Source organism: Balaenoptera ricei, chromosome 3, assembly GCF_028023285.1.
Source record: "Balaenoptera ricei isolate mBalRic1 chromosome 3, mBalRic1.hap2, whole genome shotgun sequence".
Taxonomy (NCBI): Eukaryota; Metazoa; Chordata; class Mammalia; order Artiodactyla; family Balaenopteridae; genus Balaenoptera; species Balaenoptera ricei.
The window spans coordinates 166,849,565-166,978,968 of record NC_082641.1 but is presented as its reverse complement, the minus strand read 5'-3'; the positions used below and the strand labels follow the sequence as shown (position 1 = coordinate 166,978,968).

Genomic DNA, 129,404 nt, shown 5'->3' with positions numbered 1-129,404 from the left:
GAGGTATGGGTCCGTCAATGTTGGGAAAGTCAATCACCAATGAGGCCTGAGTGTCTCTGCACATTCCTGTTGGATATGCTTAAAATGCAAGGCCATGACTGCTCTTTGCTTGGGCTGTTTCTCAGAGCTGTGTTTTAGTGAGCAACGTTGAGGGATGAGATAATGTCTCCTCCCCCACCTCCTACTCACCCCCGACAAAGAGCAGGTTTGCTTACTGCTTGCTATACAGCTGGTCAATTTTCTGAGTTCAGTGTTCCTCAGCTGCAATGCAACGCCACTACATGCATGGTGTCTACCTGGGTACCTCTGCATTGCCCCCATTGGGACTTGGTGGCTTGGGGAGCTCATGCTACTTGCTGTGCACGAGTAATAAAATCCTTTGCCTCTGACCCATGAGTCTCTTGTCTTCTGCCAGCATCCATGAAACTGTGGCAAGCTAACTTGTTAGCTTACAAGTAGGATAAGATCCCAGACCCTCCCAGCTGGAGGAGGGTTCTTGGGTACCTTGTTGTTCTGTCCTAGCCTCAGACTCTAAAGAGAATGGCACTTTCTCAGCTGGTTCTGAAGGTACCTTTTTGCCTTTGGTGATGAACTGTCCTTTAACCTCATAGTCACCTGGCCCCTTCCTGTGATCCTCTGGGTGATTACTCATACCTCCAAGAGGTCCTTTAGGGACATAATTCAGGCCAGGTCACTGCCAAATGATGGGCCTCTTTAGACCTCATGCATCTGTCTGCCTAAAAGTTCTCATCAGTATTGACTCCATCTATCTGCCTCCTCACCCCTCAGGGCTGCCAGGCAAAGAAGATCCAGGGGGATAGGAAAAGGATGGAGGGCAGACGATGCAGTTTTGATGCTGTGAATTCTGAGAACTTCTATCACTCAAGCGTTCAACATATTCATTGCCGAATGTCAACAATGTGAATTGTTTTTTCAGGAATACAAAAAAGAATAAGACAGAGCCACTGAGTGTAGAAGCAAGAAGATTTGGGGTTAGATGACTTAGGTTTTGATCCCTCTAGACCAGCATTTGTGACCTCACGCAAGTTATGTAACCTCTTGGAAAATCAGTTTTCCTCATCTATAAAATGGAGTAATATTAGACTATGTACACTGGGGGTTGCTTTAATAACATGGAAGAGCATCGAGCATGTTGCTGGCCACAAGGTTGCCTCCATCTAAGTTCCCAACTTCTCTTAAAATTCACAGTCACGGGAGATGGAGGAGTAGACATGGGGAGGGGAGGTAGGGCTAGACTCAGATTAAAGGAATAACAGACGAGCCAAGGACCCCAGACAAGGTCCTTGGAAATCAAAGACCTCCCTAACTCTCAGCACTCAATTCTATAATTATTTAGATGCCACCCAGAATGTAGATAAAACACTTAGTGTTAGCCTTAAACTTAATGAACGCTTTACTGTTTTAATCACTATATCACACGTTGTTGTTGAGACATTGCCAATAAATCCAAGGTCATGGGTGGCCAAATATTAGAGGGACTCTGTTCCTTGGCCTTATGTGGCACCTCTTGGTTGGTATCTTTGGAAAAAGGTGGAGATAAAGTGAGAGAGTGGATTTTGAGACTTCTCCTGGTGGACCATGGTGACCAGAGTTACTCCAATTCCTGGTGTCGTAAAGTTGGCTATAGCTCCGTGTTTTTTTTTTTTTAATTGAAGTATAGTTGATTTACAGTATTGTGTTTCAAGTGTAGCTATAGCTCCATTTTGGAGTGGGGTTCTTTTGGGTCTCTGGGGTCCTTGGTCAAAGCCATGCCCACAGCCTCTTGGATGTTCTGTGCCGCCCTGAGCCGTGATTTGATTGCTGTGTCAATCCAGCCGGGGGGCAGGGTTGTGTGCTCATCAGCAAAGTGGGCCTGTCCTTCTGGCTGGCAGAGTTCCTGGGCATAGTCCACATACTGGTAGGGAGTGAAGGAGGCAAAGCCGCCCATGGAGTAGGGGTCCTGGCTCCAATGCCTGACCATGGAATAGGGGCACAGGGCCCACACCTCCTCCTTGGGGAGGTCATGGACTACTGCCAGGTCGTTCAGGACAATATCAATTGCCCGGGCATGTCCATGACAGCGAAGAAAGAGGAGTCATCGTCCAGGGTATAGGAGGCCAGGATGACCCCTGTGCCGTTGGGAAAGATGCGGTTGGCGTAGAAGATGAAGCGGAAGGCTGGTTGGTGCTGGACTTGCCCCCTAAGATGCCTTTGTGCTCCCAGAAATGCTGCGTGCGGGTCAGGATCACTTTGGTGGCACTGCTGTAGTGGACGGATCGCAGTGCGTCCTCCTTGCCATGGGAGAGAGGTGGCCGGAAACAGAGGAGTCAGGCAGCCTTGGCTGTGGTGGCCACAATCAGGTAATCGGCGGTCAGATGTACCCTGGTCTGCAGAGGGTCAGGCGTTCGGTAGGTGATGTGGACGTGGTCTCCGTATGATTCAACCTCCTCTGCTGGCGAGTGGAGCTGGACTGTCCTGGGCAAGAGGGCAGCATGCAGGGCCTGGGAGAGCTGGTCAAAGCCCCCAGTGATTTCATCGAACCTGAGAGTGAGCCGGCAAGGGAGAGACAGGGAAGCAGGTTGATGGACAAGGCCAGGCAGAGGATGGGCCATTTGGACTGTACAGAGGCTGAGCCCTCTAATGGACCTGCTCTGGCCTGTGTGTTAGGGAGGTAAGCCATTGGCAAAAGGAGGGCATGCCAGGTAAGGTGGCTCTTAGCTCCAGGGAACTAGAGATAGGTGCCATTTTGGGGCTGACAAATCAGAAAAATGCATTCCCTCTGGGCAGGTACAGTCCCTTGCCAGAGCCTCAGGCTTGAAACATGGATCATGCCTGGCTCGCAGTCACACACACCTCCCGCCCCCCGCCTCCTCAAGTGGTCACCCCACTCGGCCTGCCTTAAGGCCCTCCTCTTCCTTCCATTTTCCCTTTAAGACAATCCCTGGCCTGAATATAAATGGATTTACTCTGAAAAAAATTCTGGGAGGAAGGGAGAAGATGCTATTGGGAAAAGAAGAAGCCCGGGTGCTTAAATAACTGAGCCAGTCCCCTTGGCCACTGAAGGCTTGCAGGGTCTGTTGCCCTCCCACAAATATCTGTAGCCTTTTTTTTTTTTTTGCAGGAATTGGGTCACAGAACCCTGAGGGAGAGTGAATCCCGGTCTATTTTATCTTTGTAGCCCCAGACCATCCTGACAGCGACCAGGGGTTCGGTGGTTGGGGTCTGGAGTTAGTACCCCTGATACATCTTCCTGGGATGAAAGACAGTGAGGCCCCTTGTAAGGACCCTCATCTCTGTAACCAGAGAGCAGGTGAGACCCAGAGCAAAGCAGATCTGTAGCTTCCTGATGTGACTGCCTCCTAGCCAGAGGTTCTTAAAGTGGGGGTCCTAGACAGAAAGACAGGAAGCAGCAGCAGACCTTGAAACATGTCAGAAATGTATGTTCTCAGGTCCTAGCCCAGATCTACTGAATCAGAGACTCAGGTTGGGGCTCAACCTTCTGTGTTTAACAAGACTCCTAGTGATTCCGAGGCTCATTGGAGTTTGGAAAACTCTGCTTTCCCCTCTTCCCCATTTCTTTTGGGATTTTTCCACCTGATTTATCTAACCTTTCTTTCCACCACTGTCCTGGTTAGTAACTGGCTAACGCATGCCCATTTTCCCATTCCTCCACCCCATTTCCCACTGGGGCTCCTGGAAGAGGGAGATGGTGGCGTGCAGGGTCTCCAAGAAGGCCTCGTAGTAGCCAGCATCTGCATTCGGCAGCTCCCCAGTCAACTGCACGGCCCCCCGGCTCAGGTTCCCCACCTTAATCAGGTATCCCTGCAACCAGCCGACCACGTGCAGGGAGAGAAGACAGGGGAGTCAGATTGTCTGGAAGCCAACATGAGAACCCTTGCTTTGCATCCAGGGACAGGGAGAAACAGAATTGGACAGAGTGAAAAGGCCAGACCATTCAGCCAGGCCCCTGGGGGCTGCCATGGGTCTACTTGTACTAGGCTCTGACAGTCTCAAAATGCTCTCCTTTGTCCTAATAACAGGAAAACAGCTCACTTTCAGTGCTACTTCCCACATACACAACCTCTGATGAGCCCTTCACTTGTATGAGCCTCATACAATCCTAAGAAGTAGCTTATCACCCCTGTTTTACAGGTGGGGGAACTGAGACCCAGTCTTCCTGTCAACTGCAAGTATGTTGGGCCGCTTACACTGATCTGGAGGAATCTAGGTACTGAGTAATTTTTCTCACCCTGCCCGCATCCCCCACCATCACACTGTGGTCCTGGCTAGCCCACCAGCAAGTGACCCTGAAGTTCTCCCTTTGGAAGTGCCCACTGAGGATTGTGCCCTGTGCTTCACCCCTGCTCCTTTCTCCCAAGCAAGGCCAGAGTTCACACAACAGAACTGGCCAGGAGGGCTTCACCTGTTAGGGTGACCAACTGTTCAGCTTGCCGAGGGCTGAGGGGTGTCCAGGGATGATCTGGTACCCTTGTCACCAGTGCAGCGGCCCTGGAGGCTGGGCACTCGGGGGGCAGTCCTGACAGGGACTGCCAGGATGACAGGGCATGGCTGGTCTTGCCTTAACCTGGGCAAAAACCTCTATCAAACATGCATGTTTAAACCAGAGACGAGGTGGCAGGGCCCCACCATCTCAGGAAAAGCAATGTCACAAAGTTCCTGGAGACATGCTTCAAGATCTGCAGTGTAGACAACCAGAACCCAGAGAGGGTGGTAGGTTCCCTACCCCTGTGCATGGGGTGTGTGGAAGGTGGGGGGTAGGGGTGGGCAACTGAGAATCTTCTCTAGCTTGACTTATTCTCCAAGCCCTGTACATCTCCTCTCTTTTTCCTTCCCTCCTCCCCTGTTTCCCTTCCCCCCTTCCTTCCCCTCCCTCCCACCACCATTGTCCTCCAGGAGCTTACATTCCAGCAGGGGAAGCAGACCATAAACAAATTAAACAAGTAAAATATTCAATACAGTGTGATAAGTGTCAGGGTGGAAAATATTGCAGAGAAAGGAAGATGGGAGGGTGCCAGATGGGAGGAACCTCAGTTCAAAGTGGACATTTGAGCCATGACCTGAAGAAGGTTGAGGGGCAAGCCATGTGATATCTGCAGGAAGAGCATTCCAGGCAGAGGGAACGGCCAATGCCAAGACCTTGAGGGTGTGCTTGGCTGAGTAAGAAACAGCAAGGGGTTGGAGTAGGTGGGTGAGGAAGGAGCCCCTCTCCATCTTGGGCAGCCCTGAGCCACAGGCGGGAGGATGTGGAGCAGGGTCTGTACACAGGTTCCCTCTGGCTGCCTGCTGGGCAGGGTGGGTCAAGGGTTAACATGTCTCTCCTGCTACAAGCTGGAAAGAGGGTGGGCGGTCCTGCCATGGTTTCCATAGATTGTGACAGGGTGGGCTGTGGGCAGCAGGAAGCGGGTCCCAGGACTGACCTTGGTGGAGAAGGAGTCGTACTTCTCCAGCACCTGGCTGCAGCTACTGCTTTTCAGCTCCTCCACCACCTGGGCATGGAGGAAGGAGGGGCACTCAGTGAGAACCAAACTCCACCCCACACGGGCACTCACCTCCGCCTGGTCCAGCCCCCCATGCTCCCACTCCCTCACTCATGCTTCTACTTGTGTGTACGTCCAAGGTTGGTTTATATGTGTTCTCTCCTGGGTTCAAGGACTTTGTCCCACAACTAGTCTGAATGTCCCGAAGGTGGAAACTTAACTATTGGACAGATTACAGGGCTATAAAGTTAGGGACCAGAGCTCCCCCACCAACCTGGGAGTTACAGAGGTGGGAAGTCTACCTCCTTGTTGGTGTTGGACACATTTCTGTAGGCCTACGAGGCCACTGTGAATAGTACGGACAAAGCGGGAAACCTGGCGCCACCGTGGCAGAGTGAGGCTGGGCGGGGTCCGAGAGTTTGGTATGTTCACACTCCCTGGCAGTGATTCTAGGAAAAGCTGTTCTGCCGTCTTCCACTCCTCATTTGCCCTGACTTGATAGCCCAGCAGACGCGGGTAGGCCTGTGCCTCCCCCATGCGCTGTGCACCCCGCTGACCAGCACCCAGCTCTGGTTGTTGGAGGCGCAGAACTTACTGAGCTTTAGCCCAGACTTCCTGATGAGCTCATGAGAGAGCCTGGGGTGCGAATCAGAGGCAGCTCAGCAGGGACAAGGAAGCCGCCAGCCCTCCCTGCTACAGGGGCTCTGCTCTTTGCTCCCCACAGATTTATTGGGGCTACTGGCCTCTATCCAAAGACAGAACTACAGGCCCCCTTGTCACTACACTAATGGCAGCAGGGCCACAAGGGAACAGGGCCACCATTCTTGTGGCCACATCACACCAGGCTTGTCCTCCGTTTTGGCCACGATCTCTCTCATTTTGTCTGAGACGTCTGGCCTCAAGGTCCAGGAGGCTGCATGAAGAGCAGTGTCTTATCTAACCTGGAGGCCATGTGCATCCTTCCCAAGCCTCCAGGAAGCATCCTCCACCACCCTGCATTCTCCACGGAGCAGGGCCCCCCTTCAGGATGACCCTCCATGAGGTCACCTGGTGCTGGTTTCTGGTCCCAGGGCTCCCACCAGACACCACACCCTCCTCGATGGACACTCATTATTCCCATTGTTAGCAAACCTAGCAGGCCACTTTTGACTTTTCAAGGTGCTCTCCCATCCTAATTATCTTTTGGGATCCTCCACATCGGCTTCTAAGCAGGCAGGGCAGGTGCCATTATGCACAGTATATACATGAAAACATTGAGGCTGTGAGTTGGGGCAGACCCAGCCCTGATGACTTCCAGGAAAGGATGGCCACTCATTGCCATTTGTCTTGACCTTGGTATTGACTGCTGTTCTAATTGTGTGTTCTAACTGTGTGTTTTTTGTCTTCTTAGATTCTGTCTATTTGATATTCATTAATCACAGGGCCGAACCACGTCTCTCCTGCATGTCAGCTTGCCTAGAGCTCTCCTTTCAGCGTGCAGACTAGCTGATCCAAGGCCATGTTCCCACCCATACACCAAGTAAATATCTCCCCTGCCCTAACTCACCCAGGGCCAGGTACCAGGCAACTAGAGACCACTCCTACAGCCCAGAGCCCACTGTAATTATTCAAACCAGCCAAACCTAAGCTGTTTACTCTGTCCCACGTTGCCTTTCCGTGAGAAACTCCAATAAAGGCCAAGGTCTGTGCCTTCTCTTTGCTCCTGTCTTCTGCCTCCTGACCATCCCAATGTCTGTGTGGTGTGGTTTGTCCCCTTCTCTCTGGAAATATAAGTAATAAATTCTTTCAGTGGCATTAACCTCTCCATGGCTACTCATCACCTCCATAAACTAAAATCCCGAGAGTACAAATGAGACAACTGCCCACACTCCAGCCTTCCCTACCCACTCCCACTTTTCCCGACCGTACCTGTGGTTGGCGGGAATCCTCATGGCTCCCAGCTCCACATACCATTGTGCTCCAGCCACTCTGTGGGTCTCTGTTCTGCCACCCACACATGCCCTGAGGCCTCCAGGACAGTCACCTAGAAAGACAGCACTTTGCTGACCTCAGTGAGGCTGGACACATCCCCTCCTAGCAGGCCTAGCTCCCACAGCCCTCCTGCCTCTTTCCCAGGTCTCCCTTTTTTATACAGTCAGACCACCCAGTTCCCCTAGCCCTTCCACCCCCACCTAGAGCCCTAGACCCAGTCCCCTGCCCCAGCTCTCTGAGGCTGTCCACTTCCCTCTCTCCCACGTTCCCCCTGCAGGACCCTCCCACACCCTATCATGTACCTGGTGGCCAGCGTCCTGTAGGGTCTTGGCAGTGGTGAGCCCTGCCCTGCCCGCCCAATCACCACTATCTGTTTCCTTTCTGCCGTTGGCCCCAGCCCGTCTTGGGCCAGCCGCACCATCTCTTCATACTGGGGGTCCTCAAAGCACTTGACAAGCCGGCTGTTGAAGGCCTGGGTGCCCAGGCTCAGCACAGACAGGAGGGTGAGAGCCAGCCGGCCTGTGCACATGGCTGTGGAGATGTCAAGCAAATGACTGAGGACCAAGAAGTCCTGCTGGTCTTAACACTTGCTTTGAGGAGTGGTTATATCGCTAGACCTGTGATACAGCATCCTGGCACTCCCATTCCCTTCCCTCCCTACTAGAGGGTGTCTTAGTCACCAGGACTGCCAAGCTGCCCCCAGCGCCCCAGATGGTCAGCACTGCCACCTCGCCGCCCCCGCTCAAGGAATGATGCAGGATGGAGCCCTGCCCAAGGTACCTGCCCTTGGCCATCTGGACTGCCATCCATGAGGCCAAGCCCTCGGTCCAATGAGGGACAGGTGAGGTGGACCTGTCCACCACATTGGGTGCCCCATTTCCCCCTTGGAGTTGATAGAATGTTTGTTGCAGCGAAAAGACCTAACTCACTGGCTGTGGAAGGATAGGGTGAGGATAGAGAGTATAAAGGCATCATTTAATAATGTTAACAGTTTCTGAGATGTGCATGGCAGTGTACCAGCTTACCAAGCCCCAGAGAGACATCGTGAGGCCGTTTCCCAGAGGTGGCCAAGCCTCACTGAAGTTAAAGAGTTTGCCCAGTTGTGAGCCTGCATTTCCACACCTGCCTTGGACAGAGTTCCATTCATTCTGGCTCATACATTCCCTCTAGGAGCCTATGAAAGGTGTGTGTTTTGTGACTGTCATTTTCTTATTGTTGTCCTTGTTGAAATTATTATCTGTGTTCTGGGCTGGATTGTACCTCCCCACCAAGTCATGTGTTGAAATCTTAACCCCTGGTACCTCAGAATGTGACTGTATTTGGAGACAGGGCCTTTAATGAGGTGATTAAGTTAAAATGAGGCTGTTAAGGTGGGCCCTATGCAATCTGACTAGTGTCCCTGTAAGAAGAGGAAATTTTGACACACAGAGAGACACCAGGGATGTGGGCACAGAGCAAAGGCCATGTGAAGACACAGGGAGAAGGCACTGATGTACAAGGCAAGGTGAGAGGCCTCAGGGGGAACCAACTCTGCTGACATCTTGATCTTGGACTTCCAGCCTCCAGAACTGTGAGAAATTTCTGTTGCTTCTGCCACCCAGTCTGTAGTATTTTGTTGTTGCAGCCTGAGCAGACTAATACAGTTTGCAACCGAGTTTCCCTCTGTATCTTTCCCTAGAGTAGGGAGAAGTGAGGGTCTGTTTCTGGCTGTCAGGTCAGACTCACCACCATATACCTTTAAAAATGTGCATTCATTTTTGTTTATAAGAATCCACGCGAGGGCTTCCCTGGTGGTGCAGTGGTTGAGAATCTGCCTGCTGATGCAGGGGACACGGGTTCGAGCCCTGGTCTGGGAGGATCCCACATGCCGCGGAGCAACTGGGCCCGTGAGCCACAACTGCTGAGCCTGCGCGTCTGGAGCCTGTGCCCCGCAACGGGAGGGGCCGCGATAATGAGAGCCCCGCGCACCGCGATGAAGAGTGGCCCCTGCTTGCCGCAACTAGAGAAAGCCCTCGCACAGAAACGAAGACCCAACACAGCCAAAAATAAAGAAAAGAATCCACGCGAGCAATGTGTGAATGTATCCTTGATTCCAATCTCAGGATTTATGTTTAATTCAGGCCACCTTTCCCCCTTCATTTGTGATGGTATAGTGACATTACAGAAAAAGAAAACATAGAGGGACAAATCGTTTGTACCGCCACTGCCTCACTCTCCCACCCGGTTCCACTTATCACCATCAACAGTTTTCTGCGATTCCTTCTATTCCTGCACAGAGTAAGATGTGAGGCAGTTGCTCAATCTCCTATCTTCTCCATTTTGGACCAGAAATCAATCCCTTTTGCATATAGCTTGGCTCATAGTGGGCACTTGACATATTCGTGGAATGCAGGAGTGGACGGACGGTCAGATGGACAGACAAATGGATGAAAAATTGGGTAGACAAATAAATGAGCAGATGGGTGGACAGAGGAAAGAAAGGATACATGGACAAACGCTTTGGGGCTTCCTACAATGCCTCCCTCTGCCCTCTGCATTTCATTGCAGATTCAAGCTTGGGGGCAGTGCTCAGCCCAGACTCTCTGTCCTTTAGTCTACCGGTCTAAAGTTTGACTCTATTTGCCCTGCCTCTCCCACTCTCCTGAGGGCCTCCTGTGCTTCCTCAGCCTCCCTCTGAGAACCCATGTGCCTGACTTTATAATTCCTTTTACTTATAATTTCTTTCACTTTATAATTTCTTTTACGCACATACATTTCAGAATTCAGCCTTCCTCCACCCTCAGCCATCCACCTTTTCTTCAAGGAACAAGAGTGGGGCTTATCCCTTCTCCCTTCCTTGAGGTGAGAAATGGAATCTGACCCATCCTGAAGTCATAAGTTTTGTCTCTTTGTCTCCTTACCCCTTGTGATATTTATATTTTAACCACAGAGCTGTATTGCTGGAAAACAGTGTTTAATATTGTAAGCAATTACAGCATCTTGCTCAGCCATTAAGAAACAAGAAGATGCACAGCTGGGCCTTCTAGGAAACACAAGTTCTTTGAGTGGAGGAAATTTGCGTGGAGTTACTCACACTTTCCCATCCGCTGCTTGGCCCTGGAAAGTCAGTCCCTTTGGGCAGAGGGCTCCTCCCCAGCTAAAGAGGAGAGCAGAACAACACATCTTTGAGCTAAAGGAGCTGCCCAAATTATCCAGCTGAGCTCTTGATTTCACCCAGCAGAAACCAGACCAGGGAATCTGTGCTGGCCCTGGTGCCACAGAGGTATTCATTATTTGCCAAGGTAAGTTGACACCAGACCCACAGCCCTCAATCCACTCTTTACCCTCCTGAACTAATCAACCACTGCCTTAAAGATCTGCTGCATCTTGTCTCTGGGGTGGAGACACCACTGAGCAGCCCGGATGCCTGCCTGAGAGCCAGAGACCAGGTCTGCCTTGTCCACTCCAGTGAGGCCCCACACCTGGCACAGCTATAGCTCCACTGTGACTATTTGCTGTATAAATGAATAAATGTAAGTGAGGTGTTGCTATCCGGAATATTGCCTGCCATATCAGTAAACAAAGGATGTCACAGTCATCAGTGAATGCAGTCCTCCAACATGAGCTGGTGAGCCCTGAGGAAACTCAGGAAGGAAAGCATACCTGCCATCTAGCAGCCATCAGACTGCAGCCACTCCCTACGATGAGCCCTGAGGAAACTCAGGATGTGAAAACACAGGATACTGGCCCCAGATAGCTGAGGTGCATATCAAAGGAATGATTTCAGTGAGCCCAGACTCTTGCATCTTCCCATACATAGAAAAGCCCTAAATTCCTTAACTTGGGATATCTGGTTTTCTTTAATTAACAATAATCTTTTGATGGTCAGACTACCTGCCATTTCACTGCAAGACTTCTATATACCCTGGCTCTCCCCCTCACCTTCTTGGAGCAGTTCTCTCAGGGTTACTTGAGATGCTGCCTCACAGGCTTGAAGTCCTAAAAATTCCCACCAAATAAAACATAACTCTCAACTTTTAGGTTGTGAATATTTTTTTAGTCGACAATGTAGGTATGGAAACCACCCATCCTAGGTCTTTAAGAAATTTTTTCCCTTTGTCCCCTCCAACATACATGTGTCAGATGATATGTTTCCATTATTGGTTTGGAAAGTAGAGTCACCCTAGGCCCAGGGGCAGGGCAGTAGGGGAGGCCCAGCTTAGAGCCCTGGCCTGGCAGGATAGCTGTGGGTACTCACAGACTCTCAGCATGGTTCTCGGGTCCCCAGGAGAGAGCTCACTGCCCCCAGGCTGGTCCCCCTGGGGCTCAGGTCTGTCCGAGATGTGGGCAGAGTTAGGAGCTGTATTCTCTCCTGCCTTGAACTTCCCAACTCCCACCCTTTTAACTGCATCAGCTCTAGGGCCTGAGGGAGGTGCTGGAGAGGGGAGGCTGAAGGGGGGATAAGCAGGCAGAATCCAGTGGTCTCTTCTCCACCTGCCGCCAGACCTGCTTCTCCTTGCCTCTCCCTACCTGGATTGAGTGAACACTTGCCCCTCCAGTTTCCTTGGCTAGAAACCCTGAAGTAGATTTGTGTCCTCCTTCTCTGGGGTCTTCACCTCCAGGTTTCCAGCCCCCTCAGCTCTGCCTCCCCAGGGCCTCTCACTAGCCCCCCACAACTTCTTTGCTAAGGCTCCCTCCCCAAACTGGCCAAGACACCCTCTCCACATCCCTCACAATGGTCACTGCCTCAGGCTCACCCCTTCTCTACCTTGGCTACTACCAGAAGGACAGTTCTAAATGCAAGTCAGGTTATGGCAACCCCTTAATTTAACCCTGCCCAGCCCCTGGTATACTTTGCCTTTATTTCTACTAAAGCTCTAATTTTGCATGATTATGCCTTTATCTATTCGGCTGGCGTGTGAACTACGTGATATCAGGGCGCTTGCAGTTCTTTATCTAGGATGCCTAGTGAAGTGTGGGTATGCAGTGGTGCTCAAAGAGTGCTTTAGCAGTGAATGCGGGAACGAGGTGTGGGGCTGTGTGCCCATCTCGGCCAGCAGCGAGGCCAGAGGATGATTGCATACCACTTCTCTGAATTCAGGCAGTGCTCTTGCTCTTTTCACCTCTACTTAGACTTGGATCCTCCTACAAGGGCTTCCTGGTCACCCCCTACTGCTGTGCTTCAGGATTTTCAGGTTAGATTTCCCCACCTGGGGTTTAACTCTGGTTGCGAGCCCTGCGCTTCCTCCTCTTCTGGGTTCCCAGTGTATTTTTGTTTTCCATGCACACCTCCCACTTCTGGGACTCAAGTCTGCTACAGTTCCTGTAGTCCTCTTGTTCTGAGAACTGTCACCCTCTTCTGTCCCACCCTTTGCTGAGTGGTGGGGATTTGGGGTTGCCCAGGATGTGGTGGAGCACAAAGGCCAGGTGCAGCCTAGGCTGGAGAGAAAGGGTGGGATTTGACTGGGTAGAAAGTGATAGTAAATGTGTCAGCACCCGCTCCTGGCACACCTTGCTCTCTGCTCTCTGAGACAAAGAGCCATGGAAGGGGGCCTCAAGCTTCGCAGTGCTTAGCAATGTACTAGCCAAGCTGTTCGGCAGGGATGCTGGCATCCTGTTTCAGACCTTTCTAATCACCTCCCAAAGTGCCCCAACTCTGCCACAACTCTCATGCCCAGTAACCAAAGGAGACAAATCTACAAAGTGCTGGAGATCTTTGGAGATAGGCATAGTGTCAGCCAGGGGTGAGGGTAAGCCTCTTATTCTGATAGATCTTATTCATTTGTTGATTCATTTATTACTCATTCATTCAGCACATCTTTACTGAACACCCTACTAAAGTGCCTGGGATCCCTTAGGAAAAAAACAGGACTTCCACTAGAGGATATGCAAATGAACAGGCATCATCATTAGTCATCAGGGAAATGTAGATTAAAACCCCAGTGAGATTCCTCTTAACATCCATTAGCCATTAGAGATGGATGAGATTAAAAGACTGACAGTAGGAAGTACTGGCCAGCATGTGGAGCAACTGGAACTCTCATACGGCGTTGGTGGGTGTGTAACTTGGTACAATCACTTTGGAAAACCATTTGTCACTATCTACTAATGCTACATATATGTATACCCTATGATCTGGAAATTCCACTCCCTTAATATATATCCACAAATGAGTGCATATGTCCACCAAAGACACAGACAGGAATGTTCATAATGGCCCCAAACTCAAACTCACATAGATAAACGATATATATAAAGTATATATTCATACAACACTACCCAGCAGAAAAAAAGCAATTAAGCAAAGAAAACAAAACTAATTACTGATAACACTTCTCAACCAACATGGGTAAATGTCACAGGCATAAAGTTGAGAAAAAGAAACATACTATATTATTTCATACATGATGTTTACAAACATGCAGAACTAACCACTGGGGATAAAAGTAGCAGTAGGGATTACCTCTTGAGGGTATTGACTGGAAAGGAGCACTTCTAGGGTGATGGAAATGTTTTATATTGTCATCTGGGTAGTTGTCACTCAAGTGTATGAATATACACAACTTCATCAATTAAGATATCTGCACTATGCTATATATAAATTATACCCTATTAAAAATTTAAAAACAAATTCTAAATCATAAAAAAGTACCCATGTGCTAAAATTAAAATTGCTTTTTTCTAAGTTATAAAAAGGGAGGAAGGAGATAACAGTGGAGGAGAGAGAAAATAAACAAAACTATGAATAGTATGTCAGGTGGCAAAAAGCATTCCGGAGAAAGACAGGAGGGCACAGGGCCTGAGGGGATCTGGGGAGGGCTGGAGCCCAGAGGGAAAGGGGGAGCAGGAAGTCAGGCGTGAGGCTGGTGGGGATTCAGGCTGATATCTGCTGAGAACCCCCCTGTCCCACAGCCCACCTGCACCACTTCTTGGACCCGATTAAGGCTTTAGAAACCCTAAGTACTGACAAGCGAAATTCTCAGTAAAACATTGCCAAACTGCAATAGAAGAGAGTACAACAAAATTCTGATTTTTGTTTATGTTTAAAAAATATCCACTATTGAACTGTTGGGGAACCCTCATCCTTTTTGGGGGGGTGCCCCCGTGTTGCCAGGGCCCAGGGTGTAGGTATGACATCACTCCTGCTAATCCAGCTCTGATGTTAATTCACTCACTCCCCACCCATACACTTGGAGGCCGGTCCTCTTACTACTGCTGTTTCCCCATGAGGAAGCCAAGGCTCACGGGAAGGAGCCAGGGACTTCCTGAGGCCTGATCATATTTGCATGCATGTGTCTGAGCTGAGGGTGAGTCCAGCTCTGCCCGGCTTCTGAGTATGCCCTGAGCTGTGCTTCCTGGGAGGAACTCTTGCAGGTCTAGACGGAAAACAATGTGACCAACATCTGACTCAAGCCCTGGTGCTTCATTGACAGAACAGGTGTGCACACAGACACCACACAGAGGAACACACCAGAGACCCAGCAAGCAGATTAGCTCTCAAGGGTGGGCAGTGCTGGGGCAGGGCTGCCACAGAACCCCAGTCCTGAGAGGTGGACACCCCTTCAAGGTGGTGGGGACCAGGCTTCCCAGGTGTGTCTTGGGACCCATGTTCCTAGAACTGGGACCTGACTATGTGGGCTAGGGCTGCCAGCTTCCCCGGTCCTTGTACCTTGGTTGCCGAGTGAGCTCTGCTTGCGGGTTCCCCCAGCCCCTGCCTCATCAGGCATCCTGGACCTGTTCTCCAATTTACTCAGAGCCAGAAGAGAGGAGGGTCTTCAGGTTGCCTGAATATGAAGACATTGGTCAAGGGAGGGTTTAGCAAGACCTCAGACCTGTGCTGGGGGAATGTGTCCTGGGAGAGTCAGTTCTGGAGAGGGGCCTGTGCTGGGAGAGTCTATCCTGGGGGAGCCTTACTGGGGGGCCTGTGCTGGGGGACTCTGTTCTTGAGGGGGCTGTGCTGGGAGGGCCTTTCCTACTCGCCATCTGCTGGGATGAGACAGAGCTCAGGGAAGGGGCCTCTCGAAGGGTGGGTTGAAGATGATTTGTTCCATAGTCCCCTGGGGATTAACCTGCTCGCTGAGGGTAGGGCTGGTGGAGGCTGGGAGGAGATACGAGCAGGTCATGGAGGATCCAGGAACTAGAAGGAGCAAGACATTGAGACAGGGAGGGTGAGACCCTGGGTAGGTGCCCTGCCTGCAGTCCTACAGGGCCTGTCCCTGGCCTTCACTCCCTGCCCTTTGCCCTCCTCTTTTTGCACCTGCCCAGCTCCTCCTCCACACCCATGGCTTGGGGTGAGAGCCATCTGGAGCCCGGCCTGCTCATGCTCTCTGTATCCCACGCAGTAGATTATCACTGAGCCCTGCCCTTGTGTCCTCCTCTTGGCACAGGTGTCAAGTAGAGTGAAACAGACATGGTGGGTGGGCTATGTGGGCCTTGCACCTCCCCACTCTCCTCTGCAAGCATAATGCAGAACCTCACAAACTGCATGGAGGTCTTTGAAGGGGTGGGGCATGCAGGGTAGGGAGAGGGGAGAAAGAACATGGAACCAGGAGGAAGGGGTGGCACACACACGAACCCTGACTTTGTACAGCTCCAGACCGACCCGCCTCACCCCCATGGAGGCTGACTCACCCACAAGTCATGCAGAGCCTGCCCCTGAGACACGTCCTCCCCTGCCTGCATCAGCTCCCAGGAGAAAGGGAGACAGACTGTCCTTGGGGCCACCCCAAGACCATCTTAGCCTTTCGAGAAGATGAAATGACAGGATGCAGGGAGAGGCATCCCTCCTTTGGTCACAGATGTCCCATCCCACCCCAGCCCTTGTACCAGCTCACCAAGAAGCCAGTCCCAGGGAAGGGTGCTGGTCCAGATGGAAGAGGACCAGGCCTCAGGTCAGGGGGAGGCGAACACACTCTCTTCAGGGGTGGCAGGCTGGTTAGAGGAGGGGTTACTTACAGGGTCTGCCAAGTTCATCCTGAAAGGCTGTGCTGTGAGAGAAGGTGAGGGGCCACATGCCCAAGAGCCTGCTTAGAGGTAGGGCACGTGCACAAGGTCAGGGCTTGAACCTAGCCGTCAGCATCTGGGAGAGTGGGTGGAGTTCAGAGTCCAGGGCAAGGATGTACCCATTGTGCTCCTGTCCTCTTGTGGCTGGGCTTCCTGGTCTCACTTCCTCCTGCTTTTCAGATCTCTACTGACAGGCCCTGCTGGAGTACGAGGAGAAAAGGGTGGGATTTCAGGGCTGTTAGCCAAAACCAAATGCTAAGGCTTGTTTTCCTTCCCTCAGCAGACGTCTAGGAAGAAGTCCATCTGATGCAACAGGAGCATGTGCAAGAGCGTACCAATCAATGACCCAGCAGGACCAGGCCACCTGAGGCTGGATGGGTGGGGCCGACCCTTGGTTTCTACCTCTCACCACCTCCCTCCACCTAGCTCCTGTGCTCGTTTCCCAGCAAATCCTGCTGGAAGTAGGTTGGGGTGACCTGGGGTGGTCCCATGCATGGCTTATCTCTCCATCTTGAAACCTGGTCTTCCTTCTCTCGAGAACTGCACATGAGGAAAAGTTCTGGTTTGACCAGCAGCCATTAGGTGCCCCTTGGAGGGATGAGGGAGCACAGTGGAAGGTCCACAAGTTGAGTGGTGCCTGTGGCCCAGACTGCACTCTGCCCTTGCCTGTGTGTCTCCAAGCTGCTCTCTTCCTCCTGGAAACCCATTTCTCCCACCCTTTCACCCCACCTGCACGTCTGGGGTCAGTGTTGTCCTCCCCATGATGGGTGGGGGGGGGGGGTGGAGGAGGTGGCTGGAGCACCTGCCCGCTGTCTTTCTTGGCTCTCTGCCTGGGTTTGCTGTGTGTTTGGCTCATCACACATGTCCAGTCTGTTGTTTCTGAACCCCACTTTGCCCTGACATGAGAAGATTCATGTCCCCCCACAATCTGAACTTCTATTAAGCTGCCAATGAACTATCATTGCCTATGAACCAGCTTATATATTTGGCACAGGTTTTCTACTTGCTCAATGAGGTTTATCCTGGCTCCATGGATCCTAAAAATTCCATCTGTCCCATGTAGAGTGGCGCTCCTGACCCTGAGGTGCTCAGAAGCAAGGCTGTGCCTCTGTCCTATGAGGTGCCCTGTGCACAGGGATGCAGCACGGTGGGGAAGGCTGGGAGAGGGAGATGGAGGGACGGGGAAGTGAAGGAGAAGGGCGCAGGGAGGGAGGGCTAGAGGGAGGGAGGAAGAGAGTTAGGAAAGGAGAGAGGGAAGGAGGGGGGGGACAGGGGGAGGGAGGGTCAGAGGGAGGGAGGAAGCGAGGAAATGAGAAGGGAGGGAAGGGAAAAAGAAGGGAGGGAAAGAGGGAAAAAATGGCAAGACGGATGCCAAGTACTTTCCAAATTTGGACACATGGGGTCAAAGAGCAGGCACATAACAGCGTTTATTAAATCACCGAAAAGAACAAGAAAATAATCCCTGCCTTCGAGTAGTTCCTGTTTGCATACAGTAAATAGCTGTACTGAACAATAACTCCACTATTCACATTCCTTCATTTTTGTCACTCTCAAATATGCCTGTGTACCTGTGGCGTACAGGCCCCGAGTATACGGTGGTGAATAAGGCAGGCAAACATCAGGGGTCCTACGGAATTTTCAATCTAAGGACAGACAAAATAAAAGAGTAAAATGTACCTTCCATTGTTAGGTGATGATAGTGCCAAGGGTTAAAAAAGCAAAGGAGGGGACAAGAAGTGATGGGGTGGTTCCAATTTTAGGTGAAGTAGCGATCCTGGGTGGCTATCTGGAGCGTGTGGTGGAGGTGTATGTAGTGGAGATGCAGAGTGATGGAGGTGTGTGTGGGCGGATGGTGGAGGAGGTGTGTATAGTAGAGCTGTGTGTGGTGGAGGTATGTGTGATGGAGCTGTGCAGAGTGGAGAGGTGTGGTAGTGGAGGTGTTGTTTGTGGTACTGGGGTGCCCGTGCAACAAGCATCCTTCCTGGTGCCTCTGGTGGTGGTCCCATCCTGAATCAGTGACCTATGGCGCTGCCCGTCCAAGCCTGAGATGAACCCGAGGCCGTTTTTCCCACCTTCCTGCCTGCTGCTCCAGTGGTCAGTTTTCTCCCCGGGCTCACCCCAGGCTCGTCCACCTTCAGGACACCTGGCCTGATGGGGTCCGTATTGATTTTAAGCCTTAGGACTGCCAGAGGGATCCTTTCAAATATGTCAGATAAGGGCCCACTCTGCTTGTCTCCTAACCCCATGCCTCTTCATTTTGATCAGAGGAAAAGCCGAGAGCCTACAGAGCCCTCCAAGTGCCCACCAAGCTCTGCCCCTATTACTCTTCCACCTGGCCATACTCTTTTCCCCTTTTGCCTTCGGCTTCAAGCACACTGGCCTCCTGCAGGTCACTGAATAGCTCAGGCTGGCTCCAGCCTAATCCTTTGAATGAGCTGTTTTCTTTGCCCGGAATGGTCTTCCCTAGGTTTCTCAGTGGCCCTCACCTTCTACAGTCTTTGCTTAAACGCTACCTTCCCAGTCATACCTTCTATGACCACACACCTGCCCCACTCTTCACCTGCCTCCTGCTTTATTTTCTCCATAATACTTATCTTCTAATAGCCTATATATTTATACTCTCCCTCTACAGAAAATGGAAACTCCACAAGTTCAGGGAATGCCATTTTGGTCACTGCTGTATCCCAGTTCTTGACCCATAGTAAGTGCTCAATAAATATCTGTTGAATGGGGAGCTCTAAATATTCATTAAATTTGAGACAGCAGAGTAGCTTTTTTTTTTTTCAGAAACTTCAAGACAGAGGGAGCTGAGTTGTGGGGACCTTCCCATTTCTCAAGGACCTTCCCCACCTGGGACTCTCCTCCAGCAGGAGGCGGCACTGCAGTTGCTCCAGTTTGGCCCATCCATCTCTGGCCAGGCTGCTGGTGCCCCCTTGGAATTACCAAAACACAAGGTATTCAGCATGCAGTGTCCCCCTTTCCCATCACAGGGCCCCCTCCTTGGAGCCCAGACACTTGAGTATTTCTGGTTCTTAATTAGCAGCTCTGTTTGGCTAGGTGTGGGTGGTGAAGAGAGGGGACAGAAGGTGGTTATATCCCTCAGGTGAGCAGGGCTAGTATTGTCTCCCCATTGTGTGCTTGAGTGTGGATGTAAGTCTACATTGCTAGAGGCAATTATTGTGTATTTTGTGTTGAATGAAGAGATGGCAGGCTCTGTCTGCGTGATGGTATGTGGGAGTGTATGTGGAGCCACTGTGGAGGTGATTATGTTTGTGGGTGTCTCATGTTTACACCTGGGGGCCTGTGCCTCCCTTTAATCTCTAAGACTGTATGTGGGTCATGGGACATACACGAGTGCACAAGTATAGGATGCGCCCCCCTAAATTCTGCTGTATGAGCCCAGAGTTTTGGAGATTTGTCTTGACCACAGAGAACTCCAGGCAAAGGAGAGTCGCTCCCTCTCCTTCTGTAACAGGGAAGAGACAAATCTGACTACATGTTGTATCTGTTTCTTTTACTAAAGGTTAAAACCTTTGCTTTCTGCTGCTTTTGTTCACTAAAAGGATACTGTCTGTACATAATGGCCTGCCTCGGGGAACCCTGTTCCTCTGCCTGAATGTTAAACCAAAGTGCCTTTGTTCAGGGAAACATCCTGACCCCGTCCACCTGTGGATGGGTGCAAGAAAGAAGAAATTAACACATCCCCTCTGAGGCTGGCCATTCCAGGGCACATTTGCAAAACTTAATGGCCTTTTTACTTTACTTCCTCATCTCCTCCCCCTCTCTGTTCTATAAAAGAAACTGGTATCCAAACCCCAATAAGATGGTTCTTTTGAGACATTAGTCTGCCATCCTCTCAGTCTGCCAGCTTTCTGAATAAAGTCATATTCCTTGCCTCAACACCTCGTCTCTGATTTATTGGCCTGTCATGCCTTGAGCAGAGCGAGCTTGGACTCAGTAACAATCCCAACCTGTCTTTCTCTCTTTCTCATCATATAACATGCAGATGTATTCTATTTACAAGTAACATACGAAGATAAAAAGGTGGGAAATTAGCACACTAGGTGATTATTCAGTTTATCAGTTAGTTTAGTTATTGTCTCTTGGACAAAGTAGTTTAGATCAACACTCGTAAAATATTGCAACACCATTCAGTTTTGAAATCAATTTGAACTGAAGAGTCATAATCTTTTAATGAATGAATGACTGAATGGATTTATTTATTTTTATCTCATCACACTCACAGAAACACACTCACAGACACACTCAGAATGTTTTTTGAAATTGAGGTATAATTGACATATAACATTTTATTCATATCAGGCATACAACGTGATGATTCAATATTTGTATTATTGCAAAATGATCACCACAATAAGTCTAGTCAACATCCATCACCAAACATAGTTACACATTTTTTTTCTTGTGATGAGAACATTTAAGATCTACTCTTTTAGCAACTTTCAAATATACAATGCAGTATTGTTAACTACAGTCACTGTGTAGTGTTGTATATTACATCCTCATGACTTGTTTATCTTATAAGTGGAAGTTTGTACCTTTTGACCACCTTCACCCATTTTACCCACCCCTCACTGCTTGCCTCTGGCTACCACCAATCTGTACTTTGTACCTATGAATTCAGGTTTTTTTTTTTAAATTAATTTTTAAAGATTTTATATATATTCTCAGCTATCTTTTAAATAAAATAAAATGAAGTACAATTGAGTAGAAAATATTAGAGTGACCATCCTTAAAACTAAGTATTTTATATTTTATTTATTTATTTGTGGAACTTTTGTTTCAGTTAAAAATTTGGATGTAGTTGGGTATATAGGTACATCAATGGCTAGGTACCTCTTGGGTACTGGGTAAAGATGTAAGTTATATTTCTTCTTTCACTGGGTGATGATAAAAAATTTGAAAGCTAGTGAGGCTATTCTAATATTCCTTAAGTATAATATATCCTAAATACACATATTTATGAAGAATATATATTGTGCCTCCATTAATCACTTTTGGAATTTGCAGTCTATTGGAGGGGCCTCCTCTGACTAGTCTGTCTATGATAGGCCTTAGTCCGCTCCCAACTTACCCTGCACCTCCCTTGCCTCACATTTGTCACTTTGCGAGGCTGGTGGTCATCAGAGGCCCCCTTTACCCACCAGACTTCAGTGTTGGGGGATGAAGCAAACCCAGGTTTGGTATTTAGAGAATCTGGTATCAGAACAAGAGCTAAACCGAGATCCAGATAGATTTCATAGTGTCCTACATTTCCCAAAACCCAAAACTAAGCACCAACTGGGAAGTTTTCTCAGGCTAGTTGTTTATTGCTGAAATTGGATTCCAAATTTCTCTCTTATGACCAAACCTCTGTATGTTTTACTAAAGAATAGCAACACCGTCCCAATTTTATGGGAAGAACCTGACAACATAGCTTTCAAGGCCTTAAAGGAGAGTTTGATGATCTCACCTGTCCCTTAGGCAGCCCAATTATCAGATTCCCTTTTACCTTTTTGTCTTTGAAAAGGAAGGGAATGCCCTTGGAGTATTCATCCAACAATACGGGGACTACCAGCAACCTATAGGGTATTATAAGCCAGCAACTGGACCCAATGGCACAGGGATACCCCCCTTGCCTTAGTGCCATTACGGGTACAGCCATTTTGGTTAAGACCACTGAGAAAATCATTGTGGGATCCCCTTTAACCATTTTTATATCTCACGTAGTAGAAGCTCTCTAGAATCCTCATCACAGTCAACACTTCTCAGTCAGCTGCCTCACCTCCTGTGAAGTCCTTTTGTTAACGCTCTTTACGTAACTCTTTTATGTTCTAATATCCTTACCCATGCTACTCTCCTCCCTCCATCTGATGTCCCTCCTGACTGTTTAATGCTGATGGATCACTTTCTGATTCCTCATGATGATTTGCAGAAAATTTCTTTGAGTAACACTGACTTCTCACTGTTCACTGATGGTTCCTATTTAAAAGGTGACAATGGTAAATATTGTGCTGGATATACAGTTGCAACTCCTTTTGATGTTGTTGAGGCAGCATCTTTACCATGGCTACTTCAGTCCAACAGGCTGAGTTAGAGGCTCTTACACAGGCTTGTACTTTAGTCAAGGACAAAACCGCCAATGTTATACTGATAGTAGAGATGCTTTCTGTGTAGCTCATGATTTTGGAATGTTGTGAAAGCAGTGTGGCTTCCTTTCTTCCAGTGAAAATAAAATTTATAATGGTCCCCATGTTCAGGAATTATTAGATGCAATATTTTAACCTGCCACTTTATTATTAAGATTCTGGGGCATTCTAAACTTGACTTTCTGGAAGCTAAAGGAAATCACCTTGCTGACATTTTGGCAAGGAATGCTGCCCTTAAAGGGACCAACAGCAGCCAAACCTCTGTCATGGGCCAAAGGAATATTTTCCCAAATGATAACTTAGAAAAACTGGCTAGAGAAACTTAACAATTGGCCTCAGGAAGGAAAAAACAAGATTGGAAATTCAACAAAATTGTTGATTTGATGAAAGAGAAAACTCTGGTTCAGACCACATAATAACCCCTTCCTACCAGAGACTCTAAAATTCGCACTCCTCACCACTGTACATGCATTAAACCACTGGTCTACTGACAAAATGATAGCATTCATGAGTCAATGTTGGTGGGGAAAAATGAACAAGGCCACAAAAAAGTGCCTACCACACTGCCCCACTTACATAAAGTACAACCCAGGGAAGCCTATTCATACTGCTCCAGGACATTTTATTTTATTTATTTATTTTAAAATACTTTTTTGATATGGACCATTTTTTTTTTTAAAGCACTTTTCTTTTTTATAGCTATTTTATTTATTTATTTTATTTTATTTTTGGCTGTGTTGGGTCTTCGGTTCATGCGAGGGCTTTCTCTAGTTGAGGCAAGTGGGGGCCACTCTTCATCGCGGTGCGCGGGCCTTTCACTATCGCGGCCCCTCCCGTCGCGGGGCACAGGCTCCAGACGCGCAGGCTCAGGTTATGGACCATTTTTAAAGTCTTTATTGAATTTTGTTACAACATTGCTTCTGTTTTATGTTTTTTGGCCACGAGGCATGTGGGATCTTAGCTTCCTGATCAGGGATCAAACCTGCAACCCCTGCACTGGAAGTCGAAGTCTTAACCACTGGACCGCCAGGGAAGTACCTGATCCAGGACATCTTAATTGGCCCAATGGACAATTCAAGGTCTGGCAAATGGATTTCATTCAACTTCCTTCATCTCATGGATATAAATATGTTTTAGTCATGGTCTGTGTGTTTTCACACTGGACTGAAGCTTTCTCTTGGAGACGACTGCCTCTTCTGTGGCTAAATTCCATCAGGAAAAAATTATCCTTACCTCGGAAACTCCTTTCAAACTTCATAGTGATTGAGGGGTAAAACCTAATTTGCTGGATAAGTACTTTAACAAACGGTGCTATTTGGCAGGTTTTACAATTCCACTGTGCTTATTACCCTCAATCCTCTGGTTTAGTTGAATGCACTAATGGCATTATTAAAACTCAATCAGGGACTTCCCTGGTGGCGCAGTGGTTAAGAGTCCGCCTGCCAATGCAGGGGACACACATTCGATCCCTGGTCCAGGAAGATCCCACGTGCCACGGAGCAACTAAGCCTGTGCGCCACAACTACAGAGCCTGTTCTCCACGAGCCACAGTTACTGAGCCCACATGCCACAACTACTGAAGCCCATGTGCCTAGAGCCTCTGCTCCGCAACAAGGGAAGCTACTGCAATGAGAGACCCCTGCACCGCAACAAGGAGTAGCCCCTGCTCACCGCAACTAGAGAAAGCACACACGCGGCAACGAAAACCCAATGCAGCCAAAAATAAATAAATAAATATATATATTTATAAAAAAGAAAAAAACTCAATCAGCAAAAATTCGTAGAGTCCCTCCAAATACCTTTGTCAAAAGCATTACCCTCGGTCCTTCTAAATCTCAAGATCACTCTTTTTGTAACCCATAAACTCTCATCCTTTGAGATAGTCACAGGATGCCCCATGCACTTGGCTCCTGTTTCTTTTGACCCACAGATGATAAAAGGAGAGATGCTTCAATATTGCAAAGACCTAATTGCTTCTATTAAAAATAACCATTCCTTGGTAGAACAGTCTTTTCACAGTGTGCTCTTGGGAGATGAAGGCCTTAAGCATCATACCTTCCAACCTAGATACTTCATATTGGAAAATTCACCTCCAGAAGAACTCTCTTTAACCTCACTGAAAAGACTCCTATCAGGTACTGCTAACCAACCTTGGGCTGCCGAACTCCAAGGAATAGACTCTTAAGATTCACATGATACAGCTAAAGAAAGTATCAAACCTTGACTGGACCTGCACATCATCTGGTGACCTTAAAATAAAAATGTCCTTAAATTGAAGCAGATGACATCTGATGAGACAACTTTCCCAAGAATCTGGACCAGGAATGTTGGAAGTTTGTCACCAAACCTTTGATGATACATAACACTTCAGATGATCTTCAATGTCTATGATCTTGAACTTTAGGTAAAAAGTGCCTGAGACGTCTCTCTCCTACCTCTCCTTGTTACTTGAATGTGACCTTAATAGGTCTCCAATCTGTACACTTTCTCTCCAATGTGAGACACTATACCCAGGAAAGGTTTTTCTTGACATCTAGACAAAAAGTTGCTGAAACTAGAAAACCTGACCCTTGACCAGTTATAGTTTCAGAGCAAGATCTTGCTTCAAAGGAGGGAATATTAAAAAATTAATCGTCAGAAACCTCAGTTAAAGAGAGTTGGGAGAGCAGAAGGGGGAGCTCTCAGACCTTGCAATGATAGCAGAGCCCAACGGGATGAAGAGACTCATTTTCTGGTAAGGACTCAGCCAACAAAAAGCCATGGACTCTTTGTTTACTATAGCCCTCCCAACTTCCTTTTTCCCCTCTATAAAAGCATTCTCCTTCCCTTGCTGTCCAGGAGACTTGCACGTGGTTGCAGACTCCGAATTGTAATTCTCTGCTGATCCCAAATAAACCCATCTTTGCTGGAGAAACATCTGGCAGTCTATTTATTTCAGGTCAACAAAGCTCACATTTGTTGTTGAAGCTCCAGCCCCTAGCCTGGTGTCTGGCTCGGAAGACTCATATGGGAAATGTTGAACTGAATTCCAAATCAAGAAGTGAAGATAGTTCTCCTCTGAGGTCTGCATTGCTAAGGCCTGAGGCATGTGGCAGAGGCTGGGTTTGGAAGGGAAGGTCTGGGGTCTGTTCTGGCCCTGCTGAGTTTTGGGTCCTCAGGACCATCAGTTTCTCCCTGACTTGCAGATGGCCACCTTCTTGCAGTGTCCTCACATGGTGGAGCAAGAGAGGGCTCTGGTTTCTTCCTCTTCTTCTTCTAAGGGCACTATTCCCATCAAGGGGACTCCTCTGTCACGATCTCGTCTAAACTTAACTACATTCTGAAGGGTCCACCTCCAAGCACCATCACATTGGGGGTTAGGGCTTCGACATATGAATTCGGCAGAGACACAAACTTTCAAGTAAATAACACCTCTTGTCTCTCCAGTCATCTTCATGAGTAAGCCCATTGCCCCTTCTGTGTTCCGGAGGTCCCGGGGAGCAGAAGATACAGGGAGGGGTGGTGCTGGGCAGTGGAGAAGGGGAAAAATGAGGGCAGGGCCTGGCCTGGCTCAGGGAGAGGCAGAGCTGGCTCACAGCTGTGCAAGAGGCAAGTGAACTGGGTGCCCAAGGCTTTGGCTCCAGTGCGAGTAGTCACAGTGGTTGACCACTCCTTCTGAGCAAGGTTCTGTGCTTTACATACTGTAATTCATTTAACAGTACAGTGCTATTGCTTCCATTTTACAGATGATGAAAGCAAGGCTCAGAGACACCAAGTAACCTGCAAGGCCACACCACACAGCTAGAAACAGTGGAGAGAGCGGAGCCTGGTTCCTGGTCACTCTGTGTGTCATTCTGGCTCCCAGCATCAGTAGGAGTGTGTGAGGGAAGGAGATGGCCCACAGTGACTCACAGGTCAGGGGCAGCTAACACTTTAGGGTGAGTTGTTGCCAGTCAAGGAGTCTCTGGGGTCCCCTTGGTTCTGGGGGAAGAAGAGGGTGAGGGAGGAGAGGCACCAGAGAGATGGGAAGGTGGACCAACCTGCTTACTCCTCATGTGGCTCCAGCAACAGCACCCTAAACCGTGGCAATTCTGGCAGCTGTACGCTCCTTGGCTGGGCCGCTTCCTTGATTTCTTGTTTGGTCAGTGTTATTCACCTCCAGACCTCAGACAGGAGAGGGCTGTTTTGCCCACTGTGTGCCCTGTGGGCCCTTCTCAGTGGCACCCAGGGCTCCTGTGGGTCTTCCCTGCTCCTTCTTCCTCACTCCTCCTACCTCTGCTGAAGAATGTTTGGGGCTTATGAGTCCCCAGCAGCACTGAGTCTGGAGATTCTGGGCAAGATGATTGCTAAGGTCCCTTTCCAGCTCTGCACTCTGTGCTCAGTCCTGTCACCCTCACTGCCTTCAATCCAGGGAGAATGACGGCCAGGCCACTCCTGCCCTGCCCAGAGCTTCATCCATGGGCCTTGGGCAACAGGCTTGTTTCTACACTTAGCTGAGAACTACTAAACTGGCATCGAGTGTCTCCTATGCTTAGTACTTTACCTTGATGTCCTGCTTCCTATTGACTTTTCTACTAATTTTTTCCCTTACTATTTACTTTTTAAAGTACTTACTTTTAAAATCTAAACTTTTAACTGTATTTTATTTTATTTTTTAAATTTAAAATAATTTATTTTATTATTTATTAAAATGTCACATTAAACTGGTGGAAACATAGATATGTCTTTTAAAGAAATATCTTATTTCAGAGAATTTGATTAATTCAAAGAAGAGAATTTAAAACAATAATTCTACTAACCATGAGATAACCACTATTACCATTTCAATATATTTTCAATGCTAATGTCTTTTCAGAATATGAGTTGTGTAGTATGTACAATATTGTATGCCCATTTTTCTACCTACCATTTTATTTTAGTTTATTTTATTTTTAATTTTTTTATTGGAGTATGGTTGATTTACAAGGTTGTGTTAGTTTCTGCTGTACAGCAAAGTGACTCAGTTATACATACACATATATCCACTTTTTTTAGATTCTATTCCCATATAAGTCATTACGGAATATTGAATAGAGTTCCCTGTGCTATTCAGTAGGTTCTTATTAATTATCTATTCTATATATAGTAGTGTGTATATGTCAGTCCCAGTCTCCCAATTTATCTCTCCCCACTGGTAACCACAAGTTTGTTTTCTACATCTGTGACTCAACTTCTGTTTTGTAAATAGGTTCATTTGTACCATTTCTTTAAATTCCACATATAAGCAATATCATAAGATATTTGTCTTTCTCTGTCTGGCTTACTTCACTCAGAATGACAATCTTTAGGTCCATCCATGTTGATGAAAATGGCATTATTTCATTCTTTTTTTTATGGTTGAGTAATATTCCATGTATATTTGTACCACATAATCTTTATCCATTCCTCTACTGATGGAAATTTAGGTTGCTTCCATGTCCCGGCTATTGTAATAGTGCTGCAGTGAACATTGGGGTGCATGTATCTTTTTGAATTATGGTTTTCTCTGGATATATGCCCAGGAGTGGGATTGCTGGATCATATGGTAGTTCTATTTTTAGTTTTTTGAGGAATCTCCATACTGTTCTCCATAGTGGTTGTACCAATTTACATTCCCAACAACAGTGCAGGAGGGTTCCTTTTTCTCCACACCCTCTCCAGGATTTATTGTTTGTCTATTTTTTGATGATGGTCATTCTAACCTGTGTGAGGAGATACCTCATTGTAGTTTTGATTTGCATTTCTCTAATAATTAGTGATGTTGAGCATCTTTTCATGTGCCTCTTGGCCATCTGTATGTCTTCTTTGGAGAAAAGTCTATTTAGATCTTCTGCCCATTTTATGATTGGGTTGTTTGTTTTTTTTGATATTAAGCTGCATGAGCTGTTTGCATATTTTGGAGATTAGTCCCTTGTCGGTTGCTTCATTTGCAAATGTTTTCTCCCATTCTGTGAGTTTTCTTTTCGTTTTGTTGATGGTTTCCTTTGCTGTGCAAAAGCTTCTAAGTTTAATTATTTTTGTTTTTATTTTCATTACTCTCAGAGATGGATCAAAAAAAAGATCTTACTTCAATTTATGTCAGAGAGTGTTCTGCCTATGTTTTCCCCTAAGAGTTTTATAGGGTCTGGCCTTACATTTATGTCTTTAATCCATTTTGTGTTTATTTTTGTGTGTGGTGTTAGAGAATGTTCTAATTTCATTCTTTTACATGTAGCTGTCCAGTTATCCCAGCACCACTTATTGAAGAGGCTGTCATTTCTCTATTGTATATTCTTGCCCCCTTTATCAAAAATAAGGTGACCATATGTGCATGGGTTTATCTCTGGGCTTTCTATCCTGTTCCATTGATCTATATTTCCGTTTTTGTGCCAGTACCATACTGTCTTGATTATTGTAGCTTTGTAGTATAGTCTGAAGTCCAGGAGCCTGATTCCTCCAGCTTCATTTTTCTTTCTCAAGATTACTTTGGCTATTCGGGGTCTTTTGTGTGTCCATACAAAATGTGAAATTTTTTGTTCTATTTCCATGAAAAATGCCATTGGTAGTTTGATAGGGATTACACTGAATCTGTAGATTACTTTGGGTAGTACAGTCATTTTCACAATGTTGATTCTTCCCATCCAAGAACATAGTATATCTCTCCATCTGTTTGTATCAACTTTAATTTCTTTCATCAGCGTCTTACAGTTTTCTGCATACAGGTCTTTTGTTTCCTTAGGTAGGTTTATTCCTAGGTATTTTTATTCTTTTTGTTGCAATGGTAAATGGGAGTGTTACCTTAATTTCTCTTTCAGATTGTTCATCATTAATGTATAGGAATGCAAGAGATTTCTGTGCATTAATATTCTATCCTGCTACCTTACCAAATTCCTTGATTAGCTCTAGTAGTTTTCTGGTAGCAGTTTTCTTGAGAATGATGTTGGCTGTGGGTTTGTCATATATGGCCTTTATTATGTTGAGGTAGGTTCCCTCTATGCCTACATTCTGGAGGGTTTTTATCATAAATGCGTGTTGAATTTCATCAAAAGCTTTTTCTGCATCTATTGAGATGATCATATGGTTTTTCTCCTTTAATTTGTTAGTATGGTGTATCACATTGATTGATTTGCGTATATTGAAGAATCCTTGCATTCCTGGGATAAACCCCACTCGGTCATGGTGTATGATTCTTTTTATGTGCTGTTGGATTCTGTTTGCTAGTATTTTGTTGAGGATTTTTGCATCTCTGTTCATCAGTGATATTGGCCTGGAGTTTTCTTTCTTTGTGACCTCTTTGTCTGGTTTTGGTATCAGGGTGACGGTGGCCTCATAGAATGATTTTGGGAGTGTTCCTCCCTTTGCTATATTTTGGAAGAGTTTGAGAAGGATAGGTGTAAGCTCTTCTCTAAATGTTTGATAGAGTTTGCCTGTGAAGCCATCTCGTCCTGGGCTTTTGTTTGTTGGAAGATTTTTAACCACAGTTTCAAATTCAGTGCTTGTGATTGGTCTATTTATATTTTCTATTTCTTCCTGGTTCTGTCTCAGAAGGTTGTGCTTTTCTAAGAATTGGTCCATTTCTTCCAGGTTGTCCATTTTATTGGCATAGAGTTGCTTGTAGTAATCTCTCATGATTCTTTGTATTTCTGCAGTGTCCATTGTTACTTCTCCTTTTTCATTTCTAATTCTGTTGATTTGAGTCTTCTTCCTTTTTTTCTTTATGAGTCTGGCTGATGGTTTATCAATTTTGTTTATCTTCTCAAAGGACTAGCTTTTAGTTTTATTGATCTTTGCTATTGTTTCCTTCATTTCTTTTTCATTTATTTCTGATGTGATCTTTATGATTTCTTTCCTTCTGCTAACTTTGGGGTTTTTTTGTTCTTCTTTCTCTAATTGCTTTAGGTGTAAGGTTAGGTTGTTTATTTGAGATGTTTCTTGTTTCTTGAGGTAGGATTGTATTGCTATAAACTTCCCTCTCAGAACTGCTTTTGCTGTGCTCCATAGTTTTGGGTCATCGTGTTTTCATTGTCATTTGTTTCTAGGTATTTTTTGATTTCCTCTTTGATTTCTTCAGTGATCTCTTGATTATTAATAGTGTATTGTTTAGCCTCCATGTGTTTGTATTTTTTACAGATTTTTTCCCTGTAATTGATATCTAGTCTCATAGTGTTGTGATCGGAAAAGATACTTGATACAATTTCAATTTTCTTAAATTTACCAATGCTTGACTTGTGACCCAAGATATGATCTATCCTGGAGAATGTTCCATGAGCACTTGACAAGAAAGTGTAATCTGATGTTTTTGGATGGAATGTCTTATAAATATCAATTAAGTCCATCTCGTTTAATGTTTCATTTAAAGCTTGTGTTTCCTTATTTATTTTCACGTTGGATTATCTGTCCATTGGTGAGAGTGGGGTGTTAAAGTCCCCTACTATGATTGTGTTACTGTCAATTTCCCCTTTTATGGCTCTTAGCATTTACCTTATGTATTAAGGTGCTCTTATGTTGGGTTCATAAATATTTACAATTGTTATATCTTCTTCTTGGACTGATCCCTTGATCATTACGTAGTGTCCTTCTTTGTCTCTTGTAATAGTCTTTATTTTAAAGTCTATTTTGTGTCATATGAGAATTGTACTCCAGCTTCCTTTTGATTTCCATTTGCATGGAATATCTTTTTCTATCCCCTCACTTTCAGTCTGTATGTGTCCCTAGGTCTGAAGTGGGTCTCTTGTAGACAGCATATGTACAGGTCTTGTTTTTGTGTCCATTCAGCCAGTCTATGTCTTTTGGTTGGAGCATTTAACCCATTTACGTTTAAGATAGTTATCGATATGTATGTTCCTATTACCGTTTTCTTAATTGTTTTGCATTTGTTATTGTAAGTCTTTTCATTCTCTTGTGTTTCCTGACTAGAGAAGTTCCTTTAGCCTTTGTTGTAGAGCTGGTTTGGTGCTTCTGAATTCTCTTAGCTTTTGCTTATCTGTAAAGGTTTTAATTTCGAATATGAATGGTATCCTTGCTGGGTAGAGTAATCTTGGTTGTAGGTTTTTCCCTTTCATCACTTTAAATATGTCCTGCCACTCCGTTCTGGCTTGCAGAGTTTCTGCTGAAAGATCAGCTGTTAACCTTATGGGGATTCCCTTGTGTGTTAATTGTTGCTTTTCCCTTGCTGCTTTTAATATTTTTTCTTTGTATTTAATGTTTAATAGTTTGATTAATATGTGTCTTGGCGTGTTTCTCCTTGGATTTATCCTGTATGGAACTCTCTGTGCTTCCTGGACTTGATTGACTATTTCCTTACCCATATTAGGGAAATTTTCAACTATAATCTCTTCAAGTATTTTCTCAGTCCCTTTTTTTCCTCTTCTTCTTCTTGGACCCCTATCATTCGAATGCTGCTGTGTTTAATGTTGTCCCAGAGATCTCTGAGACTGCCCTCAATTCTTTTCATTCTTTTTTCTTTATTCTGCTCTGTGGTAGTAGTTTCCACTATTTTATCTTCCAGGTCATTCATTCGTTCTTCTCCCTCAGTTATTCTGCTATTGATTCCTTGTAGAGAATTTTAAATTTCATATATTGTGTTGTTCATCATTGTTTGTTTACTCTTTAGTTCTTCTAGGTCCTTGTTAAACATTTCTTGTATTTTCTCCATTCTATTTTCAAGATTTTGGATCATCTTTACTCTCATTACTCTGAATTCTTTTTCAGGTAGACTGCCTATTTCTTCTTCATTTGTTTGGTCTGGTGGGTTTTCACTTCGCTTCTTCATCTGCTGTGTTTTGGTTCTCTGTTTCACAGGCTGCAGGTTTGTAGTTCACGTTGTTTTTGGTGTCTGCCCCCAGTGGCTAAGGTTGGTTCAATGGGTTATGTAGGCTTCCTGGTGGAGGGGACTGGTGCCTGTGTTCTGGTGGATGAGGCTGGATCTTGTCTTTCTGGTAAGCAGGACCACGTCCGGTGGTGTGTTTTGGGGCGTCTGTGGCCTTATTATGATTTTAGGCAGCCTCTCTGCTAATGGGTGGGGTTGTGTTCCTGTCTTGCTAGTTGTTTGGCATAGGGTGTCCAGCACTGTAGCTTGCTGGTTGTTGAGTGGAGCTGGGTCTTAGCATTGAGATGGAGATCTCTGGGAGAGCTTTTGCTGTTTGATATTACATGGGGCCAGGAAGTCTCTGGTGGACCAATGCCCTTAACTCGGCTCTCCCACCTCAGAGGCTCAGGCTTGACACCTGGCCAGAGCACCATGACCCTGTCAGTCACATGGCCATGGCTGGAGATGGGTGGGAGGCATGGGCTGCGGGCGCTCGGGCTCGCCAGGGACGGGCACAGCCAGTGGCACAAGTTTGCAGGTCTGGCGGGCACATGTGTGGGAAGGCGGGCTATGCTGGGCTGCCCTGGTCCACTCTTGACCCCACTGGAACTCCAGCCTGCCACCTTGTTACTGACCCACTCTACCTCTGTCCTCCCTCTTCTCTTTGCCCAGCTTCCAGTCTGGGTTCTACCATTGTAGTCACTCCCCTGGTACGCACCCTTATGTCCTTGCCCCCTCTCCTTGTGTCTTAATCACTTGGCAAGAAACCTTTGCTACTGTCCCTGTAACATTTATGTGGAAATCTGAGGCCAACACTTTCCTGGGCACAACAACTTGCTGCTTCTCCACACCTCCATCCCAGCCATGTCTATCTTTTCTATCACCAATTTTCTCCCAACTTGAGAGGTTCTTAACTTGGGATTCCAGTGGGTAGAATTCAGGGGCCCATGAATTTGGACGGGAAACAATTTACATCTTTATCTTCACTAAACTCTAGCTAAAATTGAGCATCTCTTTCCATTAACAATGGAGACAAGCAACTACAGTAGTATTAGCAGGACCTACTGTCACAGTAAAAATCATAGATATTTTCATACCACGTTATGGTTGTTGCAGATATCTCAGAATGTCATTTATATTTATCACTAACTCAAAATGCTACTATATCTTGTTATTTAATGTGTTAATAAATAAGCACACATATTACTATAGCACAAATTAATTTTAGTATTTTGATAACAATTTCAACATAATTAGTTTCCTTTGTAACTCTATGTATTTTGTCTTATGTATTTAAAAACATTGTGAGGGGTACTTCCCTGGTGGTGTCCTTTTTGCAGGCTGCAGGTTCATTGTTCCCGTTTTTTTTGGTGTCTGTCCCAGTGGCTAAAGTTGGTTCACTGGGTTGTGTAGGCTTCCTGGTGGAGGGGACTGGTGCCTGTGTTCTGGTGGAAGAGGCTGGATCTTGTGTTTCTGGTGGGCAGGACTGCTTTCTGTCTTGAGTTTTGGGGTGTCTGTGACCTTATTATGATTTTAGGCAGCCTCTCTGCTAAAGCGGGGGTTTGTGTTCCTGTCTTGCTAGTTGTTTGGCATAGGGTGTCCAGCACAGTAGCTTGCTGGTTGTTGAGTGGAGCTGGGTCTTAGTGTTGAGATGGAGATCACTGGGAGATCTTTTGCTGATTGATATTATGTGGAGCTGGGAGGTCTCTGATGGACCAATGTCCTGAACTTAGCTCTCCCACCTCAGAGGCACAGGCCTGACACCCAGCCAGAGCATGAAGATCCTGTCAGCCACAGGTCTCAGAAGAAAAGGGAGAAAAAATGAAAGAAAGAAAAAAATAAAATAAAATAAAGTTATTAAAATAAAACATTTAAAATTTTTTAAAATAAAAAAATTGAAAAGTAATTTAAAAAGGAGAAAAATAGAAAGAAAGAGAGCAACCAAACCAAAAAACAAATCCACCAATGATAATAAGTGCTAAAAACTATACTAAAAAAAAAAAAAAAAGGACAGAGAGAACCCTAGGACAAATGGTAAAAGCAAAGCTATACAGACAAAATCACACAAAGAAGCATTCACATACACACAAAAAGAGAAAAAGGAAAAAAATATATATATCTATATATAAAAAAAAAGAAGAGAGTAAACTAAATCAATATACAAATCTACCAATGATAATAAACTCTAAATACTATACTCAGATAAACATAAAACCAGAAACAAATTAGATGCAGAAAGCAAACCGCAAGCCTACAGTTGCTCCCAAAGTCCACTGCCTCAATTTTGGGATGATTTGTTGTCTATTCAGGTATTCCACAGGTGCAGGGTACATCAAGTTGATTGTGGAGATTTAGTCCGCTTCTCCTGAGGCTGCTGGGAGAGATTTCCCTTTCTCTTCTTTGTTCGCACAGCTCCTGGGGTTCAGCTTTGGATTTGGCCCTGCCTCTGCGTATAGGTTCCTGAGGGCGTCTGTTCTTAGCTCAGACAGGATGGGGTTAAAGTAGCAGCTGATTACAGGGCTCTGATTTACTCAGGCCGGGGGGAGGGAGGGGTACAGAATGCAGGGCAAGCCTGTGGCAACAGAGGCCAGCATGACGTTGCAGCAGCTTGAGGCGCGCTGTGTGTTCTCCTGGGAAGTTGTCCCTGGATCACAGGACCCTGGCAGTGGAGGGCTGCACAGGCTCCCGGGAGGGGAGGTGTGGATAGTGACCTGAGCTTGCACACAGGCTTCTTGGTGGCTGCATCAGCAGCCTTAGCATTTCATGTCCATCTCTGGTGTCCGCGCTGATAGCCATGCTCGCGCCCGTCTCTGGAGCTTGTTTAGACGATGCTCTGAATCCCCTCTCCTCGTGCACCCAGAAACGATGGTTTCTTGCCTCTTAGGCAGGCCCAGACTTTTTCCCAGACTCCCTCCCGGCTAGCTGTGACGCAGTAGCCCCCTTCAGGCTGTGTTCACGCAGCCAACTTCAGTCCTCTCCCTGGGATCTGACCTCCGAAGCTGGAGCCTCAGCTCCCAGCCCCGACCTGCCCCAGCAGGTGAGCAGACAAGACTCTCAGGCTGGTGAGTGCTGGTCGGCACTGATCCTCTGTGTGGAAATCTCTCCACTTTGTCATCTGCACCCCTATTGCTGCACTCTCATCCGTGGCTCCGAAGCTTCCACTCCACCACTCCCCGTCTCCGCCAGTGAAGTGGCTTCCTAGTGTGTGGAAATTTTTCCTCCTTCACAGGTCCCTCCCAGAGGTGCAGGTCCTGTCCCTATTCTTTTGTATCTCTTTTTTCTTTTGCCCTATCCAAGTATGTGGGGAGTTTCTTGCCTTTTGGGAAGTCTGAGGTCTTCTGCCAGCGTTCAGTAGGTTCTCTATAGGAGTTGTTCCACATGTAGATGTATTTCTGATGTATTTGTGGGGAGGAAGGTAATCTCCATGTCTTACTCCTCTGCCATCTTGAAGGTCTCCTCCCTTATGATGAGTTTTAATCCTTTGCAGTTATTATTGTTATTGAAGTTCAAATTGTCCCATCCTTGGCTGGTGGGATTCCTTTCAAGTTGACCTTTAAGTACTTTAGTCATAACCCTTGCAGTTCTGCTAGATTCCTGGCTATCTGGTATGACAAGATGTTCTAGGCTTATTTTGTATATTTCTGTGCCAGACCTGGAATCAGTCATTTGTCCAAGTCTCCTTGGTTTCTTTAACAGGTAAATGGTATTTCAAAACCATAATCTGTTCTGGGGCTAGGAATACTCAATACTACCAGGTCGGTTATTATTGGGTTGGGCAAAAGCTTCGTTCGTTTTTCTGTAAGATGGCTCTAGTAGCACTTAGTTATCTTTAACTTCATTTGAAAAATTTTGTTAGATTGTACTGTGACAGCTGTCATATCAGTGTGCATTAAAAAAAAAAAACTTACCAAAATTGGTGAATTTTTGTATAGCCATTTTAATATTGAAGATGGAAGAAAAAAAGCAACATTTTTAGTATATTATACTTTATTATTTCAAGAAAGGTAAAAACACAACTGAAATGCAAAAAAAGATTTGTGCAGTGTATGGAGAATGTGCTGTGACTGATCGAACGTATCAAAAGTAGTTTGCAACGTTTTGTGCTGGAGATTTCTCACTGGATGATGCTCCATGGTCGGGTAGACTAGTTGAAGTTGATAGCAATCAAATCGAGACATTAATTGAGAACAATCAACGTTATACCACGTGGAAGATAGCTGACATACTCAAAATATCCAAATCAAGCACTGAAAATCATTTGCACCAGCTTGGTTATGTTAATTGCTTTGATGTTTGGGTTCCACATAAGTTAAGCGAAAAAAACCTTGGCCATATTTCTGCATGCGATTCTCTACTGAAACGTAACAAAAACGTTCTGTTTTTAAATTTTATTTATTTATTTATTTATTTATTTTTGGCTGTGTTGGGTCTTCGTTTCTGTGCGAGGGCTTTCTCTAGTTGCGGCAAGCGGGGGCCACTCTTCATCGCGGTGCGCGGGCCTCTCACTATCGTGGCCTCTCTTGTTGCGGACCACAGGCTCCAGACGCACAGGCTCAGTAGTTGTGGCGCACGGGTCTAGTTGCTCCGCGGCATGTGGGATCTTCCCAAACCAGGGCTTGAACCTATGTCCCCTGCATTGGCAGGCAGATTCTTAACCACTGTGCCACCAGGGAAGCCCCGTTCTGTTTTTAAAACAAATTGTGATGGGCGATGAAAAGTGGATACTGTACAATAATGTGAAATGGAAGAGATTGTGGGGGCAAGAAAAATGAACAATCACCAAGTACACCAAAGGCTGTTCTCTATCCAAAGAAGGTGATGTTGTGTATATGGTGGGATTGGAAGGGAGTCCTCTATTATGGGCTCTTTCCAGAAAACCAAACAATTAATTCCAAGAAGTACTGCTTTCAAGTAGACCAACAGAAAGCAGCACTTGACGAAAAGCGTCTGGAATTAGTCAACAGAAATCGCATAATCTTCCATCAGGATAACACAAGACCGCATTTTTTGGATAACAAGTCAAAAACTGCTACAGCTTGGCTGGGAAGTTCTGATTCGTCTGGCATATTCAGCAGACATTGCACTTTTGGATTTCCATTTATTTCAGTCTTTACAAAATTCTCTTAATGGAAAAAAATTCAATTCCCTGGAAGACTGTAAAAGGCACCTGGAACAGTTCTTTGCTCAAAAAGATAAACAGTTTTGGGAAGACGGAATTATGAAGCTGCCTGAAAAATGGCAGAAGGTAGTGGAACAAAACGGTGAATACGTTGTTCAGTAAAGTTCTTGGTGAAAATGAAAAATTGTCTTTTATTTTTACTTAAAAACCAAAGGAACCTTTTGGCCAACTCAATATCTCTAAGCCTTTTCACTGGACAGAACTGAAACATTAGACACTTCATAAATTCATACTTACAAATTAAATTCAGGTCCACAGATCTTTAAAACTAAATCTCTTCTATATTACATTTTTATATCATTTCTTAAACACTGAGAATCCTGGCTCTCAAGGAAATAGGGAATAATAGAATTATCATATTTTATTATTATTTGTTTGCTTTTCCCCATATCACATACACAGCAGTTTCAGCAAAAGTAATGCTAATAATACCACCAACTTTATAATTACTGAAAATAGACTAACATTTTTTGTTGCATTTGTTCTGTCCATTCTCTCTCCATTTAAAATATGTTTGTACTATATTTGCATGATTGGACCATACAGACAACTGCAAACTATATTCTTTGTCTTTCAACCTTCACTTAGCATTAGTTGTACAAGTAGCTGTACATTTAATGCTCACCTCTAGTCTTTATGTCAATTTCTCTTGTCATTTTCTTTGCCTGAAGCCCATTCTCTAGCACAGCAGTCCCCAAACTTTTTGGCAACAGGGACTGGTTTTGTGCAAGATAATTTTTCCACGGACCCGGGGGGAGGGGGGATGGTTCAGGTGGTAATGCGAGCGATGGGGAGTGATGGGGAGTGGCAGATGAAGCTTCACTGCTGATCACCTCCTGCCGTGCAGCTTGGTTCCTAACAGGCCTCTGACTGGTTCTGGCCGGCGGCCTGGGGGTTGGGGACCCCTGCTCTAGTAGATACGTACAAAAGGGCTCATAGGAACAATCTTCTTTGAGCTTTTGCATGATAATAACAGTTTGTCTATTCCCTTTTGTCACAATGTATATCAGTTTTGCTGGTCAGAAAATCATTGACCCACATTTTCTTTCCTTGAGTATCTTAATGTGAAATTTTTTGGCATGAGTATTGCTGTCCAAAAGTTTGATGATAGTCTAATTTGTTTCCATTTCATTTCACTTGCTTTTTTTACCTACACACCAAATTGATTTATTTTCTTTTTCTCTCAGGTCCAACAATTTTACTAGTGTGTATCTTGGTATCACTCATTCTAGGCTGATATACTTAGATTTATGGTGTATTCTTTCAAATGTAGGTTCAAATCTTTTTTGCTTCTTTCTTGAAAGTTTCTTGAATTATAGTGTTCAGAATTTGTTCTGTTACTTTGCTTTATTTTTCTTTATCATGTACTCTTATTGTGCATATTGTGGATTTTCCTTACTATGTTAAATTTTTTTTAAAAAAATTATTTATTTATTTATTTATTTTTGGCTGTGTTGGGCCTTCGTTTGTGTGTGAGGGCTTTCTCTAGTTGCGGCGAGTGGGGGTCACTCTTCATCGTGGTGCACGGGCCTCTCACTATCACGGCCTCTCTTGTTGCGGAGCACAGGCTCCAGACGCGCAAGCTCAGTAGTTGTGGCTCACGGGCCTAGTTGCTCTGCGGCATGTGGTATCTTCCCAGACCAGGGCTCGAACCCATGTCCCCTGCATTAGCAGGCAGATTCTCAACCACTGCGCCACCAGGGAAGCCCCCTTGAATACTTTCTTAATATCTTTTAGTTTTTTTTGAACTCATAGGTAATCTGTGTCATTGACATGTCTTTCTGGCATGTTTCCATTGTTGTAGAGATTTTATTCCACTCTTATTCTCTTTTTTTTCTTATAATAGCATTGTATGGAATGTTGTAACCAAGCAGGACTCTATGGGGCCTTTCTGGGACAGATGGCCCCAGCCCCCACCCCCACCCTGTCCCCTGCATCTTGTCTGTAGAAAAACTTTAGCCTCCTAGGTCTTCCCTGAGTTCCAAAGAACAAATTTTATCAGAGAAGTGAGAAAATGCAGAAACAAAGGAAAACAGTCAAGCAAGACAAAATAATAATAGTTTAGCCATTAAACTAAGGATCTTTATTTCCTTCTCAGGGGCCAAAGATAATATTCTGAGCCATATCCTTGAGCTATTTTGCAGATACTGAAACCCCCACCAGGTGGAAGAAGCTAACTACATGCCGACCACAAGCACATAGACCCCAGACTGCTTTGGACCAGAAGGTTGATGATGTTGACTCCTGATTACCTCACCAGCAACCAATCAGAAAAATGTCTGTGAGCTGATCACACACCCCACAACCCTCTCCCTCACCCTGTCTTTAAAAACACAACCCTCGACCCTCTTCCTCACCCTGTCTTTAAAAACCTTTCCCTGAAAACCATCAGGGAGTTCAGGTCTTTTGAGCATTAGCTCTCCATAATCCTTGCATGGCCTTGCAATAAATGCTGCACTTCCCATCACCACAAACCGGTGTCAGTAGATTGGCTTTACTGTGAATGGGTGAGTGGACTCAAATTTGGTCTGGTAACAATTTGACCTTGATTTTTTTCTTTTGTTCATTTCCCTGTGAAATTAGGAGACATGGTTCAGTATAGTTTTCAAATTTCATGGAGCTCCCTCTTCTATTGCTTCTGTGAAGTGTTCTAAAAAGTGGTGGCTTGCTCTCTCACATTTCCTGCTCTACTCCTGCTCTTTCAGAGCACAGTCATTATTGGATTGGGCAAAACCCCTTCCAGTTTCATCTGCTGTTCTCAGATTGGCCTGCTGAACTTTCCAGTAATACCTATTGGCAATTTTGTTGTTTTCCTGTTTTCAGGTTGCCAGATATCCTTTTGTTTTCCTTTGCTTCCCCCACACAGACCCCAATAACATGCCAGTGTTGTGACCCAGGATTTTGTCCTCACCCCACTGGTACTTTGGGTTCATAGGGATACCTTGTCACTTAATTTTGTTATAAATACTGTTAATGAGATCTTGCTATCTAGCTGCTCTGGTTGTTTCTATGAGGAGACTTGAGTAGAGTAAAAAGTCTACCATCAATACCAACTTCCCATAATCCTTGACTAAACTTTTAAATGCAAAAAAGGGGAGAAGGAGTTGTAAAAGCATTAGTTAAAAATACAGGTGAAATTATTTCATAATCTTGAGGTGCAGAAGGTCTTTCTAAGCATAGTATTAACTAAACATTAAAGAAACCCAAAAGAAAAAATATGTATTTGACTACATAAAAATTAGGTATCTGTGTACAGAATCCAGCATAAACAAAAGACAAATTTGGGGGGCAAAAACAGGAGCAAATGTGCAGTTCATGACAAAAGAATACTATTCTTAACATGTGTGCACTTACAAATTAATTTTAAAAATTAACTCCCAATTCATAAGAAAGAAGATGAACAAGAAATTACAAAAAACATAAATTAAGGTGACAATCATTTTAAGAGTATGGGATTTGCAAAGTTTTTAAAAAAAGAATTGGCATAACTTTCCTGGAGGGCAATTTGGTAATGTGTATGTAAAAACCCTTAAAAACACACACACACACATGCATTCCCTCCTACCCAGCAATAATACTTTTAAGAATTTATCCTGGGGAAATAATCACTCAAGTGTTGCAAAGATGTGTAAAGGAGGTTAATAGAAGCATTGTATTTATATAAGAAATGTTGAAAAAATCTAAATGTGGTTCATTCATTGAGGGATTTGTTAAACAAATCATTGTTAATTGAAATAATGTGATACTTCTCAGTCATTCCAAAGATGATGTAGGGGTAGATTTATTGACCTTGAGAGGAATCAATGATATACTGAGTGAAAAGCCAAAAAATTTAAAACAGTCATCATAATGTGGTAATACAAAGAAATTATTTGTTTAAACTATAAGCATGTGTTAATGTGTAGGAAAATTCTGGTCGGTTACTATCAGAAATGTCCACTGGTTTCCTGGGGCAAGGTGGGCTGCCTACTGGAGGGGTGCCTTGCCTGAATGAATGTGTATTGTACTTACTATCTGAAAAAATATTCCATTGAAAATTTACAAGGCCACCTTCTCTAATTATGGGGCCCGATTTATCGACCCTCTTCCTAAACTCATATTTGTAGCCTACAGTCTCTACCACACAATTTAAGACTTAATTATATGCCTTAGTCATGTGTTATTCACTAATGACTTCATGAATGTCTCTCAAGCCTTGCCTACCTTCAGTGCAAGCTCCTCAAGACTGAAGATTATTTTTCTGCTTTTTTTGCTTTGGAGGCAGTATAATAACTGTTGATGGAAATAAATAGTCCATTAAAGGACTAGAAAAGAGTTTTATTTGAGTCAAGCTGAGGACAATAGCCTGGGAGACACACATTCAAGAAGCATTTGAATTGTGTTCCACCTGACTACAAAATAGGGGAGGCTTAGGAAGGAAAAATCCACGAAATTTCATAAGCTGTTTGTCAAGAGTTAGGATTGGAGCTGGCAAGAAGTAAGGGTACTTGTTAAGCAAGGATTGGTTGCGGTCCAAAAGGGTTGCAAGGGGAGACCTTGATACCAAGAGTTTGCAGTTGGCAGTGGCTAGAGGATATTATTTTGAGAATGGCTGATGGTACCTTTGGGTCTGATACAGTTCAGAAAATTCAAGTTCTCAGTGATGCAGGAACATATCTGAAACCATATCCACAATGGCTGCCCTGTTCCATTTTGGATGCCTGAACCACAGTTACTCCATTTTGATTTTTAAATACATTATTTTCTTTAATGGTTAAAGCAGATGTACAATGCATGTTTGACAAGCCATAAGGCTGTTTTAATTAGCATAAAGTTAAAGTTAAATCATGTATAAGCCAGAATGACTTCCTCAAGCCTCAATATGTGACCATTTCTTCCATCATAATCAAACACCATTTGTGGAAAGGTTAAACACAACTTAACATGTCTACTACAGTCCCTTAAAAATGTGGTCCGAGGGATAGTCAGCTCCTATTTACAGGTGAAAATTTGGAGCGGTCCAGGCCACTTATGCTCACTCTTAGGTACCTGTGATGGGCATAACAATGGTCCCCCCAAAAGTCCATATTCTAATTCCCAGAACCTGTGAATGTTATGTAACATAGTAAAGGAGAATTAAGGTTGCACATGGAGTACATCGAACAGGGTTGCTAATCAACGCACTTTACAATAGAGAGATTATCCTAGATTATCTGGGTGGGCCCAGTGTAATCACAGGGGTCCTTAAATGTGAAGACAGAAGCAGAAGAGCAGCTCAGAGTGAAGTGACATGAAAAGGACTCAGCTCAACACTGATCCTTTGAAGACAGAGGAAGGGGCCATTAGCCAAGGAATGCAGACAGCTTCTAGAAGCTGGAAAAGCAGGAAAACATGTTGCCCCCAGAGTCTCCAAAGGAACACAGTCCTGCCAATACCTTGACTTTAGCCTAGCAAGACCTGTGTCAGACTTCTGATTTTCAGAACGGTAAGACCAAAAAATTGTATTGTTCTAAGCCACTAGATTTGTGTTAATTTGCTACAGCAGCAATAGAAAATGAATACAGCACCCGACAGATTTACCATCATTTGAATTCTCAAACCTAGTCTCAGTTCAGAAACAAACCCCCTTCACATTATTAGACTCGAGACTAATAAAGGGATCCCACCCCATTCCCCCATTTGGGGGTATGTGTGTGGGACTCCCAGAGAATGGCAGTGCTTGACAAAGATAATCTCAGGAGTCCTGCTCATCCCCACCTTCACCCCCGTCTTTCTACACTGGAAGCTGATAAAAAGAGAGAAGAGTCAGGGATTGGTTCCCCAACTGCTCCTTTCCTAAATTCTGCATCCAGAGATCTCTCTTACACTCAGTGTGGTAACCGATATCTCTCAGATTGGTGACTCAGTTTATGTATTTATTTATTTTGGCCGCATGGCGTGGCTTGCGGGATCTTAGTTCCCCTACCAGGGATTGAACCTGGACCTGGGCCCACGGCAGTGAAATCACTGAGTCCTAACCACTGGACCACCAGGGAACTCCTGGTGACTCAGTTTAAACCGAAGCAGAAAGAGTCCCATTTAAAAAAAAATTATGTTATTATTTATTTTATTTTTGGCTGTGTTGGGTCTTCATTGCTGCGCCTGGGCTTTTCTCTAGTTGCGGGGAGCGGGGGCTACTCTTCACTGTGGTGCACGGGCTTGTCATTGAGGCGGCTTCTCTTGTTGTGGAGCGTGGGCTCTAGGCGCGTGGGCTTCAGTAGTTGTGGCTTGCAGGCTCTAGAGCGCAGGCTCAGTAGTTGTGGCGCACGGGCTTAATTGCTCTGCAGCATGTGGGATCTTCCCGGACCAGGGCTCGAACCCGTGTCCCCTACATTGGCAGGCGGATTCTTAACCACTGCGTCACCAGGGAAACCCAAGAGTCCCATTTTAATATCCTGCTACACAATCAAATATATAGCAGTTGCTCAATAAACACATGCAGCCCTCGAGACTGGCCTATATATTAAATTTGATGTTAGAACAAAACTTCTTGTACAAAGTCCTTGCTGGGTGAGCGTTTTTCACAAGTTCTTCTTGTCAAGTCCCCATCAAGCTTGTGTTCTTAGCTACCTTGGAAATTGATCTCTTCCCAGCAAGCTTTCCTATCCTGGCATGGGTACATCAAAGTACAATGTGTCCCCTTTAATAATCTGTTTTAAGGTATTTTGTGCAAACAGTGGTTGTCAAAGGCTTTGCTGAGATTATCTCTGGTTTGCATCAACTTGGCCCACGTCCAAACTGGCAAAGTGATGAAGACAGAGCTCTCAGCTCATGTCATATGCCAGGTTTCTACAGGAATGCTTACAGTTTATTGGCATAAAGGTAGAAATTAGAGTTGTCAATAACATGCATGTATGAATTCTTATTATCAATGATATTATTATTATCAATATCATCAGCCTGATACTTGAGTGTATTTCCATTAATAGAAATAGTGTTGTCTATATCAATCCTAATGTGATCACCTAAATGAGCTCTAACCTCTGGGACTAATTACTCTCTTGTGCTGAGAAATGAGGGTGATTGTTGATTTGGTACCAAGGGATTCATTATTTTCAAGGCTCCTCCAGGGATTGTTTCTGCTCCATCTGAAAGTCTGAGCTCTTTGAATTAAAATTACACAGACTCAGGTTTTGAACAAACAGTACAACTGAAAAATGTCTTCCCAGGTGTTGGAATGGGAAATGGGGGTTTGAGGATCTGGTTTCCACGTGTGGCTTGGGTCGCACAGCACGTGTGGCCTGAGCCTGGCCTTCTGGGGACAGGGAAGGCTGGCGGGGGTCTAGGGATTACCATAATAAGTCCTCCTTAACCAGTGCCACGTGGGTCCTCCTTGGAGTGTTTAATGGGAAACTTAAAAAAAAATGGATGCTTACTTTTCTGTGCTAATGAAAGCAGTCAGCAGGGAACTTATGGTGGAAGAATCATACTTTCTCAAAGAGCAGGCTAATTAGAAAATCTCAAGAGGATAAAACCCTGTGGCTTGCTGGCAGCCAATTACTCAACATGGGTCATATTTATATGTTTATATGCATACATATATATATGTGTATGTGTGTATACACACATAGACACATATAGTATTTATTTAGAAAATTTTTGAGACTTACAGAAAAGTTACAAAACTAGTAAAAAGAGTATCCCTTTCACCCAGACTCTCCAATGCTAACCGTAGTACAGTTATCAAAACCAAGAAGTTAACTAAACTATAGGCTTTACTCACATTTCACGAGCTTCTTCACTAATGTCCAAGCAGATTTCGTATTGCATTTGATTGCCTTTGTCCTCTTATTAGTCTCTTTCCATGTCTGTTGGCTCCTCAGTCTTCTCTAACTTTGACACCTGTTAAGAGTACCACTAGGTTATCTTGTTGAATGGCTCTCAGTTTGGGTTTGTTGACTCTTTTCTCATTATTAGATGAGGTCATGCATTTTGGTCAAGAATGCCACAGAAGGGATGTTGTGTCCTTCTCAGAGCATTGTATCAGGGGATACCTGATGTCAGTGTCTGGTTAGTGATGATGTTAACCTTGATTAGCAAACACAAGTTTTGAGTTAAGAGATGGTGGGGGAACACACACCACAACAAGCAGAATGTTCCAGCCTGGGCAAGTGGCCAGCCATTGCTTTGGGAAGTAAGCATGTCCACTCACTGCCCTCAGGGGAACTTAAACCTGAAGAGGACTTCTATCCCTCAGGTCTGGGCTGTGCAAAATCACTATCCCTTCTTCAGGGGTTTAAAAAATGTGGCTGGCTTGATGGAAGGCACTGGCTTTGGCTTTGTCAATCCTATCCTCTAAGTTAGTGTTTCTCAAACACATTTGACCATGACCTACAATAATAGCAGTAGTAATAAGAATGATGAAAATAACAAAATAAAGGATACTTACTGAGTCAGACACAGTACTAAATGCTTTACATTTCATTTTTTAAATTCATTTCTTATGATAACCTTGAGGTAGTTACCATTATTTATTCTTAAAGAAATTGAGACCCAATGAGATCAAGAAATTTGCCCAAGGTCACAAAGCTCCTAAGATGCAGGGCCAGGAACTCAAGTCCAGGCCTCCAGGCCCTTGAGTCTGACCCTTCACCACATACCATGCTGCCTTCAACCAGCGAAAGGGCGGTAGGAGTAATACATGTCGTGAAAGGACCCAGCCCACTCATGTACACACACCCTCCCCACACCACACACACATTCTCACACACAGTTACACACACAGTTACTCATACTCACACAGTTACTCATACTCACACAGTTACATAAACAAAATAGAGGTTGTGCCGAATCTATCTCTACCAGGCTTGATGCCTGAATTTTTGTCGTGTCTTCCATTTTATTTTTAAAAATGCTGGACTTTGCTGATGACATTAATGGTTCTCTGAAGGATGGGGAAACCCTGCCTGCATCCCACTAGCCTGAGAGATGCTCACACTATTCTCTCCTCTATCTGTCAACCCCGGGGCCAGATAGCAGAGGGACCCAGAGGGTGAAGACAGTGTGGACTGGCTGTGACACAGATATTTCTGGGAAAATCTGTAATTATGAGTGTGGAATATGGGTTAAACTTTTTGAGTTTCCTCATGTAAATTTCAAAGATGTTTGGTTCAGTAACCTATCATCGCTTTTGCTTAGTAAGAATTATGTGCTTTGATGGAAAGTACAGAGGATGGTCAAAGATACTTTTAAAAAATGTTTTGAAGAAAAGTCCAACCCCTTGTAGCCGAAGTCTTTATAGCCAATTTCTACTTTTCTAGGCAATGACCAACAAAATGAAAACTTCTAAGCCCTTCGTGAGGTCTATGCAGTAAAGAGTTGACTCAGCAGGTCTGGAGCTGCCAAACCCTGCACATTCCAAAGAAGGCTTTGCCTGGCTCGTGAAAGGTAACTTATAAGGCCTTGGAATAACTTGTCTGATAAGAGTGTCTTTGTTTACCTGGAGCTTGGGCCACCTCAGATAGTCTATACCAACAACCTGACTTATGTTGGGGGCCTTGGGCCATGCAGTATCAGTTTGACCTCTGAAAGGGCTGGAGACTAAGGTCAGCCAGCAAAACGGACTCCCTGAACTCCCTGTTCAGTTAACAACCCTGAACACCAAGGCTCGGGTGAGCTTCCCTGGTTGATAATACTCTGTGTCGTCCTCACTGGAGAACTAAGCACTGTCTATATGACTCCACCAGGAGAAAACAACTGGAAGCCTGCTCCTGGCCTTTTCTGGACCCTGTATGTTTTACCCTTGCTGATTTTAATCTGTATCCTTTCACTGGAATAAACCATAACCATGAATGTAACAGCTTTTCTCAGTTCTGTGAGTCCTCCTATCGAAGCTGAGAGTGGTCTTGGGGACCCCCAGCAACAGGCTATTGTTTGGGAACTTAACAAACAGAAAGAAGCCAGAGGGGTGTGACTGTGGCTGGTATCTAGTTTTGCTCTGACTTCACGGAGACCAGTGCCTCTCCTGCAGTGTTAGTTCTTTTTGGTGGTGAGTGGCCCCCATGCACGTGGAGGCCATACTGTCAGCCCAGCTGAACACACACGGGGGTGACAAGGGGGTGAGTGTGAGCAGCGAGGGGTCTGCTGCTCAAGGGAGCGAAGCTGTGGCGAGACTGCCTTTGAGGATGTTGTGACTTAAGGACTCTGGCCCCGAGAAGGCAGCTGAGGGAGAGGCAGGAGCATAGGGCTGAGGACGGGGAAAGGCTCCTGTCTGTCTTTGGCGGATCAGGAAAAACAAAGTCAAGACTTGCTTTTTTCAGAACCCTGTTAATCAGTTCCCTAATTTAATTGGAAAAGTGCTTTTCTCATATCCCTCTGGGGGAGAAGGAGTTAAATTATAGGGAAACAAGCAAACTCCGAGATTAGGGAACTGCAGCCTGCGGCGCCTGGCTGTTAGTGGGGAGGTCCAAGTTCAGGGGCCCTGTTCTATTAAAAATGAATGACTGGAGAGTGACTCAGTGATGGTTGTCATACTGTGAAGAGATCAATGTGTTTCAGGAAGAATTCAACCCGAAGTTTCTGCTCTATCTCCACATAACAGAAACTTGAGTAGAATACAGAACCCTAAGCGCCTTCCTTGAGATTTGTCTGAATTGCCTGGGCCCCCAGGTCACGTCAGGGAGGCCAGTGCCTGTCCTCTCCAGCTTGGCAGCTGAGATCTGGCCTGCATGCCCTGGTAGGCATCGTGGCCAACTAAGGGATTGAAGTTTGCTCAGCTCAGCCTCCCTGGTGGGGAGGACAGGTGGTCTGGAAGGGGCTCCACTCCCACCCTGCAATCCAATCCACTTACCCTCATGGCTGGTGCTCTCATTCAGGCTTGCAGCTTTCAGTACCATTTATATTCTGATTACCCCAAGTGTATCTCTCTAGCTGGGAACACCACATGGGTCTATTGGGGTGTCTAATTGGCGCCTCACACAGAATAGGTCAAACCGATCTCCTGATCTCTATCCATCTTGGCCCTGACCTCCCTATCTTCCCAGTCTTAACCAGCAGTAACCCCACACTTCTCCAGGGCGTCATTCTGGACTCCTCTCACACTCACATCAGTAAATTCCATCAGCTCTACTTTCAACTTCACAGCACCTCCACTGCTCCCATCCTGGTTCCAACCACCATTTCCGGTCTGGATATCTCTGTAGCCTCCCAGCTTCTCTCCTTGCATTTGCTGGGCCCCCTTTTATCTATTGTCAACAAGGAAGCTAGAGACCTCCTCTCTTAAGTCTTTACCTGAAGATAAGGGCATCACACACTATGGGTTGTAGGACACCAAATTAAATTAGAATTTTGGATTAAAAAATACTTTTAAAATAAAAAGATATATATTTGAAAATCCAAGAAATGAGTTATTTATATTCATTGCAACTCTTTTCATGTGCTTATAGAAGACATGAAAAAGAATAATATACTCCTCTGTATGCCATGTTTCAGTCTTTCCTCACTTATATTTCTATTAATACTATATACGTTTAATTTTGCATAGTATATACTATATATTATCATACATAAGTATCATGGAATTAACACAATATAATATTAATGTAGCATTAATATAAGCATGTGCATTGCATTCCTGATATTGTATAATACATGTTATGTTTAATTGTGCATATATTTATCATCCCTGTGGATATTCTTTACCAAAAGTAATTCTTAACTTTACATAGGACATTAAATCCTTAATTGTACAGAGTACACCCAATCAATTCAATTGTCGTCAGCATGTATATCATGTTCAGTATCATCTCTTAACAAGCAAGTTCTAAGAAACCAACAACCTCGCGGTTAATGCCACTTTTATTGCCCTGGGCCCGTTAATAGCAGGAGATTGTAGCTTGACACAATATTTGGCATCTGGTTCTTTCTTCAGAGCCAGAAATCTGAAGTTAACTTTAATACTTTTTTCCAAAAATTTTTCTTTAAAACTTAGCCTACTTCTCAATTAAAGACAATTTCAAAATTTGCATTTTTAGAAGAATTCTGCTTTAATGGGCTGATATTTTCCAATTCCTATTATGTAGGGGTTTTTTTCCTCTTTCTCACTCCAAATTTGAATTAAAAAATAATTCAACTTTAAAAAATTATTAATGTAGCTTATTTTCAAGCAAGGCACTGAAAATGTCTAAATGGGGTCTGCAAACCTCTGTAAACATGTAGACTTGGCCTTGATTTTTTTAATTAATTTTTGGTAAAATTACACGTGCTAGCATCCACATTGCAGGGAGAATGCTCTCTAGATTATAAAGAGCTGAAAGGAGCAGGCATGGGGCACACTGTTTATGTATCTCATTATTCCTTGCTCAATTCACCTTCATGGGTCACAGCCATAATAAGAATTAAGCAATAAATGAAAGTTTGAGTTATACTCAGCAGCAGATATAAGAGTTGGTAAATTTCATGCTAGTCACTGTGGGCATATGATGAACTCAACAAAATTTGGCATAAAGTGTGTTTAAGAGAAACAAGAAATAAAGTTAAATTTTACCCAAAGCCATAAAAAAAGCTCCAGCTGAAATAAAAATAAGCTACAAAAGTGACCTTAACATTTTTAAATACATGAAAACTAAGACCCCATTATGCTGAGCCCTAAACCTAAACGACTCATAGAACACATTTTTTTTTTTTCTTTTTGCCATAATACTATGAGCAACAGCTTAAAACACAGAGGTGGGATGATGGATGTCCTTATAGGAGACAGAAAAGCAGAAGACACACAAAGACACATGTGAAGGGACTTCCCTGGGGGGTCCAGTGATTAAGACTCGGTGCTTGCACTGAAGGGGGCACGCAGGTTCAATCCCTGGTTGGGGAACTAACATCTTGCATGCTGTGTGTGTGGCAAAAAAAAAAAAAAAAAAAAAAGACACATGTGAAGAAGAGACAGAGATTGGACAGATGCAGCCACAAGCCAAAAACCACCAAGGACATTCATCATTGGATTTAAGGTCCACCTTAATCCATGATGATTTCACTTTACCTTTATTACATCTGCAAAGACTCTTACTCCAAATAAGGTCATATTCTGAGGTTCTGGGTGGACATATGTTTTGAGGGGGCACCATTCAACTCACTACAAGGCTGATTAAAACCTCCACTACCACAAGTAAAGAAACGGTTTCTTTATTTAAAAAAAAAAATTCCTTCAATATACTCCAAGAAGGCAGTCCAGTGTGAAAATTAATAAAAGGGAACTTTACTGTATTAGAGTTGAGAGGCCACAAGGGGGAGCTCCACACATGTACCACTGAGTCAATACGAATCTTAGTAGGAAGAGACACATACTTTGCATCTCTGGCTGGAAATGACCCTACTTTACCACTGCCAGCAGAAGAAAGAAAGATTTTTCTCCTTGCTTGGCAACAGCACAGCCAATGTGAAGTTGTCACAACTCAGACAATGAAAAACCACCATACTTCAGTGGACATTTTGTTTGTAACAGCCCCTCCCAACTTTCCCTTCTCCTCTATAAAACAGTTTCTTCTCCTTTGCTTTACAGGACTTGCAGGTGGTTTGCCATGATTGCATGTTCCAAATTGCAGTTCTTTGCTGCTCCCAAATAAACCCATTTTGCAGGTAAAATATTTGGCTGTTTTATTGTTTTAAGCTAACACCAGTCAAGGAGAGAGCACCTGAGCCACTAGATGGGCTCACCTGGAGGACACTGTCACGCACTACTCCATCACTCTCCTCTTCCCTCTCTTCTCCACCTTCAGTCCATCTTTTCATGACTATCTTTTTCACCATTTTTGTTCTATACTTATTTCTCCCCATATCTTAGATTCCCCCTTCCCCAAATCTCTATGATCCTAATAGCCCAAAATAGGGACCTGATATTTCTGGTGGTTTGTATGCTGTTCATTCTGGAAGAGTGTTTGCTTCTTATTCTCAGATTCCTCCATCCTCTATTTGAGGTCATTCATGAATGAAGAGCCACAGTCTTCAGCACACGTATTGTTGTATGAATAGTGAAGTCCTTTCATACACCCTTTCTATTATCTGAGGAGGAAGGAATTGGGGAGCTAGAATGGAGGGGGAAGGCTCAGTGTAATCCCTCCCCAGGTTAAACTCTATGAATCAGCTAAGGGTTGTGAATATTTCCATTATTCATATGGGAGTGAGGAACCTAAATTCTGAGTGGAACAATCCAGTCATCCAAGCAAAATCTCAGATTTTTACTGTGCATTTTCTCCTTGGTCCAAGTCACCAAGGAGAAAATGGCTTAGGTCAGGATCCTAACCATTAATTAAGACAAAGGTGGGTATGAGTTGGATAGGTATTTCTTCATCTAGAAAAGACAAGCCAGTCAGTAACGTCCACTAATTTGCTAAACAAGGTCCCAAAAGAATGAGGATTCCATATGCATGTAACACCAAATTCCTTACCTCCCACCAAACCTGCTCCTTCTGCCATCTTTCACTTGTCAGTCAATGGCAACGCTATTCTTCTACTTCTGAAGGCCAAAACCCTTGAGTCTTCCCTGCCTCCTTTCTCTCATGTTCTACATCCAATCTATGAGCAAGCCCTATTGTGTCTCTACCTTCAAAATATATCCAGGATCCTACTACTTCTCTCTGCCTCCATTATTTGCACCTTGGTCCAAGTCACCATCATATCTGGTCTGAACCACTATAATAGCCTCCTGTCTGGCTCTTTGCTTCACCTCAGAGGGCACTTATAAAGGCTTAATCAGACTGCATTCCTCCTCTGCTAGAGCTCCAAGCACACACAGAGGCTGGCCACATACCTGGCACATGATTTATCACCTCTCCAACTTCATTGTTTTGACTCTCCTTGTTCACTCAGCACCAGCCATGCTGTTCCTCCAAAGTGCTGGGCTTGCTCCCACCTCAGGGCCTTTGAACATGCCTTTCTCCCTGTTTCAAGTATTTTCCTCCTTGAATTCTGCATGGCTTATTCTTCATATCTTTTGGCTTTTCCCTCAAATATAATTTTTTCAGGGAGACCTTCCATGACCACACTATTTAAACATTCCCCTTCCCTGATTTTTTTTTTTTCTCCATAGAACTTTCCACTGGGCATACCATTATTTCACTTGTTTGTTTATTGTCTGTTTCTCTCACTGGAATGTAAGCAGTGACTGTCACAAAGTGGGCATCCAGTAGATGCTTGTTGAATGAATGAATGAATGGGATGTAGGTTCTGGGGAACAAAGGAAGGTAGGAAACACTGCATTTATGTTATCTAAAATAGCACCCCACCCTCCCAGAGCTCATCTTCTACCCCCTTAACTTGCTTCATTTTTCTTCACAGCACCTATCACCTTTTGATACTATTTGTTTCTTGAGTGCCTCCTCTATTAAAAAGTGAGTCCCATGAGAACAAGAACTTTTTGTTCTCCACTGTATCTGGTCTGCATGGCATCAATACGTATTTGTGGAAAAAGGAATGACAAACTTGAGTGTGCCCTTGGCTCCAGACTCTCACAAATGGGCATGATAACTTATTTTTCTGACCCAGGTGGTTTACACTTTACAGTGACCAAAACCCTTATGAGAAGTGCCAGGGTGGAGAAGCAAACACAAAACCTTCACTACGTGGCCCTCTTCTTGAATGTTTAGCACAGTTTGGTCCCAAGGATTTTTGTGTTTAGAAAAACCCTTGGAGGCCAAGGCACCCTTTTCTGTAAAGTCACTTCCGATATACTTTATGGAGCAGAGTCTCAAAGTGTGTGTATGGGGAGGCGATGGGAGTGGCCCAGGCTGGAAGGGGGATTCCCCCGCCCCAATTTCGCCCCCCCCCACCCCCACCCCGGCCGCGCGCAAGATACCTTGTCTGCAGACAATTTTAGTTGTTGTAACTGGTGGAGCAGGGGTGTGGTGTGCTACTGGCACCTAGTGGGTAGAAGCGAGGGATGCTCAAAATCCTAAAATCACGGCTGCCAGCTTTAGCAAATAAAAGTACCTGTGGGTAGGGTCGCCAGATGAAATACATAACTCCAAGATTATTTTAGAGTATATTTTTATCTGAAATTCAAATTTAACTTGGCGCCCTATATTTTATCAGGTGATCCTACCTGCAATACATGGGACAGGGCCCCACAACAAGGAATTATCCAGACCAAAAGTCCAGGGTGTGAGGTTGGTCCGGTAACGCAGATTGTTGGGCCTGGCCTCGGAGTTTCTGATTCGGTAGGTCTGGGGTGGAGCCCCAGGACTTGCATTTCTATCAAGATCCCAAGTGAAGCTGCCATTGGTCTGGAACTACATTGGAGAACCACCGACCTAGAAAGAAAAAAGACTTCGTGCCCTCGTGAGTAATAGCGAGGAAAGTGCCTAGGCTAGCATGTAAGTGGACAGGACGAGAAGGGGCTGCAAAAGGGGGCGGAAGATATTTCTGCCGTCCTGGGCCCTGCCTCAGAGGCACTTCTGCGTCCCCTCTAGGCGCCGCGGAGGCCCCAATGTCTCGATGGTCGCTCGAATCGGGGGCGTGTCCTGGGCAGGGGCGTGTCCTGGGCGGAGAGCAGAAGGCGGGCCGAGGCGAACCGAGCGCTCTCGTGCCGGACGTTGCGCGGCCGCGACGCCCGACGCCGACGGGGCAGCGGCGCTCTGGGCTCCGCGCTGCCGGTGGTATCTGGCGGGAACCCACGAGGCTCCGGCCCGTTCGGCGCAGGTAGGCGTCGTCCCGCTTGCACCGCCGACTGGGCTCCTCTTGGATGTGGGAGCGGCGCGCCCTGGTGTTGCGTTTTCTCAACGGTGCCCGAGGCGTTGGCCCTCGCTGCCGCGGGCGGACGACGGGTAGGTGGGACCGGGACAGGGACAATGGACCTCCGGGCGCGCAGCTCAGAGGGCCGCACGGGGGCGCTCTCGCTGCGGGACGGGGAGGCTGGGCTGGGACCGGGGCGGACTCAGCTGGGGCGGAGCGGGCTTGGGGGCGGGAGACTTTGGGCGAGGCCGGGCTATGGGCAGGACCGGGGCCTGCTAAACACAGGATGTACTAAGGGAGGAGTGGCTAGGACCCTTGGGCGGAATCGGGGGCGGGCCCGGGCTGGAGGCCGGACGGACTGTGGGCGGAGCTGGGGCTGGGTCAGGCTGACGCGGGGCAGATTGGGGGCGGCGTGGGTGGACATCTGTGGGCGGGGTCGGGCGGGGTGGGTGGGGTGCGGCTCCCACGCCACGCCCCTTAGGGGGAGGGGCGGCTCCGCGCGGGGACGCGCTGGGTGCAGGGCCTTTCTGGCATTTATAGTTTCTGCCTGCTTCTGGGGTCGCCGACGTTGCATAGGGTCTTTCTTTTCCCCTTTTCCCCCCTTCTTGTTTGGTATTGAGATGGGTAGGAGAAGAAGGAGGAGGGCCCCGTTTCACAAAGGCCATTCCTGAGCTGTGGTACACCTGGCTTAACTTTGAGGCATTTACGTTTATAAAATGTCTTATTAAAAAAATTTTTTTTGAAGTAACTTAAGAATTTGAAAAAAGTTTTAAAACTAGTACAAAGAAGTCTCACATTCTAGTCACCTAGGTTCCCCAAATGTTAACATCTTATTTAACAGAACAATTAGCAAAACCAGGACACCTAACATCTACAGGCCTTATTCAGATTTTTTTTGCTCTTCTTGTCCATTTCCTTTTTGTGGTATAGGATCCAAGTCAGGATTTAGATGCATTTAGTTGTCGTGTCTCATTGGAAAAATTTATATTTTAAACAGTAGAAGCCCCCTTACCTCCAAGATCCTTCAGAGTGGCCCTTAGGACGGGACCACCAGATCTCAAATCAAAGAGGCTTTTCTTCTTGGATGCCAGGGCCAGTTGAGAACGTACAGCTGAGCCTTCGGGCAGCTTTGGCATAGGTGGTCCCCCTCTGTGCCTTGACCCATCTAGCCCTTGGCTGCTCAGCCTCTCCTAGTTCTCCTCCTACCTCTCAAGTCAACCTCCTCCCTCAGATCTCTGCAGATGCCCTCCTTGGCCAGCTTCTCTTTCAGTGTGGGCTTCCTCCCTTGCATGATCTCTTGTGGCTTCAAGGATTCTTGTGGCTTTGAGCATTCCATAAATCCTCAGAAAACTCACTTGTTTATCACTTCGGCCCAGGCCATTTCTCTGTCTCAGACCCACAGGGATTGTGGCCTATCGCTACCTTTCTGGGTTATCTCAAAAGCATTTCCATCCCAATGTGCGCAAAACACAGCTCCAAGTCACCCACATCTAGTCCACCGTATCAATTGGGTCTCCACTGATAGACATTTCCTATGCAGAGTTTCAGAGAATCTTTGGGAGTGCATTTTGGTTAGGGTCAATCAAATATTAAGAGTTCCTAGTACTTTTTTAAATAGCTGTCTTAAAGCCAGAAAGTGAAGATGAAGATGAAGGCCTGCTACAGGATGAGGAAGATGCCCTGCAGTATGGCCATTTTCTTAGCAGCACAAGTTGTTCAGTTCAGCAAGTATTTATTGGGTGCCTGTTGCATGCCAGGAGCTGTGTTGGCTTCTGGGGATAGAGAGGTGAATAAATTCTGCACCTGCCCTGCCATCAGAGGGCATGTGGTGGGGTCATGTGTTGTAATTGAGGTGAAATCTGTGATAGAGGAAGCCTCACCTTGGAAGAAGGAGGTTGCAGGACGTGAGTTGGCCTGAGCCTAGGTGGGGGAAGACTGGGGATCCGGCTGTTAGGGGCCTTGACCTATTTCCAGGGCTTGTGGGATTGTGACCTCGGGAAGTTCTCCCTAGGCTATGAAGATGGGCTGGTGTGGGAATGACTGGTTGGGGGCTGTCACTGAATGTTGGTGAGTGGATAAGGGTCAGCCTAGGGTACAGCAGAGGAAAAGGTGATGAGATGAGCTGCTGAGAGTGGTGTGACTGTGAAATGGTAACACAGGTCATACTCTCTGACCCAAACCCAACCAGACATGGGGAAAAGTCAGAATGTTTGAATTTTATCAAAGTCACACTGAAGCACTCCTTAATCAAACATAGGATTTCTGTAGCAATATCTATCAATATCTATAGTAAGTAGTAGAAATAGGTATTATAAAGAGCCTCAGATATTTTCAGGTTTTGCTGCCAGGCAGTTTGTTGCCCAAATTTTGAAATAATGTTCAGTTTTCACAACATTTTTGACTTTTGAGAATAGCAGGTGAAGGGTTGTGGATCTGAAAGAATAGCTACCACTTGTAGAGCCAGGCCTGTTGTGTGTGCTTCACAGGCATTGACTCTCATCCTCATAACACCCTACAAGGGTTGGTACCATGCAGATCCCGTTTTGCGGGTGAGGAGATGAGGGCATAGAGAAGGTAAGTGATTTGCCCACGGTCACACAGCTCGCCCCTGTTGGCTCCATAGTCCGCATTCTTACCAGACTGCATACGTGTGAATGGGAGGTTGGGGAGTTGCAGGACCAAAGTCTTTCTCGCATACCTCAGACACCTGGCATCTGCAGCCAGCCTGTGTGAGTGCCAAGGAAGGTCAGAAGAGAAGGGAGGCAGGAGCCCTGGAGAGGTTGTGGTTACATACACAGATTCATTGAATGCCTGTGGGGACTCACTTCCTTGATGCCTGGAGCTTGTGGTCTGGTTGGGCAGTGAGCTCTTCTCACAAGCTGTAGAGGAAGTTAAGTGCACTGTCAAGTGGACCAGAGGAGGACATGGGTGATCAGAGGCACTGGGTTGACAAGCTGGGATGCAGACTAGCTGGGCTTTGAGAAAATTTAGGTAAATGATTTTATGAGGATTCTATAAGGAGATTCTTCATGAGAGACACAGACTGTTGAGTGCGGAGATGACTGTATTCTAATTTTCTTCCTCTAACTGCAAAAGATATATGTGCTCTGGAACACCACAAATGAATGCCTTCTGCCTGCCACTTCCGTGTCACTGCAGACAGTGGTCTTCTCAAAGGACATTGAGTGGGTCAGCTTGATCATATTTGCTCAGGTGTGTGGGAGTGTCCCTGTGCCTTTGTGAGTGCATGTATAAGTGTGCAAAATATGCATTCAAAAACATATAAGATGCATAGCAACAGTTTAAAGAGTCATAAAAGAACTTTGAACACTCCACTCAGTTTAAGAAATAGAACCTTGTCAAAACCTTAGAAACCCCCTGTATGTCTGCCCCGATTGCATCTTTTCTCTTCAGAGGTAACTACTATTCTGAAGTTCCTCTTAATCATTTCCTTGCTTTTCTTTATAGTTTTACAATGTGTATGTGTCTCCAGATAATATTTTAGTTTTGTTTAACTTTTTGATCCTTATAAAATGAAATCATGTAGCAAGTTTTCTTTTTCTTTTGTTTTTTGTTTATTGTCTTTTATTTGAGATCCATTCAGTCGTGTGTGTGGCTAAAGTTCTTCACTCACTTTTCCTGTGGTATTGCACTGCATCTATTCTGTTGATGGCCGTTTGGGCTGTCTCTAGTTTTTGCTACTCTAAATAAACAGTGCTGCAGTGGACATTCTTGTCCTGGTCTCCTGGCGCACAGATGAAGTAGTTCTCAAACAGGGGTGAGGGAGGCGAGGTGAGATAGGGGTAAGGGAAGAAAGGGAGACACTTCTGGTTGTTATAACTGGGAGGTGGTGTGCTCCTGTCTCTAGTGGGTAGAGGCCAGGCACACTGCTAAACATACTACAATGCACAGGACAGCCTTCCCGTCTCCTCCTGCTCTCCCACACACCAAAGAATTGTCCGACCCCTAATGCGAGTGTCGAGGCTGAGAACCCCTGCTCTAGGGTAAATACCTGGGGTGGACTGCTGGGTGGGTGGGTTTGTGCATGTTCAACTTTAGTAGATACTAGCATATTGTTTACACTCCTTTCAGCAGTATGTGTCCTCTTGCATTACTCATTGTCCTTTTCAACACTTGATAATCTCTGCCTTTAAAATTTTTGCCAACTTGGTGTCTGTGAAATGATATCTGATTGTGGTTTTAATTTCATTTCCTGAACAGTAATGAGATTGAGCATCTTTTCATGTCTGTCTTCTTTTTGTATTTCCTTTGAGAAGTGCCTCCTGATATCATTTTACCCATTTTCCTGTTGTGTTATTTGTGTTTTTCTTAATTGTGTCTGGGATTTCTTTATATATCCTAGATTATTCTTACCTCCTAGATGCTAATCCCTTATATTTGTTGCAGATAACTTCTCCCATTTTTGAGTTTGTTCTGATGGACTGAAAAGTTCTTAATTTAAATGTAGTAGAATTTATCAATCATTTTCTTTATGGTTAAATGCTTTTTGCTGGTTGGTTGGTTCCTGCCAGATCCCCAGGTGGGCAAGACTGCCTCTAGGACCACACTGGAGCAGTGCTGAAACCAAGTCTCAGTGCCACTTCAGGACCCACAGCTGGCACTAAGGTTGGCAGGCCTGCTGCCAGGGGCACAGATGGGTGTTGCTGGATCCCTGGGTGAGCAGGACTGAGAGCGGGACTAGAGTCAGGTCACAGGGCTGCTTCAGGATCTGTAGTCTGGTCCAAGGATGGTAGGCCTGTTACCAGGGGTATATGGATGCATGATTCCTCCTGGGTCCCTTGTCAGATGGTTACAGGAAGGTCTGGATTTGAGTCTGTAGGGAGTTGGGGCTGCTTTCAGTTTGCTGGCAGAACCATGTGAGCTTGCCACCAGGTTGTGGGCCTGCCTTTTTAGAGCAGCTATCCTTGGTCTTGGGGTTCACTGGGGTTTTGTAACCTCCTATCTGGATCCCAAGGCTTTCACAAAGGCACTTTTGTCTGTGGTTGCCTGCCAAATCATTGTTTGTTTAGGGAGATGCATTCCTATTCCACCACCTTGCTAATGTCATTCCCTGTCTCCGTTTACGTAGGATAGGTCAAACATGTCAGTTCTATTGTTCAAGTCTCAGTAATTTTGTCTGCTTGACCATCAGTTACTGAAAGAGGTGTGTTGAAATCTCTTACTGTTATGATAGATTTGTCAATTTCTATAATTCTATTAATTTTTACTGTATTTTGAAGTTATATTGTTAGATGCATAAAGTTTAAAATTATTATATCTTTCTGATGAGTCCCACCTTTTTTCCCTGTGAAGTTACCCTCATTTTCTGTGATAATGCTTGCTTTAAATTTTATTTGTTATTTTTAATTGTAAAAAACACATGAAATAAAATTTACCATCTTAACCACTTTTAAGTGTACATTTCAGTAGTGTTAAGTATATTCACATTGTCGTGCAGCTAATCTCCAGGACATTTTTGTCTAACAAAACTGAGACTATACCCATTAAACATCAACTTCCCATTTTCCCCTCCACCCACTCCTGGTAACCACCATCCTACTTTCTGTTTCTATGAATTTGTATACTTTAGATACCTCATGTAAGTGGAATCATACAGTATTTGTCTTTTTGTGAGTGGATTATTTCACTTAGCATAATGTTCTCGTTACATCCATGTTGTAACATGTGACAAGATTTCCTTCCTTTTAAGGCTGAATAATGTTCTATTGTAGATACATACCACATCTTCTTTATCCATTCATCTGTAGGTGGACATGTGAGTTGCTTTCACCTCTTGGCTATTGTGAATAGTGCTGCTGTGAACCTGGGTGTCTCTTTGAGACCCTGCTTTCAATTCTTTTGGTTAAATGCTCAGAAGTGGTATTGCTGGATCATATGGTAGTTCTGTTGTTAATTTTTTGAGGTACCATCATACTGTTTTACATAGTGGCTGCACCATTTTATGTTCCCATTAGCAGTGCACAAGGGTTCCAATTTCTCCACATCCTTACCAACATTGGTTATTTTCTGTTTTTTTTTTTTTTTTGATAGTGGTCATCCTAATGGGTATGAGGTGATAAATCATTATGGTATTGGTTTGCATTTCCCTAGTGATTAGTGATGTTGAGCATCTTTTTATATGCTTATTGGCCATTTGTATATCTTTAGAGAAATGACTGTTCATGTTTTTTGTCCACTTTTTAGTTGGGTTACTTTTTTTGTTGTTATTAAGATATAGGAGTTCTTTATATATTCTAGATATTAACTCCTTGTAAGATATAATTTGCAAATATTTTCTCCCATTCCATGTATTGCCTCTCTACTTTGTTGATTATATCCTTTGATGAAGTTTTAAGTTTGATGTAGTCCCATTTGTCTGTATTAGCTTTTGTTGCCTCTGCTTTTGGTGTCATATTCAAGAAATCATTGCCAAATCCAATGTCATGAATCTTTTCCCCTATGTTTTTTTCTAAGCGTTTTATTATTTTACCTCTTACATTTAGGTCTTTGGTATGTTTTGAGTTAATTTTTGTATATGATGCAAGGTAAGTGTTCAATTTTATCCTTGTGCACAATATCCAGTTTTTCCAACACCATTTGTTAGGGACTGTCCTTTCCCTACTGAGTGGTCTTAGCACCCTTTTTGAAAATTACCTGGCTGTATACATGACGGTTTATTTCTGGCTCTCTATTCTGATTCATTGATCTATATGTCTGTCTTTAATGCCAGTACCATACTGTTTTGATTTCTGTAGCTTTGTAATATGTATTGAAATGAGGAAGTGTAAGTCTTCCAACTTTGTTCTTTTTCAAAATTGTTTTAGCCATTGGAGTTCCTTGATATAACATGTGAATTTTTAGGTGGCTCTTTCTATTTGTGCCAAAAATGCCATTGGGATTTTGATAGAGATTGCACTGAATCTGTATATTACTTTGGGTAGTACTGACATACTGTCAACATTAAGTCTTCCAGTCTATGAACCTGAGATGTCTTTACATTTTTTGGTGTTTTTTTAAAGTGCTTTCATTAATTTTTTTTGTCAGTTTACAACTCTTTCACCTTTTTGGTTAGGATTGTTCCTAAATATTTTATTCTTTTCAATGCTGTGGTAAATGCAATTGTTTACTTAATTTCCACTTCATATTGTTCATTGTTAGTGTATAGAAATGCAACTAAAATGAATAGATTTTAGTGTGTTGATTTTGATTCCTACAACTTTGCTGAACTTGTTTATTAGTTCTAACAGGTTTTTAAAAAATCTTTAGGGATTTCTACATATAAGATCATGTCATCTGCAAACAGGTAATGCCATTTCTTCATTTCCAATTTGGATGCCTTTTATTTATTTATTTATTTTTCTTACCCAAAGGTTCTGGCTAGGACTTCTGGTATTATGTTGAGTAGAATGGCCAGAGTGGGCATCCTTATCTCGATCCTGTTGGTAGAGGAAACGTTTTCAGTATTTTACTATTTCATATGATGTTAGTTGTGATATTTTTTCATATATAGCCTTTGTTATGTTGAGATGGTTTCCTTCTATTCCTAGTTTATTAAGTGTTTTTATCATGAAACAGTGTTGAATCTTGTTAAATGCATTTTCTGCATCAATTAATATGAACATGTTTTATTTTACATGATTTTTACATGTTGAACTATTCTTGCATTCCAGAAATCCTACTTTGTTGTGTATAATCCTTTCAATGTGCTTTTGAATTCAGTTTGCTAGTATTTTATTGAGGATTTTTGTGTTCATATTTATCAAGGCTATTGGTCTTTAATTTTCTTCTAGTGTTTTTGTCTGGCTCTAGTATCAGGGTAAGGTTGGCTCAGTTATTATATTTTTCAGTTCTAGAATTCTGTTTGGTTCTTTTTTATAGTTTCTGTCTCTTTGTTGATATTCTCATTTTGTTCATGCATTTCCTGATTTTGTTTAGTTGTATATCTGTGTTTTCTTATAGCTAATTGAATATCTTTAAGAAGTAGTTTTGAATTTTTCATTAAGAAATTCAGCAATCTGTTTTTCTTTAGGGTCCAGTCTGGAGTTTTATTTTGTTCCTTTGATTGGGCCATGTTTCCTTGTTTCTTTGTATACTTTGTAATCTGTTGCTGAGATTTGGCCATTTGACAAAACAATTTCCTGTCCGGGTCTTAATGGACTGGCTTCGTTTAGCAGAATACCTTCACCAATCAGCCCACCTGGAAGTTTGGGACCTCCCCATCCTTTTCTAGTGATGTATCTTCTCTGGACTTGTGTATGTACTTTTTAACTGTCTCAATTTCTCTACACTGCTTGTCCTTATTTCTTCTCAGGAGCTTGTAATTTCTTGCTCTCCCAGACATCTGCCTGCTGAACTGCAGAATCTCTGCAGCTACTGTGCTGTGGCACCTGCCTACATTTTCAGTGTCTTCCAAACTATGCCAACATACCTGTCAGTGCTCCAAGTCTGGTGAGACAGAAATTTGTCCCTCAGGCAGACCCCAGGCAAACCAGAACTAGGTTTTCTCCTGGTTGCACCTAACTACACTGAGGTGGGGGAGAAGCATGTGTGTGCAAAATGCCATGAACTTTTCGTACTCTTTTCAATGGAATCCCTTCTTGGTTTTCTGTTGGCTTTGGTTTTCCATTGGTCTCTGACCCCCGTTCCTGGGACAAGAGAACAAGAAAAATCAGGGGAAAGAATCAAGAGACTGGTCTTAGCAGGGTGGAGATTTTTATATGGTTATTAAGGAATAAGGTGAATTAAGCAAATATTGATGGGGTGAAAGAAAGGTGAAACAGAAAGGGGAGAGTCACAGGACTTGTCTCAGCAGGGTGGAAATCTTTAGATGGTTGTTAAGAAGTGGGATGAAGACCACCTAGAGGAGTGGGATAGGGAGGGTGGGAGGGAGGGAGACGCAAGAGGGAAGAGATACGGGGATATGTGTATATGTATAGCTGATTCACTTTGTTATAAAGCAGAAACTAACACACCATTGTAAAGCAATTATACTCCAATAAAGATGTTAATTAAAAAAAAACAAAAACAAGTGGGATAAATAAAATGGACATTGATGGGGTTAAAACAAAGGTTTTAATACAGCAATACCAAAGACTGGGTGTTAGCCAAAGGGATCTCCTGCTGGTCCCCCAGCATGTAGGGGTCCCAGACAAGTCTGCTCTATTTATCCCAGTTTGGAGAAGTAAAAAGCCAGAAGGCAGAGACTACAATGAGAACCCTCGCCAGCAGTCACTTGGGGCAATGGTCAGGCAGATTAATCAAGTTGACAGTTGACAAAAGGGCCAGGGTACCTTGGCTCAACCCTTACTAGGGACCCAAAGCCTTTTGCACGTGAGTGGGTAAAATGGTCAGGGGGTTGATACAGGAGTCCTACGAACTGTGGTACCAAGACCTATTGGTGAAGCCCTGACACAGGCTACAGTTAGATTTAGAGAGTATAAAAGTGTGAGTTGGGAATTCCCTGGCAGTCAAGTGGTTAGGACATTGTGCTTTCACTGCCAAGGGCCTGGGTTCAGTCCCTGGTCAGGGAACTACGATCCCCACAAGCCGCGTGGCACAGCCAAAAAAAAAAGTGTAAGAGTTAATAAGATTGTGAAAGTTGAAATGTTTAAACAAGTTTTATGTAAAGAAATTGTGTCTTCTTTACCTGAATGTTTTACGGGAATCAATATTGTGTTTGGCTGGGGAACACTTCCCCTACTTAATATTGTAAGACAAAACCTGTTGATGTGATGCTAACGGAGGCCACAGTTAGGGTTGATAGAATTAAGATTGAAGTTTGTAGAATTGTTGTTTGAACAGGCTTTATGTGAAGTGGTTGCGTCTCTTTTTTCTGATTGTACTGTGGGGATGGACGTTGTATCTGGGGGATATTTCCCCTACCTAATATTGTAAACAGAAGGCATGTAACTCTACCCTTTGAGCAATATTAATCGGACATGATAAATTGGAACCAGTAAGGAGTATGGAATAGAAGTTGGATTGCTGGTAGGGACAAATTCTCTGTGTGATAGCCCGTGTGGAGCCTAGACTGCGGTTTATGACAAAAGCCTGTGAGTGCCTCCCAGCGATCACTACTGGGAATTCTACTAGACAATTTCCATTTGAGCGGCATTTACTGTCTTGCCATTTGACATTATTAATTGAAGCTACCCCTATGACTGAAGGACATAAAATTATCTTAAAACCTGAAATACTCAATGTGTAGGATGATGTCAGAGAATCACTCTAATGGGGATGGCAGTGCCTGGAAGGATTTCATAATAAAATAGAAATGGTTTATACAGGATGATGCTGCCTGGGGAGTGGAAGGAGATACTCACGAGTAGGGGGCTTCTTTTTCTCTAGGACTGACTCTATAACTGTGTGAGGAGTTGCTGGATTCTTTTGTCACTTGGACAGTGCCCTATAAAGAACTCTCAACTGACCAACAAAGAGTTGCTTGGTTTGTGGATGGCATTTAGAAGGTGAATGGACAACATCCTATTTGGAAGGCCACCACTCTGATTGAAGAAGGTAAAACAAATCAGCTTGGCGGGCTGACGTGCATGCTGTTTTCCTAACAGTGATGGAAGAATTGAACAATGGTGTAAGCCCCTATGTTTGGGTTTTTATTGATTCATGGATGCTGGCCAATAGACTGGCCATATGGTCAGGCAGGAGGACAATGGAAACCTGGCCCACTAAAGGGATGCCCTTGTGGGGCACAGGCTTGTGGAAATTTGAGGGGTGCATTAAAGTAGGACATGTCAGTGCCCATCAGAAGAACTCTTTTCCAGGTTTAGTAAGTGATTGGAATTAGCAAGCAGATACTCCTGTGTGCTCCCTTGAGATGGCCACCTGGGTCCATGAAATGTATGGACATAGGGGTCACTGCAGTAAAGTAAAGATGGGTTGAATTTCCTCATAGTCTTCTTGTACTCTCATGCACAAAATGCCAGTAAGAGAAGTTCTCTCTGTCAACGAGAGAGACAGAGATTGCACATGGCTATATGGTAGATTCCCTGGTGGGAAGGCTCTGATCATGGCTGGCATGTGAGACAATGCTGGTAGCCATGGGGGTCTACAAATGGGTCCTGACACTGGGAATAGACACTGACTCTGGACCAGGGCTATGCCTGCCCAATGGTAGATGAAAATGCTCAGAATACTGTGAAAGAACTGGAACAGAAGATACTGCACCAATTTGGGTTGCTGACTGTCATTTCTTTACACCAAGGAACACATTTTACAATCGGTAGTGTCCAACAATGGGCACAGAAATATTCTCCTCTGACTACTAGTTTGATAGAGAATTGGAATGGGCATTTGAAGCATTGGTTGTCTAAAATGGAGGAAAATAAAGGCATGAAAGGCTGACTTTACACACCTTCATGAGTGTCTACTCATAAAAAACGTGAGTGGGACTAGAAGAGTGTCCCCACTGGATAGATTCCTCTATTTTTCTGGTGGATCTAGGGAAGTAGGGGTGACAAAGGATGCTGATATGACTTACCTTCTTGCCAAAGGAGAAGGATGTTGGTATAATAACTATAGTTTTTTTTTCTCTCTCTTTTTTTTTCTTTTTCTTCCTCACATCACCTCAACTTTTTGTTTTTCCTACCTGATGGCAGTGGTCATGTGACCAGGGCTGCAAATACAAGTGCCCCAAAACAAGAATGATTCCTAGGCAAGAAACTATAACTATATTTTTAATTCCTAAGGGCCTGATGGGGCAGAATGTGCCTTCATCCCATCTGACAAGACTGAATGTAGCTATATTGCTTGGTGGTAAAGATAGCCCACTAGTTCTGTACCTGCATAACCTCACCCTCTCTAAATGGGAGTGGACTGAGGGAAGGCACTTGCTAGGCTAATACTGCTTTCTGCAACCTAGACCAGCACAATGGTTGAATCTAATGAACCTTCCAAAAATGGAAGAGTTTGGGTATAAATGAAGAGAAGGAGGAACAGTAGCTAAGGGTAAGTAGTGAATAAATGTGTTATGTAAAAAGGTAAATTCAGTATTACATTAGTACCTCAAAAGAGCTCAGAGCAAGAGATGACATTGTTTCTTAGCTCAGTTATGTCAGATGTCTGAAAGAGTGAAGCCATCTGTTTGCTGAAACCACTCCTTTTGGAACCTGATATGATCGAATGAAAGACTGCAAACCGGAGTGGCCTAACCCTGGGAGACATCCTCATACAACAAAATGATGAACTGGAATGATTATTAATGATTGCATGGGGTTCTAGTAACGTGCCAGTATCTTTTGACTTGGGTATCATTTTGCTGTAAGGGGTCTGTGGCCAGAGCCCAGGGGGTGGGCTATGAGATAATAGAAAATATATATTGATCTCTGCCCCAGTTCCTGGAACAGAGCTCCTGAAATCCTTGTAATTTCCTATGTGATAAGAGCACTAGGAGCATCTTTTGTCCTAATATTTGGTTTTTGACCTGGGTTCCTGGCACAGGGCTTCTGAAACCCTTGTAATTTCCTGCGTGATAGGAGTGTCCTTTGTTCTAATGAGGTGACTCTGGTTGGGTGCCTGGATGGCTCCTGGATGAGGGCTGGTCACCAGAAAGACCAAGCCATGATTGGAAGCTTGGAATTTTCAGCCCCACCCACTCCCCATTCTCTTGAGAAGGGAGAGAGCTGAAAACGGGATTAATGATAAATCATGCCTACATGATGAAGCCCCCATAAAAATCTCAAAAGTACGGGATTCAGAGAGCTTCCAGATTGGTGAACACATGGAGGTGCTGTGAGAGTGGCATGCCTGAAGAGGGCATGGAAGCTCTGCACCCTTTCCCCATACCTTGGCCTGTGCATCTCTTCATCTGGCTGTTCATCTATATCCTTTATCATATCCTTTAATAAACTGGTAAACATAAAGCATTTCCCTGAGTTCTGTGAGCTGCTCTAGCAAATTCATTGAACCCAAGGAAGGGATCATGGGAACCCCTGATTTGTAGCCAAGTCAAACAGAAGTTGTGGGTAACCTGGGGACCTACTACTTGTAATTGGCATCTGATGTGGGGAGCAGTTTTGTGGTACTGAGCCCTTAACCTGTGGGATCTGACACTGTCTCCAGTAGTTAGTGTCAGAATTGTTGGACACCCAGCTGGTGTTTCAGAGAGTTACTTGTGCGGACCCCCCCACCCCGAATTTGGTCACTAGAAGTGTCAGAAGTGAAATGTTCTGTGCGAGTGGTAAAGAAGACACACAAGAGAGAAACAAAGGAGGGAAAGACTGGGTTTTTTCCTACCCAGGAGGAGGAAAACTGGGTTTTTCCAATTTAGTAGTGTTCTCATAAAGGTATTCTGGCCCATATATTGATGTTAACTTGCATTTCTGTGGGGAATGAGGACCTAGAGCTTCCTAGTCCATCATCTGTTGATATCACCTCCCCCATATCTGCCTTTTGATTAGATAGTTTAATCTATTTACTTTAAAAATAATTACTGAAAAAGGGAGACTTATTTTGTCACATTGCTATTTGTTTTGTGTCTGTCTATCTATCTATCTTATAGCTCTTTTGTCTCTCATTTTCCTCCATTACTGCCTACCTTTTTTGTGTTTAGTTGATTTTTTGCAGTGACATGTTTTGATTTCCTTTTAATCTCCTTTCATGCATATTCTTTAGATTTTTTTTTTGCAGTTACCATGGGATTATATAGAATATCCTAATGTAACTAATTTCAGTTGATAGCAACTTTGCTTCAGTTGCATACATAAACTTCTCCCTTACAAAGTTCTTCCCCCCTTATATTACTGATGTCAAAAATTACATCTTTAATTTATAATTGTTTTTTTTTTTAATATTTATTTATTTATTTAGGCTGTGTTGAGTCTTCGTTTCTGTGCGAGGGCTTTCTCTAGTTGCGGCAAGTGGGGACCACTCTTCATCGCGGTGCGCGGGCCTCTCACTATTGCGGGCTCTCTTGTTGTGGAGCACAGGCTCCAGACGCGCAGGCTCAGTAACTGTGGCTCACGGGACCAGCCGCTCCGCGGCATGTGGGATCCTCCCAGACCAGGGCTCGAACCCGTGTCCCCTGTACTGGCAGGCAGACTCCCAACCACTGCGCCACCAGGGAAGCCCCTATAATTGTTTTTTATGCATTCATCTTTTAAATTCTGTAGAAAATAAGAAGTGGAGTTACAAACTAAAATGACAACAATGTTTTTTTTTTTTAAATATTGGTTTATATATTTACCCTTACTGGTAACTTTATCTTTTCTCAAGTATGACTGAGTTACTGTCCAGCATCCTGTCCTTTCAACATTAAGGACTCTCCTTAGCATTTCTGGTATTGTGGGTCTAGTGGTAATAAATTCCTTCAACTTTTGTTTGTCTGGGAATATCTTAATTTCTCCCTCATTTTTGAAGTACAGTATTGCTGAATATAGAAATCGTGGTTCGCAATTTTTTTTCTTTTAGCACTTTAAATATATCATCTTACTACCTTTTGGCCTCTAAGGTTTCTGACGAGAAAATGACTGATGATCTTATTGCAGATCCTTTATACTATGAATTGTTTCTCTCTTCCTGATTTCAAGATTCTTGCTTTGGCTTTGGCCAATTTGATTATGATGTGTGTTGGTGTGGGTCTCTTTAGTTTATTCTACTTCAAGAGTTGTAGATCTGTGTCTTCCCTCAAATTTGGGAAACTTATGGCTGTTGTTTTTTCAAGTAATGTCTGTGCCCTTTTCTTTCTCTTTTCCTTTTGAGATTCTAAAAATATGTGTGTTGACTGACTTGATGGTGACCCACAAGTCTCTTAGGCTCTGTTCACTTTTCTTCATATATATATATTTTTCTGTTTGTAAGAGTTGATATTTTTAATAGTCCTGTGTTCAGTCCTTTTTTTCTCCCTTCACAACTCTGGTGTTGAACTCCTCTAGTGAATTTTTCATTTCAGCTTTGTTTATATATTGTTTGCCTGATTTCCTTTAGTTCTTTGTCCATGTTTTCTATTTACTTGCAGCATATTTAAGATGATTATTTTAAAGTCTTTGTCTAGTAAGTCTGATGTCTAGGTTTCCTCAGAGTTGGTTCTATCAACTTTAAATGAGCCACATTTTCTTGTTTCTTTTTGTGCCTTGTGATTTTTTTGCTAAAAATTGAATGTTTTTCTATTATGATGTGGTAACTCTGGAAATTAGACTCCTTGCCTTCCCCAGGGTTTGCTTTTTAAAATTTTTTGAAGGCCATTGTAGTTCGTTTGTTTTGGGACTTTTCCAAACTATTTCTGCAAAGACTGTATATTGTCATGTGTGGTCACTGAAGACTCTGTTCCTATAGCTTTTGTTCAGCTAATCTTTTGACAGAGAATTCCATGAATCTCAGGAGCTGAAACAAACAAAAAAACACTGAAAAAACTCCAAAAAAGACCATCTACCTCTCCCCGTCTTTACATATTTGCTCTTTGCTGGGACACTTCTTCATCATTTAGTTAGGATACTCTTAATCTTGGGATTAGCCTGAGGTAAAAGTTTAAGGTCTTCTCAGGAGTTTTCTGAGCGTGTGTCTTGGGCTTGCATGTGGCTTTCTTAAATTCCTCCATATATGTGGAAGCTTTTGAATGTCCTGTATTTCCAAATAGCCTTAAATGGTCTTTAATGTATCTTTACCCACGGTCTGTTGCTCCAGACGTCTGTGGATTTGTATTCTGCCTCACAGCTTTTTCTGCCACACCAGTGTTTTAGGTATCCTTAAGACACGTTAGAGCAGAAATACACAATAATTTGCAATCAGGTTTGCTCTTTCTCCCTTTAGTTTGAGGGGAAAACTGGGAATTGGGCTTCTGGCTACTCAAGACTAAGATTGTTGCAGCACTGGAAAGGGGGTAGGTCAAGGGTGAGTAAGAACTCCACGAAACGTTCCTATTGTTTTGAAGTTGGCTTTTTAATTTTTTTTCAGTTTTATTGAGATAATAATTGACATACAACACTATATAAGTTTAAACTGTACCACATAATGACTTTTGTCATACTTATATTGTAAATTACTATAGTAAGTTAACATCTATCTCATATAGTTACGAAGAAGAAATTCTTTTTCCTTGTGATGACAACTTTTAGGATTTAATCTCTTAGCAACTTCCAAAGGTACTATACAGCAGTGTTAACTGTGGTCATCATGTACATATTTCCCCAGTTATAAACTGAGACTTCCTCATTTATTTTATACCTGGACACTTGACCTTTTCACCACCATCAACCAATTCCCTCTTCTTAAACCCACCACCTCTGGTGACCACAAATCTGATTCTTTTTATGTGAGTTCATTTGTTTGTTTTTTTAGATTCTACATATAAGTGGGATCATACGATATTTGTCTTTTTCTGTCTAACCTATTTCACTTAGCGTAATGCCCTCAAGTGCATCCATGCTGTCACAAATGATAGGATTTCCTTCTTTTTTATGGCTGAATAACATTCCATTATATATATGTACCACATTTTCTTCAGTGGACACATCTTGGCTATTGTAAATAATGTTTCAGTGAACGTGGGGATGCAGATATTTCTTCAAATAGTGACTTCATTTCCTTTGGATGTATACCCAGAAGTGGAATTGCTGGACTGTATGGTAGCTTTATTTTTACTTTTTTGAGGAACCTCCATATTGTTTTCCGTAGTGGCTGCTCTAGTTTGCATTCCCACCAATAGTGCACAAGGGTTCCCTTTTTTCCACATGCTTGATGTGTCTTTTTGATGACAGCCATTCTAACAGGAGTGAGGTGATATCTCATTGTGGGTTTGATTTGCATTTCCTTGACGATTAGTGATTTTTTAAAGATAAATTTATTTATTTATTTATTTATTTTTGGCTGCGTTGGATCTTCATTGCAGTGCATGGGCTTCTCATTGCGGTGGCTTCTCTTGTTCCGGAGCATGGGCTCTAGGCGCACAGGCTTCAGTAGTTGTGGCATGCAAGCTCAGTAGTTGTGGCTTGCGGGCTCTAGAGTGCAGGCTCAGTAGTTGTGGCGTACAGGGCTTAGTTGCTCCACGGCATGTGGGATCTTCCCGGACCAGGGCTCGAACCTGTGTCCCCTGCATTGGCAGCCGGATTCTTAACCACTGCGCCACCAGGGAAGTCTGACGATTAGTGATGTTGAGCACCTTTTCATGTACCTGTTGGCCATTCAATATTTTCTTTGGAAAAATATCTAATCTCCTCCATGTAGCACTCCAGGACTGGGGCACCTAATCTGTGGCTTGAATTGCTCACTTCCCAGGGCAGGTATCTGCCCTTATAATCTTCCATTTCCTCTGAGTCCCCTTCCAGGAGCACCAGGTCCTGACCCCATCTTTTCTTCCCTTCATACCTGATCACGTATATATCTTTCCTACCTCCTTGTTTGTACAGCAGTCCTTCTGCCAGTTTCCACTCAGTTTTCAGTGAAAATTGTTTACATGTAGATATATTTTTGATTTGTTTGTGGTGGGCAGTGAGCTCCATGTCCTCTCACGTTGCTATCTTGATCCCTTTGATTACTATAACCTTATAATATTGTTTGAAATGAGGAAGTGTAATGCCTCCTGCTTTGCTCTTCTTTTTAGGATTGCTTTGACTATTTGAGGTCTTTTGTGGTACCATACAAATTTTATGGAACACGCTTTTATAAAGCTTGTTTATGGAACAAGCTTTCAAATCTTATGGATTGTTTTTTCTACTTCTATAAAAAATGCCATTAAATCTTGATAGGGATTGCATTGGATCTGTAGGTGGCTTTGGGTAGTATAGACAACATTGTAATATTAATTCTTCCAATCCATAATCGTGGGATATTTTTGTCTTCAGTTTCTTTCATCAATGATTTGTAGTTTCCAGTATAGGGATTTTTTTTTTTTTACTTCTTTGGTTCAATTTATTCCTATATATTTTATTGTTTAATGCTATTGTAGTGGGGTAATATTCTCCAATTCCCTTTTTTAAAAATATTTATTTATTTTTTGGCTACACTAGGTCTTAGTTGCGGCATGCGGGGTCTTTAGTTGCAGCATGCGGAATCTTTAGTTGCGGCACTTGGAATCTTTAGTTTCGGCATACAGGATCCTTAGTTGCGGCATGAGAACTCTTAGTTGCAGCATATGGAATCTAGTTCCCTGACTAGGGATCAAACCTGGGCCTCCTGCATTGGGAGTATGGAGTGTTAGCCACTGGACCACCAGGGAAGTCCCATTCTCCAATTCTTAAGAGAATTCAGTTTTAAAGTACAGTAATGCTACTGATTTTTTAATGTTGATTTTATATCCTGCAACTTTACTGAATTCATTAATTAGATCTAACAGTTTTTTTGCGAAGTTTTTAGGGTTTTCTGTATGTAAAATCGTGTCATCTGTAAATAGAGACAGTTTTTCTTCTTCCTTTCCAATTCTGATGCCTTTTATTTCATTTTCTTAATTTATTGCTCTGGTAGGACTTCTAGTACTATGTTGAATAGGAGGGGTGAGAGTAGGTATCCTTGTCTTGTTCCTGATCTTAGAGGACAAGCTTTCAGTCTTTCACCACTGAATATGATGTTAGCCGTGTGCTTGTCATCTGTGACCTCTGTTATGTTGAGGTATGTTCCTTCTATACCTAAGTTGTTGAGAGTTTTATCTTAAAAGGATATGGTGTTTTGTCAAGTGCTTTACTGTATCTGTTGAGATGTTCCTATGATTTTTATCGTTCATTCTATTAATGATGTTGTGTATCACGTTGGTTTGCAAATGTTTTATCAATACCACCCGTGCATCCCAGAGATGACTCCCACTTAATCATGGTGTATGATTTTTTTTTTGAACATCTTTATTGGAATATAATTTCTTTACACTGGTGTGTTAGTATCTGCTGTATAACAAAGTGAATCAGCTATATGTATATATTTATCCCCATATCCCCTCCCTCTTGCATCTCCCTCCCACCCTCCCTGTCCCATCCCGCTAGGTGTTCACAAAGCACCGAGCTGATCTCCCTGTGCTATGCTGCTGCTTCCCACTACCTATCTATTTTACATTTGGTAGTGTATATATGTCAATGCTACTCTTTCACTTTGTCCCAACTTACCCATCCCCCTCCCCATGTCCTCAAGTCCATTCTCTATGTCTGCATCTTTATTCCTGTCCTGCCCCTAGGTTCATGAGAACCATTTTTTTTTTTTTTTTAGATTCCATGTATATGTGTTAGCATATGGTATTTGTTTTTCTCTTTCTGACTTATTTCACTCTCTGTGAGACACTCTAGGTCCATCCACCTCACTACAAATAATTCAATTTTGTTCCTTTTTATGGCTGAGTAGTATTCCATTGTATATATGTGCCACATCTTCTTTATCCATTCATCTGTCAGTGGACACTTAGGTTGCTTCCATGTCCTGCCTATTGTAAATAGTGCTGCAGTGAACGTTGTGGTACATGTCTCTTTTTGAATTATGGTTTTCTCAGGGTATATGCCCAGTAGTGGGATTGCTGGGTCATATGGTAGTTCTGTTTTTAGTTTTTTAAGGAACCTCCGTACTGTTCTCCATAGTGGCTGTATCAGTTCACATTCTCACCAACAGTGCAAGAGAGTTCTCTTTTCTCCACACCCTCTCCAGCATTTATTGTTTGTAGATTTTTTGATGATGGCCTTTCTGACCGGTGTGAGGTGATACCTCATTGTAGTTTTGATTTGCATTTCTCTAATGATTAGTGATGTTGAGCACCCTTTCATGTGTTTGTTGGCAATCTGTATATCTTCTTTGGAGAAATGTCTATTTAGGTCTTCTGCCCATTTTTGGATTGGGTTGTTTGTTTTTTTGATATTGAGCAGCATGAGCTGCTTGTATATTTTGGAGATTAATCCTTTGTCAGTTGCTTCATTTACAAATATTTTCTCCCATTCTGAGGGTTGTCTTTTTATCTTGTTTATGGTCTCCTTTGCTGTGCAAAAGCTTTTAAGTTTCATTAAGTCCCGTTTGTTTATTTTTGTTTTTATTTCCATTTCTCTAGGAGGTGGGTCAAAAAGGATCTTGCTGTGATTTCTGTCAGAGAGTGTTCTGCCTATGTTTTCCTTTAAGAGTTTTATAGTGTCTGGCCTTCCATTTAGGTCTTTTATCCATTTTCAATTTGTTTTTCTATATGGTGTTAGGGAGTGTTCTAATTTCATTCTTTTACATGTAGCTGTCCAGTTTTCCCACCACCACTTATTGAAGAGGCTGTCTTTTCTCCATTGTATATGCTTGCCTCCTTTATCAAAGATAAGGTGACCATATGTGTGTGGGTTTATCTCTGGGCTTTCTATCCTGTTCCATTGATCTATATTTCTGTTTTTGTGCCAGTACCGTACTGTCTTGAGTACTGTAGCTTTGTAGTATAGTCTGAAATCGGAGCCTGATTCCTCCAGCTCTGTTTTACTTTCTCAAGATTGCTTTGGCTATTCGGGGTCTTCTGTGTTTCCATAAAAATTGTGAAATGTTTTGTTCTAGTTCTGTGAAAAATGCCATTGGTAGTTTGATAGGGATTGCATTGAATCTGTAGATTGCTTTGGGTAGTATAGTCATTTTCACACTGTTGATTCTTTCAATCCAAGAACATGGTATATCTCTCCATCTGTTTGTATCGTCTCTAATTTCTTTCATCAGTGTCTTATAGTTTTCTGCATACAGGTCTTTTGTCTCCATAGGTAGGTTTATTACTAGGTATTTTATTCTTTTTGTTGCAGTGGTAAATGGGAGTGTTTCCTTAATTTCACTTTCAGATTTTTCATCATTAGTGTATAGGAATGCAAGAGATTTCTGTGCATTAGTTTTGTATCCTGCTACTTTACCAAATTCATTGATTAGCTCTAGTAGTTTTCTGGTAGCATCTTTAGGATTCTCTATGTATAGTATCATGTCATCTGCAAACAGTGACAGTTTTGCTTCTTCTTTTCTGATTGGGATTCCTTTTATTTATTTTTCTTCTCTGATTGCTGTGGCTAAAACTTCCAAAACTGTGTTGAATAATAGTGGTGAGAGTGGGCAACCTTGTGTTGTTCTTGATCTTAGAGGAAATGGTTTCTGTTTTTCACCATTGAGAATGATGTTGGCTGTAGGTTTTCATATATGGCCTGTATTATGTTGAGGTAGGTTCCCTCTAGTCTACTTTCTGGAGAGTTTTTATCATAAATGGCTGTTGAATTTTGTCAAAAGCTTTTTCTGCATCTATTGAGATGATCCTATGGTTTTTATCCTTCAATTTGTTAATATGGCATATCACATTGATTGATTTGCATATATTGAAGAATCCTTGCATTCCTGTGATAAACCCCATTTGATCATTTAACGTACTGTTGAATTTGATGTGATAGTATATTATTTAGAATTTTTGCATCTGTATTCATCAAGGATATTTGTCTGTAGTTTTCCTTCCTTGTAATGTCCTTATTCTGGCTGTGGTATCATGGTAATACTGACCTTGTAAGTGAGTTTAGGGGTGTTCCCTTCTCTTTGATATTTTGGAAGAGTTTGGGAAGGATTGGCATTAATTCTTTAAATGTTTGGTAAAATTCACCTTGAATCCCTCTGGTCCTGGGCTTTTCTTTGTTGGGAGGTTTTGGGTACTGATTCAGTCTCCTTACTAGTAACTGGTTCGTTCACTTTTTCTCTTTTTTCTTGATTCAGCCTTGGTATGTTTTTTGTTTCTAAGAATTATCCATTTCTTCTACATTGTCCAGTGTGTTCGCAGATAAATGTTCCTACTGCCCTCTATGATCCTTTGTATTTTTTTTTAACTTTTTATTTTATACTGGAGTATAGCTGATTAACAATGTGATAGTTTCAGGTGCACAGATCCTTTGTATTTCTGTGGTATCAGTTGTAATGTCTTCTCTTTGATTTATAATTTTGTTGGTTTGGTTTTTTTTTTTTTTTTCTTGGATAGTTTAGCTAAAGGTTTGTCAATTTTGTTTATCTTTTCAAAGAACAAACTCTTAGTTTTGTTAATCTTTTCTCATTTTTTTATTCTCTCCTTTAGTTATTTCTGCTCTTAATCTTTATTGTTTCCTTCCTTCTGCTAACTTTAAGCTTAGTTTGTTCTTTTTTCTAGTTCCTTGAGGTGTAAAGTTGGGTTGTTTATTAGAGATAGTTCTCTTTTCTTTCTGTATGTGTTTATGGCTATAAACTTCACTCTTAGAACTGCTTTTGCTAACATCCACTGTTTTCGTATATTGTGTTTCCATTTTTGTTTGTTTCAAGATACTTTTTTATTTTCCTTTTAATTCTTCGTTGCTACATTGGTTGTTCAGGAGAATTATTTTTATGCATTCTTGAGTTTTTCAGTTTTCCTCCTGTTACTGATTTCTAGCTTTATAGCACTGTGTTCAGGAAAGATACGTAGTATGATTTTGGTCTTGTTGAATTTGCTAAGACTTTTTTTGTGGCCTAACATGTAACATCCCAGTAAATGTTCTATGTGTGCTTAAGAAGAATGTATATTTTTCTGTTGTTGAATAGAATGTTCTGTATATCTCTTTTATGTGCATTTGGTCTATAATGGCATTCAAGTCTGATGTTTCCTTACTGATTCTTTGTCTGAATGATCTACCATTGTTGAGAGTGGGGTATTAAAGGCCCCCACTATTATCTTATCATTGTTTATTTCTCCTTTTTCTTCTCTTAGTACTTGGTTTATATATTTAGGTGCTCAAATATTTAGTGCTTAAATATTTACAATTGTTATATCTTTTGATGGATTGTTGTTTTTCATTAGGTAATTATCTTATTTTCTTGTTTCCATTTTAGTAAAGTTAATTTCGACTGACATAAGTATAGCTACCCCTGCTTTTTTTTTGGTTACTATTTGCTTGAAATATCTTTTTCCATCCTTTTACACTCAGCCTATATGTATATTTAAAGGTCAAGTGAGTATCTTGTCAGTAGCATATCATTGGATCTTATTTTTTTATCCATTAAGCCATTCCGTGGCTTTTGGTTAGATAATTTAATGAATTTACATTTAAAGTAATTATTGATAGGTAAGGACTAACTGTTTTCATTTTGTCCATCATTTTCTGTTTTATAAATCCTTTGTTTCTTCTATTCCTGTTGTGTTCTTTTATGATTTGATGAATTATTGTATCATTATGTCTTGACTTCTTTATCATATTCTTTTGTGTAACTACAATGAGTTTTTCTTTTGTGTTTGCCATGAGGTTTACATAAAATAATCTTGAAATGATAACACCCTATTTTAAACTGGTAACACCTTATTAACTTCTATAACATTTCTAAACTTTACTCTTTTACTTCTCCTCCCCCTCACACTTTAGATTATCGATGCTACAGTTTACATTCTTTTTATAGTATTTATCTAATAACAGATTATTGTAGTTATAGTTGTTTTAAAATGTTTTTTTTCCCTTTTTTTAAAAATTGGGGTATAGTTGTTTTACAATGTTGTGTTAGTTTCTACTGTACAGTAAAACGAAGTAGAGTTCCCTGTGCTATACAGCAGGTTCTTATTAGTTATCTACTTTATACATATTAGTGTATATATGTCAATCCCAATCTCCCAATTCATCCCACTCCCCCACCCCCCTGCCCCCGCTTTCCCCCCTTGGTGTCCATACATTTTTTTCTCTACATCTGTGTCTCTATTTCTGCCTTGCAAACCAGTTCATCGGTACCATTTTTCTAGATTCTACATATATGCATTAGCTTTTAACTTTAAATCTAGAGTTGTTAGTGAATTATACACCCCTATTACCTGATTGACTTTATAGTTACCATTACCAATGAGTTTTACACTATCTTCATATGATTTTATGATGTAATTAGTGCCCTTTTACTTCTACTTGAAGAATTCCTTTTAGCATTTTTTTTAAAGCAGGTCTTGTGGTATGAACACCCTCAGCTTTTGTTTGCTTGTTAAAGTCTTTATGTCTTCTTCAATTTTGAAGGACAGCTTGCCGAGAATAACATTCTTAGTTGATAGTTTTTTCTTTCTACATTTTCAATATATCATCCCATTCTCTCCTGGTCTGAAAAGTTTCTGTTGAAAAATCTGATACTAGTCTTATAGGGATTCCCCTGTATGTAATTTCTCTTTCTCTTGCTGCTTTCCAAATTCTTTCTTTGTCTTAGACTTTTGACAATTTCATTATAATGTGTCTTGGTGTAACCCTATTTGAGTTCAACCTATTTGGGGTCCTTTGGGCCTTCTGCCTACTACAGATTTGTTGGAAGTTTGATGTAGTTAAAATTATCCATCCTCCTTTAAGTTTCTGTGTTTTCTATAAGAAAGGTTTCCCTCTTTGGTCATTAATATACTTTAAAAGTTTTGCTTTTTTGCAACTAATACTTAATACATCTAGGACTTCACTACCTAATATAGTAGCCACCATCCACATGTGAGTATTAAAATTTGAATTACTTAAAATTACATAAAATTAAAAATTCAATTTCTCAGTCACACTAGCCATATATCCAGTGCTTAATACCCATATGTGCCTCATGGCTACCATATTGGACAGCACTGATATAAAACATTTCTATCATTGTGGCAAGTTCTATTGGCAGTGCTGATGTAGGACAGTAGTCTTCAACCAGGGGAGATTTTACCTCCTACTCTCCCCACCAGAGGACATTTGTCTAGAAACCTTTTTGTTTTTCACAACTAGTGGGGTAGTTGTTCTATTGGTATCTAGTAGATGGAGGCCTGGGATGCTGTTAAACATCACATAATACATAGGACAGCCCCCCACAAGAAACAAAATGCCAATAGTTCTGACTATGGGAAACCCTGCTCTAGAATGTATTTTGTTGTGAGGTGTGAGATGGGGGAGCTTATTCTTTTTCCCTCTGACTAGCCAGTCAACTACACATCATTTCCTGTGTGTACTTGATCTATTTCCCTCTGGTTGATAGTGAATCTTGAGATTTTTTTCCCTTAAATGGTAGAGAAGGTCGTATTCCTTTGCTAATTAAGATATGATTTCTTAAATCTGACTTCTGTTGTCTTACAGATTCTTAGACTCTGCAAGTAAAGACAACCTCATGTTCACAGTATATCATGGCTTCATCATCAAGGTAGGAGTAATGTTTGATGAAAGGCTTTATGCAAGTACAGTTGACTCTTGAACACATGGGGATTAGGGGTGCTGACTCTGCGCATTTGAAAATCTGTGTATAACTTTATAATCGGGCCCTCTGCACTGGCGGTTCCAACCAAATGAGGATCATGTAGTACTCCAGGACGTATTTACTGAAAAAAATCGATGTATAAGTGGACTCACATAGTTCAAACCCATGTTATTCAAGGCTGACTGTATTTACTTCTCTGCTTTTGAAAGACCAAGTCTATAACATTTTCAGTTCTCAGTCCTGCTGGCCACCCTAAGCACTTGGTGTCTATGAAGCACCAAGGAGGGAGAGGACAGAGGAAGATTGGAGAAAAGACAAGGCAGACAAAGGAGTGTGTGTGGTACAGTACAGGTGCAGCTGTGTAGCTCTAGTTCTGCACTTGATCTAAAAATGTGATTTACTTTCCTCATCTTTCAAGACACAAGATGGTTGTCTGTGGGGCTGCCTCAGTTCCTGCAGGCTTTCTCACTCCAAGGGTTTGAACAGGTATGCACAGAGGTGTTTGAGGGCCTGTGGGTGAGCAGCAGTTTGAGTGGTGAGACTAGCAGAGATTGTGGCTGGACAGGCCTGGATCTGCTGCTCTAGACCAGGGGAGGTCAAGGGAGGCATGAAGATGGCTGTTACCCTTTGAGAACGTGTCTTAGTTCGAGGTCCATGGAAAGGAAGAGCTTCAGGTTTCCTCTCCCTTTCTGGCTGGCCATGGAGAGCTTGAGGCATACCTCATCTCCCCAGAGGTCAGACCTCTTGTGCTCTAGCCTCCAGCAGGGGTGGCTGGTGGAGTCAGTGTCCTGGAAGTGAGGTTGGAGTGAATCTCTAATGCAGCTTAAACTCCAAAGCCTAAGAGCAGGCAGAGAAATAGCCCTTGTGGTAAAGCCTGCATCCTCCCTCTGGTGCACGGCTTTTCTCATGCAGAGGCCAAGGCATAGGGCAGCAGCAGTGCCCACCTTCCCAAGTCCAGTCTATTCTCATAGCCAGAGTAATGTATTTGACCCCTCACTGTCCTGCTCCATCCCCTCAGGGGCTTCCTGTGATAACTGAATACAACTGGAAGTCCTGATCAGGACCTCTGGAACCCTGTGGGGCCTTGGCCCTGGACCCAGCCACCTCTGCTCTACTCTACTCTCCTCCCCGCATTACATCTGCAGTGTCACTAACCTCCTTGCTGTTCATAGATATCAAGTCCCTTCAACCACAGGGCCTTGCACCTGTACCTACAGTTCTTTCTCTCCCTCTGGGACACCCAGTCTCCAGCTGTCTGCAAGGCTCACTCCTTCACCTCTCCAGGCCATCTGCCCTGTGAGCCTTCCCTCATCATATGTCTAAAGTAGCACCCCCAGCCCTATTCCTTTGCTGCACTCTGTCCCTTATTCAGGATGGCCCTCATCGCTACCTGATGCCTTCCTGCATAGCTACGTGTTTGTTGATGTGTTTTCTGTCTCCTCCATTTGGAAACAAGTGCTATGCAGGTCAGGGAGTGGAGTGTGCCCACTGCCAGCCCCTGGGCAGCACCTGCTCGTGGTTGGTGCCCACCAAATACAAATATCTCTTGTATTTGGTTCCTACATGCACAGGGAGAGTTAGAATAGCAGGGGTTTCCATGTTTCTAAATCTATTTAGCAGTCAGTATGCAGTAGGATATCAGATGTTGAGGGAGCTTTGTGAAAATCTGTCTGAATCTGTTTAGGTCCTGAATTTGGGTAGTGAGAGTTCAAGTAGGGAGAGTTTGAGAAGTTGGGAAGTGAGGAAACTTATATATGCCAAGTGAATAAGAAAAAGGGAAGAGACAGATAAGGCGGAAGCATGAAAGCAGAGCTGCTAGGGCCACTGAGTCAGGAGACATCGGTGGATGTCACTTCAGCAGCCGAGCCTTCCCGTTGACGGTTACTGTTAACCAGGTGATAACAGTGGCACCTGGATTCATCACTAGAGGGGATCCTCTATTCAGACACTTTATTTAGGAAGGAAAGGAAGTATGGAATACCTCTTTAGAATGCCTCCCTTCATTAAAATACTTCTGCACTTAGATGAGTAATTTGTGTTTGTCTGGAAAATTCACTTATCTGGCACTATGCCTTATGGTGTTAGGTCCAGGATGCTGTTGAAGTGGGAGTGCCCTCCTCTTGAGCAGTGCTTTAGTGGAGTTTTCTGCTGAAGCACTGGCTTTCCTGCATGGCCTCTCTTCATTCTGTTTCCTGTCATCGCAGCAGCCTCACTACCGGGAGAAGAACCAGCTCAAAGCTGAAGTCCATGAAGTTGCTTGAGGTTCTGAATGCTCTGGAGGAGGAGGAATCTGGCCAGAGTAGGGAGGAGATCTTCATTGCACCGCCCAACAATGCTTCAGGGGACTTCACTGATGAGGACTCGGGTGATGAAGATGGCCGGCGAGGAACCCACCTGCCCGGCAATGTGCTGCATGCCTTTGTTGTGCCTGAGGACTCTGGCTCTGGGGAGGATGAGGATGAGCTGCAGCTGCAGCCAGCCATGAAGAAGCAAAAGGCAGTAGTGGAACCTCCACATGTCTGGACCAAAAGAGATATCCGCCCGGACTTCACCAGTTGGACAGCATCAGATCCTCATATGGAGGATCTCAAAAGCCAGGAACTGAGTCCTGTAGGCCTCTTTGAATTGTTTTTTGATGAAGGAACAATTAATTTTATTGTTAATGAAACCAATCGTTATGCTTGGCAGAAGAATGTCAACCTGGGTCTCACAGCCCAGGAATTGAAGTGTGTTTTGGGCATTTTGATTTTAAGTGGGTATATCTCCTATCCAAGGAGAAGGATGTTTTGGGAAACATCCCCTGATTCACATCATCATCTTGTGGCTGATGCAATTAGAAGGGACAGATTTGAACTGATCTTCTCATACCTGCATTTTGCAGATAACAATGAGCTTGATGAAAGTGATAGGTTTGCCAAGGTGAGGCCTCTCATTGTCCGCATGAACTACAATTTCCAGAAGCATGCACCCTTGGAAGAGTTCTACAGCTTTGGCGAGTCTATGTGTGAATACTTTGGACACCGGGGGTCCAAGCATCTGCCTGCGGGGAAACCTGTGCGGCTGGGCTACAAGATCTGGTGTGGGACGACTAGCAGGGGCTATTTGGTGTGGTTCGAGCCCTCACAGGGCACACTGTTCACTAAGCCAGACAGGGGCCTGGACCTAGGAGGCAGTATGGTGGTGAAATTTGTGGATGCACTTCAGACACGTGGGTGTCTGCCATACCACATATTTTTTGACAAGGTTTTTACAAGTGTCAAATTGATGTCCATTTTAAGGAAGAAAGGAGTGAAGGCCACAGGAACTGTCCGTGAATACAGAACTGAACGATGTCCCCTTAAAGATCCCAAAGAACTGAAGAGAATGAAGAGGGGTTCGTTTGATTACAAAGTTGATGAGAGTGAGGAGATCATCGTGTGCCGCTGGCATGATAGCAGTGTGGTCAACATCTGCTCCAACGCTGTGGGCGTAGAGCCAGCAGGGCTGACCAACCATCACTCGGGAGCAGCCAAGACACAGGCCCAAGTTCATCAGCCATCACTGCTGAGGCTGTACCAGGAGAAGGTCGGGGGTGTCGGCCGCATGGACCAGAACATCGCCAAGTACAAGGTGAAGATCCGGGGTATGAAGTGGTACTCGAGTTTCATTGGCTATGTTATTGACGCTGCTCTTAACAATGCATGGCAACTGCACAGGATATGCTGCCATGATGCCCAGGTGGACCTTCTGGCCTTCCGGAGATATGTGGCCTGCGTGTACCTAGAGAGCAACGCAGATACGTCATCCCAAGGGAGACGAAGCAGGCGGCTGGAAACCGAGAGCCGCTTTGACATGATTGGGCACTGGATCATCCACCAGGACAAGAGGACCCGGTGTGCCCTGTGCCACTCACAGACCAACACCCGCTGCGAGAAGTGCCAGAAGGGCGTCCATGCCAAGTGCTTCAGGGCGTACCACATCCGGTAATGCATCCTGGGCAGAGGGAGCCCCCTGGATGTTTGGTTTGTTATGAGATGTTTACAGCTAATTACATATAGCATTTGGGGCATTTGTGTGTTGTGTTGACAAAAAGAGACCTGAATCCCTGATTTGGTTTTGTATTTTTCCTCGTCTTCATTACAGTTATCTTTTTATCATCTTCTATTATGCCTACATGTAATATAAATTAATATTTATGTTAGTAATCATAAATGTTTGTAAATATATATTTTATACTGTTATTTATTTCAACTTATGGGCCCCTTTTTATTCAAATAAAAATCTTGCTTTGGGGTATAGCTGTCCTGATAAGGAGACTTGAACGTAACCAAAATCTTTAGAGAAACTTTCGTGAACAGTAAAAAGATTTTATAGTGTATGCTCTCAGTTATAATCTAAGATATAGGCAATATTGTATCAATATGATGAAGGATATCTTAATCATATTTATTTCACTTTAATCTAATGCTAGCAAACTGTCCAGGGATAGATAATCTTCCATGTATTTATCCAGCTGACTAGATTTGTAGAGTTTGTATTTTCTTGATAAAAAATATTTTTCTAATACACATATCCATGTGGAATCCATTTTTATAAATAGTGTGAAGTAGGGAGTTTTTTCCCCCCAAATGGATGGTTAGCATCATATTAATATTAAAAGTTATATATATATATTTCCCCAGTGATTTAAATTCTACCTTTAAAAATTCCTGAACTTTGGGGGAAAATACTGAAACAAAGAAAAAAGTTTATGTTGGAAAGCCTAGTGGAATATAATCCAGAAGAATAAAAGGAATACATATAAAAATTTGGACTTAATCAAAAATCTAAGAGAACATGTTGAGTATCTTTATTTGGTAAAGAACTTTCTACAACAGCACAAATAAAAAAGGAACACATCAATATATTTGACCGTATAAAACTGTAAAATTGGGGCTTCCCTGGTGGCGCAGTGGTTAAGAATCCGCCTGCCAATGCAGGGGACACGGGTTCGAGCCCTGGTCCGGGAAGATCCCACATGCCGCAGAGCAACTAAGCTCGTGCGCCACAGCTACTGAGCCTGCGCTCTAGAGCCCGTGAGCCACAACTACTGAGCCCAAGTGCCACAACTACTGAAGCCCATGCGCCTAGAGCCCGTGCTCCACAACAAGAGAAGCCACCACAATGAGAAGCCTGCGCACCGCAATGAAGAGTAGCCCCCGCTCGCCGCAACTAGAGAAAGCCCGCACACAGCAACGAAGACCCAACACAGCCAAAAATAAATAAATAAAATAAATAAATTTAAAAAAAATAAAAATAAAAAAATAAAACTGTAAAATTGACATTCATTAGTAAAGGTAAAATGCAAAGAAATTGAGAAAATATGTTCAAATTGTTCCATTTGTAATAATATCCTCAGTGCAAAAAGATCTTGTAAACACATAGGTGACAAGGGTAAAATGTGCAATGTTACATAAAATAACAAATGATGGAAGATGAAAAACAAATGAACAGTGAAGATACATAAGAGGCAATAAACTGCAAAGGTAAGTAATTACTAGATATCCTTTTTTTAAACAAATGAATTTATTTGTACATAATGACTGTTGGTATGGGTATAGAAAGGTGACAGACTCATGTAGTACCTGAGGGGGTGTAAATCTGTACACTCTTCCTGAATTTATCAGGTCCATCCAAAATCTTAAAAATTGTTCATACCCATAGAAAAGGAAATGTTTGGTCCATTGTGATGTGAATACATAAATAAAAGGGGCAGATCCTCCCTTCAGTGGCATCCCAATTATAAATGTAGAAGGAAGGATGGAAATAAATTACTGCTATTTGGCAAACACCACAGCAGTAATTTTGCAGGCAAGAACTGTCAGTGGATACTAAACTTAGGAGGGCAAAGCATTTCCTCACAAGATATTCAGGGGGAATAAACAGAAACTGCTTAGTGGAGAAATCAGGCACACCACCAAACCAAGCAGTCAAAGTTAATACCACCAGTATTGAGATAGAGACATCATGTGTCCTACCCCACTCTCCCCAAGTATGGTAGGTACACTGTGATATTCCTGCCCAGAATGTACAGCCTGAATTCTAAATCATGAGAAAACATTAGACAAACACAAACTGAGGGACATTCCACAAAACAGTTGGTGAATACCTTTTGAAAGTGTTGAGGCTGTAAAAGACAAAGGAAATGAGGATCTGTCCACGATTAGATGAGACCAAAGAAGTATAACAAATGTGATGTGTGATACTGGCCAGGTTCCGCAAAACTTTCAAAAAGAACATTAGTGGGACAATTGGTGAAACTTGAATAAGATCCGTAGTTATACTGTTTTACAAATATTAATTTCCTGGCTTTGACAACTGTACTGTGGTTATGCAAGATGTCAGCATCTGGGGAAGATCGGTAAAAGGGAACTATCTGTACCCCTGGAACTGTTTTGTAGGTTTGAAATACTTTCAGAGTGAACATTTAAAAATGTTTATACCTTTGGTGCATTATTTCCATCTTTAGAAATCTAGCCTGGACACTTCAAAACATTTGTCTAAAGGAGAAGTTTGTTCATCAAATTCTACTTTTCAGTTTTCATCTCTTGCATCATGATGATCCTGAAATATTAACCAGGTGTTTTTTACCTTACTGATGGTCCAAATCAATTAATTGAATGGTTGTGAAAACAGTTTGTGAAGCTTCCAGAAGCTACAGAATGGCCAACTGTGATTCCTCTCTTAAGAGCTAAAGGAAATATTTACACTTAGACAGATGTTTGGTCGCAGGCTGTAATTGACGTAGGATTGATGTAGGAGCATGTGCAGTCTATCCCAGGCCACTAAATGATGCCAAAAACTAACACAGTAGAAGACTGTGTAGACAATATCAAGTATCACAACTGGCAGTCAAGGCCAGATGACATTCCTTGTTGGCATATTCCCAAAGGAAGACTTTAAGGTACAAAATGAAACTATGGTCTGTCACCAATCCCACAATTGGGGGAAGCACTTGAACAGATTGTCTGCCTTGTCTACTCTAGTACTGCAGAACCATTCATGAATCTTTTAACTAGAAAGGATATGAAAGTTGTCCTGGTTATTCTGGATGACATTTCAAAATTCTTCTAGTTGTTGAGAAACTAGACAAAATTAAAAACAAAACAAAACAAAACTTAGTACACTAAACTGTGGAAGCATGCACAACATTGAAACTTTTCAAATGAACCATGAAAATGACTTTGTCTACAAGACTTCATTGATTGCCAGGCTATTATGTCTTTTTAAAGAAAAAGTGGTAAAACATAAAATTTATCATCGTCACCATTTTTAAGTGTATATAGTTCAGTAGTGTTAATTATGTTCACATTGTTGTGCAAAAGAATTTCTCATCTTGCAAAAGTGAAACTCTATACCAATTGAACAATAACTCATTTTCCGTCTTCCTTCAGGACGTGTGTAACCAAGAAGTCTCCCAGTCGTTGTGGTGGGCCTCAGTTTGTGTGTTGGGACTTGCCTTCAGCATTCAGTCAGGCAGCGTACAGTTTCATTTCAGCCTTCATTTCTGGCTTGTGTTGAGCCTCCACGTTAACCAGAAGTGAGTGCTTAGGGCTTCTCAGGTCATTCCTGAGCAAGCACACATCTCTGGGAGTATGCACAATCCTATGAAAGCACATGGCCTTCAAGAATCCCAGAAGTATGTGAGAGCTTTTCAGAGTCTGCTATAGACATCTCATTCCCCATGTTTTCTTTTTAGGCTTTTTGGTTAGCCAGTTTTTACCCAATTATTATGTGTTGCTTTTGGCAGTCATGATGTTCCAACAATTGCCTTTGATTGTTTTTACCAAATGCCCCTGGGGCCTATTTGTACTGGATGAGTGCTGAGTCAGATCAAATATATATGGTCTTGCTAGTGGGGTCTTCCAGGGAATCAACAAACAGATTACATGATAATTCCCTGGGGATTGGTCTTTGGCGGCGATCCAGTGCTGTCCCACCCCTCTAGTTACTGCCCTGCTCCTGTTTTTCACCACTGCAGGTGTTGGTTTTCAAGGTTATAGCAAAACAGGAGAAGGGACAGTAAGAAATGACAAGTTAACAGGCCATAAAACTCACTGATTTAGTAAGATTCATTTTTTTTTTTCTTGAGTAAATGCTCCCCAGATTGCCTTTGTTTGATTTTCAGAATTCTGAAAAAGTTGATTCTGGAAAAATGTCCAGTGTTTTCATTGCTTTTATGAATATAAAATTTATTTTCAGAAGTCCTTACTCTGCCATTTTTGCTAATATTATTTTTGAAAAGGTGTTTTTGCTGCATATAGAACTCTAGGTTGACAAGTTTTTCTTTCTGTACTCTAAAGATATCTGTCTGTTGTCTCCTGGCTTGCATTGTTTTTTGATGTCTCTTGTAATTCTTATTCTCTTGGTTCTGTACAAAATGTGTCTTTTTCTCTCCAGGTGCTTTAAGACTGTCTCTTTATCACTGATTTTCAGCAATTTTATTATGCTGTACCTAGTAGTTTTCTTCATATTTCTTCCTGTTGCTTGGGGTTATTTGAGCTTCTTGGTTATGTAGGTTCATAGTTTTCATCAAATGTTTTGTTTAAACGTCGTGGTACTCTTCAGAACTGTCCTTGTTTCTTGAATGATAGATGAGGGGTGTTGGTGTGGGGGTGAATATAGCATCAAAGGGAAAAGGATGTTGTTTTTCTCTCTGTAGATGGGTGGTCTCTGAGATTTAACAGTGACTGGACAAGAGTAGGGGCTCAGCACTTGGGGGGAGTACTTGTGAGGACTGGGGAGGGTAAGTTATAAAAGTAACACAAAACCTGAAATCCAGAAACTTTCTAGTAGGGTATCTTCAGAAGTGAATTTTAAGAGGGCAGTGATTTCACAGAAGAAATGAAGAATCTCCTTCAAGGCATAGGTAGAGAGAGTGATGTGTTGGTAAATTAGCTCTCCAAAAAATAAAAGAAAAATCCCAAGACAAAACACACAAAAAGTCTTGGTTGGTAGTGTTTATCAGTTCCCATGGTCTAAATACTTCCACCATGGCCATTTGTAAGTTACCAGTGGTTTAACAACCAACTTGCAAAACTATTTAAAATTTAAGAGCTCTTGTGAGTCAGTATAAGCCAGCTCCAGAACACTGGTAGTGGAATATATGGCACAAACCATAAGTTTTAGGAAAAACAAGCCACTTCTAACATAGCACTCAGCAGGTATTTCACCCAGACCCTTGGAAGGGTGACAGCCATAGATCAGTCAGAAGACACAGAAGTCAAGAGGAAACATTTAGCAAATAAGATGTCATTGAACAACAAAAGCCCTTTTGTGAGTGCTTCGTATTCTTTAGAAGCTAGGGGCTGTTTGGAGGATGGCGGTGGATGATGCTAGGGCAGGGAAGAAGGCGCAGATTGCATGAAGGAGAATCAGGACTGTGTTTCCAGTGACAGAAGCAACGTGGAAAGAAGGTGAGTGGAAGTGAGGTAGCAAAGACGTCCTTAGAGAATAGTTCTGGAAAAGGAAGTCCTGTGTTAACTTTTATTCCCTTTCCTCATGTTTTAGCCGCAATTGATTTCACCTGAAAAATTACGAGAAGGAAAACCAGAGTGTGAGTTTTTATAAATTTTTGCAAAACTTTTCTATTTTGTTAATACAGACTTTTAACTTCTGACTCTACTTATTAGGTGTGTGCAGACGTGGCAACATTTTGAATGTGTGGAAGATTCCAATTCATTTATTGGTACTAAATAGCTACTTGGTTTGGTGAGCACAGAAACCTAGGATTGAGAGACTGTATTCTTGCCTGGATTACCCCAAGAATGTAATATTCTTGCACAATGCCTGGTTCACCCCAAGAACATAATAACATCTTTGATCTTAGTGAGAATGGTCCAGAAATGACCCAGGAGTCTCAGGTGCTCTGATAAGCAAACATAGGGATGAACTGAGTTGACAGTGCGGAAAACAGTCTACATTTGGGTTCATCCTTGGTGGGTGACTGTGCAGAATTACCAGCTATGACAGCAACTTGGCGGCTCTGTCACTCTAATTCAAGTGGCTTTGGTTTGCACTCTTGTTGCTGGTGTCAGATGGATTAAATCTGAGAAATTACAGTGTCAAATCTTTAGAATAAAGTCATCTAGACATTAAATTAGTGGAAATATATCTGCAGCCTCCCTACTTTCCTTCTTTCAGTGTCTCTCTGTTTCCTTCATTCTGAATCTTTGGCATTCGTTCTAGTTTTAAATTAATTCTTTGGTTCAAATTCTCTCTCACATTGATGGGTTTGGTTTCCCCATCTAAAATTTGTGTCATTGCATCTCTAGCATTGTATGAAATCTGCAAAATAAAGGATGCTGCAAGAAAAATTGGGGAGAACATAATGGTCACTCACAGAAAGGTCCTGTCCACAGTGGGGGAGGATGCTGTTTATCCTCCTTCCCTGAGATGATTCTGTATGCGGTTCACCACTGGGCAGCTGTAGCTGGAGTCATCGAGGCTTGGAGCACCATATATATATATATGCAGCATTAGAAAGTTAGCTCTTAGCATTTATGTTGCTTAGTGAGAACAGAGGGGGAGGGAGGATAGTTAAATCATAATCAAAATGGCTAATGAGGTAGAATCTAAATCATGAAGAGGAAAAAAAGATTCAAATAAGGGAACTGAGATTGTTGTGCTAGATCAATTGTTTAGAATTTAAGAATGACTTTACTATATTCAGTGATTCAATTTGGTTTGATAGTGAGGATGCTGGTCATCTAATTGTTCATTTCAGAGGAAAAGGGCAATAAGGGACCAGTGGCAATTTCAGTCATCTACAAAGAGTAATGTTTGTTTCAGTGAGGACTAAGTTTATTTTAGAAACTGTTAATACTTTCCCCTCCAAAGAAATTTCAATCTAAGAAAAGAGAAAAGTTGGTGTCCCATTCTGCCTTACCCCTATTCTGTCACAGGTCTTTTCTGAGTCTTTTTTTATCTTTTGAGGTATCTCATTCCTTTTCAGAACTTTATGGAATGAGACAACGATATCTCACTAGATAACCATCTTCCCTCTTCAGACATTTCTAGACAAAGTTTTCCAATTAGATCAGAACGAAGTGATTCCTAATATGTATAAAATAGATAAGTAATGAGAACCTGCTGTATAGCACAGGGAACTCTAATTCGCTGTATAGTAGGAACTAACACAACATTGTAAAACAACTATACCCCAATTAAAAAAAAAAAAAAGAAGTGGTTTCTGCCACATGGCTTTGCTCTCCATGGAGAGAGATTTTGATAGGGCAGTGGACTTTTCAGGGGCACTGGGACTGCTTTGTCTTTTTCCTAACTGGTTTGGTTATGCATCCCATTTATCAGAAGCCTGCTGATAAGGGGTGTGACATTGGCAATAGTGAGCAAATGGATGAGAGCTTTGCCTAGGGATTTTCTTTTCCCAGTCTTCCTCTTTTATTATCTTAAAAACAATATACTAAAACTTCATTTTGTTCTTGCATGGACGAAGAGGGTACTTATAGAACTTTGTGTGGACATTTATAAACCACTCCCTCTCGTGTCACTTAGTGTAATAATATAATGGTTATATCATAAAGACAACTAAAGTGCACCTTTATTGCCAGAAGTAGATAGGCTCAAACATGACAACTGATACCTGAATAAATGCTTATGGGCTGAAGCACGTGTCCTTGCTCAATCACTGTCAAAAATTTCTGGTTTATACCTTTCCCCTAACCCTCCCTGCTCTACATATTGATTGGTACATACATTTCTTCTTGTGCAGATAATTTATGTTAATCACTTATATGAAGAATGTCCTAAAACTTTGTTACTTATCCATTTTGTAGATCAAAACATTTCTTCCATATAATCCTCAACATATTTTGTATTTAAAAATAAATCATCTTTTTTTCCCAGAGATTTAGGGATAATTTATGGATACACCTTCTAATTCCTAGACCTTGGTTTTTTTCGTAGTCCAGGTAGGTTTCTTATTTCTCACTTTTCCTTCTGTATTTTAAATGACTTGTGTCTATAAATAGTTTTCCATTATGCTAATTCAGTCACCCAACCAAGTCAATTAAAATGTGATGGATTGTACTAGTAAATTATTAAATCCATTAGGTTCAACTGCAGTCCATTTATATTCATACTGTCAGATGTTAGGACAGTAATATTTCCACATTTATAGATTCAGCTACGTTTGCTCTATTTTCCCCTCTGCTGAAATGTGAATGTTTATTCCTATTACATTACATGGCAGAAAGTCACTAGAAAGGTAAAAAATTCAAATTCATTTTATGATATAAATTTGTAGATAACTGTCCATTATGTATTCTTAAAAATAAAGTCTTAATATAGATTCTTTCTGCTAATGGGGAAAACTTCATGAAATATTTAAAATGTTATGTAGAAGAAAAGTAGAGTAATTAAATTTATTTTATTTTATTTTATTTATTTTTATTGAACTGTAGTTGATTTACAATATTGTGTTAGTTTCAGGTTTAGAGCAAAGTGATTCACTATATTTTTTTTTTTCAAAAAATATATATTTTTCAGATTCTTTTCCATTATAGGTTTTTTTTTTTTTATTTTTTTTTTATTTTTGGCTGTGTTGGGTCTTCCTTTTCTGTGCGAGGGCTTTCTCTAGCTGTGGCAAGCGGGGGCCACTCTTCATCATGGTGCGCGGGCCTCTCACTATCGCGGACTCTCTTGTTGCGGAGCACAGGCTCCAAACGCACAGGCTCAGTAGTTGTGGCTCACGGGCCTAGCCGCTCCGCGGCACGTGGGATCTTCCCGGACCGGGGCACGAACCCGTGTCCCCTGCATTGGCAGGCGGATTCCCAACCACTGCGCCACCAGGGAAGCCCTCCATTATAGGTTATTACAAGATTAAAATAGAGTAATTTTTTTTTCACTTAGCAATTCTTCTATGAATTTATTCTCCAGATATAGCTGCACATTTTCAAAATGATACATGTATAGGTTATTCAAGCAGCATTCTTTGTAATAGTAAAAGCTTGGAAACAACCTAAATGTCCATTAATAGAGGATTGGTGAAATAAATTATGAACATCTACACAGTGGAATACTATACAGCCACAAAAAAGGAATGAGGAAGATCATTTAAATGAATAAGGCAGGTGTAGAAAAATATATATAGTATAATACCATTTGTATAAAAGGGGGAATATAGACATTAGGTGAATAGGGGTGTTTAGGCTTTTCCTATTCCTAGTAAAATAGAGTAATTTAATTGGATTTTTGTTTGGGTCTATAATTTAGTCCTTTCATTTTAAAGATTTGACACCAAGAACTCAACTCAGTTTTTTTTTTTTTTTTATTAATTAATTTATTTATTTTTGGCTGTGTTGGGTCTTCGTTTCTGCGCGAGGGCTTTCTCTAGTTGCGGCAAGCGGGGGCCACTCTTCATTGCGGTGCGCGGGCCTCTCACTGTCGCGGCCTCTCTTGTTGTGGAGCACAGGCTCCAGACGCGCAGGCTCAGTAGTTGTGGCTCACGGGCCCAGTTGCTCTGCGGCATGTGGGATCTTCCCAGACCAGGGCTCGAGCCCATGTCCCCTGCATTGGCAGGCGGATTCTCAACCACTGCACCACCAGGGAAGCCCTCAACTCAGTTTTTATCTTCACTTAAGGGTCTTTTGGAAGCTGGAGCATTTCTGGACTTTCAGTCATGGTTGGCCTCTTTCAAAGACTGAAATAGATTCACATTTCCTTTGTAGTTGAATAAAGCTTCATTGATTCAGTTCTCTTGGTGAAACTTCATCATCATTACCATCACTACTTCTACCACTTCAGCTACCACCACTCCAAGTACACCATTTACTACCACCGTCATCACCACTGTCACCACTACCAACACCAACACCACCCTTATCACCACCACAATCACTGCCACCACTACCACCATCATCATCATCAGTCCTGGAGTACCTAACTCCTGGAGATTCACAATTTGAGAATGTGGGCCTGAAATTCTCAAGGAAGCATGAAGAAGATAAACACGTTTCACCAATTTTATGTATATATGAACTGAAACCATGGAGTCAGTGGTCCCTTTGCAATTTCAAGTATGAAAAGACTAGCGCTGAAATGGAATCTAAGCAATGCTGTTTTAGAGTGAAATAGAGCTAGCAATTAATGTGCATCATATATTTGTATCTAATTTGAGGTTAGGCAGCGTCCCAACACCTTTTTCAAAGCACACACCACCTCCTTGTTCCTCAGACTGTATATGAGGGGGTTCATCATAGGGGTGAGGATGGCACCAAGCATAAAAAGAACCTCATCCAGCTTGGGACTGTGGTAAGAACTAGGCCTCATGTAGACCAGCATGGCTGGACCAAAGTAGAGAATCACTACAGTCAGGTGGGAGGAACAGGTGGCCAGGGCTTTGTTCCTACCCTCAGGGGAGTTCATGCGGAGGACAGCAAGGAAGATGAGAGCATAAGAGGACAAGATGAAGGACAAGGGGATGAAGAGCACCATGATGGTTGTCGTCACCACAGCCTTCTCATAGGCAGAGACGTCTTCACAGGCCAATTTTAGAATGGCCATGACCTCACAGAGGAAATGAGAAATCTCTCTGGAACCACAGATGGGGAAATGCATGGTGTAGGCCGTGTGTGCAAGTGATGTAAGGGTGCCCCCAACCCAGGAGATGGCAGCCATCTGCAGACAGACCTTCTGGCTCATGATGAGGGCGTATCTCAGAGGGTTGCAGATGGCCACATACCGGTCATAGGACATGAGGGTGATGAGGATGCTCTCAGCAATTCCTAGAGTCAGGAAGAAGAAGATCTGAGTCCCACAGGCCACTCGTGATATGTTTCTCCTCCCGGAGAAGAAGTCAGTTGCCATCTTGGGTACTGTGCTAGAGATTAACATCATGTCCATGAGAGCCAGTTGGCTGAGCAGGAAGTACATGGGTGTGTGGAGGTGAGAATCCACCCAGATCAGGAGAATAAGGATGGAGTTTGTGGTGAGAGCCACAGTGTAGATCAGGAGGATGGCAGAAACAAGGAAGTTGACATGTTTCATACCAGGGAAGAGGCCCAAGAGGATGAAATCTGTATTTGGAGACTCATTCCTTTTATCCATGTCTCTGCCTTGTTAGAATTAATCAACCCTGGGAAAAAACCAGAGGTGTAGAACTCATGAAGATTTATTGGATTCTGTTCCTAAGCTCTTTCCTTTTTAATCCTTATTAAAGTGTCAGCAGACCATGATACTTATGCAAATGACAGCATTTTAGCCAATTTCTTGGTTAGGTAGGCTCTCTTAAGTCCCCACCTATCTCCTTTACTCACAGAGCAAATTGCCACCACCGGGAACAGTTAACGTTCAGCCTACATCTAGTACATAGTAGTAGCTCAGACCCAATACTACCACCTCCCCTCCTTCCCACCTCATTGCTCAGTGACTCCTTTCCCCCCTCCTCTTTATGCAGTCTCACTCCCCTACTTGAACCTTTGAAAAGTTTATGACATTTGTTCCACCCTCACTCAATCACACGTTTTTCCATCCTACTCTGTGCCAGACACCATGCTAAGTCTCAGAGAGACAAAGATGAATAAAGTATAATTTCTGATGCCAAAGACCTTTAGCCTTATTGAAGAAGGTGACCAGTGAAAAGTACATACGAAAAATATATGAAAGATATGATCAGTATAATGGAAGAATATACATGATACATTGTACAATGGAGATGCAAACTATTCTTCATTTTCAAAAGCTAGAGGAATTACATGATGGCAAAGTCTAACCTCACACAACCTTTAACCTGAACCATCAAATTTAAGACTTAGCATCGTGGAATTGTAGGCATTTAGAAAGGAAGGGTGTTTCAGAGATTATCTAGCCCAGAATAATGGCTTGTCCAAGGTCACATCATTACTTAACGTTGAAGAGAAATGACTAAAACTCACGCCCTGGCTCTTTTTTTTAAATCACAGGCTGCTTTCAAATCCTCATAAAGTATATTAATGGTAGCACTTTTATTACATATAGCCTTGTATTGTTCTGTGGTACATTTAATAGGATACGTCTAGCTCCCAGAACAGATAATCTTCCAAATCTCTGTGGCTTAAGGTAATAGACATGTATTTGTCATAAGATGAAGTCCAAAATAGGCATCATTGTTAGGCAGATAGCTCTCCTCTGAGTGACATTTCTGGGACCCAGACTCCTGCCATTTTGTTGTTTACCATCTTCAACACGGACTTCTAAGGTCATTCTGTTCCTCTGTACCAAGCAGGCAGCACGCAAGATGTGGAAGTGTTAATGGGCCGAGCTAAAAGTGCTGCATGAGCCCTCTCCTAATATTTGGATATAGTCACATAGCCATACCTCACTTTAGGACAGGCTGGGAAGTGTTTCTAGCTTGATTAACAGAGAGAACAGAAATAGGTTTGGCAAACAGCTGCCGGTCCCTGTCACTTCTAAATTACTTTGTGTTTGCACAAGGCCTATAAGCTGGTTCATAGTGGGAATAGTGTTTTGCATTCCTTTACCACTTTACTTGCCCACAATGGTGGTGCTATCAGTACTCATTGAATTGAATGGAGCATAACTTTCTAGTCACTCAGGAGAGAAGTTCTTCATTCCCCTTCCATGGTCCCAATGCTTGGCCCTTTCAAAATAGTTGTGATCTTTCTTTGGAGCCTGAATTAGTTATCTATTGCTGCATAATAATTATCCCAAGATAGAACAACACACGTTTATTACCTTACAGCTCTTCCAATAGCAATCTGAGTGAGGCTCAGCTGGTGCCCCTGCCTAAAGATCTCTGACAAGATTATAATCAAAGTGCTGGCTGGTGCTACAGTTTCATCTGAATTCTCAACTGCGGGGAAGATCTGCTTCCAAGCTCACTCAGGTGTTGTTGTCAGGGTTCATTTCAGCCCCCCTGGGCTTTTGGACTGAGGGGCCGCAATTCCTTGCTGGCTGTTGTCTGGGAGCCTCCCTCAGTTCCTTGCCTTTCCGTGGGGCAGCTCACACTATGGTAGCTTCCTTTAAGAAAGAGGGGAGGGAGAGGGAAGAGGGAGAGAGATAGAGAGTGAGAGCAAGATGGAACTCACAGTCTTTTTGTAACCTAGTATCAGAAGTAATAAGGTCCAGCCCTTCGTCAAGGGCAGAATACAGAATACGGTATGAATACTGGCAGGCAAGGATCATTGGGGTTGTGGTTGCCTATAGCAAAGATTCTTTAAGTTTATTGTATATTTGTAGAACCTTTGAATTTTAGAGTTAGAAGGTACCTTAGCAAAATCTACTTCAGTCTTATGCCCAGTCATTTTTATCTCCCCGTTATTTTGGTGATGAAGAATTTACAGTTCAGAAAAGTTAAATGGTTAGTCCCATATCACCCAGCTAGTTAACAAGGAAGGAACTATACCCAGGTCTACTATTATCTTGACTTTCCTGACTAGCAGGACGTTACTATAAATTATTTCTTATTTTCTACTTATTTACATTAGTTATTTTACTTCTAGAACCCTTAAGGAACAACCAAAGATGCTCTACATTAGTGTAAAATTCACTCTCATGGGTAAGAATGGTGAAAAAGTGTTTAGAAAGCTGTGAAAAAAACAAATTTTAACTTCCAAATTATTAGTTCATTATAGTTTATATGTGGATTTTTATCATCTAGTACACACCCTAAATATCAATGTATTTCAACTTTTATATTTATATTCAACTATATTTATTCAATTTATATTTATTTATATTCAATTTCAATATTTATAAATTTCATTTATGCATAAAACTTTTAAAATGCCTACCCATTTAAAAGATACTCATATTTAGCCCTTATGTCTTGAATGAAGATCTGTAAATAGATGTGCCAATATATTCTGGGTTATTTTCATACCTTGACAGATTGAGTGTTCTGATAACTGTCTTATTTATAATTGTTAGGTAAATGAATCATTTCAGTTGGACTGCAAAGTGATGTGACCAGCAGAACCAGATTAGAAGAATCAGTCATGGTTGTTGCATTTTATGGTAGATTCCACTACTTTATATAAACCCAAGTTATTAAGCATAATAGCCTGCTCTGCAACTTTTCTTTTTCTGGGTCTTAACCCTTGTATTGTCACATGTGTAGACTCATACCTTTGCTTCCCACAGCTTGCAGCCCTGAACAAAGTAGTAAAACAAGTTAATTTCTCAGAGTGAAATGTGCTCACCCTTAGCATCTCTGGTGAGTTCACGTGCCAGTGAATTCTTTGGTTGATGATATGACAGGGGACATTCATCCCGAGATCTGTCCCATTTTCAACATTGCATTGTTGTGAATTACTTTCTTTTTATCCTGGAAGGACTAATGCCCCCTTACTCTGACACCCTTTCTCTGATTAAATATCTCTAGCAAAAGATCTGGTAAATGCATGCCCTATGATATAACAGCCTGTCCTCTGTGAGGATGCACTGAGTTCCACAGGACATACATTCAGGAGTCAAAGACACGGACCCTTGAAGGAGTCATTCTGGCCTCAGGAACCAACTGGCAGAGATGCAGAGAGTGGGGACATTCCTGGCACACTTTCACGCATGCATGCAGCAAAATCAGTATCCCTTCTCTCATCTATTGATTCTCCTTTATCCACACACCTATTGACTTCAAGTCCACATGCCACTTAAAGTCACACGTTTAGTCTCCAAAGAGCATCTCAATCTTCCTTTCTCTCATTTAAAATTTTACCCTTCCACTCACTATTCCTCTCTACTTCCTTTTCTCAGTTAACTGCCAACCCTGTTAATTCTTTTTTTCTATGCTTCTCTACAGAACTACCCCAGGACCACACACTGTTTCTTCCCTTTCACCTTCCCTTTAAGAGGGAAATCAAACTCTAACTACTCTGATGGTTGCCAAAGGAGAGGAAAATATATTTTAACAGAAAATATGTCAGTGGTGTACAGAGATGGGCTTTGTTATTTCCTTATTAGTTATTGACTAAACAATCATGATGGATGGAACATTCTTTCCTTTACAGAACATTACATGGTTAGAGGAACCCATAATTCACAGTCATTTCTGAGAGGTTTTTTTAAAGTAAGTATTCTAAATATTATCACTCTGAAATTTCTTCGATATCACTTTCAAGTCAATTAATCACTAGGAAAAATAAGACACAGTTTTCTTCTTTTTTCTGGTTTAAAGGCAGTGTTTTTAACAGGCAACTCACAATGATACAAAAACATTTTGTAGATTCTAATCTGAAACTTTGGATTTGTTTGTGAAACATTTTTTATCTTAGTCAAAAGAATAGATTTCTGAAGCGAGATGAAACTGCTTATGACATGTTAAATACAAGCAAGGTAAATGTTATGTCATAAAGTAGACTACTTTCCTTTTTTCCTTCATCTTACCTTAGTTTCCTAGTTGAATCCATGAATACACAGTTTGACAGCCTATTTATTTCTTCACTTTTGTCCATTTTCTGCCAGGCAGACAGAACTATTTTTTGTTGTCATCCATACAGGAAAATCCAGAAATTGTTAGTCAGGTAGGTTTTTTATGCTCAGGAAGTTCTCCCTGATTTTGGACTTCAACCAGCTAATGGGAGCTAAGAACGGGAGTTCTCTGCCATGTCAAGTACCATCAACTGCCCTTTGTATGTTGTCTTTTCCCAAAGGACCCAGTGAGATCAGACTCCCTGGATCCCTGTAGACCCTTCTGTTGCCCTGGTGCCTGCTCTGGGCTCTGCTCAGAATGAGTTGTGCATGGGAGTTGTGGGAGGGGTCTGTTACTGAGATCCACAAGTTTCTGCTTTGAAGTTGAAACAGCAAATTTTACTTGTTCTGGAATTTAGATTTGACATAAATGATTTCACTTACATTATGTCACATAATCCTCAAGAGCACAATGTGAGGTGGAGACAATATGTGTTATCATCACAACAAGGGAACTTGGCTCCCTTGTCAAGTATTAGTTGACCATATAACAGAGGTTTAATTCTGGGCTCTTTATTCTGCTCTATGGTGTATATATCTATTTTAATGCTAGCACCACACCATTTTTATAGCTATAGCTATGAAGCATAGTTTTAAATCAGGGAGAGTGATACATCTGAAATTGTTCTTTCTCAGAGATGTTTGGGTGTTCAGTGCCTTTTTCAAGAGTATTTTTTCTATTTCTGTAAAAAATGCCATTGAAATTATAGTACAGATTGCATTGAATGTATAGATGGCTCTGGGTACTCTGAATATTTTAATAATATTAATTCCTATAATCCATGAATACAGGATATCTTTCCATTTGTTTGTGTCTTCTTCAATTTCTTTTATCAAAATCATGTCATTTTGATTGTATAGATCTTTCACGTTTTGATTAAATTTATTCCTAAGTAGTTTATTCTTTTGGGTTCTATTGTGAATGGGATGGTTTTCTTTATTTCTTCATCCAGTGTTTTATTGTTAGTCTTTAGAAACAACAACAACAACAAAAAACAATTTCTGTATGTTGACCTTATATCTTGCAACTTTACTGAATTTGTTGATTAATTCCAAGAGTGTTTTGGCTAAGTCTTTAGGATTTTCAATGTATATCATATCACCTGCAAGTAAATAAAATTTTACTTCTGTCTTTTTGATTTGGATGACTTTTATTTCTTTATCTTTTGTGGTTGCTCTAGGTAGGACTTCCAGTACTATGTTGAATAAGATTGGCGAGAGTAGGCATACTTGTCTTATTCCTGGTCTTAGAGGAAAAGTTTTCAAACTTTCACCATTGAGTATGATGTTAGCTGTGGATTTGTCTTTTATGGCCTTTACTATATTGAAGTATATTCTTTCTGTACCCAAATTGTTGAAGATTTTTTCATGAAAAAAATGTTGCATTTTTTCATGATTTTTCTGCACCTATTGAGATGATTCTATGATTTTTATTTTTTATTCTATTAACGTGATGTATCACATTTATTGATTTGTTTATGTTGAACCATCCTTGTATCCCAGGATTCAATCACATTTGATCACGGAGTATGATCCTTTTCATGTGTTGTTTAATTTGTTTCGCTAATATTTTGTTGATTTTTTATACCTATATTCATCAGGGATATTGGTTTATAATTTTCTTTTTTGTAGTGTCTTATCTGGTTTTGGTTTCAGGGTAACTCTGGTATTATAAAATTAGTTTGAGAGTGTTTCATCCACTTCAGTTTTTTGGAAGAGTTTGGGAAGAATTGACATTAATTCTTCTTTAAGCATTTGGTAGAATTAACCAGTGAAAGCATCTGGTTCTGGGCTTATCTGTGTTGGGAGGTTTTTGATTACTGATTCAGTCTCTTTACACATTACTGGTCTGTTCTGATTTTGAATTTCTTCTTGATTCAGTCTTGGTAGGTTGTATATTTCTGGAAATTTATCCATTTCTTGTAGGTTATTTAATTTGTTGACAAACAATTGTTCATAGGAGCCTATTAGGATCATCTGTATTTTTGTGTTATCGATGGTAACACCCCCTTTGTTATTTCTGATTTTATTTTTTTAGGTATTCTTCTTTTTTCTTAGTCTAGCTAAAGATTAGTCAATTTTGTTTATCTTTTCCAAAAAAAGCCAGCTATTAGTTTCACTGATCTTTTATACTGGTTTTCTGATCTTTATATTATTTATTCCTGCTCTGATCTTTATTTTTTCCATCTGCTAAATTTGGGCTTAGTTTGTTTTTTTAGTTCCTTGAGGCCTAAAATTTGGTTTTTTATTTGACTTTTTTTTTTCTTAATATATGCATTTATAGCTATAACTTCCTTCTAAGAATAGTTTTGCAGCATCTCAAAGGTTTTGGTGTGTGTGTTTCCATTTTCATTTGTTTAATAATATTTCATAATTTCTCTTTTGATTTCTTTGATCCATTAGTTGTTCAGGAGTATTTGTTAAGTTTCCACATGTTGTAAATTTTCCAGCCTTTCTCTTCTTGTTGATTACTGCCCACATACCATTGTTGTTGGAAAAGATACTTGATATGGTTTCAATTTTCTTAAATTTGCTAAGGCTTTTTTTGTGGCCTATCATATAATTTATCCTGATGTACTTAAGAAGAATGTGTAATCTGATGCTGTTGGATGAAACGTCCTATATATGTCTGTTAAATCAACTTAGTCTAAAGTGCGGTTGAATTCCAATGTTTTCTTACTAATTTTCTCTCTGGATGACCTACCTATTGTGGAAAGTGGATATTGAAGTCCCTTATTATTGTGTTGTAGTCTATTTCTGCCTTTAGATTTGTTAGTATGTGTTTAATATATTTAGGTGCTCTGATGTTGGGTGCATATATATTTATGATTGTTATATCTTCTTGATGTATTGACCCTTTATCATTATACAGTGACCTTCTTGCTTTCTTGTTACTGTTTCGGGCTTAAAGTCTATTTTGTCTGATATAAGTATGGCTACTCCCACGTTATTTCGTTTGCCACTTGCATAAAATAGCTTCTTTCATTCCTTCACTTTAAGCCTATGTGTGTCTTTAGTGAATTGAGACCTTTTTAGGCAGCATGAAGTTGGGTCTTTTCCTTCCAGCCTCTCTGTGCCCTTTGATTGGGAAGAAATTAAATTTCTAGTTAAAAATATTCCAACTAAGAAAAGTCCAATTCATGAGGACTTCACTCCTGAATTTTAATAAATAACTAAGGAAGAAATTATATCAATTCTAGATAAAGTGCTTCAGAAAATTTTAAAAGATGGACTGGTTCCTAAATCATTCTATGAGGTTACTATTATCCTGATACCAACTCCAGACAAAGATGTTATAAGAAAATAAATATGTAGACTAATATCCCTCATGAACATAGATACAGAAATTCTAAAACTTTACAAAATCACATCCAATAGTATATAAAAAGGAAAATATATCATGAACAACAGTGTTAACAATCAAAAATCAGGTGATGATTTTCACCATATTAATTAACAAAAAAAGAAAGACAAACATGATTATATCAATAGACACAGAAAAAGCATTTGACAAAAGCCAACATCCATTCCTGAATTAAAAAATAAATAAATAAATAAACTCTCCCAAGACTAGGAATAGAAGAGGACTTCCTCAAACTAAAAATGGACATTTATGAAAAACCTACAACTAACATCACACATAATGATAAAAGACTGAATGCTTTCTCACTAAGATCAGAAGAAATACAAGGATGTCTGCTCCTGGCACTTCTATTCAACATGGTACTGGAGGTTCTGGCAGTGCAATCAGGCAAAAAAGGAAATAAAAGGCATCCAGATTAGATATATGGACAACTGAATTTAACAAAGGTTCAAAGGGAAGTCACTGGATAAGGTGCTGCAACAGTTGGATATTTATATAAAAAAATTAATTTACATCCATATACAAAACTAACCATATTCAAAAATTATCTCTAAATGTAAAACCTAAGCCTATAAAACTTCTAGATGTGTTCATAGGAGAAAATCTTTTTTTTTTTTTAATCATCTTTATTGAAGTATAATTGCTTCACAATGGTGTGTTAGTTTCTGCTTTATAACAAAGTGAGTCAGCTACAGATATACACACGTTCCCATATCTCCTCCCTCCCGCATCTTCCTCCCTCCCACCCTCCCCATCCCACCCCTCCAGGTGGTCACAAAGAAACGTGCTGATCTCCCTGTGCTATGCGGCTGCTTCCCACTAGCTAGCTATTTTACATTTGGTAGTGTATATATGTCCATGACCCTCTCTCACCGTGTCACATCTCACTCCTCCCGCGCCCCATATCCTCAAGTCCATTCTTTAGTAGGTCTGTGTCTTTATTCCCATCTTGCCAATAGGTTCTTCATGGCCTTTTCTTTTTTTCTTAGATTCCATATATATGTGTTAGCATACTGTATTTGTTTTTCTCTTTCTGACTTACTTCACTCTGTATGACAGACTCTAACTCCATCCACCTCATTACAAATACCTCCATTTCATTTCTTTTTATGGCTGAGTAATATTCCATTGTATATATGTGCCACATCTTCTTTATCCATTCATCTGTTGATGGACACTTAGGTTGCTTCCATGTCCTGGCTATTGTAAATAGAGCTGCAATGAACATTTTGGTACATGACTCTTTTTGAATTATGGTTCTCTCAGGGTATATGCCCAGTAGTGGGATTGCTGGGTCGTATGGTAGTTCTATTTTTACTTTTTTAAGGAACCTCCATACTGTTCTCCATAGTGCCTGTCAATTTACATTCCCACCAACAGTGCAAGAGTGTTCCCTTTTCTCCACACCCTCTCCAGCATTTATTGTTTCTAGATTTTTTGATGATGGCCATTCTGACCGGTGTGAGATGATACCTCATTGTAGTTTTGATTTGCATTTCTCTAATGATTAATGATGTTGAGCATTCTTTCATGTGTCTGTTGGCCATCTGTATATATTCTTTGGAGAAATGTCTATTTAGGTCTTCTGCCCATTTTTGGATTGGGTTGTTTGTTTTTTTGCTATTGAGCTGCATGAGCTGCTTGTAAATCTTGGAGATTAATCCTTTGTCAGTTGCTTCATTTGCAAATATTTTCTCCCATTCTGAGGGTTGTCTTTTGTTCTTGTTTATAGTTTCCTTTGCTGTGCAAAAGCTTTTAAGTTTCATTAGGTCCCATTTGTTTATTTGTGTTCTTATTTCCATTTCTCTAGGAGCTGGGTCAAAAAGGATTTTGCTGTGATTTATGTCATAGAGTGTTCTGCGTATGTTTTCCTCTAAGAGTTTCATAGTGTCTGGCCTTACACTTAGGTCTTTAATCCATTTTGAGTTTATTTTTGTGTATGGTGTCAGGGAGTGTTCTAATTTCATACTTTTACATGTACCTGTCCAATTTTCCCAGCACCACTTATTGAAGAGGCTGTCTTTTCTCCACTGTATATGCTTGCCTCCTTTATCAAAGATAAGTTGACCATATGTGCGTGGGTTTATCTCTGGGCTTTCTATCCTGTTCCATTGATCTATATTTCTGTTTTTGTGCCAGTACCAAACTGTCTTGATCACTGTAGCTTTGTAATATAGTCTGAAGTCAGGGAGCCTGATTCCTCCAGCTCCATTTTTCGTTCTCAAGATTGCTTTGGCTATTCGGGGTCTTTTGTGTCTCCATACAAATTGTGAAATTTTTTGTTCTAGTTCTGTGAAAAATGCCAGTGGTAGTTTGATAGGGATTGCATTGAATCTGTAGATTGCTTTGGGTAGTAGAGTCATTTTCACAATGTTGATTCTTCAAATCCAAGAACATGGTATATCTCTCCATCTATTTGTATCATCTTTAATTTCTTTCATCAGTGTCTTATAATAGTGGTGAGAGTGGGCAACCTTGTCTTGTTCCTGATCTTAGTGGAAATGGTTTCAGTTTTTCACCATTGAGGACAATGTTGGCTGTGGGTTTGTCATATATGGCCTTTATTATGTTGAGGAAAGTTCCCTCTATGCCTACTTTCTGTAGGGCTTTTATCATAAATGGGTGTTGAATTTTGTCGAAAGCTTTCTCTGCATCTATTGAGATGATCATATGGTTTTTCTCCTTCAATTTGTTAATATGATGTATCACGTTGATTGATTTGCGTATATTGAAGAGTCCTTGCATTCCTGGAATAAACCCCACTTGATCATGGTGTATAATCCTTTTAATGTGCTGTTGGATTCTGTTTGCTAGTATTTTGTTGAGGATTTTTGCATCTATGTTCATCAGTGATATTGGCCTGTAGTTTTCTTTCTTTGTGACATCTTTGTCTGGTTTTGGTATCAGGGTGATAGTGGCCTCGTAGAATGAGTTGGGGAGTGTTCCTCCCTCTGCAATATTTTGGAAGAGTTTGAGAAGGATAGGTGTTAACTCTTCTCTAAACGTTTGATAGAATTCGCCAGTGAAGCCATCTGGTCCTGGGCTTTTGTTTGTTGGAAGATTTTTAACCACAGTTTCAATTTCAGTGCTTGTGATTGGTCTGTTCATATTTTCTATTTCTTCCTGGTTCAGTCTCGGCAGTTTGTGCATTTCTAAGAATCTGTCCATTTCTTCCAGGTTGTCCATTTTATTGGCATAGAGTTGCTTGTAGTAATCTCTCATGATCGTTTGTATTTCTGCAGTGTCAGTGGTTACTTCTCCTTTTTCATTTCTAATTCTATTGATTTGAGTCTTCTCCCTTTTTCTCTTGATGAGTCTGGCTAATGGTTTATCAATTTTGTTTATCTTCTCGAAGAACCAGCTTTTAGTTTCATTGATTTTTGCTATTGTTTCCTTCATTTCTTTTTCATTTATTTCTGATCTGATCTTTATGATTTCTTTCCTTCTGCTAGCTTTAGGGTTTTTTTTGCTCTTCTTTCTCTAATTGCTTTAGGTGCAAGGTTAAGTTGTTTATTCGAGATGTTTCCTGTTTCTTGATGTAGGCTTGTATTGCTATAAACTTCCCTCTTAGCACTGCTTTTGCTGCATCCCATAGGTTTTGGGTCGTCGTATCTCCATTGTCATTTGTTTCTAGGTATTTTTTGATTTCCCCTTTGATTTCTTCAGTGATCACTTCGTTATTAAGTAGTGTATTGTGTAACCTCCATGTGTTTGTATTTTTTACAGATCTTTTCCTGTAATTGATATTTAGTCTCATAGCGTTGTGGTCGGAAAAGATACTTGATACAATTTCAATTTTCTTAAATTTACCAAGGCTTGATTTGTGACCCAAGATATGATCTATCCTGGAGAATGTTCCATGAGCACTTGAGAAAAATGTGTATTCTGTTGTTTTTGGGTGGAATGTCCTATACATATCAATTAAGTCTATCTGGTTTAAAGTGTCTTTTAAAGCTTGTGTTTCCTTATTTATTTTCATTTTGGATGATCTGTCCATTGGTGAAAATGGGGTGTTAAAGTCCCCTACTATGATTGTGTTACTGTCCATTTCCCCTTTTATGGCTGTTAGTATTTGCCTTATGTATTGAGGTGCTCCTATGTTGGGTGCATAAATATTTACAATTGTTATATCTTCTTCTTGGATCGATCCCTTGATCATTATATAGTGTCCTTCTTTGTCTCTTGTAATAATCTTTATTTTAAAGTCTATTTTGTCTGATATGAGAATTGCTACTCCAGCTTTCTTTTGATTTCCATTTGCATGGAATATCTTTTTCTATCCCCTCACTTTCAGTCTGTATGTGTCTCTAGGTCTGAAGTGGGTCTCTTGTAGACAGCATATATATGGGTCTTGTTTTTGTATCCATTCAGCCAGTCTGTGTCTTTTGGTGGGAGCATTTAATCCATTTACATTTAAGGTAATTATCGATATGTATGTTCCTATTCCCATTTTCTTAAATATTTTATGTTTGTTATTGTAGGTGTTTTCCTTCTCTTGTGTTTCTTGCCTAGAGAAGTTCCTTTAGCATTTGTTGTAAAGATGGTTTGGTGGTGCTGAACTCTCAGCTTTTGCTTGCTGTAAAGATTTTAATTTCTCCATCAAATCTGAATGAGACCCTTGCTGGGTAGAGTAACCTTGGTTGTAGGTTTTTCTCCTTCATGACTTTAAGTATATCCTGCCACTCCCTTCTGGCTTGCAGAGTTTCTGCTGAAAGATCAGCTGTTAACCTTATGGGGATTCCCTTGTGTGTTATTTGTTGTTTTTCCCTTGCTGCTTTTAATATGTTTTCTTTATATTTAATTTTTGATAGTTTGATTAATATGTGTCTTGGCGTGTTTCTCCTTGGATTTATCCTGTATGGGACTCTCTGTGCTTCCAGGACTTGATTAACTATTTCCTTTCCCATATTAGGGAAGTTTTCAACTATAATCTCTTCAAATATTTTCTCAGTCCCTTTCTTTTTCTCTTCTTCTGGGACCCCTATAATTCGAATGTTGGTGCATTTAATGTTGTCCCAGAGGTCTCTGAGACTGTCCTCAGTTCTTTTCATTCTTTTTTCTTTATTCTTCTCTGCAGTAGTTATTTCCACTATTTTATCTTCCAGGTCACTTATCCGTTCTTCTGCCTCAGTTATTCTGCTATTGATCCCATCTAGAGTATTTTTAATTTCATTTATTGTGTTTTTCATCGTTGCTTGGTTCCTCTTTAGTTCTTCTACATCCTTGTTAAATGTTTCTTGCATTTTGTCTATTCTATTTCCAAGATTTTGGATCATCTTTACTATCATTATTCTGAATTCTTTTTCAGGTAGACTGCCTATTTCCTCTTCATTTGTTAGGTCTGGTGTGTTTTGACCCTGCTCCTTCACCTGCTATGTGGTTTTCTGTCTTCTCATTTTGCTTATCTTACTGTGTTTGGGGTCTCCTTTACACAGGCTGCAGGTTCGTAGTTCCCGTTGTTTTTGGTATCTGTCCCCAGTGGCTAAGGTTGTTTCAGTGGGTTGTGTAGGCTTCCTGCTGGAGGGGACTAGTGCCTGTGTTCTGGTGGATGAGGTTGGATCTTGTCTTTCTGGTGGGCACGTCCACGTCTGGTGGTGTGTTTTGGGGTGTCTGTGGCCTTATTATGATTTTAGGCAGCCTCTCTGCTAATGGATGGGGCTGTGTTCCTGTCTTGCTAGTTGTTTGGCATAGGGTGTCCAGCACTGTAGCTTGCTGGTCGTTGAGTGAAGCTGGGTCTTGATGTTGAGATGGAGATCTCTGAGAGATCTTCGCCGTTTGGTGTTACGTGGAGCTGGGAGGTCTCTTGTGGACCAGTGTCCTGAAGTTGGCTCTCCCACCTCAGAGGCACAGCCCTGACGCCTGGCTGGAGCACCAAGAGCCTTTCGTCCACATGGCTCAGAATAAAAGGGAGAACATAATAGAAAGAAAGAAAGAAAGAGGATAAAATAAAACAAAATAAAGCTATTATAATAAAAAATAAGAAAAAAATTATTAAGAATAAATGTATTCAGAAAATTTTTTTTTAATTTTTAAAAATAGATTTATTAAATTTTTATAGTAAAAAATAAGAAAAAAATTATTAAGAAAAAATTTATTAAGAAAAAAAATTTTAATTTTTTAAAATAAAAAATATGAAAAAACTTATTAAAATTTTTTTTAATTTCTAAAAATAGAAAATAAGGAAAAAATTATTAAGAAAACATTTATTAGTAAAAAAAAATTTTTTTGAGTAAAAAAAAAAAAAAAAAAAAAAAAAACACGGACAGACCTAACCCTACGACTAATGGTGAAAGCAAAGCTATACAGACAAAATCTCACCCAGAAGCATACACATATACACTCACAAAAAAAGGAAAAGGGGAAAAATTAATATATTCTGCTCCCAAAGTCCACCTCGTGAATTTGGGATGATTCGTTGTCTATTCAGGTATTCAACAGATGCAGGCACATCAAGTTGTTTGTGGAGCTTTAATTCGCTGTTTCTGAGGCTGCTGGGAGAGATTTCCCTTTCTCTTCTTTGTTCGTACAGCTCCCGGAGTTCAGCTTTGGATTTGGACCCGCCTCTACGTGTAGGTCGCCTGAGGGCGTCTGTTCCCCACCCAGACAGGACGGGGTTAAAGGAGGAGCTGCTTCGGGGGCTCTGGCTCACTCAGGCCGGGGGGAGGGAGCAGTACGGAGGAGGCAGGGCGAGCCAGCGGTGGCAGAGACCGGCGTGACGTTGCAGCAGACTGAGGCGTGCTGTGCATTCTCCCGACGAAGTTGTCCCTGGATCTCGGGACCCTGGCCGTGGCGGGCTGCACAGGCTCCCGGGAGGGGCGGTGTGGAGAGTGACCTGTGCTCGCACACAGGCTTCTTGGTGGCAGCAGCAGCAGCCTTAGCGTCTCCTGCCCGTCTCTGGGGTCCGCGCTGATAACCGCGGCTCACGCCCATCTCTGGGGTCCGTGCTGTTAGCCGCGGCTCGCGCCTGCCTCTGGGGTCCACGCTGATCGCCGCGGCTCACGCCCGTCTCTGGAGCTTGCTTAGGCGGCGCTCTGAATCCCCTCTCCTTGCACGCCGCGAAAGAAAGAGGCAAGAAAAAGTCTCTTGCCTCTTCGGCAGCTGCAGACTTTTTCCCGGACTCCCTCCCAGCTAGCACCGAAGCCCAAGCCTCAGCTCCCAGCCCCGCCCGCCCCGGTGGGTGAGCAGACAAGCCTCTCGGGCTGGTGAGCGCTGCACGGCGCTGAGCCTCCGTGTGGGAATCTCTCCGTTTTTCCCTCTGCGCCCCTGTTGCTGTGGGATCCGCGCTGATAGCCGCGGCTCGCGCCCGCCTCTGGGGTCCGCGCTGATAGCCGCAGCTCGCGCCCGTCTCTGGAGTTCGTTTAGGCGGTGCTCTGAATCCCCTCTCCTTGCGCGCCGGGAAGCAAAGAGGCAAGAAAAAGTCTCTTGCCTCTTCGGCAGCTGCAGACTTTTTCCCGGACTCTCTCCCAGCTAGCACCGAAGCCCAAGCCTCAGCTCCCAGCCCCGCCTGCCCCGGCGGGTGAGCAGACAAGCCTCTCGGGCTGGTGAGTGCCACCCAGCACCGATCCTCCGTGCGGGAATCTCTCCGCTTTGCCCTCCGCACCCCTGTGGCTGCGCTCTCCTCCGTGGCTCCAAAGCTTCCCCCCTCTGCCACCCACAGTCTCTGCCCACGAAGGGGCTTCCTAGTGTGTGGAAACCTTTCCTCCTTCACAGCTCCCTCCCACTGGTGCAGGTCCTGTCCCTATTCTTTTGTCTCTGTTATTTCTTTTTTCTTTTGCCCTACCCAAGTATGTGGGGATTTTCTTGCCTTTTGGGAGGTCTGACGTCTTCTGCCAGCATTCAGTGGGTGTTCTGTAGGAGCAGTTCCACGTGTAGATGTATTTCTACTGTATCTGTGGGAAGGAAGGTGATCTCCGCGTCTTACTCTTCCGCCATCTTGCCCCTCCCCTCCGGATAGAATTATATCAAGCCTTTTTTCTTACCACAATGGTATGAAACTAGAAATCAACTACAGAAAGAAAACAGGAAAAGAACAAACACGTGCAGACTAAATAACATGTTGCTAAAAAAGCAACGGGTCAACAGTGAAATCAAAGAGGAAATCAGAAAATACTTCTGGACAAATAAAAATGGAACCCCAAGTTTCTAAAATCTATGGAATGCAGTAAAAATAGTTCTAACAGGGAAGTTCATAGCAGTACAGGTCTTCCTCAAGAAAATCTCAAACAACCTAACCTACCATATAAAGTAACTAGAAAAAGAACAAACAAAGCCCAAAGTCATCAGAAGGAAGGAAATAATAAAGATAAGAGAGAAAATGAATCAAATAGAGACCAAAAATAATAGAATAATCAATGAAAACAAGAACTGGTTTTTGAAAAGATAAACAAAATAAACTATTAGTCAGGCTCATCAAGAAGAAAAGAGAGAGGACCTAAATAAACAAAGTAATTAATTAAACAGGTGAAATAACCACCAATACCACAGAGATTCAGAAAATTATAAGAGAGTACTATGGACAGTTGTATGCCAGCAAATTGGAAAACCTAGAAGAATTGGACAAATTTCCAGAAACATACAGCTTGCAAAAACTGAGTCAAGAAAACACAGACAATTTGAACAGACTGATCACTGGAATTGAAATTAAATTTGTAAAAAAAAAAAACCAGGGGCTTCCCTGGTGGTGCAGTGGTTAGGAGTCTGCCTGCCAATGCAGGAGACATGGGTTCGAGCCCTGGTCTGGGAAGATCCCACATGCCACGGAGCAACTAGGCCCGTGGGGCACAACTACTGAGCCTGCGCGTCTAGAGTCTGTGCTCCGCAACAAGAGAGGCCACGGCAGTGAGAAGCCCGCGCACCATGATGAAGAGTAGTCCCTGCTTGCCGCAACTGGGGAAAGCCTGCACGCAGAAACAAAAACCCAACACAGCCAAAAATAAATAAATAAATTTATTTTTTAAAAAAACAAAACAACAACAAAACAAAAACAAAAACAAAAAAAAAACCTTCCAGCTAACATAAATCCATGACTGGATGGCTTCACAAGGGAATTCTACCAAGCATATAAAGGTGAACTAATACCTATCCTTCTCAAACTATTCCAAAAAATCAAAGAGGAGGGAACACTCCTAAATTCATTCTATGATGCCACCATTACCCAGATACCAAAACCAGAAAAAGACACTAAAAAAAGAAAATTACAGGCCAATATCTTTAATGAATATAGATGCAAAAACCCTCAACTAAATGTTAACAAACAGAATCCAACAATATATAAAAAGAATCATATACCATGACCAAGCTGGATTTATTCCAGGGTCACAAGAATGGTTTAACATTCACAAATCAATCAATGAGATGCATCACCTTAACAAAAAGAAGGAAAAAAATCACATGATCATCTCTATAAATGCAGAAAAAGCATTTGACAAGATTCAACATCCATTCATCATAAAAACTCTCATCAAATTGGGCATACAGGGAACAGATATCAACATAATAAAGGAATTTATAACAAACCCACAGCCAACTTAATACTCAATGGTGAAAAACTGAAAGTGTTCCCACTAAATTCAGGAACAAGACAAGGATGCCCACGCTCACCACTTCTATTTAACATAGTATTGGAAGTCCTAGCCACAGCAATCAGATAAGAAAAAGAAATAAAATGTATCCGAATTAGAAGGGAAGAGGTAAACCTGTCACTATTTGCAGATGACATGATACTCTACACAGAGAACCCTAAAGTGTCCACCCCAAAACTATTAGAACTAATAAATGAATTCCACAAGGTTGCAGGATACAAGATTAATATACAGGAATCTGTTGTATTTCTATACACTAATAATGAAATATGAGAGAAAGAAAAATTTTTTTAAATCCTATTTAAAATCACATGAAAAAAAACCCCTAGGAATAAACTTAACCAAGAAGGTGAAAAAAACCTATATTTTGAAAACTATAAAACACTGATGAAGGAAATGGAAGATTATTCAAAGAACTGGAAAGATATTCTGTGCTTTTAGATTAGAAGAATTAATAATTTAAAAGGCCATACTACCCAAAGCAATTTACAGATTTAATGCAATTCCTATAAAAATACCCATGACATTTTTCACAGAACTAGAACAAATAATCCTAAAATTTATATGGAACCAAAAAAGACCCCAAATTTCCAAAGCAATCTTGAGAAAAAAGAACAAAGCTGGAGGTATAACTCTCCCAGACTTCAGGGTTTTATATTTATATATATATATAATGGAATATACTCAGTCATAAAAAAAGAATGAAATACTGCCTTTTGCAACATGGATGGACCTAGAGAATATTATACTTAGTGAAATAAGTCAGAGAGAGACAAATACTCTATGATATCATTTGTATGTGGAATCTAAAAAATAATACAAATGAATGTATATGCAAAAAGAAACAGACTCACAGATATAGAAAACAAACTTGTGGTTACCAAAGGAGAGAGGGCAGTGGGAGAGGACAAATTAGGGGTATGGAATTAACAGATACAAACTACTATATATAAAATAGATAAGCAATTAAGATATACTGTATAGCACAAGGAATTATACTCATTATCTTATAATAACCTCTAAAGGAGTATAATCTGCAAAAATACTGAATCCTAGCCACATTAGGAGCAACAAATAGAAAACAGTAATAGATGTGACATATATTAGTCCAGTATATTAATAATACTTTAAACATTAACAGTCTAGATTCTGGTTCAAGATTGCAACGTAGGAAGATCCTGAACTCACTTCCCCCCACAGATACACCAAATCTACTTCTGTATGTGGAACAATTTCCTCTGAGAAAAACCCTAAAAACTAATGGAGTGACTTCTTCACATCAGGCAAATGAGAGGAAAACAACACTGAATCAGGTAGGAAAGTCTGAGACATAATCTCATCATAAACTCCACCTCCACTGTGGTAACCCACAAAAAGGAGAAGACCCATAAGTGGAAGAAAACTCAAAACTCAGAGCTAGTCCCTGAGGAGTGAAGGGATCATAGCCCACATCTGGCACCCCAACTTTGAAGAATGGCACCTGATAGATGAGTCCCCAAAACATCTGGCTTTGAAAGCCAATAGGGCTTATGCTCACAAGACTTGCTGGGCTGTGGTGGACTGAGAAATGTCTCTTAAAGAGCTCATGCAGACTCATTCACCCCAGCGGCCAGTGCAGAAGCAGCTCTTTGAAAAGTGCCCATGCTTTGTATGAAAAGGACTCATTTGCTAATTTTAAAGTGTTGGTCTAAGGGGCAGGCCCTGCTGTGATACTCTCAGGGGATAAAGGCTGGTGAGCACCATCTTCCTGCTCTTCCTCTGCCTTGCTAAACTCAGAAGGCACAATCTTTTTTTCTCTCTCTCTTCCATTGGTGTCATCTTTATGCTCTACTGGTGGGTGCTGCTTTTCTTTTTCTTTTTCTTTTTTTTTCTTTCCTTTTACTTTAAAATTTTTTCTTCTTTTTTTTGTTTTCTGTTCTCTTTTTCTATTTTATCCTTTTATATTTCTTTTTTTCCTTTTTTGGCAGGTGCCATCTTTGAAAACCCTCTTTCTCTGCCTTGCCCCAGCCAATGTGCACCATCTTTGTGCTCTCCATCTGCTGCACTCTAGATCACCAGTATATCCAAGAAGGAAGCTTCTACACATATCTGGTGCCCCAGTTTTATGTCTGGTGACCCAGTTTTTGTGGCTGCCACCCTGGACATACCCCTTGATCACCTTGCTCTGGAGGCCAGGGGGGCCTTGGTTCCTGGGTCCCATGATACTAAGACAATTAGAGAGACAGCTTTTGGCGGAATACCACTCTCAGGACACTCCACACATAGCAGACTAGAACACACACACCCCCAGCCTTTCTGAGACAGGGGGCTAGTTGCTTGTCCAGGAGCTTTGGTCTGAGGGGTAGGCTTCTGGTTTGGCACACTTATAGGGGCCTATGGAGTTGCTCTCAGATAGCAAAGTCTGGCAGATGCAATCTTTGTGTTCTTCCTCTGCCTCACTCCAGCTTACTGGTATCTTCAAGGATAGAGCTTATATGTCCCTTGTCTGGTGCCCTGATTTTTGGAGCCTTGCCATTAGACACCTCTGCATCATTAGGCTCTGGTGGCCAGTGGGGCTTATACTTGCAGGTCCCACAAGACAGTAACTAATGGCAAAGAGTTCTTAAGCAGCTACCACCCCCCAGAACACAGCAAGAAGCAACTGATTCAGGAGCTCATCCTTTCCATGAAAGAGACCCATTAGCTTATCATCATAGCTATAGCATGAAGCAGGCTTTTAATTAAACACACATCTAAAGGCTGACTGTAAACCTTTCCTAAGACATTGGAGGGTAGACGCTATCTTTACACTCTGCTGCACTCCAGAACACCAGCATCTCTCAGAGGAAGATCTTATATGTTTCTAGTGCCCCAGTTTTCACAGGTTGTGTCTGGTTTTTGTGGCTGCATCCCAGGGGATACCCATTGATCACCTGGTTCTGGTGGGTTCCGTGGGACTGTAACAGATGAACTGTTTTTGGCAGGTTACCACCTCCAGGGCACTGCACAGACATCAGGGTGTAACAAACGTCCATCTTCTCTGTGAAAGAGGCCTACCTGCTTGCCCTTGAGTTCAGCCTTAGGAGCAGACTTCAGGTTGGCATATATCTAGAGGCTATGTAGGTGCTCTCAGGGAATGTAGGCCTGGGGACACCATCTTTGCACTCTTCCTCCAGTTCACTGCAGCTCACCAGTATCTCCCAGAAAGGAGCTTATATACTTGTCTGGAACCCCAATTTTTGTGACTGCCACAAAGGGCACACCTCCAGATAACCTTGTTCTGGTGGTCAGTGGGGCTTATGTTTGCAGTCCCACAGGACTGTATATATTTACATTCTTTAAAAACTGCAGCTAGAGTGTCTGGCTTCCAATCAGCCTGAATCTAGGTGCTAACTGATATCTTCCCCTTTGGGACACTGATTGATCTTGGCACACGCTCAACTACTGGCAGCTATTAAAAATAAAATAGGCTGCTAAAACAATCTCAAAAGTTTGAGAGACAACCAAGAGGTAGGACAAGGCTGAATGATAAGGATCATCTCCTTCATGAGGTCACTCTTTCAAGACTGGGAGAGTTGGTTGTTCATCAAATGCATAGAAACGAACACAGAGAGTCAAACATAGTGAAGGAACAAAGGAATGTGTTTTAAACAAACAATAAAATAAAATCTCAGAAAAAAAATTGATGAAATGGAGGTAAATAAGAGTTCAAGGTAATGGTCATAAAGATGCTCACTGAACTTGAGAGAAGAATGAACACAGAGAAAACTTCAACAAAAAGATAGAATATGTAAGAAAGCCTCAAGCAGAAGTCACAAAACTGAAGAATACAATAACTGAATTGAAAAATACATGAGAGGGGTTCAACAGCAGACTACACAAAGAAGCTGAAAAGATCAGTGAACTCAAAGACAGGGCAGAGTAACTCATCCAATCAGAACAACAAAAAGGAAAAATAAAGAAACAAAGTGAAGATAGATTAAGGGACTTATGAGACAGTATCTAGTAGACTAACATTCACATTACTGGGGCCCAGAAGGAGAAGAGGAAGAGAAAGGTGAAGAAAAATTTTTTGAGGAAATAATCACTGAAAACTTCCCTAACCTTGGGACTTCCCTGGTGGTCCAGTGGTTAAGAATCCATCTTGCAATGCAGGGGATGCTGGTTTGATCCCTGATCAGGGAACTAAGATCTCACATGCTGCGGGGCAACTAAGTCCGTGTGCCACAACTACTGAGCCCATGCGCCACAACTACTGAGCCCATGCACTCTGGAGCCTGCACGCCACAACTAGAGAAGCCCGTGTGCCACAACTAGAGAGAAGCTTGTGCACGCACCACAACAAAGTGAAGAGCCCACGCACCACAACAAAAGATACCACATGCTGCAACTAAGACATGACACAGCCAAAAATAAATACACAAATAAACAAATATTTAAAAAAAAAAACCTTCCCTAACCTGGAGAAGAAACACACATCCAGATTCAGGAGCCCAAAGAACACCAAAGAGACCCACACAAAGACATACTATAATTAATACATCAGATGTTAAAGACAAGGAGTGAATCTTAAAAGCAGGAGAAAAACAGCTGGTTAGGTACAAGAGAACCCCCATAGGAATACCAGTAAATTTTTCAGCAGAAACTTTGCAGGCCAGAAATAAGTGCCATGATATATTCAAAATACAGGGGGAAACAAACAACAACAACAACAAAACTTCCAACAGAGAATATTTAGTCTACTGCATTTGGATGGAATGCCTTACATATATATGTTAAGTCACAGGAGGGTTATCATTCATAATTGAAGGAAAGATAAAGAGTTTTCCAAACAAGCAAAAGAAAAGAAGTTAATCACCACTAAACCAAAAGAAACAAACAAAAAAATGTTAAAGGGACTTCTTTAAGCTAAACTAAGGGGGGTGGTCACTCATTATAACAATAAGATGTATGAAAGTATAAATCTCACTAGTAAAGTTAGTGGAATAATCACTTATAAAGCTGGTATGTAGGTTTAAAGATAAAAGCAGTAAAAAAAAAAAAACTGTAACTACAGTAATTAGTTAAGGGCTACACAAGTGGCCAAGTGGATAAACAAAGAATATCCATGAATATGTTACCTATAAGAGACTCACTTCAGATGGAAGGATGCACACAGACTGACAGTGAAGGGGTGATAAAAGATATTTCATGTCAATGGAAACCAAAAGAAAGCTGGGCTAGGTATATGCAACAATGTAGACTTTAAAACACAGACTATAATAAGACACAAAGAAGCCATTACATAATGATAAGGTGGTCAACTCAACAAGAGGATATAACATTTGTAAATACTATACACACAACATAGGAACACCTAAATATGTAAAGCAAGTACTAACTGACATAAAGGAAAAAACAAACAGAAATAAAATATTTGTAGGTGACTTAAATATCCCACTTACATCAATGGATAGATCATCCAGACAGAAAATAAATAAGGAAACACTAGCCCTAAATGGCATTTTAGACTAGTTGGACTTAACATATATATCTAAGGCATTCCATCCAAAAGCAGTAGAATACATACTCTTCTCAAGTCACATTGAATGTTCAACATATGTTTTGCCACAAAAATGTGTTAACAAATTTAAGCATACTGAAATCATATCAAGAATCTTTTCCTACCACGATGGTGTGAAACTGAAATCAATTACAAGAAGAAAACTAGAAAATTACAAATATGATTAAACAACATGCTACTTAACAACCAAAGGGTCTACAAAGAAATCAAAAGAGAAATCAAAAAAACCTGGAGACAAATGAAAACAGAAATACAACATACTAAAATGCATGGGTTGAAATGGAGAACAAACTAGTGGTTACCAGTGGAGAGAGGGAAGGGAGAGGGGCAAGATAGGGGTATGGGATTAAGAGACACAAACCACTATGTATAAAATAAATAAGCAACAAGGATATATTGTATAGCAAAGGAAAATATAACCATTATTTTATGATAACTTTAATATAATCTATAAAAATATTGAATCACTATGTTGTACACTATTTTGTACACTAATATTGTAAATAAACTATACTGCAATTTTTTTAAAAGTATGGGATATAGCAAAAATACTTCTAAGAGGAAAGTTTATAGAGATAAATGCCTACCTCAAGAAACAGAAAAAATCTCAAAAAAAACTAAAAAATACACTACAAAGAACTAGAAAAAGAACAAACAAATCCCAAACTTAGTAGAAAGAAAAAAATGAATGCATAAATAAATGAAATAAAGACTAAAAATACAATAGAAAAGTCAAAACCAGGATTTTGTTATTTGAAAAGATTTTTCAAATGAGAAATCTTTAGCTGACTCACTAATTTTTTATAATACGGAAAGAATTCAAATAAATAAAATCAGAAATGAAAAGAAGAAATGTTACAGCTGATACCACAGAAATACAAAAGATCATTAAATAAACTGCTATGAACAAATCCATGCCAACACACTGGACAACCTAAAAGAAATGGACAAATTCCTAGAAACATACAACCCTCCAAAACAATCATGAAGTAATGGAAGATCTAAACAGACCAATTACCTTAAGGAGAGTGAATCAATAATCAAACACCTCCCTCCTAACAAACAAAAGTCCAGGACCAGACAGCTTCACTCTTCTACCAAACATTCAAAGAAGAATCAATACAAAACCTACATGAAGAAATGCCTATCATCACTAATCTTCAGGGAAATGCAAATCAAAACTATGGTTAGATATCACCTGACACCCGTAAGAATGATTATTATCAAAAATGACAAGAAATGTCAAGTGTTGATGAGGATAAGGATAAAAGGGAACCCTGCGCACTGTTGGTGGGAATGTAAATTGGTGAAGCAAATATGGAAATCAGTATGGAGGTTTTTCAAAAAATTTAAAATACAACATCACATAGTCATATAACCCAACAATCCCACTTCTAGGTATTTATCCTAGGAAAACAAAAACACTAATTTGAAAAGATATACGCACCTCCATGTTTATTGCAACATTATTTTTAATAGCCAAGATATGGAAACAACCCAAGTGCTCATCAATTGATAAATGGGTAAAGAAAATGTGGTACATATATACAATGGAATATTGTTCAGAGATGAATGAATGAAATCTTGCCATTTGCCCACAACATGGATGGAACTTGATCGCATTATGCTAAGTGAAATAAGTTATGCCGAGATATCATTTACCATATCACTTACATATGGATTATTAAAAAATTCAAGCTCATAGATACAGGAAAGATTGATGCTTGCTAGAGGTGGGGGGTGGGAGGTGGGCGAAATGGTTGAAGGGAGTCAAAAGGTAATTTCAGTAATAAATGAATAAGAATTGCGATGTAATGCACAGTATGGCTACTATAGTTAATAATACTGTATTGCATATTTGAACATTGCTAAGAGAGTAAATCTTAAAAATTCTCATCAAAAGAAAAAAAAATTCTGTAAATATATATGGTGATGGATGTTAACTAGACTTTTTGTGGTGGTCATTTTGCAACATATACAAACACTGAATCATTATGTTATACATCTTAATGTAATGTTATATGTCAGTTATATCTCAATACAAAAATTTTATGTTTTGCAGTTGCCTCAATCTGCTTAAAAATATGTGATCATTACTCCTTAAAACTGTCAAGGAAGGTGCAAAAAAACTGTCACAGACCAATGGAGACTAAGGTAACATTAACAGTAGGTGTAAAGAGGTTTCCTGGATAGGATCCTCAAACAGAAAAGTGACATTATAGGAAGGGAGGGAAGAAACTAGTTAAGTCTGAGTAAAGTCTGGAGTTTAGTTGCTGATAATATACTATTGTTGGTTTCTTAGCTGTGACAAGTATACCAAAGAAAAATCAGATGCGAACACCATGGAAAACCGGGTAAAGAATATATAGAAATTGTCTATATTAACTTTGGAAATTTTCTGTAAATCTAAAACTATTCTAAAATAAAAAGCTTTAAAAGACAACAACCTCTACCTTTTCCCATGTATTTCCATTTCTCTGCTGTTTGCAGAAACATCTTCTATTGAGACAGTTTTTCTTCATTTGACTGAGGTGTGGTGAAGCTATAGCCATCAACCTAAATACTTCTTTTAACATTTAAAATTTTTTAATTAAAATATGACAAACTCCCACCCAGGTATCACTGCTTCTCAACTAAGAGCAATTTTTCCCCCAAGGGTCATTTGGCAATGTCTGGATATATTTTTAGTTGTCACAACCAGGGGAGTGGTGCTTATTACTGACAGAAACACTGTCAGTAGTAAGATAGAGATAGAGAACACTGCTAAACATCCTATAATGCACAGGCTGGCCCCCTACAAACAAAGAATCATCCATCTCAAATATCAAAATGATGAGGTTGAGAAACTCTGCCAGAGCAGAGTTTCTTTCTTTCTTTTTTACTCTTTTTCTTCTTCTCCTTCAATCTATTCCCCTAATTTTCTCCTGTATCAAGCTAAGGATCTGTCTCATCTCCCAACATCATATTATTTTGTTTATTGTTTTGAAACAAAAATTGGTCATATAACTACAAACTATTTAGACACCAACATAATTTAATAGCAAGCAAGTAACTGAGACACATGCTATCACACAAATATTGAAGGTGGTAAGACTTTTCATCTTTATCATATTGACAAACAATGTATTCTTATAAAGTCCTATGTTTTAAAACATTTGTTTTCCAATTGTTGTAAAACTCTGTCATGTACAATAATTTAAATTAAGCTACAAATATATCAAATAAAGTTTAAAAGTACAATTAAATTCAAACAATTCAATATTGAAGATAAACCATCAAATAAATCATGCATGTTTACAAAAACTTTAAGGATCTAAAGCCTAGTTATGTAAATTTAATAGACAAAAATACAAAAATCATTTAAAATCATAAAAATTATTTATTTAACTTGAATAACATCCATCACAAAAGTTTTTAGTAATAGTTTAATTTGGTTTCCAAAAAAAGACCAATATTTTCCCCCCAAAAGTGAAATATCTGGTGTATATCTATCATCCATAACCCTATAACTATAATAGTATTTTTATATAAGTTTATTAGAAGTTAGTATTTTAAACTGCAATATAAAACCCCTTCTTTGGCAGTTTATTATTTATTTGCTTTAGTTAAAGTGTCATAATTCCTGGCCATTTCTTATACCTATAACCCAATTTTTATTATCATGTGTTCATTTTCTTCTTCTTGCTACTCTATTTGTTATTCCCTTAGTGCTCTTTTGAGTCAGTATTATCTCACTTTGGGATTATAACATGCTGGGGTTATCACAAAATATTGTTGACAATGTATGATATAAAATATTTTCCTTACAAAGAAAAATAGTCCTCTGTATAACCTGATCAACTACAATATAATAAGTTCCTTCACTACTAATTTTCTCCACCTCCTCTTCTAAGAGGATTGCTTATATCTTAATCTGATATTTTGCTTGTGATGTTCACAGGTTCAGATTGAAGGACTACTGTAGCTTGACCTCAGGCCTCTGTGGTCTTTGGGAGTTCTAGGGAATGAGAGCACGATCTCGCCCCCATGCCCAGTGTTCCGGATCATAAGTCTGGATCTGAAAAGAAAACATCCAATGGCTAGGATGAGAACCCTCTGGAAGAACACAGACCACCAGTGCCTTCCTTCCAGTCCTCAATCTCCTATGCTCCTCTCTCTCCCCATCCAGTCCATCCACTCTACAAAGCCTTACAACCCTACCTCCTCACACTCATCTCGAGAAACCCAAGTCTTCCAGCGCATAGAGCGAATTAACTGGAATCGTAGCTTGTGGAACATGGGAAGCTGGACACGGCTCTTCCCATAGAGGAAGGAAAATATAGCTTGCTTAGGGGCCTGGTTGTCCTCCTCCATGTCATTGGCCAAGTAACTGGGGAAAGAAAGCAGGTTTCTTATCAGAAACAGAACGAGAAGAACCTCTGTTTAAGGTCATCTTACTAGACAATGCTAGAGGCTGACCATCTTCAGCACATGACCATAATCAGCTTATTAATTGTCAGAGTGCACACCATCAGCTGGGAAGATTACTGTTGAAAGAAACCAACAGATTCACCGTTTTCATACCTGGATGACAAAGATCACACTGGGAACCTGGAAACTATATTCAGCTAACATTAAGCAATACAATTTACATCTCAATTTTCCCTCAAAATTTTCTCCCTCTTTCACTCCTATTTGTATTTGCAAATAACTTTCTCCACATGATGTTGTAAGATTCTCAAGGAACTGACTACTTTATTTGTGTGTCATCCCTCTCCCACCAAATACCGAATGTAGCACCTTGCTTACATGGGTACGTTAATCAATGAGCATTTCTTAATTCCCTCCTTCATACCTCTTCCTGTTCCCTCATAGTCCTCGGCACACTGGAGTTACTTAATAAGCTTTTGTCAATTGAATGAATCAATGAATGAAAATTTATAGACTCAGTCTATCTTATTCAAGCAATTGAAAAATAAAAAGTAGTGTGTTTATCGCTTTACAGGATCTGGTGATTTTATAAGACCCTGTCTTTAAGCAGTATCTAGTCTAACGGGGTTGTATAAAAAGAATGGGGGTGATAAATAACTAACACTCAAAATAGTATATGATAATAGCATTCAAATAAATGCCACTGAGATGCAGAAGGTCAGGTCTTATCTGACTGTTAAGTTCAGGGACAGCATTATGAAAGAGCTGAAGTTTAAACTGGCTTTAAGGATAAAAAAATATTTTATTCAATTAGATATGCCTGAATAATCAGACAGCACATGTAATATAAACTAGAGGGAAGAAACTGGAGGGCATTTGCAAGGAGGAGTAAATAACTTCTTTAAAACAAATAAATGAGATGTCTGGATATCAAACTGTGTTCACTGAGATTGTAAAAATTTTGTTCACTGAGAACAAAATTCTCAGTGTTGAATTAAACTGAGAATTCTGGACTTGATTAAGAAGGAAATTGGGAGCCAATGCGAATTTTTAGGAGGGCTATGACTTTGATCTGTGTTTTAGGCTTTAATGTGGAGATGTCTACAGTAAGGAATATGAGCTGAGAGACCTGCAGTAGGTTGGCATGATATAAAGAGGATCTGGCAAGTGGCATACACCACAGTATCTAGAAGAAGAAGAATAGATTTGAAGCTGACATGGGAATCAGAAATGACTATGATTTCAACACTATTCACATAGGGCATGGTGGTAACAATTATTTTTTTCTCCACTTGGAAGAGTTTTATATTTTGTTAATTTCATCTTATTTCATTTTTAAACTGGTATTAAGTTTTTTTTATGGTGAACAATAAAAAGTGAAAACAAAACTATATCTTAATCCCCAAACTCAAATATTCCTTATTGTTTTCTACCACAGGGAAAACACTACAAATAGTTCTAAAATAAAGAGGAAAAGTGAGAGACCCTCTTCTGCCACTCCCACACACTTAAGGAATTGAAGGTTGGGTAATGGGATAAAGAAAAATACTCACAGAGCTAGGAAGAAATGAATCCGCTGGTACTGCCAGGAGAAGAGGCCAGCCCGGCTAAAATAAGCAATTACCATGGACAGAAGATACTAATAGGGAGATAAAAAACAATAAAGGGGGGCTCAAATGTGGAAGTGGAAGAACACTGGAATAGGGAACTAGAGACAAAAGAGCGGAGTTGCAGCACATAGAGGAGAGAGTATCAACTGTGGGTTGAAGGTGCTTAATGGGGAAGGGTCAGCAGAAATGTTGCCAAAGAGTCAGTCACAAACTACAGAAAACATAGAAAGGGAAAGGCATAATGCTGTGAAGATGACAAGATCTGACTGTTTGAGGGAGGGAGCTTAGGATGGCAGAGACTGGGAGGAGCTTTGGTTATCTGGAGCAGAAAGGTGTCTCAATGGTCTGCGTGGAGCGGTGATCCTAGGAATGTAGGTGGCAGTATCCATGGCCTAGTACTCAAGGCCCCAGAGGACACTGCAAGGGCAGGGGTCTATGTGCCACATGGAAAGGAAATAACAAGAAATGGTTGGGGGAGGGGCGTTGCCAGGTACTGAAGGAGCCAGGCGTTTTCTAGACACCAGAGAAGAGATCAGCAAAGATTGAGAAAGGGAAAGGTATAGATGTTTTTTAAAAGTACAATCCCACAGATTTGGGCATTAGTAGACTTTGATGGATAATATTACCTTGTCAGACACCCTCAGCTTTTTATCCCAAGCCAGGAATCTTTGAACAACAGTATCCTCTGCAAAAAAGAGGGTATATTAGTTTGACATTGGAGCCCTCACCAAATCTCCCCAGAGAAGTACGACGGTTGTGGCCAAGGGTTAGCATGAGGGGAAAAGGAGTAAGAACATTCACTGTGCAATCAAGTATGACTGTCATTGTGGGGCTCCCAGGAGGAGTGAATATATGTGGAGTTGTGTTTCTGCAGAATATCTGCATTACTAAGACTTTAAAATAAACATCTGTAGCCACTCATTAGACATGAATGTGTCATTTCAGAGATTAAAAATGTAAATTCACATTCCTTTCCTCATGTAATATTCACATCACTGGACTGGGTGTTATGACCTTCATTGTACAGATAAAAATATTTAGATTCAGAAATTTAAGAAAGGAAAAATACATAGTAGAAGCTACACTTAACCCCAAGTGTTCTCATCTCAAATGGAGAGATTTCACCAATCTGTTCTCATGCTGTGTCATTTTCAAAATGTCCTTAACAAATGATCAATAATAGATTGTCACCACTTACACATTCCCAGTAATGGAGAGCTCACCACCTAAAACAAAATCTTATTTCTTACTGATAAAGTATAGTTATTGGAAATTTCTTCATTTTAGAAAGAATAAAATTGTAGGATGATGTCTGGGGCCTCTTCCTACCGAGCAGCCTGTTGAAGACCTCATGGTGCTCAGGTTCCACGGCCGACTCCCACTGTCTCTTCACCTGCATTGTGAGACCACTCACATTCCCTGTGACCCAGCTGTCCTTAGACTCTAAGGCTACTTCCTTCACGACAGCTACTGTCACATCCTTCTTCTGGCTGCAGGTCTCAGACAAGGGGCTGGAATCTATCCAGAGGATTATATAATGGAATAAGATTAGAAAATAAATCATTTTCTTTGAGATTCAGCTGTTGATCCCACACCTAGGCCCTCTCCAAACCTCCCTACAACGAACCCCTCTGTCCTTATAGACTCTAGGCCTTGCCCTTCTCTTTCTTTCTCCTTTGTTTATATATACCCACTTCCACTATCTTGGTATTATTACATCTCCATATCCTCAAAAATCTTCCTAATTATAATTAATTTTCTTTTTAAAAATATTTTTCTATTTATTTACTTTTTAATTTATTTTTGGCTGCATTGGGTCTTCACTGCTGTGTGCGGGCTTTCTCTAGTTGCGGCGAACGTGGGCTACTCTTCGTTGTAGTGAGCGGGCTTCTCATTGCGGTGGCTTCTCTTGTTGTGGAGCACTGGCTCTAGGCATGCGGGCTTCAGTAGTTGTGGCACGTGGGCTCAGCAGTTGTGGCTTGCGGGCTCTAGAGCAGAGGCTCAGTAGTTGTGGTGCACGGGCTGAGTTGCGCCGTGGCATGTGGGATCTTCCCGGACCAGGGCTCGAACCCGTGTCCCCTGCATTGGCAGGTGGATTCTTAACCACTGCGACACCAGGGAAGTCCTATAATTAATTTTCACCACCGGGGAAAGAAAAGGACACTCCTACACGATTCCCCTCATCTCCTTTCCCTCTCTTGTGGATCTCAGGTACTGAACCCTCCCTCTTTGTTGCCCAGACTATCTTTCCATTGAGTTTTTTATCCTTTCCAGCTCTTATACCTTTTTCTCCCAATGTCCTGAATGCTGACACCCTCCTCTTTTTCACACACTGACTCAGACACTCTTTCCTAACTCCCTAACGGTTTTTTTTAAAACTAGGAACCCCACCTAAACATCTACACATTGCAGTCTCCTCACCTGAAGATCTTGGGCTTTCTTCCTTCACCGTCCCTTCCAAGGCACATCCTGAGGAGCTTGGCTGGGAGCTCTTATTCACAAACTGGGCTAAAAGAAGATATTCAGCCATGATTTCCCCCAGAATGTTTGTTCCCCTGCAGAGCCCAGCCCTGTTCACACTTGATCTCTGATTGCTCCAAACTGATTCTGTATAATGGCTGTGCTGAAGGCTGTTATGTCTCTTCCAGTCTGGGAAAGATAATAAGTAATGAGGAGCTCTGAAAAGAAGCTGTTGGCCACATCCATTGCCTGGAACCCACTGAGTTTGAATAGTCCAATCAGGATTATTGGAAGTCTCTGATGTCATCACTCATTCCAACCTTGCAACCATGTCAGTTTGAAGGAAAACACATGTAACTATCAGAGATGTGGGTTTTCTTCCTTGGATGTTAGTCTTAATATCTCAGGTTATTGACTCAACCTTTTCTAAACTTCCATCACTGTCTCCATCAGAGAATCCATTTTTAACCTTTGTCTCACCAGAAGCCACATTTTCCATTTAAAATCTGAATATGATGGACATATATCCTCTTCTTTCCATTTCCATTTTAGTACTTTGATGGAGGAATGGGGAAGGAAATAGTAAGTAAATTTAGGGTAAGGAGAAATGATAATAACTTGAAGAGCCAGTTCAGAAATACTGAGACCCCAGGCACATTGATTTATTGTGTGAAAAAAAAAATCAGAGCAAACCCAATTTTGCAAACCTCTTCTGACCACCACTTACTGATATGTACTATGTGCAGGACCCTGTCCTGGTAAGAACTATGCACAACTACCATTACCAGGCACTTACAAACTAAGCCACACTTAAGGATTAAACAAAAGCCCCTTTTCTGAATCAAATATAAAGACATAAAAATCTATGTATGTGCTCACACACATTTCAAATGGTGTATAAAATTTCAGGGAGTCTGTGCTTTCTTTAAAGCCTATCCCTCAATTCCAAGTTTAGCCTCCATATCAAATTTTGGATACATATATCTTTGAACTAAAATTTTCAGTACTGTTTATGTATAATTAAGATATGTCACCTGTACAAAAATCTCTAATTTAAGGGAAAATATGTTTTCTCTAAAGGTGGGGTAGAGTGCCATGGGTGTACAAGTGAGAAAAGGAATACAGCCACCTCAGATTACCTGTATATCACAGTATCCAGTAAGGCTTCTACCAAGCCTCCTAACGTGCCTCTTTTTAACAACCCTAAATACCTTACACTTATTAAAAAGGTAGTTAAGACCATGTTTTTTATCTACTGTTTGAATTTTAACAAGAAGTACATCTGTTAATTCTGGGAATACCAAAATTTTACTTTGCATTTTTAAGAATTAGATATTCCTAACTAACTCCAAATACACATGAGTAAATGATACTAAGTGTATACTTCTAATATAAAAAGTAACTTTATTGGATGAGGTTTCAGGCACCATCTAAACAATTCTGACTTCTTTTACCACACTGCAAATTGGGCTTGCATCTACCAGGATACTTGCACTGGTGGGAAATTCCCTGATCTCTGTGAAAGAATGTCCACTGTTATGTAGAGGTCTGGTAGTCAGGAAGGTTTGTATATGTTTATATATATATTCATATATATACAATGTTTTTATATTCCACATATAAGTGCGATCATACAGTATTTTTCTTTCTCTGTCTGGCTTATTTCACTTAGCATAATGCCCTCCAGATTTATCAATGTTGTCACAAATGGAAGGACCTTCCTTTTTAAGGCTGAATAATATCTATCTATATCTATATCTATAATATGAAATCAGCCAGACACAGAACAAAAAATACTACATGATCTCACTTATATATGGAATCTAAAAAGTTGAATATGTGGAAGCAGAGCGTAGAACAGTGGTTACCAGGGGCAGGGAGGTGGGAGAAATGAGGTGATGTTGGTCAAAGTCTACAAATTTGCAGTTATATAGGATGAATAAGTCTAGAGATCTAATGTACAGCATGATAACTATAATTAATAATACTGTATTGAATGCTGGAAATTTTCTAAGAGAGTAGATTTGAGGTGCTCTCATCACACACACGCACACACACACACATGCACATATACACACACAATGGTAACCGTGTGAGGAGATAGATAATGTTAATTAGCTTTTTGTGGTAATCATTTCAATATGCATATGTATATAAAATCATAATGTTGTACGCCTTAAATATACACAATTTTTGTTTCAAAAATCACATATGGGAAGAAAAGATGCTGTTGAATATTAGACTAGTTGGTTAAACAAGGGTTTTTTTTGTTTGTTTGTTTTTGTTTTAAATTGGGGCTGCCAAGGAGAGAGCCTCACTACTACTTTTTTTTTTTTAAGAGTTGGCCTTCTTTTTTTTTTTTAAATTTATATTTATTTATTTATTTATGTATTTATTTATTTATTTATTTATGGCTGTGTTGGGTCTTCATTTCTGTGCAAGGGCTTTCTCTAGTTGCGGCAAGTGGGGGCCACTCTTCATCGCAGTGCACAGGCCTCTCACTATCGCGGCCTCTCTTGTTGCAGAGCACAGGCTCCAGACGCGCAGGCTCAGTAATTGTGGCTCACGGGACCAGTTGCTCCGCGGCACGTGGGATCTTCCCAGACCAGGGCTCGAACCCGTGTCCCCTGCATTGGCAGGCAGACTCTCAACCACTGCGCCACCAGGGAAGCCCAATAGTCCCCACCTTTTAAGGATCACAGTTCACTAATAGTAAAAGAATATTTAAGCATGGACTAGCATTATATTAATGTATAATTATTTAGATACATATATGAATATTTTATTAATATACCACATGTATCAGAACCTTATACTAAAAAAGAAAATTAAAATAATTAGATAATATACACAATAATTTTAATACTTTCTATTCTCATCCCATTAGATATCCAGCTCACCTCCTCTAATTTATATCTCTCACTCAACAAATGACTATCATGTCCTAAAAATGAGTTGATCATTAAATGGCATCTTTCTCCAATGAGGCTCTTGAAGAAAGTGGTGTTCAGCCTGGATAGGAAAGTTACATGGTTCTCATGGATTTGGGTTGACTACTAAAGTATAATTAATCTTACTAGATATTTTGAAAATTCATCTCAACTGTAAGAACTGAAAAATTAACTGATTAGTTGCCAGTAACATACTTCTGCATTGAAAAAGAATGTCATTTGATATGTATCTGGGTTTTTTTGTTTTTTGTTTTTTGTTTTTGCCACACCATGCAGCTTGTGGGATCTCAGTTCCCTGACCAGGGATTGAACCCAGGGCACAGCAGTGAAAGCACTGAATCCTAACCACTAGACCACAAGGGAACTCCCTATCTGAATTTTAAATTTCACTTTCTGTTTTGTGTATTTATATGATGAATCTGGAAATTCCAACATGGAAGAACCATGGAACATGCAATAATATGGTGCTGACTTGAGAGAAAGGAAATAGCAGAAATATCCATAGAACTCAGAGATTCATCAAAGTGCAAAGGAGCATATTGGGTCCTATCTGATACATTAAAAACTTAAAAATCTGAATGCACATCTGAGCACTCACTATGAGAAGTGGCAACCAGTGTTGCTAGGGCTAAGGGTGAAGCACATGACCACTCTCAGTAAACAAATAACCCAGATCAAGTCCATTCTCATTATATTGGCTTTAACCTTAGGCTAATCTCAATATTATGA

General features: G+C 41.7%; 3 protein-coding genes across 7 annotated transcripts; 1 reads left to right on the top strand and 2 right to left on the bottom strand.

Annotated features, from left to right (window-relative positions):
• Positions 1–54,082: 54,082 nt before the first annotated feature.
• PGBD2 (piggyBac transposable element derived 2) lies at positions 54,083–83,458 on the top strand. Of its 5 annotated transcripts, none has more exons than XM_059919705.1 (4): positions 54,083–54,335; positions 64,591–64,758; positions 79,197–79,260; positions 81,522–83,458. In XM_059919705.1, the coding sequence occupies exons 3-4, from the start codon at positions 79,244–79,246 to the stop codon at positions 83,278–83,280; spliced, it is 1,776 nt and encodes a 591-aa protein (XP_059775688.1). In that variant the 5' UTR covers positions 54,083–54,335; positions 64,591–64,758; positions 79,197–79,243; the 3' UTR covers positions 83,281–83,458. The 5 variants fall into 5 exon arrangements, with proteins under 5 accessions (XP_059775688.1, XP_059775686.1, XP_059775687.1 ...); XM_059919703.1 differs by having other exon boundaries at positions 81,519–83,458; XM_059919704.1 differs by lacking the exon at positions 64,591–64,758 and having other exon boundaries at positions 54,083–54,210; positions 81,519–83,458.
• Positions 83,459–93,459: 10,001 nt separating this feature from the next.
• LOC132363445 (olfactory receptor 2T27-like) lies at positions 93,460–103,588 on the bottom strand (the record flags this gene model as incomplete). The annotated part of the gene is made up of 2 exons (XM_059919143.1): positions 93,460–94,367; positions 103,570–103,588. Coding segments are annotated over 2 exons (927 nt in total), but the record flags the coding sequence as incomplete, so codon positions are not given.
• A 17,653-nt stretch (positions 103,589–121,241) lies between these two features.
• LOC132363444 (speedy protein E4-like) lies at positions 121,242–124,717 on the bottom strand. Its single transcript, XM_059919142.1, has 5 exons — positions 124,594–124,717; positions 123,891–123,949; positions 123,208–123,293; positions 121,445–121,613; positions 121,242–121,301 (listed from the first exon to the last, which is right to left on the bottom strand). The coding sequence occupies exons 1-5, from the start codon at positions 124,661–124,663 to the stop codon at positions 121,242–121,244; spliced, it is 444 nt and encodes a 147-aa protein (XP_059775125.1). The 5' UTR covers positions 124,664–124,717.
• Positions 124,718–129,404: the final 4,687 nt, after the last annotated feature.

Bases quoted from the DNA above. Each gene is read 5' to 3' on its own strand.
- PGBD2 (XM_059919701.1), top strand. From the start codon at position 81,484: ATGGCCTCTCTTCATTCTGTTTCCTGTCATCGCAGCAGCCTCACTACC.
- LOC132363444 (XM_059919142.1), bottom strand. From the start codon at position 124,663: ATGCAGGTGAAGAGACAGTGGGAGTCGGCCGTGGAACCTGAGCACCAT. The intron at 123,294-123,890 runs GTAATATTATCC...TCTCCCTATTAG, and splicing joins AGCTGAGGGTGTCTGACAAG to TATCTTCTGTCCATGGTAAT. The intron at 121,614-123,207 runs GTGAGTATTTTT...TTCTTTCCCCAG, and splicing joins ATTCATTTCTTCCTAGCTCT to TTACTTGGCCAATGACATGG.